The sequence below is a fragment of the Lathamus discolor genome, chromosome Z (genome assembly GCF_037157495.1).
Source record: "Lathamus discolor isolate bLatDis1 chromosome Z, bLatDis1.hap1, whole genome shotgun sequence".
NCBI lineage: Eukaryota > Metazoa > Chordata > Aves > Psittaciformes > Psittacidae > Lathamus > Lathamus discolor.
In genome coordinates this window covers 44,660,985-44,805,163 of record NC_088909.1, presented here as the reverse complement: position 1 = coordinate 44,805,163, position 144,179 = coordinate 44,660,985, and the positions used below count along the sequence as shown (strand labels likewise).

Below are 144,179 nucleotides of genomic sequence, written 5' to 3'. Positions count from 1 at the left end.
ACACATTCCTTTACCAGTTTGCATTCCTCAAAAATCCACTTACCTAATTGTTGTTTGGATAATGTGTATGATGTATCTTGAATAGGCATCTATTCACTGGCAAACTTGCTTCCTTAGTTCAAGCTGTAGGGTCTGTTTGAATGACGAAGTTTGCCTGTTCAATTCCCAGTGAAAGCTGGGTTGAAGATACTTCATATATCACCACAGAAATATGGTATGTAGAATCCCTTGCATATTAAGTAGTGCATAGTAAAGTTAAGGGAACTATAAGCTGTCATGGTTTAAGCCCAGCCAGTAACTCAGAACCACGCAGCAGCCCATTCACTCGCTCACTCCATTCTTCCTCCCTTTACTCCCAGAGCAACGGGGAGCAGAATCAAAAGAATGTAAATCCTGTGGGTTGAGATAAGAACAGTCCAGTAACTGTTCTTTACAGAAGTGCTTAATTTCTTAGGTATAATATTGACCTGAGAAATTATTTTTAGCCTGTGAGATTCTATCTAGTTTTATTTATACTGTCCATGAACTAACCAAGACAAAGTCTGTAATGGAATCCCACTAAGATGACAAATTCAAACCTGGAAGGGAATAACTTTTACAACTGTATTATTGAAATTTATTAGCATGCCCATAGAGCATAGCTTGTTTCGAAGCAGGCTGCACTTGTCTGGGAACCTTTCATTAGTGCTAGTAAGCTAGTTTAGAGCTGAGTTTCTAAAGGCCAGAGTGAGACAGGGCCATGATGTCCAGTCCCACTCAGCATGACCGGGGGAAGGTGATCCTTTACCCCACCCTGTGCAGCTCCCAGGAGAAACCACAAGCCCTCCAGAGGCTGAAAAATGAAACCACAATTTTATTGTAAACTTCCCTAAAACGGTGTCAGGAGGGAAAGTCAGGTTCTTATTCTTACAAAAGATACTAAGTAGAAGAAGAAAAGAAGAAAGGAAAAAAAGAAGGAAAGAAAACCAAAAAACAGGATCACCACCCTACGGATCCAGTGGCACCTTCTTGGTCAGCAATTTCACATTCTTTCACTCACCCTTTCACTTGTAGTTTTTTCAGTTGTAGTTTCTGGAGTCCTTGTTGTCCTTGCAGTCAGTGAGCCCACTGACCTGGGGTCCAGAGTGCATACCACACGGCTGCAGGATGGCTCCTTTTTACAGGGTCAGTATCTCTTGGAACCCTCCCACAGGTGAAGACACATTTGCAGGGAGATCTGATGAGCCCACAGACCCAGTTAACCCAGTTGTGCTTTCACATGTGCTGTCTCCAGCCAGTTTGTTGCTGGGGCAGTTGATTTGCGTGGCCTCAAGGCAGACAGCAGATGAAAGCATCCTCCACCTTGGTGAAACAGAATCCCTGCTCTGAATCCCTGCAATCTGCCCGAGTGATAGTGAGCGGTCAGTTCCTTCTGTCTTTCGAGTTGTTTTGAGACAAACACAAAAGGGGTCTCTTGACCATCACACATGACCCTTAACTTTGAAATTATAGGCAGGGTAGTGCATGTTACTGTGACACATTTCTTAGTGTTCAATCGGGATGAACTAACTAGCATACAAAAAAATAATTCTGTTGAGCTAGAAATTATGGTGATCCATACATACACTATATATAATGTATATATGCTATATATAGACACACTATATATAAAAGAATATTATATATAACTTTTTTTTTTCTTTTTTCACTCAGCCTGTAAGGAAACAGAGTTGGTGACCACAGTAAGTGAGGTATTTGAGCTCTAGATGGGGATTCCAAGCTCAGTGACAGGTCAAGTGAGAGGACTATTGGGACATTGTCAGGGTATGCAGGGATGCAACAAAGCAGGTTTTTGCCCACTCAATTGCACTTGGAATTCACTAGGAATTAAGTCTGTCTAAGGACATCAAGTACAACAAGAAGTGTGGGCTTCTACAAGGATATCAGCAGCTAAAGGAAGATGAGGGAAAATGTGGAGCCACTGCTGAATTCAGATGGGTGTCCTGGTAACGGAAGACACAGAGAAGACGGAATTACTGAATGCCTTCTTTGCCTCAGTCTTTACCATTAAGAATGGTTCTGAGGAGTCCCAGACCTGGAAAGTAACAGAAGAAGGCCAGAGAAAAGAAGGTTTCCTCCTGATTGTAGACGACTGGGTTATGGATAGGCTGGTGAACGGCTTCCGGTGCTGGCAAGGAGATGGAGCAGCAGGCTCATGGGTGTAAGCTAATAAAATCAAAGTGCTCGTAAATTACCTTCTCAGTAGCAAGGAAATATGGATGAATTCAAGTACCAGAACATTTGAACTAATTTTTTTTTTTAAACCCAGAGAAGGAATCAAAACTACATGGAGGTCTTTCTCTGTACCCTGGGAAAGCCGGCCAGGGTGTTTTGGCCACCTGGGTTTAGCAGTGCTCCCTGTGGAGAGGGACAACTTCAACCATTGCTATCAGACAACCTGGGTCTGCTGTCCTAGAAACACAGAATTCCGTTTTGCTGGTTAGTGAGTTGCTAGCAACATCTTCCAAATGGAGACTTTTTCTCTCTCTAAAAAAAATAAAAATAAATAAAATAAATAAAAAACAAGGAATAAAAGGGAAAAGCAAAACCATAGATACCTGCCCTGTGAAGGAAGTCCAGCAGGCTTAGGGGAAGTCATGCAGGGAGAATGAAGTGTGACAACTGTCTTTCAGTGATGTTGGCATTTGAGGAAACTGTATGAAAGCTGCACACACCAGGCAGCTGAATGGTCAGAGCATCGAAATTGTACTCTAAACATGAAATTGCATCATGTATGTAGACAGTTTTCCGGAGGTATACGGGTGAGGATGGCCTGTGGTTCCCAGAAAAGTGGGAGAATTTAGTGTCTAACTCTTCACATCATCACTCAGAATAAAAAGATATTTTTCCTTCTCTGTTTGCCGTTTCTCTCACATAACCTCCCTGATCTCTTTTTTTTTTTTTTTTTTCCTGTGTCCCTGATGGTAGGCAGGTTGCATACACAACAGATTTCTTCAAAGTACTGCTGAGGAGGAGTGTAATACAGAGCAGGCACCATAGTGTTTCCTGAAAGGTCTGGGAACCTTTGCTGTTTATTAACTCTACATTCATGCCACTTTGCTGTCCCAGACAACACTGTCCTACCGGATCAGCTGGGAGCCCAGAGAGCTTTGCTGGGGCTTTGTTGGTGCTGAGCAGAGTAGCAGGTGGGGAACTGCTGCATTATTACTATATAACAGCTATGTCTATTACTATATATATATAATTATTATATATTAGTAAATAACAGCTTTCAAAAATTAAGATTCTAAAATGGGCATTGAGTTTTGTCAGGACTGCTATTACTTTCTTCATTAACTAAGTACTAATGAACTCTGAATAATTTGCTTATTTACATTTATCTGCTGATTAACAGGGCTAGAAAAAATTTTTGGAAGGATAATAGGCAGGCACTTGTTAATAAGCCAAAGGCTTTAATCTGCTGATAGGTGTCTTGTTCAAAAGAGCTACTTCTCAGTGAGCAATGTGAGTGGCAGTATTTGGGTATTAAAATACACTTGCATTTGAATGCTCAGTATCTTGTTCAACTTGTACAGCATGGACAGTGAAGGTAGAGCCTTCGCCATTCAGGCTTGTAAAACCTGGATGGCCGACAACTGAAATGGAAACTGACCAGATATACAAACATCACTTTCATTCAGAAGCCCTCCTGCATAGCTCAGCTGGGGCAAATATGCCGCAAATACAGTATCTGGAGGAAAATGTAAGACGTGGGGTAGAAGGGTGCTGCATCAGGACTCACAAACTGCGGTACATACAGATTTTTACTCAGAAAGGCTACAGTGGATTTTTTTGGGTGTGATTAACCTCTAAGAACTAGCAAGATCCCAAGTAATTGTTTTGCTGATTGCTACAGCAGTGTTTTTCTTTAAAGGTAAATGTCCTCCCTAAGTCAGCTACGTAAATACTCCAGGTCTTACAACTGTGGGGTCCCTGGTCTTGGAGTTTTTTCCATCTCCTTGAACTGATTATAAACTATTAGTTACTTTTGGTGATTTCTGTATGTCACCGACATTCCCAGGACTGTCCATGTTATTCTGGATCACTTCAAAATAGGGATGGAAAAGAGCTGTTCAAAGCCAGTGGTGAAGGTATTTCAACAGCCTATCCTGATACGTGAGAGAGACATACAACAGCCATAAAACCCTTTTTTGAACACTGTTTGGTGACAATAGGGATGGTTATCAACAGAATAGTTCAGCAGACAAAAAACACCTAATTAAAGGAATTATGCCAGTAAAGTTTTCAAGAAAAGCAGCAACGTGAAGACCACTGTCCGTGCAGTGGGGAGTACTGGGAACGCACTTTAAAGATTTGTAGCTGGATAACTGCATCTGTTTTAATTCCTGTGCAAGTGGATTTAAATAAAAGGAACTTGCTTTTAATGCAGACATATATTTCTGATTATGCACCGTAGTTATTTTTATTGCTATGGTGAATAATAAGCAGGTGTGTCTATTGCAGTGGATGTAAGGTGATGCAGAAATTAAAAAGGAAAGAACAGAAGGGAAGAATCAAAACAAAGGAAGCAACTTGGCTCCAGATTCATGCATGCATTCAAATATTATTCCGCATAAGGCCTTAACAAATGCCATTTCTGATACATTTTAGCCTTTCTTGGAGGTTTAGCAGAGCCAGTCTACCTGTTTTATTTTGTATGCACTTTTGTGAACCAGTAAAATGGATAAAGAATTGAGCATCAGCACCTATTACTAGGGAAGTTTTAAAAATATGGTATAAAAAAAAAAATAAATAAATAAAATTACACAGCATTCCTTTGACCAGATGTTCAACCACTAACTTTAAACAACCTTCATATCACACAACTTTGTGAAATCAGGGCCAGTACTGTCAGGTTAATGTCTGGGGAAGCCCACTAGGCAAAAAGTGCAAGATAATAAAAGCAGGACAAGGGAACTGCTTCGAAAGGTCAGACATGCATTGTAGAAAAATGACACAATACATATTTTTAAAGTTGGAAGTATAACTTAAAATTCACAAAGGCAAAAGTATTCCACAAACTGAAATAGTTTCCTTCCTGATTCCAGATCTGTGCACAGTACAGTCAAGAGGGATGTTTCTTTTTGTCTCCTGTTCTAAAGAAAATCAAACTGGGAGGGGTAATTTAGACCCACTACAATCAGCAAGTAGTGGCATATGGAGAAAACTGGGGAGTTTACACTCTGCATGTCACTTGGTCATTAGCAATAATTTGAAATATGCCAGAAGGTGTGACATTTATTAAATGGCTTCTATTATAATCATGCCTATTTTATCTTTCTTTTTGTATTTTGAGAGCTCACTTGCTGTGTAATAAAAGCAGTGAAGGAACAAGAAGTGAAGAATATATGAGTGCAGGGGAGAGAACACAAACTTTAAGGATTTGAAAGGAAGGTTTTGAAAGAAAAGCAGTTACTTCAGGATGATGGTTGATAGTAGGTTTGGGTGTGTTTTCTCTGTTTCATTTGTCTTGAATTCAAAAAGGACAAACCAGAATACTTTTAAAATGTGAACTAAAATTATTAATGGTGAAATGTCCAACACAGTTCCAGAAACTTATGACAGAAAACTACAGAATAAATGCAGATGTGAATGACATTTATTTTAATGAATTTATTTTAAGGAACTGCACTATAATCAAAGTTCATGCTTGAAATAATATCTGGAAAGCTAGAAAACAGTGAGTGTTAGAATAGCCAAAGAATACAAATGTGCATATGTTGTAAATAGTGACTGATAAATGACAACTCTGTGGCTATATTTAGAACATAATTAGAAACTGTAGTGATAGTGACTGAATAAAGATATATGAGTTACTTTATGCACGGTTATAAATTATGCTGAATACCCTTGGAATAAAATGTTGCTTTGTTAAGAACCTAATGTGATTAGTTTTCATATAGAAGACTGCTTTGCTTATTTTGTGTATTCAACAGGAGTAGTTGGAACATAATCATATCTTTCAACTGCCAAGGAATGGTATGTGATATTTCTGTAAACCAAGAAAGGTAGCAAAGAAATGACAACACTGGATCTGCAAGGCCAGGCTTTACAGAGTCTGCTTTGCCTTTGCAAAAGTTCCTCAGGATCCCATTGTTTCCGTGTCAGGAACAGAGGTCAGACATGAAGACTCTCCTCATGTCCCTAGGTAAGGGCATGTAGATCTTCAACCACGAGCAGTAAATGCTTCTTGAAGTGTGTCATTTGAAGTAACATTCAGCTACCACAGCTGTATGCTGAAACATATTTTCTTCATTATGATTTTCTTTTGAGCATATTGCAGCTGAGTTACCCCGATACAAATAAGTGACACATGCTGATCCCACAGGTGCCAAGTGGTGAAGTGTGCTCTGGCAGACACAAAAGAAGCCCAGCCTGTGATTTCAGACCTCTGAGACCTAGACCTTCCACGTAAGTTGGCTGAATGTTTGCGTGATTCTAAAGTTGGCAATTTGCTTATTATCTCTGAGAGACTGATGACTGCAGTACAGATATTGGCTTAGGTGATGTTCTGACATGATCTCTGTGTCAGTACTGTGCTAGGCACACAATCAGGATTGCTATTTCCCTGGAAGAGCAAACTTCTGCAAAGAGAACATGATGCATCTGCCTATAACTTTTCAGCTATCTACTTTAGTATCTGTATTTTTTCCAATGTGAGTAACTATAGCAAGTTCTATTCTATGATTCTATAGCAAGTACTGGATATTCTATACTGACTGTCAGTCTCCTGAGCCTACTGACAGAGCAACCCTGTCCTTTAGTAACACTGATAAAAATGCACAGGCTTCTGGGAAGCCTAATCATCTGCATCTGCTGTTACAATCTTGTTTGGGGTCTTAACTCTTGCAGGAATACTTTGGAGTCATGAAGTCTGGCTGACTCATCTCCTCTGCCATACATGTCTACTGGACACAAAGTGCTGGAAAATTCCAACTGCCTCCTGAGCAAGGTCAAAGCCTGAGTAGATGCCAAAGACAGAACCCATAATGCAAACTTCAACATACACAGTATATTGTGAGTCAGTTGTGTGCACATCGCCACTTCCAATCAAAATGCTTGGGGTTGATAAGTCTAATGACAACAGAGTAAAGACAGCTGAGATAGTATCTGGAAGTTGCCATCAGCTGCTTTGTTGTCACAAGCTGAGCCGATAACATCCATTTCAGAAAACTTTATCACCAAACTCTGGATCTCATTAAAATCTCATGTTACTATAAAAAGGGCCATGCTCTGCTCTGTCTTTTGGCAATGATGAGCAACTCTCTCCAGCTGCATAGTCTTTTAACAATTTGAGGTCTTCTGCTAACTCATCTGAATATTCAGACCTCAGAATAGCACAGAAACAGCACTTCTGAGGATAACTAATGATATTTTACAAAACTCAAATTATGGCTAAAATTCTGCTAAAGTCTTGTGTGTCATAGCAAGCCTTCAGAACAGGGCTTTCACCTGGAAAATTGAAGTCAAATGAAATGGAGGATGTGGGGAATGTCAACTTAAGTTTATGGAAACGGAATACTAATATTAAAAAAGGTGAAATACATTGTGTCCTGTAAAGCACCATTTCTTTTTTTCTGTGAAAGCAAGTAGCAAGAGATGGTTAGACCTGGAAACTAAATCAATTAAAAAATGCAGTAAACCACTGAAATAAGAGTTGACATATCTCTGACAGTTATATTACATTTCATCTTTAATTAGAGTTTTTAAATATGGTGGGAGTTCTTTTGTGAAATGCCTAAGGCTATTGCTCAATAAGGCATCCCTGTAATTAAATATTATCTGTGTAGGCATAATATACCTTACTGGCTTTTACAAGTGGACCTTTCTCAGATCCATATATACATTAGAGATATTGATAGGTAATAGAGTTAAGCAATGATTAAAGCAGCTTACTTTAAATAAACCTGAAGAATTATTTGAAGAGCCAGTTGTTTGCGTATATTTCTTCTCATATTTTAAAGTGTTTTATAGACTATACCATGGACCATAGATGGACTGGTATCAACTCCTTTGCTTTAGTTTGAGTCACATCAGTTTTCATCATATAGAAGAATTGTTTCTTGATACTTATTTGACTAACATCTGAAAGTAGATTTTTAGCTGTATTTCACCCTGATTTAAAAAATCCATAATAATGTCAGTCTTTGTTACAACTGTGCGCACAGTTCCAAGGACTGTATTGACACTGTTCCACTAAAGAAGACATTATCACACTGTCAAGTGCCAAGAAGATTTAATGTGAAATATTTTGCATAAAAATAATCAATAACAAAGTTTAATTTGCTGTCAGGGTTCAGCTGAAACATAAATCATCTAATTATATTTGAACCCCAAAGGCCTCAAAACATTTTCTACTAAGATTTTTCACATCATCTTCCAGACTCATGAGATCTCAACATTTAATTGTTTTTCCTACAGTGACTTTTGAGTCATTGATCCTTAAACTGTATCTGTTAGTTTCACTAGATAATTCTACAGAAAACTAACAAGTGTGCCTAGGCCAATGCAATCACTCAGAAAAATCAAAATTAATTGTACTATTCTAGAAAATAAAGGGGTGCAGAAAAGCAACAAACCACCAACAAAAACTCTTCAAGCCTGAGACTGCCTTCAAACTAAAAGCACGTACATACATTTTAAAGACTCTGATCTGAAAAAAAAACCCAACAAACGCACCAAAAAAGCCTGGATTTAGTAGCTCCTGCTTGTCAACAGAACAAATAAATGAATTGGGCTATGCAGTGAAACATTAAAAGTTGAACGCAAAGTTACAAAAAAAATCATTCTGAAGAGTGAGGATTTTTAGTTGGAGTGGGTTTAGTAGAAGGCAAATCCACAAAAGTTTACATATTATGTATCTTCTGTAATTAAAGAGGTACTCATCTTTATGAGAAGTATTTTGAAAACTGTGGACTAAATTTTGTCTTCTCTCTCTGTCATGCCAATAGCGCTCTTCCTCCTAATGATTCCAGGAACAGCTCAGCAGGATCATGAATTTTCATAAATGTTCTCTCTTTCCTTTCTACAAAAGAAAAAGGGAAATAAATACACTCTACAATTATTTTGCACCAGCTGTAGCAACACTGAAAATCCTATTAATCTAAAGCACTTTCTTCCACGTGTGAAAACTGTTAATAGCTACTCCCTGTAGCTAACAACAGCCTAAGCATTGAAGCAGTGTATTAAACAGCGTTATCTCTTCATGGAATATGAAGGTCTTTCTTCAGTCCTCAAAGCTAGCACTCCTGTACCTGTCACCAGCTCTCTGCCATGCACAACATCTGAGACTGTAAGCGTATGCAGAGGCGTCAAAATTACTTGCAGTTACAAATGATGATTTATTTTTCTCTTAACTGAAGAAATGAATGAAAAAATCTCTCATAAAACCCAAGCTGGGAATACAAAAAGCAAACCCTGAATTACCCTGAGGTTTTTCTTCATGATTACACTCCAGTCACTGCAGGGAACACCCAAGTTGTGCTGGTGTCCATGGTTCTTTGTAGGGAGGGTAAGTGGCAGGGGCAGGGAAATGTGTTGACTTCTGAATCCTGGTATTTTCTAAGTTATTCTAAGAAAACAAACCAAGATAAAGAAAACGTGTTTATTTTTTCCCCTCTTTCTTATTGTTTACATCTTCACTATTCTCTGTTGAAAGGAAGGTGGCGTGGTAAAGGCATGGAGTAAATTAATGTAAGTTTTAAAGACCTTTTGTCACCATGTTAGGCAGGGTGGAGGTTTCAGGACTGGTAAATTTCTGGAACATCGTCAAGTACTTGTCAGCCAGGTCTGCCATTATATCATCTTCTGTGTAGCTGAGACACAAAATGCCATCCAGCTGGCTCCAGGAAAATGATGAAAATATCTTGATTTATGTTTCCCTGTCTTACATCCCAAATGTAAACCAGTGTTTTTGTTTCAGCTGTAACAGTTATTATTCATCCTAGTAGCTGGTGCAGTGATACTCTAAAAAATATCAAGGGTTTGGTGACTATCATTAAACCACTGAGTATGGCCATTTCACTCTCTTTTGTGAATGAGAGGCGTTCAAGAAAATGAAACAAAACAGCGTGACTGCTGCTTTAGGACAGATAACACTGAAAAGTTTGTCCTGGTTTCAGCTAGGATAGAGTTAATCTTCTTCCTAGTAGCTGGTGCATTGCTGTGTTTTGGCTTTAGTCTGAGAACAATGCTGATAACACACGGATGTTTTAGTTATTGCTCAGTAACATTTACTCTGATTAAGGACTTTTCAGTCTCTCATGCTTTGATGAGGGGCACAAGAAGCTGGGAGGAAGAAAAGCCAGGTCACCTGACCCAAACTAGCCACACGGGTATTCCATACCACAGCACATCATGCCCAGTAATATAAACTGGGGTACCAGTGTATATACCCCTTCTGGGTTACGCAGAAGGCACCAATTGCTGCTCAGGTCAGGCCAGGCAGCAGTCAGTGAGCAATTGTGTTGTGCATCACTTGTGCTTCCTGAGCTTTAATTTCTTTTTTTGTTTTTGTTGTTTCCTATTATTATTGCTATTATTAGTATTCTTTCTATTATCACTATATTTTGATTTATTTTAGTTTTTAAACTGTTCTTACCTCACCCATGGGGTTTATATCTTTTCAGTTCTCCTGACATGGAAGGGAAATGTCAGCTGTGGATTCTGAACTGCCTTTGAAGTATTGTATTAGTAGATTTAATCTAATGTCAGGCAGCCTCTACAAAGACAAAGAATGATACTGCGACATTTGTTGCTTCTTGTGAAGATTTGGCCTGTTTCACAATGGCCACAATCAATTATTGTAATGCTCCCTTGGAGTTTCCTTTGGTTATGTTTCATCCATGAATCAGACTGCTGGACCTAGAGGTCTCACTAAGAAAGATTTGTTCCTGTGAAAGCTAGCTGAAAGACATCAGATCATTATCTACATTTATTGGAACAGAAGAAATGATTATAGATAATTTCTTTTCTTCTGTGAACTCTGCAAGAAAAGTGACAGTCAATACAAAAATCTGCAGCATTTTCATTTTCTAGGAATCAAAAAGAAGCATTTTATATAACCTGATAGGGAACAAGGTCAACAATTCATTTCTTTGTTGTTATTGAGTTTAAAGGTGGATTAATTGCTTCACTTAGACAGTAAAGAGATCAGAATAAGCAATACAGTCATGTAATTGTGTCTCATGTATTACCTATAAAATATTTGGAAGGAGATCCTGAAATTCAGCAATGCTGTTTTTTACCAAATAATTGATATGATAAATTCAACATAATTTCTTATCCCGTGATTTAGTATGAACATATCAGAATTCTCTGCATTTTCTACTTGTCTACAGAGTGGGATGTCACTAACAGTCTGGAATATTTTGGGTTTTCTCCCTTGCTGGAATTATTGACTTTTTATTATTACTATTATTATTATTATTAGGTTGCTTTCTTCTACCTAGCAGAAGGAATGAGTTATCTCAGAAAAAAATTACATGGCTCCAAGGAATAATATTACAAAGGCATCTCCAATATTGGGAAGGCATTTAAGAAGTGAGGAAAAATTTTCTTTTATCTTTACAATAAATTATATTACATTGATAGCCTATTGTTGTTAAGAGGATGAAGATTATTGGCAGGGACAAGTAGGCTTGGAGATTATTATGACAGCTATGTCAAGTGAAAGACATCAGAAGAGAAAGATGCATCAGCATGGCTAACTCAGAGGTCCAGGGGATGTGTGACAGCACAAGGTGCTGTCATAATCCACAAAATTTCATTGTTAGTTCACTCCCTGGCTCTGATTTGATGACTTAAACAGGGTCATTCAATGATGAATCTCTTCCAGGGGTGGCAAACGCTAAACTAGCATCAACACTAGCTTTAGCACAACTTGCCGCTTGGCTTTAGCACCACTGATCAGTGCTTGTCCTGCTTTTATTTAGTGGTATTGAGTTAATGGAAGACATAGAGCTGCCCAAAGGTAAACATTCAGTGGTCTTGATTTGCACCTAACCTTGGTGTTAGCCCCACTATACAAGCTTGCTTTGGCACCTTTTTATAAGTTTTCTGTGTGTAGTAAGTACTAAATGTTGATTAATAACTATTATAAATATTGCAAGGCTGGTTTGCTGAGGGTGTTCAGTGTGAGGGTCCTAATCACCAATTATCACCAGTAATAAGAGATCAGTAGGAAATGGCGTTGGTTTCTAAGTGTCTGAGTTTAGAAAGTGCCTAATGTGAAATTGGGATGACAAAGTAGAAGGAAACCCAACATTAGCATATTCCCTCCTCAGAGGGCCTGAACTTCCTACTTATAAATTAATTTAATTAACATTAACAGAAAACACACATGCCTGTACTGTGAGCAGGCTAGCATCCCAGCTACGAACTACAGTGCAGATATAATTGACTGCAGTATGACATGCCAGTACCTTCCTGCGTATTGAACTGGAACTGAATGCCAAATAGCAAATTACAAGAAAGTTAAATCTTTCTCAGAATTTCTTTGAAATTCTGAGATCATCCAGAGAAAGATGCAAAATAGAAAAGGAAAGAGGGCTTCTATCTGAAGCGGTTTTCTGCACATACAGATAGTTTGTTACATAAACATTAATAATACACAGAATTGAGATAAATGTATTTATTATGACAGTTTTTCCACTTTCTTGATGCTGCAGTCAGTTTTTGTATACATCAGTCTTATGCGGAGCTCTTCTCTTTCAGATATTTAGTCTGTGACTGCCAGAGATACAGCTGAAAGTGAGACCTTGCAGAAATAAGCACTGCTGGTCTGTGTAGACATATCCTAAAACATGATAATATGTTGATGAGGAGATCTAAGTACTGATGTTTTTTTTTAAAGGATGAACATATTACAGAAAAAAAGGGCACATTTTAGAAGGTCCATTTTGAGGAAGACTAAGTGAAGAAATAAAGATAATGTAAATTCTCAGATGAAAGCACTAACAATAAAACTCTTAAGGCTCATTGTATATGTGAAAAATACAACCAAATCAGTACATGCTGATGTTAAAGAAAATCTGTTCCCTTCAAACAAAGTAGGTACAGACGTTTTTTTGTGTCAACTGAAAAAAAATGTCTACACTTGTCTTTTGTCCCTTTTCTCTCTTCCCTGTAGTTTTGCGTATTGGATCTGATGTTGCTAGGCCCTGTGTGCTTGGCATAGAGAAGTCTAATCAGGAATTAATGGGATGTCTGTAAGGAATTTGCAGGGAAGTGCATGTTGAAATTCACTAATGTGAATTCTCATTACCTCCCTACTGTATGGTTGTTGGAAACTGTGTCTAACAGCCTCACCAAAAACAGTCTGCATATTCTATTCCATATTAAATACTGCTTAAGAGTGGCACCAGTGAAGCACTATTTCTCAAAATCTTTAAACATAATTTTTCTGTATTTAGCAGTGGAAGTTAGTGAAAGTGGGAACTTTTACAAAGACTGTACAGACAGAGCAAACTCAAGCTGATTTTTCATCCTGACAGCTGCTGTCAATTCACAACAAGCACAGTGTGCCTATGCATTCACAGAGAGCAGTGGTGTCATTTGGACGAAGTCTGTCCCCTTCTGCCCTTGCCACACAGTCTGCCCTGCAGCGGAGCGGGAACATGATTGAAATTCCAAGGAAAAGGAAAATATTGACCCAAAAGCTGCTCTTTTCTTTCACCTTTTCCTTTTTTTTTTTTTTTTTTTTTTAACTCCCTTGAAAGATAATTTATGAAGAGCATATGAGAGCTAAACCATGGGCGACTACTGGTATGTCCTGGTTTGAGCCATAGCAGTTATTTTTCTTCCTGGTGCTGGTGCAGTGGTGTGTTTTGGCTTTAGTCTGAGAACAGTGCTAATAACACACCAAAGTTTTAGTTGTTGCTCAGTGGCACTTACACTGATTAAAGACTTTTCAGTCTCTCATGCTCTGTTAGTGAGGAAGGGCACAAGAAGCCGGGAGGAAGCAGAGACGGGATACCTGACCCAAACTAGCAAAAGGGGTATTCCATACCACAGCACGTCATGGCCAGTATATAAACTGGAGGGAGTCACCCAGAAGGAAAAGATCACTGCTCAGGTCTGGCTGGGTATCTGTCAGTGGATGTTGAACAATTGTACTGTGCATAACTTATGTTTTCTGAGCTTTTTGGTTTTTTTTTTTTTTTCTGTTATTTTTGTTTCCTATTATTATAATTATTGTTGGTATTCTTTCTATCATTATACTTTACTATATTTTAGTTACCAAACTGCGCTTATCTCAACCTGTGGGGTTTCCATTCTTTCAATTATCCTCCCCATCCAGCCCGGAGCGGTGGCGGAGCAAGACGTTGTGTGTTGCTGAGTTGCCGGTTGGGTTAAACCATGACAAGCTACAAGCTATTGATTTGCTTTTTCCACATGATAGTGCTACTGGTGTAACTCCCCCCCAAAAAACCCTACATTAGAAGTTTGTGTGATATCTGGGACACCTCAGAAACAAATTTATCAGTCAGTGCTGCCTAAGCAGGCAAACTAAAATGCCTTTTAGTATTTGTTTACAGGTTTGTTTGAGTAGGAGAAGAAAATACTGGACATTTTCCATCCTTTCGGCATCACAAGCAATGCCCCTGCGCTATGAATGAAAGGCAACAGGAGGTTCATACAGGTGTCTGTGGGGTCACATTTCAGATGAACCTTTCTTATTTTCTCTCACTTCACTGTGCTTCCTTTCATTTCAAGTTTATTTTGTGGAAGGCTAGAGAGGGAGGAGGCAGGGTTGGTTAAGGAGCCAAGAAGAAACCATATTTCTAGACCACTACAAACCTGTATTAAAATAAATTGTTACACAGTTGCTGCAACTGGAGTTTTAATTCCAGTCATATGACCTAACTTTCTGGATTATCCCAGGCTTGCTCTGCAAAAGAGTTCTTCCAAGACTCATACACATCATTACACTTCCATACTGAAATTAGTATGGAGGAAATGGATATGCCTCATTTTAGCTCCGTTTTTTATTTCATAACAAAACAAAACTTTTCATAAATAACATCAAATTTTCATTTGATATTTGAGCTTATTCTCCCCAGTCTTTTTATGGACCAATTCTATTGTGTTGTGCTGCCAGATTCAATCTTCCTTACATCATCGTTTATTCTTCTTAATGACACTCTATAGAGTGGTTTTTTTTCTGGCTGGATTTTTGTCATCAGTTCATCATCAAGAAAGGCTGCTATGAGCACCTGCTTTGGTTACAAAACTACTTGTGGTTTGCCCTGTGACTCCTATAAAAATGGTTTCTTGATGTTATTTCACTTCAGAAATAAATACTTACTTGATATGAACCCCATTATGTTGTGTTATAAAGGGGGTTTTAAACTTTATTTACTTGCCACTTCCCTTCTATTGTATTTTCTCCTTGTGAAACTTATGGAGCCATCGTGATACTGCTTAAACAGAGTTTTCTGTTATATGCAGTTAATGTTTAAAGTACCATGCTGATGCATAATGCTGAAACACACTTTTAGCTGTGACTTCTTAGAACTGGCATAAGGAATATAAGAATAAATATTTATGCAATTAAAAGCTAATTGTGAAGAGTGCATTTAGAAATTAAATTTGGCCCAGGACTTTTATTAGGCAATGGCCTAAGGCTAAAGAGTTATGATCTGAAAATGTAATTTGGAGACATTGCATGTTTAATCTCTGACCAAACTGCAAAGCTGTCTCACATAACAATTTTATTAGGCAAATCATGACAATAGCTGAGGTCAGCAGAGGTAGCAGCTGAATGTCTACAACAAGAGAGTGTGATCTAGTTCCTTCTCCAAGGAACAGCGGAAATACAGTTTGCATGCCAGTCATCTTGTCTGGTGTGAGCATTTTTCTGAGCACAAGAGGTGTTCTGAAATACTAGGAGCTAGAGGCAAGGAGGCAGATGATTAGAAGATAAATGGTCTTTGCTTGAGGTGAGGCAACTTTTTCTGTAGGGACCTTGTTCAAATTGATAAAATGTCCCTCTAGACATTTTGAATTAATTTTATCCTGAAATAATACTAAACCCAGGTAAGTAGATGAAATGTATTATGCAAACTCTTTCTTTTACTATGCTTCTTTCATTAGAAAGTGAAAAAAGGTGTGACCTGCTCATTCCTTTACAAGTCTTCTATCTTTCTGGGAAGTGTATAGGAAGCAGATCTGAAATGGATTGAGGCATCCAAGCTACTGTGGTGAACGGAAGGCCACGTCGACACCAGCTAGTGAGAAGTCTAACTGCTTATCTGTGGGACACTCCTAGCATTTGGTCTTTTTACCTTTCTGAAGTACTGTCCCAGCCTGCTGTATGAAGTGACTCTAGTACTGGATTCCACTCATAAGAGGCCTTTTGAGCTGTGTTAGAGATGCAAAGCAGTACTTGCCCTGTTGGTATCAGTGTACATCAGTGAAGGCAAGGCACAGCTGATCTCTACTCACTCTTAGTCAGGCACAGATGAGCTGAAGTTGGAATTTTGGCCAGTCTGGACATGGAAGTGATAAGAAGAGCTGAGAGCTGCCCAGGAACAGCTGAGAGCGGAACTCAGGACAATTAGAATTATCCATATGTCAGAAGTGGCTGGTGACAACCCACATTGCAAACAGAAACACAAAGGAAAGCCTTTGGGCACATGTGAGAGATTTTTAACTGCTGACAGCCCAGTGCTAGATGTGCATTGCCCAGTATGGTTTGGAAGGTGGGTAGTTCAGTTGGCTTGCTATGTGTGTGTCATGGTCACCATTATGTTAGCATAGATCCAGTCATAATATAGCTACATGGTTTCTGCACAAGATCTGGCTTCAACCTGGCCAGCCTGAGTGCAGGTGGAGTGTAAGTTTCTGTTCCTGTTTAGGAATAGGTCTAGTAACTTGAATTTATATTATATGATAATGTCAACTTGATTCTTACTAGACCTATTTCTTAACAGCTAGTTACAAGTGGAAGACAATAGTCTGAAAGGAGGACAGGGAAGCAATGAAAATAACAGTAAATATCAATAGCTTTTAAAACAGGAGAAGTAGTCACAGCTGTCTAGTTCTTTATTTTCCATTGCTTTTGCTAGACATTACTTCTAATATTTTTCTAAAATGATTTTCATACAAACTCTAACTGGCAGGGCTCTTCCCATCTGGTGACTTCCACAAGAAATATGGCTTGGTTCATTATGAAGTTACTTGGTGAGAATGTTTTTTCTTAGAAATTAACTATTTCCCTTCAGAACGGAGAAGACTTTTTAACAATGGCAATATAAAAATAATAATTCTTACTCCTTTTGAAAGAAGAGAGGAAGAAATGTTTCTGAAGAAAAGAAGAGAGCCAGAGCGGCCCTGCAGAGAAGGACTTGGGGGTGCTGGTTGATGAGAAAATGAACATGAGCCAGCAGTGTGCGCTCGCAGCTCAGAAAGCCAACCGTATCCTGGGCTGCATCAAAAGGAGTGTGACCAACAGGTCGAAGGAGGTGATCCTGTGCCTCTACTCTGCTCTTGTGAGACCTCACCTGGAGTATTGTGTGCAGTTCTGGTGTCCTCAACATAAAAAGGACATGGAACTGTTGGAACAAGTCCAGAGGAGGGCCACAAGGATGATCAGGGCACTGGAGCACCTCCCGTATGAAGACAGGCTGAGGAAGTTGGGGCTTTTCAGCCTGGAGAAGAGAAGGCTGCGTGGGGACCTAATAGCAGCCTTCCAGTACCTGAAGGGGGCCTATAGGGATGCTGGGGAGGGACTCTTTGTAAGGGACTGTAGTGACAGGACGAGGGGTAATGGGTTAAACAGGGGAAGTTTAAATTGGATATAAGGAGGAAATTCTTTCCTGTTAGGGTGGTGAGGCACTGGAATCGGTTGCCCAGGGAGGTTGTGAGTGCTCCATCCCTGGCGGTGTTCAAGGCCAGGTTGGATGAAGCCTTGTGTGGGATGGTTTAGTGAGAGGTGTCCCTGTCCATGGCAGGGGGGTTGGAACTAGATGATCTTGAGGTCCTTTCCAACCCTAACTATTCTATGATTCTATGATTCTATGATTCTTGAGTCTTGCATATGCATGTAGTCCTCAGACAGGGTCTGACCCAGCACTTAAAGTCCCATCAGACTCAGCGTTAGTCCTACTGGTGAAAAGTTACGTACAATTAAATTTGTGCTACTACAGAGCAGTTGGAAAGCAGCCAGCTTTGATCACCGATCATTTGGTAAAAGTTCTTTTACTATTAACTTTCTTTCCACTGCCCCTTGTAGCTGAATGTGCTGACAGAGTCAGCAGATTTGTACTGCTTTACTACATCACTTTTGTTTTTCATGTGTCACTGCACAATCCAGCAATTAGTTATGGTTATTTATATGTAAAGATGTTGCATTACTTGTGAACACCCAAATATTTGAAATACATAGGCCTCCGAGTACAGTTTAGACCATGCTGTTAATGGCAATCCACATTTACATTTGGGAGTTTAATAATCTCTTTCAGAATTGACTTTCTCAATTCCTTAGTTTCCTTTTGTCTTTATTTTCCTAGTCATCAGATCTACAGCTTGGTCAGCAGGACATCCTTTCTCAAGAAATTCTTAAAAATTATACAGCTGCAGAGACCGTTAGAATAGATGTTCTCATTTGAGACTAAGTGGGTATCTTCCCAAGTGGTTTGATGTTTCTGCCATACACACCATGATAGATATCTTCACTGCATGAGTTGGATTTATGAAGCAGCAGTAGCAGTTGTGTTGAATACTACAGTGGAATGTTTAAAGAGTCCGTATGCTCATAAACCCAGTAGATTTATCCTCACTTGTTGCTCCTCTGGTGCTAGTTATTGCTTCACTCTGTTCTGCTTCTTGCCAGCAAATACGAAATCCCTGCTTAGACAGTAGAAGCCCTTTCTGAAGTTCCTCCTTCAGGAAACAAGAAATAACTGTAGGGGCATGCATATGAACGGGTACATTAAACAGCAGGGAAGATTTCTGAAATAGTAGATTAGCATATGAGTACGAAATAAGGGTATTATTTTACAGGCAGTGGTTTTCTTGCTGCTTCCATCTCATTTCTGTCTTCAGGCTGTCTGTAGAGAAAGCCTTTACAATAATTATTTCAGATTCTGAGGCTACACATAATAAAACCACAATGAGATATACATCATTGTTATCAGATACCTGTTGGCTGGCACACAAAGCTAAACATGTGGCAGATAGACCTATGGAATGTTGAACTTTGCTGTACAGTGTATTGCCGTGGAAGACTTACAGCTTCACATTTGAAGAAAACAGTTCCACTTTGCTGAGGTGGTTAGCTACAAAGTAATTGTGATTCAGATCAGTTGTTTTAGCTTCCTGGGCTCGTTAGCTCTCTTTACGATTGATGTTGCAGAGAAAGCTGTATTTCTTTACAAATTGCTCCTCTTTATTTTGAGATATTTTCCTCCATTTTAGAGTTCTTTTTTCCATTTAATGTTTTGAACAGGTTAAACCAGTCACAGCTGCCCAGGGAAGTGGCTGAGTCACCATTCCTGGACTTGTTTAAAAGACATTTATTTAGATGTAGCACTGAGGGGCACAGTTTAGTGGTGGACTTGGCAATGATGTTAGGTGTACAGTTGGACCTGATGATCTTAAGTGTCTTTTCCAACCTAAATGATTCTATGATTCTGTGTTTGTATTTGGCTATCACAATTTTCTTTTTAAATTGCATCACTAATGCTGATCTGGAAAACTGAATGTGCTTATGTCTTCCTCTCTTTATAATCAATTTAAAAGCTTTGTTTCCTCTGGGTAAACTGCCAAGTTAAGAACTGTTATACTCCAGCTGTGTTATATTAAGTTGCTAAGAGATTAATTGCAAGAGCTGAAAATTCCATGATACTCTGTTTGATAAAACTAAGAAAAGCCATGCTGCTGGCATCTGAAACTCCCATTATTAACTTAACCATGCAGTTGGGTTTTGTTGAAGGGGTTTTTTTTTAATACTGGGCTGTGTGATTTACTGAAAAGCTGTAAGAAATCTTTGATTCAGCATGGAGCTCTAACATCTGCTTGACAGTAAGATTTCAGTAATTCCAGACTACAATGACAGGGTTCATGCGTTTAAAATTAAACACCTTTTAAGTGATTTTCTGGATGCGATATGTATTTTAAACTGATGTGACTCAAATCTATCAACATAACAATAGCTCTAGAGATCCCCATCATTAGATTTACTGAAACAAAAGACAAGTCAACAATTGCCAAGGCTAGTTAATTGCCCAGACTATGTTCCTGGTCTTCTTTCCTTCTGTGTAATAAACTCAGTATGCTACTTAGTGTAGAACCTCCTATTAGTGCTGCCTACTTGTCTTTCTGTAAAAGGTTCCAAGGGATTTAATTAACTTATTTAAATGTGCTCATAATCTAGACTGAGAAAGGTATCCTCATTATTGCCAAGAGAAGGAAATCAATTAGGCTTTACCCTCCTAGCTGTCATGCTTTGCTCAGAAGTGTAATTTTTGGCATGGGGTGCTTTGTGGTTTTTTTGAATGTTTCACTGGCCCCTTGCTCGCCCAAATCCCAGGAGATCTGAAGGTATCCCTAACTGTGTGACATTTAGAGGTAAAACTGGATGAACTATGGTGTGTGACTGATTCATGGAAGATTGTAATATTTTAAGTATGTATGTGCTTATTCCAGTTGTGTGATATTTATGTACACTTCTTGAGCGGAATAAAATTCTGTCTTTAATTTTTTTTTTTAATTTAGAAAGTTATCCAGACTATAACCACAGTTATACAACAGCCCTGCTACAACCGCTGTGAAAGCATTGGTTATTAATATTTACTAATTTGTGGTGACTAAATGAACAATTGTTTAGTTTCAGACCATTGTTTATTACAGCAGCTCCTTAAATTTGTATGCAGTGACCACAGAATAGTGTTACAAAAATGTGTCCTCCTGCTCAGCTAGCTGCATAATTCATTTACTGCCACTTGCTTCCTCTGGAGTATGTTTGGGCTGGAAACCGGAGAGATGAGCTCCAGAAACATCTGTTTCTTTCTACTCTTTCCATGTTCTTAAAACGGGTCAGTGCTAGTCTCCTCAACTGGGCACATTTTGTCACAAGACCCTGCCTACTGAAGGCCTCTGTGAAACTTCACCAGTGTGAAATGCGTGCAAACGGAGACACAGGCCGACATTTCACAACCTGTATGGGTCAGTCTAAGAAATGGTCCATCTGCCTGTCCCCACCCCAACTCCAAAGCTGTGACCTTGCTCCTGGGTTCTATCTTCTGCTCTGTGGTGTGCTGTCTTCTGCTTGGAAGGCTGGAAGTGTTGCAAGTCTGATAGGAACCCTGAGGAAATTTGTCAAGTACATCGCATCCAATGAGATAGGGTGTCAGCCCTCATCATAGAATATTATTATTGATGTCATGTTCGTAAAAGTTTTAAGTGTCTTCACCATATTAACCTGAAATTTTGCCAGCTTTTTATCTTAAGTCTTCCTCACTGAAAAAGGAATCAGAGGGTAAATCATCTAGAAAAGGAAAGGATTTTTTTTCTAGTGCATATAAACCCCTGAGCATTCCAATTATGTGAAATTAAGAAAATTAAGCAGCACATAATATGTGCAAAAGTAATTAAGTGATATATATTGCTATACAAGGGAAACCACTCATAAATCAATTAGCTGACAAGCTGCCTTTCCACAAAGGGTGTCTGATCAGTGTGCTATCAGCACTGTTCTCAGACTAAAGTCAAAACCACAGTACTGCACCCAGCTACTAAGATGGAGAAAAATGACTGCTACAGCTGAACCCAGGACAAGGAAGCATACAGAGAGTGAACAATTTTATTTCGCATTAAGTAATAACTTTAAAGTAAATTGAACACTGCAGATTTGATTAACGCATTTTTTAAAACACCAACCAACAAGTTAATAAAGAAATAGTAATAAAACCATAGTTCTCAGTGGTCAAGTGCACTCAAAAAATGAGACAAATAAATTAGATTTTGATCCTATTCTTCCTCCTGTTGGCAACTACAGCCTGTGAAATGATTATGCTTTCTCTTTTTTCATTTTACTTGAGCTTCTTGTTGGTCCAAGAGTGACCAAAAAAACCCCAAAAGAACCCACCCGATTTTGTTTTTTAGTTCCTCTACCACAGACTTCTGCCAACAAATGTCCCTCTACCCTTACACATCTTTGTAAGATGTCTGGCCTATTGAGACAATGCATGTCATGCTGGATGTGTCTCATGTCAAAATTGCCAAAGCCAAAGCATTTTGCTACAATGACCACCGAGGAGTAAGCGAAAACCATTTTGATAAATTCCTTTTTCCAATGACAGGGAAAGAAAGATGCACTGGGTATGGATTTTATCTCATAAGGCATAGAGTTTATTTTGGTCCCTTAACTGGATTACTAAGAGAAGATCTTTCATTGAAGGATCATTTTACAAGGACATGTAGTGAGATGACAAGGCGGGATGGCTTTAAACTGACAGAGGGGGTTTAGAATAAATACTAGGAAGAAATCTTTTACTATGAGGGTGGTGAGGCACTGGCACAGGTTGCCCGGAGAAGCTGTGGCTGCTCCATCCCTGGCAGTGTTCAAGGCCAGGTCAAACAGGGCCTAGAGGAACTTGGTCTTGTAGAAGGTGTGCTCATCTACAGTTCAATTTCTTGTATAATAACTATTTCAGCTGCTAACACTAATAAATATCACATTCAGTTACAACAGTAAATGCATCTTAGTAGTTAATTTGTTCTCTATTAGTTATTTCCAAATTAATGGTTCTTATTAATGTTAATTGAATTGCTATTTGGCATGTCAAAGGCAGCCTTCGCAAAAGTGACAGCCTGTAGCAATGTACCATTTCACCATACAAACATGTAGTTAAATTTAAAAATGCAGCTTGAAAAACATTTTTTAATTAATTAAAAAGTTTCATGGTCCTCTTGGGTTCTTTGCTACACAGTCCTCGCACAAAACTCAATTTTGCTGTATTTATTTGTTCATCATGTTTTCACATTGTAAATTATATGAAAATAGTTTGCCTCTATTTGCTTAAGGGCAGATTTTAGCAATTGTGAAAAGCATGAAATAGTCTTGTGTATAGAGATAATGCATATTAAGTATACATGAAGTTATTAAGGCATGCGATGTCTTAGAGAATTATGTTTAAGTTACTTGGCTATAAAAGGGGTTGTGTTTTGTTTTGGTTTCTTCTTTGCAGGTTACTGAAGGAAATAATCGTGCCCTGACATTTGAGTACAGTCTCAGAGCTTCAAGCTATGCCTCTGAAATCTGTATCTTTCTGTACGTATTACTTGTATGACATCATGACACACGGTTTAAAGCCTTTTCTTCAATATGTCATCCTTTAGTTGTAGGGTAAGTCATATTTAAGCATTTAGAATTTCACAACAGTCTTGATATCTTTGTTTTGGAAAGAGTCTGCAGAAGCCTCACAGTTCGACTGTGAGTAACTGTAAAGCTTTATATTTACTGGCTAGTACTCACTGCCTATATTTGCTGATGAATTTAAATCTATTACAGTTAAAAAAAAACAAACAAAAAACCAAGAAAGTCCATGGATGGAAATTATGTACAATATTAGAGTATCTATCCTTTTGCCTCTGAACCTATGCCACACCTGACTCTGCACAGTATGTTATTCAGTATCATGTTTTGTTTAGTTTTGATATTCTACCATTTTGCTTGGGAGCATGTTCTGCACCCAAGGTAATGAATTGTCATGAGCTACCCCTTGTATGTCTTACACTGTTTTCCCCATTTCAGCTGAGTTAATAGCTTGTGATTACATTTCTCTATACTGTTCTAATTTCATGTCTGTTTTTGCAATCTAAGCAATTCTCAGATGAGTAGATTTGGGGAATAATAGGCAACTTTGCCTATCAGAATATTTCCTGCATTTGTGGTTTGCAGTGGCAAACATAGTGAGACTAGTCCATAGCTGAGTTCCTACATGATGCTGCAGTGCAAAGTAAAATTACTTAAAAAACGTAGCAGTAGTAATGACTTTCAAAGTGGTTAGGTGTGTAATGCAAAGTAGGAATTTTCCACTGAAATGTTTTTTACATTTCTTTGATGAAGTCTGACATTAGTGAGTGGTACTCTGCCTACAGTATGCATAGCAGAGATTTTGTATGTCTTTATGTTATTATCCTGAGTGTTCAACTGCAGTGCACAAAAGCCTACTCAGTGATGTTTGACTGCTGAAGCAAAAAACTGGGCATGGGAAATTACTAAAGTTCTAACCTTTCATTATAAAACATTAAGAGTTCTATGTTAAACCAAATCTCTTACCCAGTTCTTTGATAATACCTATAATTTACTCATAAATACAAGCTCACTGTTTTCATGTACTATCTTTTATAGATCTGTAATGGCTGTAATCTGTAAGTGGTTATCCTAGATGTGAACTGCTTGAATACATCTGTATTGTTACAGTTAAGAGTTATGCTTTGATTCAGCAGTGACTCAACACAATGTTTCCTTTGAAGTAATAAGGAACACACATATTGAACACATTAGATGTTCTATTCTTTATGATGCACTTATTAAAAAAGAGATAACTATATCGTGAGGATAAATGTAGGTAAATTATTTCTGCATAAGATGAAATATTATTCCTGTTTGATCTCTAAAATAACTATATATATATATTTTTTTTTTTTACTATTCACACCCAGAAAATCCTCTAGCTATGATAGCATCTAATTATACCTATTGCAAAAGCCGGATTTACTGCAAAATTTCTATAGCAGTTACACTGCAATCACCGTTGGACGTTATAAAAAGAGTGAAGTTATAAGGTAAAACATATACATAATCTATCTCTCTATGTACCTTCTTAGGACCTTATACAGTGACAATTAAAATATCTGAGTACTTACAAAAAAGTACGGTATCCTAAAACAGCAGTGGAAATGCAGCAGTCATCCAGAGCAAGGACAACACAAATGAGTCCAGGCATGATTTCCAGATCACAGAAAGTGGTTCCATTCAGTGTCGAATCTGTCCTTTACAGTCATTAATGTGCTTGAGTTCCAAAGTAGTCAGGCACCAGAATCCACTTCCACAACACTCTCCTAAGAAAAAGGCTATGTTGCAGGAAGCAAAATGGTCAAGTCCTCTGACAGTGCAGACTAACATTGCTCAACAGATAACAAGAACCTGACATTCTCTTGTGCCACCTGATGATCTATCCTATTAGGCATACAAATAACATGATTTGCTATGAATGTAGCAGTTATAGACAAAGGGAATCCCTTCCTTGCAAGAGAAACAAGGAGATATTTACCTTTCTCTTGGTTTAATAGGCTTGCAAGTGTGGTTTGAGTACCTTGTGCAGGGCAAAGCACAGCTTTTACATCTCCTCTTCTGCCCAGGTCTAGCCTACTGCGGGTAGTGCTGCTCTCTGACTTTCTGAATTCTACCACCCCACCTTGGCAGCACAGCCTCCATCAGCAGCTTGGGAATCCTACCAATGCCAGCTACATGTTTGAGTGTCCCCTACAAAGGAAGTCTTTGCTTTTGGAATGAGGAAAGGAAGATGGGCTTGAGGTGAAAAACAGTGGTCTGAGACCCAGTGAAACTCAATGAACTGAATCACGGCGAACCATATGTCCTGCAAAGAAATTGTCCATATTGTCCACATAAAAATTGTCCACATAAAACCCCTGGCTTTTTAACCTCCTTCAAATGAGTTTTCAAAAGCAAATGACCAGCAGTAATATGAAGAACAGTGAGGTATGTCCCCATGTCAGAAGTATACCTTTTCAAATATCATTCATTCATGGACACTTAGAGCAATTGAACAATTTGAACAAAAGCAGCAAAATGTCAAGCAGACACTGTTTGTCTGTCAAATAGAAACCATTCAGTAACAATCATCAAGGACAGTATTGCACAGCCCACAGGCTGTTTCTCAGTTCCTATTCAGATATGGAGAATGCTCCATGCTCACACTGTAACGTATCACAGGTAAGGCAACAGCAGAGTGGAGCGCCATACTTCTCTGCTACCAGCTGTGTCTTTGCAGACTACTGGCCTACATTAAAGAGCTTCCCTTCATCAAGTGCACAGCTAAGGTGAAAATACACTTTTTAATAATATAAAAATAAAGTCTCTGAAGAGGAAGACTGAAAATATCTGGCTCTTCCTTTGTTTCTTCTCTTCTCTCAATAATAAGTGAAGGATGGAATGCTTTTTATGCATTAAATATTTTTTAACTTACAGCTGATTTTTAAAGAAAGCTTTCTTTATGAAGATAATGCTTTTGGACTATTACTCGTTTTCTTTAAAACTGAATTTAACTTCACAAATATCATCCACAATATTGCTTTCAAATTGGCTGAACATGGAATAATAGGATTAATCTCAAGTGTGGGGTTTTTTTTAATTGCAATGAATTATTGGTTAAATGTGTTCTGAAAGTTATTTTATAAATAAATTCTGAGTGCAGTGTACAGTTTGGTTTCAGTTTCAGCAAGACACTGCTGTGTATGAATGAAAATAATGTTAAGGATATCCTAATTAATTACAGAGACTAGATTTTGCTTTATTCCTCATCCCATCCTTCCTTCCATATCTGTGGGGCAAAATCAGAGATAAATGCAAGGATAAGTCTGTGACAGTAATTCTTTGCAATGCATGAATATCTAGAATCCTAACAAAGTACAAGCACACTTTCACTTGAATGAATGGCTACCAGTTATAATTAATGTCCTTTATTTCACCACTATAACTGCAATGCATATTTCTACAACTAGAGATATAAAATTGTTCAGTACAGGTGTTTCACAGCAAAGTCATCTGAATGAAGAACTGACCTTATACACTTCTGTTATTTTATTTCTGGGGCCCTATTATGATGCAGTGCAAAAAAGGAGACATTTTTTATTTCTCACTGAAAGGATATAAATTTGATATACAGAAGCTTACCTGGGTTACATCTATTTAAAACAATTCTTAACCTAAGATGTTGTTAATGAATATACTCAATGCTACAGCTACCTGGTTAAACATGATTAACTTCCACAGCTTTCAGGTTGTTGAGTCCAATATTCAAGAATATTCTTCTCTTCTTCTCAGATGGGTTAAAGAAATCTGTTCTGAGTCTAAAATAGCCTTAGAGTATTGTTTTCTTGATATATTCAATTATTGGTTTTATCCTAAACAGCAAAATTGTGACAGATAGGAACATGATTTACAGTCATAATTCCTGAAAACAAAGCAGCAGAGAAACAGATGCCTTTTATTTTCCTGTTGCTTTGAGTTTAGGAGATGGACAATACTTAATTTATTAATGTGTTTTCTGAGTAGGAGATTATGGTTTAATCCATAAATACAAATATAAGCAAAGGTTTTTTGAAAATATATTTCTTTGACCTAATAGAGAACAGGATAAAGACTTTTTTCTTTGCCCTAGCTATTAACCCTTACTTATAAAATAATCGAAACACTATGTGTTATAAGGACATGATAGGCTTAATGTCTGCCTGCTTAAAAAATTCTATTAAGAGAATATTTGATAGTTAAGGCTTCTTGAGAATGCCTGAAACTTTGCTATCACAAGTGGAAAAACTTGGGTTTTAAAGGGACATAGTTTCTCTTAAGTTAGAACTCCTTTTAAAAAATTCTCCTGTTGCTTTTATTTATTTCAGTCTAGACCTTCCTTTAGATTGCCTATTTACTGGTTCTTTCTCCCTTCCAATTTGTAAAAAAAAAAAAAAAGGCAAGAACTGGTAAACACAAGATGTTATAAACACAAAGCTATTCTTTCACTGCTGTTCAGTAGTCATGCAACAAAAATGACCATTTTGGAGATAAAATTTTTTGAACTTGTGGTGGCTTGGTTCAACTGTTTCTATAATGTTTGTCCATTTTATTGCAGCCATTTGGGCATGAAAATCTTTAACTGGGGCTTAGCGTTTCATAAACTATTTATTCCCTTCCCATCATAAAGATTCTTTAAAATTCACTTACTTGCTTCAGGATGTTATTTTAATACTGGTTGTCAAGGTCCAACTGGAGAAAACTCCAGTGTCGGACCTGATTCACTCGTGATCCCAAGAGTGATATTAAGATGCAAACAAGGTCAAGTACTGTAATTGATCAGTTGGTTTATTACATAAAGACAATTATTATAAAAAGGAAATTATTATAAAAAACGGAATTGCGATAGGACAGATCTGACAAAAGAAATGAAGCAAGAACTTGGGGTGCAGAGAGACATTATCACCACTGTGGATCCAGAGGTGTCCCAGGGGATTCATAGTCATCACCAGAGGTAGTGAGAGTCCTTCAGGGTCCATAGTCGGTGTTGGAGCAGAGATACCAACTCCTCAAGAGTCTGTAGTAGTCATCGAAGGTGTGTGTCCTCATGGAGGTGTCCTTCTGGAGTTGTCCTCTTGAAGGTGTGCTCTTGGTGATGTCTCTTTCAGCAATCACTTTCCCCCCTTTTATAATGAGTTGGGGGAAGTACCTCTGTTCTTAATGTCATGTACTACACGTTCCTGGTGGACCAGTTCCCCTGGCTTTGCAGCCAGATCTTCAATTTCACATGCCTGCATCCATTCTTGGGATAATAGGCAGCAATTCCTCACAACAATCCTCGAGATAATGGAAGGAAGAGTCTTAGCTCCTTCCATCCATCTCTCAGACAATGAACCAAGGAAGCCCATTTCAGCTTCTCACACCATCTCTTAGACAATGGACATTGGGGTTTTAACTCTTCCCACAGAATCACAGAATCCCAAGGGTTGGAAGGGACCTCAAAAGATCATCTAGTCCAACCCCCCTGCAAGAGCAGGGTAACCTACAGTACATCACACAGGAACTTGTCCAGGCGGGCCTTGAATATCTCCAGTGTAGGAGACTCCACAACCCCCCTGGGCAACCTGTTCCAGTGCTCTGTCACTCTTACAGTAAAGAAGTTCTTCCTGATGTTAACGTGGAACTTCCTATGCTCCAGTTTACACCCATTGCCCCTTGTCCTATCACTGGATATCACTGAAAAAAGCCTAGCTCCATCATCCTGACACCTACCCTTTACATATTTGTAAACATTGATGAGGTCACCCCTCAGTCTCCTCTTCTCCAAGCTAAGGAGACCCAGCTCCCTCAGCCTCTCCTCATAAGGGAGATGTTCCACTCCCTTAATCATCTTTGTGGCTCTGCGCTGGACTCCTTCTAGCAATTCCCTGTCCTTCTTGAACAGAGGGGCCCAGAACTGGACGCAATATTCCAGATGCGGCCTCACCAAGGCTGAGTAGAGGGGGAGGAGAACCTCTCTTGACTTACTAACCACTCCCTTTCTAATGCACCCTAAGATGCCATTTGCCTTCTTGGCCACAAGAGCACATTGCTGGCTCATGGTCATCCTCCTATCCACCAGGACCCCCAGGTCCCTTTCCCGTTCGCTACTTTCCAGCAGGTCAACCCCCAACCTGTACTGGTACATGGGGTTGTTCTTCCCCAGATGCAAGACTCTACACTTGCCCTTGTTAAATTTCATCAAGTTTCTCCCCGCCCAACTCTCCAGCCTGTCCAGGTCTCGCTGAATGGCAGCACAGTCCTCTGGTGTGTCAGCCACTCCTCCCAGTTTTGTGTCATCAGCAAACTTGCTGAGGGTGCACTCAGTTCCCTCATCCAGGTCATTGATGAAAATATTAAACAGCACCGGTCCCAGCACCGACCCCTGAGGAACTCCACTAGTCACAGACCTCCAGCTAGATTCTGCGCCATTGACCACAACTCTCTGCCTTCTTCCTTTCAACCAGTTCTCGATCCACCTCACTACTTGATCGTCAAGCCCACACTTCCTTAGCTTATCTATGAGGATGCTGTGGGAGACAGTATCAAATGCCTTACTGAAATCAAGAAAAACTACATCTACCGCTCTACCATCATCCCTCCACCTAGTCACTTCCTCATAGAAGGCTATAAGGTTGGTCATACATGACTTCCCCCTCATAAAACCATGTTGGCTGTTCTTAATGACCCCCTCATCCTTGATATGCCTAGTGATGGAGTCAAGAATAAGTTGTTCCATCATCTTTCCAGGGATGGAGGTAAGGCTGACCGGTCTATAATTACCCGGGTCCTCCTTCTTGCCCTTCTTATAGATTGGTGTGACCTTTGCCATCCGCCAATCCTCAGGCACCTCGCCCGTTTCCCACGACTTACCAAAGATGATGGAAAGTGGCCTAGCAATGACCTCCGCCAGCTCCCTCAGCACCCGTGGGTGCATTCCATCCGGACCCATCGATTTACAGATGTCCAGTTTGCATAGCTGATCCCTAACCCAATCCTCATCTACCAAAGCAAACTCCTCCTTTGTCCTGACTTCTTCTGGGGCTATAGAAATCCGGGGCCCTCAGGGAGAGTCTGCAGGAGTAAAGACAGAGGCAAAGAAGGCATTCAGCACCTCTGCCTTCTTTATATCCTCTGTCTCCAGGGTACCCACTTCGTTCAGCAGTGGGCCTATATTGCCTCTTGTGTTAGTTTTATTTGCTATGTATTTGAAGAAGCCCTTTCTATTGTCTTTAACCCGACTAGCAAGATTGAGTTCCAAGGAGGCCTTAGCTGTCCTAATTGCCTCCCTACATCCTCTAACAACTGTCCTATATTCCTCCCAAGCGGCCAGCCCCTCCTTCCATAATCCATAGATTCTCCTTTTCCACTTGAGTTTGCCCAGCAGCTCCTTGTTTAACCACGCCGGTCTCCTAGATCCCTTACTTGATTTCCTACTCATTGGGACGCTCCGATCCTGAGCTTGGAAGAAGCGGTCCTTGAATGCTAACCAACTATCTTGAGCCCCTTTACCGCCTAGTACACTTTCCCATGAGACTTCCCTTAGCAGTTGACTGAAGAGGCCAAAGTTGGCCCTTCGGAAATCCAGAACTGTGGCTTTGCTAGATATTCTATTCCTCCCACACAGGATCCTAAACACCACCATCTCATGGTCACTGCAGCCAAGGCTGCCATTGACCGTCACCACTTCGACCAAACCCTCCTTGTTGGCGAGTACTAAATCTAGCAGCGCTGCTCTCCTAGTTGGTACGTCCACCATTTGCATTAAGAAATTATCATCAATGCACTCGAGGAACCTCCTAGACTGTGAATGACTGGCTGTGTGAGTCTTCCAGCAAATATCCCACCCATCTCTGAGTCAATGATCGGTGGAATCCCAGTCTCAGCTTCTGATACCAATCTTTGAGGCAATGGATGGTGGAGTCTGATTTCGATTCAGTCTTTTACAGTCTGCTTATTTTGTCATAAACCTTAATTTTTATATTTTTCTAAACTAATATTTATAAAAATAATGACCTTCAGATTTTCTCCAATGATTTTCTCCTAAATTAAGGATTTCTTTGAATTCCCTCTTGACAACAGCAACAAGATAGATGGTTATATAGTAGTAGGTTTCCTAAACATAGTAATTTTTTTCCCAGTTTGTTGTATTGCTTGTGGAAGCACACCGAGAAATAGGTCCTTGAAAAAAGATCAAAAAATCCTAGCAAGATCAGAACAAAGACTTTAGAGGTAATTTAATTCATTACCCTGGCAGTGAAAAGGGTTTTTTTTTCATGGTGCATAAGTAGTGCCCTGTAAAACCTAATTTCAAATCCTCAAGCACAGGCTCCCACATCCCTGTTTTACTGCTGTATGACTTGTGATATGCATTCAATCTCTTGTCATTGCTGTGGTCCAATGCTTCATAGTACAGAGACTAATAAAAAAGGGAAGTTTTTTCTTCCAAATATATCTGTAAACTTGCTAATTTTGACATAGAACACCTTATGCCAGAAGTCAGTTACAGTCTAATCAAATTGTCAAAATTAGGAGAAGCAACAAGGTGGGCCCTGAGAAAGAGCCACAGGATTGAGTGATTTGGGCTGTGGTTAGGACCATCCTTTAAAAGTTGCTGGAGCCTTGGAGCAGCACAGGACCCTGCTCCATCATGAATCTTGGAGCTTCTCAGCATCTCTCCATCCTCCTTCGAGTCTTGTATGTGCATTTCCACAGGTTCCTTACTCCATGCAGCTGGATGCTCATCTTACTTCACCCCAGTCCAACCCAGACCTCGGGTCTGCCTGGCTCCTGCTACTGGTCTGTTAGCTGTGCCTATGCTGCACATATCTGTCATGAAGGGAAAGCAAAAAGGAAACTATTCTGTGGACAGCTTGAGCATTTCTAGCAAACAAGGGGAGCATAAGAAGGAGAGAGAAGACACAATGTATTAGCCAAAGATAAATATTTTATACATAGGACTCTACCTGCAATATGAGAAGTGGGAAGAAAATTAAAATGCTGAAGAATATGCACATAGCAGCATCTTCTTCAGAGAAGGAGCAGTATGCACAAATAACAGAGTATATGGAGGAGGAGAGAGCATAGGAATAGACGACTCAGGCCTGCACATGTTATTTAACTTGTGGGACAGCAGAGACAAACCTTGTATCTTTCCTCCTTTCCACCTCCCTGCCTGTGTGCCCAGTTTTGTGCTTCTCACCATAGCAGCTGCCCTGGAAATGATCCTGCGGCACTGAATCTGTGATGCTTCTCAGTTTTGTTACAGTAGGAATACTTAGAGGAAAATGCAATGAAAGTGGCAGAAAAATGTGCTTTTTTAGCAGTATGGCTGATTTTTTTTTTCCCACCAGATTGGTAGTTCTTCCTTATTTTTTATTGGATCAACTTTTCTCTAAAGTTCTTGTAAGACCTGTGCTTTTATGTTAGTGATTTTGTTGGTGTATAGGCAGTATCTTTTTCTTTCTTATTTGTTACAATTTGTCTCTATTTTAATATAAGAAAGAATCCCCTGGAGGAAAGACAGGACCAAGAAAGCTTGTTAATATTCAAGGATCACCTCTTCCAGGCTCAGGAGCAATACATCCTGACAAAGAGGAAGTCAGGCAAGAATGCCAAGAGGCCTAAATGAGTGAACAAGTTGCTCCTGGACAAACTCCAACAAGAAAAGGATACTTACAGAGGGTGGAAACAGGGATGTTCCCACCTGAAACATTCCAGCCTGGGAGGAATACAAAGAAATAGAACAGCCTTTTTCACCTTGGTATTCACCAACAAAAGCTCCAGTCATGCTGCCCAAGTTACTGAAGGCAAAAGCAGAGACTGGAAGAATGAACCTATCTACCTGCTGTATGAATCTCCTACCTGCTGTAGGAGATCAGGTTCAAGATCGTGTAAGGAATGTGAAGGTGCACAAGCCCATGAGACCATGAGATGCATCTGCGGGTCCTGAGGGAACTGGCAGATGTAGTCCCCAAGTCATTATCCATCATATTTGAAAAGTCATGGCTGTCCAGTGAAGTTCCTTCTGACTGGAAAAGGGGAAACATAACCCCCACTTTTAAAAGATGAAAAAGAGAAGAGCCAAGGAACTACAGGCTGGTCAGCCTCACCTCAATGCTTGTCAATATCATGGAGCACATTCTCCCGAAAACCATGCACATGGACAATAAGGCAGTGATTGGTGACAGCCAATGTGGCTGCACTAAGCGCAAATCATGCCTGACGAATTTGGTAGCCTTCTATGATGCAGCCACAGCATTAGTTAGTAAGAAAAGAAACAGTATACTACAGTAATACCAACAATTTGAATTTTTTGTTGCATTGGTGATCCGTTTCTCTTTGCATTGTGCTACACACCACTGAAGAAAAGACAGAGGTTTTAGAAATTCAGCTCTGGAGTTCCAGGCAGGAACAAAACCACACAAGTTCTTTATAGCAGAACTATGAGATATGAATAGGAATAAGATCAGGATTTCAGCTTAAGGGATAAGTTAAATGTTACAGAGTTCCATGGGGGACCTTGTGATAGTTTTGGGTGTGGGAATTACACTTAAATCAAAAGGAATAGAAGAGCAAAGACAAAGTGTTCCTTTCCTGAGCAAAGGAAATATGCTCTTACTAGGAGAACTATGCACCATGGCAGGTCACCAGTTTGGCCTATCTATGGCTCTTAAAATGAAGTTTCGAATCACCTCACCGAAAAACAGTTGAAATCTTTACACCTGAGGCAAGGGACTATAAAAGCCGTAATAGACTCCAATCCTGCTAGAATCTAGGTGAGCACCTTGAATTACAAGACAACTGTTTCCTGAGATTTGTGAAATCCATGACACAGAGAGGTGTCATGGATGGGATGGGAAGAGTCAAGTATGAATTAAAGTACCTCCACAGCAAAAGGATGGCCAAGGCCCAGAAGAAACACGTAGGAGCAGTTTGCAAGACCTTAATGCATGGATGGAGGGACAGCTTTCACAAGGGAAGATCTTGATGAGAGTTGAAAGCCCTGAAGCCTACAAAAGTAGGTGTTGAAAATACACCAGTACACATATGTAATAAGTGACCTTGTCTATGGGACCATCTAGCTCCTTTTGTACTTTCCTTGCACCTCTGAAGATGTAAATGGAAAAAGGATTATACTTTCACCTTGGGTGCTACCATATGTTTGCTTTATTGTTACTGGCGAATGGGAAGATGACATTCCTGAGATCTTCCTACAATGCCTGTATGACTATTGAGCCATTAGTATGATCTATGTAATTGTAGCCCATAAGGGATGGGTCCTAAATTTCAGTTCTAATGTTTCTTATTTTATGTCTTTACGGTGAGCTTAAAAGAACATCTCCCATTTGGATTTAAATAATATTATAGTAAAAGCCAAATAAAAGAAATAGGACAAATGTTTTGCTCTGAGGAGCAAGATCTTACATGACCTACATCATTTCTCTTTAGCCTCCCTCCTTCCAGAAAGGGTGAGATAGGGAAGGTAATTCTCTTCACTCCCTGTTCATTGCAGAATCGAAATGCTACTGTATCAAAGCAATTTCTCACAAAATAACACATAATAATTTCAGCAATTTATCAAATAAACAAAAAATAATAGCTGGGTCATATAAGTGTTCAGGAGAAGAATGTACATAATTGAGTTCACTGTGAGGTGAAGTTGAATAGAAGTCATAGCGCTGTAATGAATTCTATACTGAATTCTTTTAAAAAAGCTGGTTATTATCACTTTGTGCTACCCTTATTACTTTCTTCAAGTGTTGACTGGTCTTGAGGCTACTGAGTATTCCGGAAGACAAGATCAAGGGTAGTGGTGACTTGGATGCCATGGAATGAGTAGTAACCCTCTAACAGATGATGATGAAACATTAGAAAACAATAAAAAAATATTTAAGCCTAGTGAAAAAACTACTGCAACATTGGAAAACCAGACAACTCAGATTCTTGCACTAGTATTTGCTTTCCTGATACCTGAATTTATGAGATATGATGAAAGTCATAAAATCCTAAGGCAAATTGTCACCAGTGAGGTTAAACACTGTCATAAATCATTCAGTGTGGTGCAAGAGAAATCCAGGAATCCAGTGTCCATAATGAACGAAGTTAAATGTAAAGCATGTATTTTTTTACCTGTCTCTAGCTGAATGCCAGTGTCCAATTGGAAGAGGAAAAGTTTTCATGCAAATATTATTTGTTACTTTATGTCCCTAACTAAAAAAATACCTTGACAAATTTTAGTGAGAAGTTCTAATAAAAAAAGACAATCTCCTGTAAGACTCCTGGAACATAGATTAAAAAGGGCAACAAGAGGACACAATTTAAAAGCTGAAAATAGCTGAAATAAAAGCAGAAGCACTGGTTAACTCTGGGGTAGAAAAGGAAATTGACAAGTCTAGGGTGTGATCAGGGAGCTAACATTCTGCAGGAGGTGTGAGCTGAGGGTGGTGGGGACATCAGCAGGACTATGCCTGCCAGGGTACAGACCCACTGCAGACACATTGCACCCCAATAAGGAGAGCAGTGCAGGACTGGGACAGTGACTGGGGCACCCAAGGGATCTGAGGCCACTACACCAGCCCCACTGATGGAGCAGGTTTTTCTTGCCACACAGCTGTTTTTCCAGCAGTCTCATTCAAGGCTTCATCTTGGCAGTGCTGAGCTTGAATGTAAGGCAACTAAACTCCCGTGGCTTACGGAGAAAACATCTGAGCCCGTTGGTGTGCTGATTGCCTGAGAGATACTGGCTTTAAAAATGTCAGGACATGGAGCCGTTGTCAAATTTATCTAACCATAAATAGTACAGTCTTGTGTTTTCTAACATTAATGCAGAAGACCCAAGACAAAAGAACTGGTACAGTTATAAAACCAAAAACCCATAGAAAGATACTTAATGAAGGTGGTGGAATTGTTTATCTCCCAGTAACTTTCAACATGCTACACATGGAACAGAATTTATTCAGAAGTGTAAGTAGAATCATAGAATCATAGAATAGTTAGGGTTAGAAAGGACATCAAGATCATCTAGTTCCAATCCCCCGGCCATGGGCAGGGACACCTCACACTAAACCATCCCACACAAGGTTTCATCCAACCTGGCCTTGAGCACTGCGAGGGATGGAGCACTCACAACCTCCCTGGGCAGCCCATTCCAGTGCCTCACCACCGTAACAGGAAAGAATTTCCTCCTTATATCCAATCTAAACTTCCCCTGTTTAAGTTTTAACCCATTACCCCTCGTCCTGTCACTACAGTCCCTGACGAAGAGTCCCTCCCCAGCATCCCTATAGGCCCCCTCCAGGTACTGGAAGGCTGCTATGAGGTCTTCATGCAGCCTTCTCTTCTCCAGGCTCAACAGCACCAACTTTCTCAGCCTGTCTTCATACGGGAGGTGCTCCAGTTCCCTTATCCTCCTCATGGACTTCTTTTGGACTAACTCCTACAGCTCCATTTCCTTTTTATGTTGAGGACACCAGAACTGCACACAATACTTCAGGTGAGGTCTCACAGGAGAAGAGCAGAGGGGCAGGATCACCTCCTTCGACCTGTTGGTCACACTCCTTTTGATGCAGCCCAGGATACGGTTGGCTTTCTGGGCTGCGAGCGCACACTGCTGGCTCACGTTCATTTTCTCATTGACCAACATCCCCAAGTCCTTCTCTGCAGTGCCGCTCTGAATCTCTCCTCTGCCCAGCCTGTAGCTGTGCCTGGGATTGCTCCGACACAGGTGTAGGACCTTGCACTTGTCATGGTTAAACTTCATAAGGTTGGCATCAGCCCACCTTACAAGCATGCCAAGGTCCCTCTGGATGGCATCCCTTGCCTCCAGAGTATCAACTGAACCACACAGCTTGGTGTCATCGGCAAACTTGCTGAGGAAAGTAAAATTGTTGTCTTATAAACCTCTTTGCTGTTTCAAGCTGATGCTTCCAGTCATAAAACTGGATCAGCACAGTACCATGTCACTCAGTGATAAAAACCTGACATGAATCAGTGATTGCACTTCTGTAGAGTGTGACAAAGAAGTGGTAAAGAAAATAAATATGACAAATTCTTTCTTTCTTTCATTTTCTTTCAGACAAAATAAAACTAGCCTGAAGCCTACTTATGCAAAATCTGTGAGAATGTGTTCTGTGCAGGTTGACTTATACCACAGCAGGGCCATGTACTACACAAGTGCAGCATCTTCTGTTCCAGCACAGGGAGTCTGAGTGATGAAGGAACCATCTTCCTAGCAAGGCAGCATTAACTCCTTTGTTAATCATGGATTTGATGCCACCAGAATTACAGGTAGGTCTTCTTATTCAAGCCTGATGTTAACTACCTCTATTCCATTAGTATGGATTTATTTTTTTAATCATGCGTTCTCTTTATTCATATTTTTCTTTTTTTAATTGTCTGGGTTTGGTTAGGTTTTTTTAATTATTATTTTTATTTTTAAAAAGCTTCTCTTAATTCAGTGTGAGACTTCAAACCTTCTGCAAACCTTTAATCTAAAAGGATGTTGCAGGATGATTTCATGTTGGAAACCATGAACCTAACATATCATGTGTGGTCACTACCATGATGACTGCATTCCAGTGTAAGAAATATGTTTTATTTCGGCTACTCGTACATGCTAAAAGCGGTGCAGAGTGCAACACCAAAGACACTATTCAGAGTGGGAGGAAAGCTGTGCTCAAAAACTAGCAGAAGCCCAGGCCCAAATTGTGGAGGTATGCAGGAGTACAAAAAAGATAAAAGTTTCAAGACCAAGGCACCTCAGTTTTAACATCTGGGAGGGCTATAAGAAATTCTAAACAGTTTTTCAGCACAGACTAGATACTGAACATCTGGGAGGGCTATAAGAAATTCTAAACAGTTTTTCAGCACAGACTAGATACTGAACTGGGGAAAAAATTCAGTGCTAACCTCTGCAAAGGCTGAATATGTACTAGGCAGTGCATACCAAGAACTGGTATTGTAAGGAACCAAGACCTAGATTTTTTCCCAGTTGAGTTGATGAAACTCACCGTGGGGTTGCTATTGCCAAGTGTTAAGGAACAATTGCATCTTTGCAGTATAAGCCTCTGCATCTCTGCAAAAAGCAGAGATCTGAAAGGAGTTCCATGTACCTGCACAGACTTAGGTTTTCATGCTTCTGAGCTAACTTGCCATCAGTGTTTTGCTCTTGTGTCAAACTCAGTGTATACATCCTACTTCTATCTTTTACTGGTATGATGTGTTGAAGTACAGAGACAGATTTGTTTCACAGCAAGGTAATTCAAGGTAAATGCAAACAGAAATTAAACCAGCCTTATGTGGCTACCTAGTAGCCTAACCAAATCAGAAAATTAATGTAGGGTGCTATTGATGTAACCCAGATTCCTGGTACCTTCAGGACTGCAATGCCTTTATTTGTTTCAACACACAGCTATTGTAATCAGATGTTCCTTTCTTCAACAATAAATTTTAAGGGCAGGAAAAACATATTTCGTATGTATTACAGCTAGAGAGATAGTGGAGACAAGTAGTGCCGGAGTAAGTCACTGTTGCAAGTGTTTTCATCTCCTGAAAAATAAAACCAGCCTTCTGTTCTTAGTGCTACATTTTGTGACCCCATCAGTTGATTGTTCTTCCCTTTTCCCATTCCATTTAGTTGGGAATTCTGTTCTCAAAAAGCAATAGTACATTCTGATGAAAATTTCTGGTAGTACAGTACGAATACAAAGAAGGGTAGCGAGCATCTCAAACAACAAGTAGAAGATATATAGCTGTGGGCAAAAGTGCTTCTGATCAGGTTTTTTTTGTTGTCTAATTTTTTGCTGGGGAAGAAGTTTGGCAGATCTCACCTTTAAGGCTGTAACTTCAAGAAATTGTTTTGCTAAAGAAGAGATGTCCTCCTAATTTGCAGGCATTAATCCATTCCCAACTCTAAGCTTCCAAGCACATGACTTATTTTGGCATGTAATCCACCGGGAGTCTGACCAGAAAAGCAGACTCTCTGTGGTTCTGAGACCCTGCATAATCCAGGGAAAATGGAGAAACTTCTGGAAAAAAAAAAAAAAAAAAAAAAAAACCAAGCAAACACTGTTGCTCCAAGAAGTAGTTTGCTCTCTGCATCCACATTCTGCATGCAACACTGGAGCAAAAAAAAATCTGGCTCTGATTTTTCCAATTTTATTTATTTTTTAAGCATAGGGTGAGGAATGGAAGAGAAAAGCCATTTTTAAGCGCTTGTTTCCTTCAGACAGGATGTACCCAAGGATACTGAGGGAGCTGGTAGACGTTATTGCTCTGCCACTCTCCATCATCTTGGAAAAAATCATAGAGAATGGGAGAGGTGCCTGACGGTTGGAGGAAAGCCAATGCTACTCCCATGTACAAAAAGGGCAGGAAGAAGGACCCAAGAAACTTACTGGCCAGTCAACCTTGCTTCCATCCCTGGAAAGGCGATGGAACAATCATTCTGGAGGTCATCACCAAGCATGTAGAAAAAAAGAAGAACATTAGGAGTAGTCAGCACTAAGAGTAAATCTTGCTTGACCAATCTAATAGCCTTTTATGATGACATGGCAAGACAGGTCAATGAAGGGAAGAGCAGTGGATGTTATCTACCTTGACATCAGCAATGCTTTTGACACTGTCTTCCATAACATTCTTGTAGGTAAGCTTATGAAATGTGGGTTAGATGCATGGACTGAGATGGATCAAAAACTGGCTGAATGGCAGAGGGTTGTGATCAGAGGAGTAGAATCCACTTAGAGGCCTGTAGTCAGTGGTGTTCCCCAAGGATCAATACTGGGTCTGGTCTTACTCAACTCCAAATCCTCAATGTGCTCGACCCTGGTGAGGGCACATCTGGAGTACTGTGTTCAGTTCTGGGTTCCTCAGTATAAGAATGACAAAGACTCTCCTACACTGTAGCAGTGGAGACGAAACATAAGGTGCTTCAACTTGCATGTAAGTAATCCTATATATTAATTTTTATTTTTAAATACACAAAGTCAAGTGCTGCATCCATGGTAGGCAGGAAGTTGGCTGCTTCAGTAGCTTATAGGTGAGAGGCCCACTGTCAGCTCTGGAAATTTTGGAGAGGTTAGTATAAGCAAGAAATCAAAACAGACACGTAAGTTTTCTGACCCGGGGAGGTTTTAAAAATTCCTCTGACACTGGTATCAAGAGAATTCTTTCCTGAGGCTGGAAAAAGTTCTCTGCAGAGCACTCACAGTTTGAAAGAACTGTAGCTGAACTCCTTGGGCACAGCTGCTCTTTTACAGGCTATTTAATTTCACACTCTTCCCTCTGTACAGTTCAAGTTTCATGGTGATTTCAACAAGCCTTTCCAAACAGCTGCTGCATTTTAACAGAAAGGACTCCTGGTTTCTGAGGTAAGACAGAGCAGCTAATTGAAAAAAAAAAAAAAAAAAAAACACCCAACAAAGAAAAACAGAAAAAATCCTCCCCCAAAAAAAAAAAGATGTGATTTTTGAAACCGCTCTGAGCTAATTGAACTTCCCTCGTACGGCATTGGGATTGACAGTATTTATAGCAACCTAATTTAACTTTTCACTTCCCCAAACGGATTCACTGTTAATACTAAGTTTAGAGAAGTACATGGAACTCCCAGCAGACTCAGTTTTCTGCTCTAGAAGGCTAATGTATGCGGTATTTAGCCAGCTGCTGGAAGACAGCCTTGTGCTCTGAAGAGTTCAGTTGGTGAACTGGCATTAATGTTTGATTTTCTCTTCTTAATTAATTTGATGGTGTTAAACTGCTCTGGAATTTCAGTCTCTTGGCAGAAATGAATATGTGCTGTAGGGCTAGAGGTCTGAGAAGTTAAATAACAAATCTTAGGTGCCGTGTCACCTTGTCTTTTCAACTACTGGTTACCTTTCAGCTGTTTCAGAAAAGTAGGTCTTGTTGACATTTGATGTTCTAAACCAGGAGATTTTCACAGACTCTTCACAAACTTACAGAAGAAGTTTTGAGGTGAAAAACAAAAATAATTCCACAACGTTCAGTATTTTGGATGCAGAAAAGACAGATTTTTATTTAAACAGCAACATCTTTGCAGCTGTGTTGTGATTTAAACCCAGCTGGTAACTCAGCTCCACGCAGCTGCTCACTCATGTCCTTCTCTTCCCCCTTTCCAGGGAGGGATGGGGAGGAGAACTGAAAGAATGCAAATCCCATGGCTTTTATATTTTAGTTCAATAACTAAAATATTCACTGACAGGCCTGAAGCATTGGCCACCTTTCTAAGAAGCCTGTTCCAGTGTTTGACCACTCCTTCTGTAGAAGAAGTGGTTCCTAATGTCCAGCCTAAGCCTCACCTGACTCAACTCTGAGCCATTCCCAGGCATCCTATCACTGGATCCCAGGGGTCAGAGCTCAGCACCTCTCTCTCCACTTCCCCTCCTCAGGAAGCTGCAGAGAGCAATGAGGTTGCACCTCAGCCTCCTTGTCTCCAAACCAGACAAACCCAGAGTCCTCAGCTGCTCCTCACAGGACTTGCCTTCCATCCCCTCCGCCAGCTTTGTGCCCTCCTCTGGACACATTCAAGGACTCCACATCCTTCTTCAACAGTGGGGCCCAGCACTGCACATAGCGCCCAAGGTGAGGCTGTACCAGCACTGAACACAGCGGTATAATCCCCTCTTGTGACTGCTGGCCATGCTGTGTGTGATGTACCCCAGGAGGCAGTTTGCCCTCTTGGCTGCCAGGGCACACTGCTGCCTCACACTGAGCTGCTGTCAACCAGCTCCCCAGATCCCTTCCTGCAGGGCTGTCCCACAGCCACTCTGCTCCCAATCTATACTTGTGTTTGGCGTTACTCTGTCCAAAGTGCAGAGGCCAGCATTTGTTCTTGTTAAATCTCATGCCATTGATGGCTGCCCAAGGCTCCAGTCTGTCTAGATACCTCTGCAAGGCACCTTGTCTCTTGAGAGGGTCAACAGCATCTCCCAGTGTGGTATTGTTAGCGTAAGAATAAACACATAACCACCGGAATGGTTATATGAGGTGCTTTACTGCAGCGCTGGGAAACCAGGGGCACTCGCCCAAATCTGGCTTTGACCTCGTCACATCGCGTTCGCAATTTATACACTAAAATTTGGTTATTAATACATATTCAACACGGATTGCATCAGTCATGTATGACCAACCTTATAGCCTTCTATGAGGAAGTGACTAGGTGGAGGGATGATGGTAGAGCGGTAGATGTAGTTTTTCTTGATTTCAGTAAGGCATTTGATACTGTCTCCCACAGCATCCTCATAGATAAGCTAAGGAAGTGTGGGCTTGATGATCAAGTAGTGAGGTGGATCGAGAACTGGTTGAAAGGAAGAAGGCAGAGAGTTGTGGTCAATGGCGCAGAATCTAGCTGGAGGTCTGTGACTAGTGGAGTTCCTCAGGGGTCGGTGCTGGGACCGGTGCTGTTTAATATTTTCATCAATGACCTGGATGAGGGAACTGAGTGCACCCTCAGCAAGTTTGCTGATGACACAAAACTGGGAGGAGTGGCTGACACACCAGAGGACTGTGCTGCCATTCAGCGAGACCTGGACAGGCTGGAGAGTTGGGCGGGGAGAAACTTGATGAAATTTAACAAGGGCAAGTGTAGAGTCTTGCATCTGGGGAAGAACAACCCCATGTACCAGTACAGGTTGGGGGTTGACCTGCTGGAAAGTAGTGAAGGGGAAAGGGACCTGGGGGTCCTGGTGGATAGGAGGATGACCATGAGCCAGCAATGTGCTCTTGTGGCCAAGAAGGCAAATGGCATCTTAGGGTGCATTAGAAAGGGAGTGGTTAGTAGGTCAAGAGAGGTTCTCCTCCCCCTCTACTCAGCCTTGGTGAGGCCGCATCTGGAATATTGCGTCCAGTTCTGGGCCCCTCTGTTCAAGAAGGACAGGGAATTGCTTGAAGGAGTCCAGCGCAGAGCCACAAAGATGATTAAGGGAGTGGAACATCTCCCTTATGAGGAGAGGCTGAGGGAGCTGGGTCTCCTTAGCTTGCAAAAGAGGAGACTGAGGGGTGACCTCATCAATGTTTACAAATATGTGAAGGGTAGGTGTCAGGATGATGGAGCTAGGCTTTTTTCAGTGATATCCAGTGATAGGACAAGGGGCAATGGGTGTAAACTGGAACATAGGAAGTTCCACGTTAACATCAGGAAGAACTTCTTTACTGTAAGAGTGACAGAGCACTGGAACAGGTTGCCCAGGGGGGTTGTGGAGTCTCCTACACTGGAGATATTCAAGGCCCGCCTGGACAAGTTCCTGTGTGATGTTCTGTAGGTTACCCTGCTCTTGCAGGGGGGTTGGACTAGATGATCTTTTTAGGTCCCTTCCAACCCTTGGGATTCTGTGATTCTGTGATTCTGTGATTAACTAATACATATGTATCAAGGATTGCCACATCAGTCTATTACGACATCAGCCTCTTCTGCGCTTGCGCAGCCTCCTCTGGTGGTCGCATTGATGAAGTAAGGAGTCTTCCTCAGATGAAGTAAGAAGTCTTCCTCGCTCTGTCCTTCTTCACCTTTCTATTCTTTGGATATATCCCAACCATTGTGTGGACACCAGCATTGTCTTGTTCTCACTTGACTACCCTGGTGTGTCCATTAATTTCTACTTCGATAGACTTTCACAATACTTTTTAAATCCACCCGTATGCCCTTTACCATATGTAATTATGTTAGCTCTTGCCACCTAGCCTACCATTGTTAACATTGGTTACTGAATAACTCTGGTACAAAACTACAAACAGTACTGGAAAATTACAGTATTTCCAAACCCACACTACTGATTTATAAATTTTCAAATATAATCATTTCTAATATTTAGATATCGTAAAATTTTGCCCTTTTCTCTAACAGTATCATTGGTAGACTTGCTACTGGTGCCTTCCAATCCTGCGTCAAGATCATTAACAATATTGAACAGAATGGAAATGAGCCCTGAGGAGCACTGCTGGTCACTGGTCACTCGCCAAATAGGTTATATACTAGCTGCTTCTGTTGTCTTGCTGAGTCACAGTGCTTTCAAAAAAGGCAGTAATATTCGTTGCTTAAGCGCATTTCTTATTTGTAGCTGCTGAACATCAATGAATAGTATGATCTCATTTTATTTATAGCTTCACAGGTGATAGGAGTAACACCATAGGCCAGGAACTAATGTAAAATTACTTTCTGCTGCATTCAGTGAGTTACAGTAGGGATCTACACACTAGAAAAAAAAAACATCACCCTCCCAACTGTCAAAAAAAAAAAAAAAAAAGCTTTATCTCTTCCTAGAAAACAAGAGAAAGGCGGAAAGAGCACAAGAACCCAAACCTTGAGTACCACTCCAAATACACTGACCATATAGCTGCTTGTACCTCTGTTGCAGACCTGTGCATATAGCACCATATAACTTACAGTACTTTCTTCCTTGATGATGTGAACCAGCTTTGAATGGTTGGGGCAGCTACACTCCTGCAGTGCAAGCTATTTTTTCATGGTGGGCCACAGCAGCTCCAGGAGCACATGAATAAAATATAACATAGTACTATTAATAATAATAGTCATAATGACAAGGAAAATAACAAGGGGACAGTATGTGAAACTAAAAAAGGGAAAGATTAAAAAAAATAGGCACAAATAATGCACAGTACAGTGCTCAGCACCCACTGATGGATATCCAGCCAGACCTGAGCAGGGATCTGGGCCTTCTGGGTAACTCCCTCCAATTTATATACTGGGCATGAACCAGAACTGTGGCTTAGGTGGGTAGTTAGTGGAAAATTTCTAGAGATCAAGTTTGATAGCTATCATTAAACCATTGACTATGGCCATTTCACTCTCCTTTGTGAATATGGAAGCATTAAAGAAAATGCAATAAAAAAGCATGACTGGTGCCTTAGGACAGATAATACAGAAAAGTTTGCCCTTGTTTCAGCTGGGATAGAGTTAATTTTTTCCTAGAAGCTGGTTCAGTTCTCCATTTGGGCTTCAGTCTGAGAACAATGCTGATAACATAGTTGTTGCTCAGTAGCACTTACCCTGATCAATGACTTTTCAGTCTCTCATGCTCTGCCAGTGAGGAAGAAGCAGAGAGAGGACACCTGACCCAAACTAGCCAAAGAGGTATTCCATACCACAGCACGTCATGCCCAGGATGTAACTGGGAGTGACCCAGAAGGGCTAGAGGGACTGCAGGGTTGGACGAGGTATCGGTCGGTGCTCTGCTGGGGGGAGTGGGGCGAGTTATTGGTCGGCTGGTGTTGAGGTGTTGTATTCTTTCCTCCTGTTATTTCCTTTAGCACTGTTATTATTGGTGGTAGCAGTAGTGATTTGTGTTATACCTTAGTTACTAAACTGTTCTTATCTTAACCCGTGGGAGTTGCATTCTTTTTGATTCTCCTCTCCGTCCCTCCAGAAGCAGGGGGAGGGCAAGAAGGGGGGGGAGTGAGTGGACGAGGTTTGTGGTTGGGTTTAAACCACGACAATTGTGTTGAGGAAAATCAAGGTGTACTTTGTACTGCACCAAGTAGACGGTTTATTTGTTGTCATCTGTTTTCTCTACATTATTTTTCACATCGATTCCTCTTGTCAATTATTTAATTTTTTTTTTTTTGTATGTGGCAAATAGAAGTTCGACAGATACTCACATTTATGAACTGGGCCCTTTAATAAAAACTCTCGAGGTAAAAGTGTCCTGAGCAACAAACTTGATAATTGTTGTGCCAAAGTAATATTTGCATGACTCTTTAATCCTATGATTCATGTCTTAAAGACAGGGTGGATTGAGGTGTTGTACCATAACAGTGAACCTACAAACACTGAAAACCAGAATTGACAGCTAAGATCACGTTATGTTGTGGAGAAATAAAAATACCACCGGCAAATGTGGGCTGAGAGCAGAAGGTAGACTGCTTTCTGTATACATAAGCAAACGATGGTGTGCTTTAATATTTACACAGCTAGATTGCTCTGGCTTGAAAAGCTGCGATATGCTAGAGGGAGTCTGAGGTGTCCCAGATGCTGTGGGCTCCAACTCTGAATGAATTGCCGATGTTTTCTGACTAGTTTCACAGTTTATGTATGAAGCATATGTTAGGAGTCTACAGGCAAAAATTCTGTTTCTTCAACACCTCCACACACTAGCTGCCTCTGAAGGGTGGCATGCATATCATTAGCATAGGTGAGCCAGGAGCTTTAATTAACAAATACCTACACAGGAAAGAAGCCTTGTGGAGACTTCAGAGCTGGACATCCATTTTAGGATTCTCTGCAGTTATAGGATTACCAGGTTTTGTGACTGAGGAAGTGATTCCCTGTGGTTCCTTTGGGGACCACCTTCTTTCCTTTGGAAGACGTAACAGGTCATGAAGATATAATGTGCAAACATGTACAACTTGCATAGGACGTAAGAAATGGTTAATGTTAGCCCAGAAGAATTTACATAGTAACAGAAGTGTGCTAACCTTACAACAATGACAGGTGCTTCAGAAAGTTAAATATTAAATTAAAACTATTCCTTTACTTATATATATGTGTGTGTATATATGTAAAAATTAACTTTGGGTGTAGCATTCTCCATTAATTTTTATTTATTTTCTCTCCATGAGTGTCAGGGAACAGCTGCATTCTCTTTGCTTATAACATGACAAGGCCCTCAATTAATCACATCTACGTAGGGTGCCGGCTATTTGTGTTCCAGCATTCTCTCCCAACATTACATGACTTTCTCCAAAGTTGATAAAAACTGAGGATTTCTAGTTATCAAGTGGGTAACTGTTGCTAAAGTTAACCCTTTACAACTTGTGGAAAAAAGAGAGTCCCTTTGAGAAAGCAGTAAAGGAGTTCACTGGTGGATGGCTGACAGTAGTTGTGTTAACTAAACTCCCAGCACAGCTGAGAATGGACTCACTGTTGTTCATTATGAATGAAATAGGCTATTTTACAGAAACCAGTAAATTTTTTCAGAGCTGGAAGGCTGCAGCTACTGCAGACGAAACAGCACTGCGTCTCAGCCCCCAACCAGCAGATGAAATGTAGTATTACTTTCTTCTGATCCCATTAAACAACTAAAGAGCTTTGTTTAAAACATTTTGAAATCTTTTTTAAAAACTATCATTAATCTAGACTAATTTTTATTCCAAAATACTGCTGTGGACTTTTTTGTGGCTTTGGTTTTAATCACAACCTTTTAAACCTTTCTGTAATTCTATCCCTTGTACATTGTATTGGCATACTGGAAGTTTTTCATCCAGCTGTCTTTGTTGCAGAACTGATAGGAACTGGCCAAAGTTAGATGGATATGAATTTTATGGAGTCCAATGAATTTTGAACTTTCTTGCCTGGGAGGAAAACTGAGGTGTTGAGTAACAAAAACATGACTCCAGATCAGTTCATGTGCCACTAGTGCCCATGTTAGACTTGTACCTATTTCACTGCTCAAAGAAAATACTAACGACAAGCATGTGAAAGCCCAGAAGAAAAGTGATCATCAAAAGTGAATCAGGATCCATTTTTTGCACAAGGTTTGAAACAAGTATCCATATTTTAAAATAAATTTTATAACTCAGCATCAACTTTTTTCTTCAAAATACAGTGCTCATACCTTGCCGGTAATTCAAGGAATGTTGAAATAATGCAAATATGAATGAAGGGAGAAGCATAACATTCAACTTATTCCATGTACTTCTTTCAGAGTCTAGTATAGTTGGGAACAGTGATGTTGCAGAAATATTTCAGAACGAAATCCTCGCGCAATTCTTTTTAAGTGCCTGGTTAACACACAAATCGTTGCGTGTGTCCTGGCTTTAGCAGTAGCAGTAATTCTCCTTCTTAGCAGCTGGTGCAGTGCTGTGTTTTTGATTTTTTGGCCTGGGAACAGTGCTGATAACACCAATGTTTTTCGTTGCTGCTCAAATGTTTGGTCTGGCCAAGGACTTTCTGAGTCTCATGCTCTGCCAGGGAGAAGGGGAAGCCGAGACAGGAAGCAGCGACAGGACACCTGACCCAAACTAGCCAAAGAGGTATTCCATACCACAGCACGTCATGCCCAGGATGTAACGGGGAGTTACCCGGAAGCACTAGGACTGCAGGGTTGGAGGAGGTATCGGTTGGTGCTCGGCTGGAGGGAGTGGGGTGAGTTATTGGTCGGCTGGTGTTGAGGTGTTGTATTCTTTCCTCTTGTTATTTCCTTTGCCATTGTTATTGGTGGTAGCAGCAGTGCTTTGTGTTACACCTTAGTTACTAAACTGTTCTTATCTCAACCCGTGGGAGCTGCATTCTTTTTGATTCTCCTCTCCATCCCTCCAGGAGTAGGGGGAAGGCAAGAAGGGGGGGAGTGAGAGAGCAACTGTGTGATTTATGGATGACTTTGTTTAAACCATGACAGTTCTTTTTGGTGCCCAACATGGGGCATGAAGGGTTGAGATAACGAGAGAGATGATCGGATTAATTGTCATCACAATGCTGATTTATTGGCTCTTAAAGTTGCTCTTGCTCTCACAGTTTCAGAACGCTGTACATTACTTAGAGCCGGTATTTGCTGTGATAGTGTTTATCAAGTGTGGGGCTTGGGCTAAGGTTCTTGTTTCACTGTACTTTATGGTAAAGACTTGTAATACAGGCCGACCCCGGCAGCAGGGCGGGATGGATGTGGCCGTGGACTTGTACCCGGCCGTCCCGCTGCTCTGCACCGCCCTGGCCCTTGTCCTTGCCTCCGTCTTCGTGAGGCTGCGGGGAGCCGAGGGGGAGCGGCCCCGGGAGCCGGCGGCGGCCGAAGCGGCCCGGGAGAGCGGCCCCAGGGACCAGGCGGCGGCGGGAGCGGGGCCGGAGGCCGGGAGGAAGGCGGCCGCTGAGCGGCGGGAGGAGGAAGCAGAGGAGCCCAGCCCCGCGGCGGCCGAGAGCGTCCCCCGGCAGCCGCCCGCCGAGCCCCAGGAGGATGCAGGAGCCCAGGCAGCATTTCCCAGCAAGGCAGAGGAGGAAGAGCTGCACCCAGGGAAAGAGAAGCTGGTGGTGGGAGAGCCGGCAAGCACAGCAGCTGCACCAGCCCCAGGGACAAGTACAGAAGCATCGTTTGAGAGTTCTGAAGGGTTTGAATGGCCTGTGGGTACCCTTGGGCTGCTGGTTGTGATGGGGATCAGCATGTTGGCACACACACAGAGTGCGTTCTACCCACGGCCATTTTGTCTGATCTCAGAAGTGAAGCAGAGTCAGGTTTGCTTCTTGTCTGGGGTTAGACCACAATATGGGAGGAACAAGAGATCTTTCCCAAGGCTGGACAGCCATGAGTGGCAGGGTGTGGGGGGCAGTATGAGCGAGTATCTGGTCCACTGGGCCCCTCCAGTGCTTCGGAAGCGTCGGAGATGGAAGGTGGCTGTATGGAGTCCCCAGCAACAAGCTGCAGAAACTGCTGAAGGGGATGGTGAATTATTTTGAGCCTGGTGGGCCCATGGCACTTCAGGCCATCAGGGCAGAGATGCAACATACAGATGGACTCATGATCAAGGGGTGGACTCAGCAATGGACACTATTGACCAGGTTATTCATGAGTGTGACCACTGCACACAGCCTCTCCTGCTCTGAGAGACTGTTACAAGAGATGGAGCCTGACATCATGGACCAGATGGACTCAGCAGCTTTATAGGGACTGGTCCATGCACTAAGATAAGAGTGCACTGAGATAAGAGTGATGGCCTATTGAAAATGTGGGATTTGAGCATGACGTGAATGGCATGGAATAAGGGGTGGATACTGTCCTGGGTTCAGCAGTAGCAGTAATTCTTCTCCTTCTTAGTAGCTGGTGCAGTGCTGTGGTTTTGATTTTTTGGCCTGGGAACAGTGCTGATAACACTGATGTTTTTAGTTGCTGCTCAAATATTTGGTCTGACCAAGGACTTTCTGAGCCTCATGCTCTGCCAGGGAGGAGGAGAAGCCGGGAGGAAGCAGAGACAGGACACCAAAACTAGCCAAGGAGGTATTCTGTACCACAGCACGTTATTTCCTTTACCATTGTTATTATTGGTGGTAGCAGTAGTGATTTGTGTTATACCTTAGTTACGAAACCGTTCTTATCTCAACCCGTGGGAGCTGCATTCTTTTCGATTCTCCTCTCTATCCCTCCAGGAGTAGGGGGAAGACAAGAAAGGGGAGAGTGAGGGAGGGACTGTGTGATTTATGGCTGACTTCGTTTAAACCACGACAGCATGTTACAAATTACATCTGAAATGAATATATTGTAAAAGAAATCAGTTACAGCACTTTTAAATATCATTAAATTCTTGCAATGTTCAAAGTAAAAAGTGAACAGCAATAACACTGCTGGTTTAGCTTTTTTCCTTTATTTAACATCTAACCAGGTATTCTACTAGCATTTTTTTTTTAAATGTGTGTGTGTGTGTCTACTACAGAAATTTCTATATTATGCTCTGGGAGTTTAAAAAGACCCAATTTAACTGACAGGAAATGAATTTTCAAAAATAATTTTCATAATATTCTAGAACCAGGGCTCTCAAAAGAATTATGGTGTTTTATATACCTCCTCCCAAAATAGTCAAGGTGTCCAGTGGAATACTCAGACCTTGCTTTGGGATTTAAAGCATCTTGGAAAATAACAGAGAGAACTAACTCCTTGTAAAAAGATGAGAGAATCATAGAATCTAAGACTGATTAGGGTTTGAAAGCACCTTAAAGATCACTCTGTTCTAACCCCCCTGCCACGGACAAGGATGCCTCACACTAGACCAATTTTTTCAAGGCCACATCCAAACTGGCCTTGAACACTGCCAGGGATGGAGCAGCCACAGCTTCTCTGGGCAGCCTGTCCCAGTGTCTCACCACCCTCACAGCAAAGAACTTCTTCGTTATATCTGACCATAAATCTCCCTGTTTAAGTCTGAACCTGTTCCCCCCTGTCCTGTTGCTACAGTCCCTGATGAAGGGTCCACCTCTGGCATCCCTATAGGCCCCCTTCTAATACTGGAAGGCTGCTACGAGCTCTCCATGCAGCTTCTCCTCCCCAGGCTGAACAGCCCCAACTTTCTCAGCCTGTCTTCATGCAGGAGGTGCTCCAGCCCCCTTATCCTCCTCGTGGACTTCTTTTGGACTAGCTCCTACAGCTCCATTTCCTTTGCATGTTCAGGACACCAGAACTGCCCCTCTACTCCAAATAGGGTCTCACAAGAGCAAAGTAGAAGGCCAGAATCACCTCCTTTGACCTGCTGGTCATGCTCGTTTTGATGCAGCCCCGGATACGGTTGGCTTTCTGGGCTGCGAGCGCACACTGCCGGCTCATGTTCATTTTCTCATCGACCAGCACCCCCAAGTCTTTCTCCACAGGGCTGCTCTGAATCTCTTCTTTGCCCAGTCTGTAGCTGTGCCTGGGATTACCCTAGCCCAGGTATAGGACCTTGCACTTGGGTTTCTTGAACTTTGTGAGGCTGTCATTGGGTCACCTCTCAAGTGAATCAAGGTACTTCTGGATGGCTTTCCTTCTTTTCAGCATGCTGCCTGCATCACACAGCTTGGTGTCATCAGCAAACTTGCTGAGGGTGCACTCAATCCCACTGTCTGTGTCGCTGACAAAGATGTTGAATAGGATCAGTCCCAACACCAACCCCTGAGGGACGCCACTTGTCAGCAATCTCCAATTGGACACTGAACCGATGACTGCAATCTCTGCGTGTTGCCATCCAGCCAATTCTTTATCCACTGTGTGGTCCATCCATCAGATTTATGTCTTTCCAGTTCAGAGACAAGTATGTCATGCAGGAGAGTGTCAAACACTTTGCGTAAGTCCAAATAGATGACATCAGTTGCTCTTCCGCTCTCCATCATTTCTGTTTCACTGCTGGCTTCCTACAGAATTAGTCTCTAAGGTGCAGAATCATTACATTATTTCTGGGGGCAGAAAACCCACACCAATATGTGTTCATTCTTTCTGTTATAGAACTTTAAAAGCAATTTGCTTTCTCTTTACAAGTTACAGGCCTTTTCTTTTTCATTTTTTCCTGCAAAACCAAGGTGGCGGGATAGAAAAAACCCAGAACTAACTACACAAGAGGCATTTAACAACAGCACTAGTTCTCAAAATGTTTCTGGAACTTGCATGATTGAGTTACTCTCTGTCGGATTTGTTTCTAAATCCTGCAGGAAACAGTTCAAATTTTTTTTTTAATATTACACTTTCACAGTGTTGCCTGCTGCAGAAGTTCAGACTTTCTCTTATTTCAAAGAGGAAGGAGCAAAACACTAAGTCGCCAGGACTTCCTCCCAGCCAGTAAGACAAGGATCCGTACTTTCTGTGGGGATCTGAGCCTAGCCTTTCTGCTTTCAAGGGTCATGCACCCTGTCACAGGGAGAATGAAGCTGATGTAGTAGGTAGTCATTACAGCTTGCACCTGGAAAAGAGCAGGAGACTAAATCTGCGTGACAGTTCTTGCTCTAAGTATCCTTAGATTTGAGTCATCTGAGCACATACACAAAACTAGACAGCTGAACTAAATCATCATGCAGAAATGAAAACCTTTTCTGTTTTTGTTTTTGGTTTTTTTTTTTTCCTACTAGTGTTCTTGCTACCTTGGTTTTGGGTTAATTCAAATGTTTTTCCTTAAAAGTACCTCCACACCAATCCAGGTGTAGATAATGTACATTCATCCCATGGGGTTAGAAATCAAGCTTTAGGGAAAAGAGTGATATTTCCTATAATTACTTTGGATAGATAACTTTATTGCTCACAGTGACTTCCCTTCCATGGAAGAGTAATCTAGCAGAAATACTTGCAACAGAAATGAATTTATTTGCCATCAAGATTTTCTGAGTGTCATCTTGGAAATTACTTGGAGCAGTAACACATAGGCAGCTTAGGAAAAGGTTGTGGTTCTGTTCAAGTGAATTAAACAGAGCAATGAGGTAGATAGTGCTCATTCACAAGACCAAAATCACCACATCCTTTAATGGGCTCCTTTGTGCAGTTGCACTTTACCTAAGTACAAGGTGCCTTGGTGCTCTGCCTATTTATCATGCACCCAGATGAACTCAGCCACAACTGCTCAAACAACTGCTCACTGTAAAACAACTTGTGGAGCAATTAACAGGTGTGCTATTCTGTAGCTCCTTGCAGGACAAATAGCATGAGTCAAGGCAGGTGTAACTTCATTTCCTGAATTATGCATTCAAATGCCACCAGCTAGTAGCTGGCCATTTCATACACATGGAAGAAGCATTCTCTCCACCAACTTAGAAGGTTACAAAAGGCCTCTGAATCTGACAATGTCTTTTTTGCATCCATTAAGCAAAGATCAAGGCCGGGGGGGAGAGCGCAACTGTGAAGACAGCTTTAAAAAGAAGAGAAAGACTTTGCCAATCTGCTTGTCATTTAGAAAAAGCTTAATGTATAAATGTCATGGAAACAAGCTATTCTTTCTGAATAAAACCAGTACTGTGGTTCATATTTCTTTCTTTTTTCTTTTTTTTTTTTTTTTTAATCTTTTCAATGCAGAGAAAAAAAAAAGGCAAATTTTATACAGATAAAAGCAAGTATTTTCTGTTTTGGCAGTCTAGCTATCTGCATTTTCTTTCTTTTTCTTTTTTATTTTTTTGGTTTTTTGTCCAGTCCTCTTTGAATATTGTATACATTCATCAGAGATCTTTGAGCAGAAAGCTGTTCTGCCCATCTACTTCAAAGCGGAAGCAGATGTTCACATGGGTGAACTGTAGGACAGGTGTCCTCATGCTGCCACCAGACACGAGACCATACCTCCACTGCAGAGAAGGCTCATGTCTTCTCCATGGCAGATGTGGACATGGCTTCCAATGGACAATTCAGATGTACCCATTAACTACTGACAGAGAGTTCACAGGCTATGCCAGTAGCCCATTCTCTGTCCTAATTCTAGCTCCCCGAAATTTGTGGCAAGACATTTGGAAAGCCTATCTGCTACTTGCCCATCTCTCTTCTGCTTCCCTTCAGCAGCAAAGAATATCTGTAATTATGGAAATGCATTTATTTCATACTGCTGTATTACAGCAATTGCTTCAAATTGAAAATAAATATAGCTGAATTGCTGAATACAGTTTATAGGCTGGTGGAAACAGTAGAGCAAGGCAGTGAACATAACTCTAAGAGCTCTAAAAGCAGTCTATTTCATACATACAATTTTTATGTTTCGTTTCATGCATTTGATAACAGATCTTAAGTATGGCCTAATTTCCTACCACTGCACATTTGATACTTGCTTAGCTTCCTCTGTGTGTAGACTGTAACTAAAAAGTCTGCAAGAACAGAAACCCTTCCAGCTATTCTTGCATTATCTTCCAAAGTACCTTGGGAAATAATGGGAAAGCTGCTTCTCTCCATACCTGACAGGGGATAGTTTGCTGAGCAGACAGTAAAAGGTGTTAGAGCACCTGCTGACCAGGTTAATGGTCAGGAGAGCACAACCTCTGCACATTCGATGGGCACAGACATTTTTTGTTTCCTTAAGTAGACTGTAATGTTTAACCACTTAGAAGCTTAGCTCCTAAACCCCATTGCTGAGCCAAAACACCTTACTAAGTTTTATTCCCCTTGAATCTGGAGAACTTAAGCTGGTGGATCCCAAAAGCAGGCACTTCTCCAAAAGGGTCCTTCTGAGTGGCACAGTGTTGTCCTGTGCTCACAATGGAGCAGCAAACTGTGCTTTCCTCGTAGCAGTGGCACAGCCTGTCAAAACAAGAAAGGTCTTACCACACTTGAGATTATAGAATCACAGAATGGTTTGGGTTGGAATGGACCTTAAAGATCATTTATTTCCAACCTCTTGCCGTGGGCAGGGACATCTCCCAACAGACCAGGTCACTCAAAGCGCTATCCAACCTGGCCTTCAAAACTGCCAGGGATGGGGCAACCACAGCTCCTCTGAGCAACCTGTGCCGGTATCTGTCTATTCTCACAGTGAAGAATTTCTTCCTAATGTCTAATCTAGATCTCCCCTCTTTCAGTTTAAAGCCATCCCTCTTTGTCCTGTCACTATCTGTCCTTATAAAAGTCCCTCTCTAGATTTCTTGTAGGCCCCCTTTAGGGACTGGAAGGTTAGTCTAAAGAGATGCATTGGAAACACATTTTTCAGTCCATAAGACCATTTGAGAAGTATAAGAACATAGTGATACAGTGAAAGAGAAGAAAAAGAGTGGTTACATGCCGATGCTCTGCTACAAGAGCCATGATCACCTTCATGTTGCGTCTGGCTATCTGCTCTCTCCAGTTACATGCCCTGGACCAGTGGTCTCTCAAGTGCTCTGTGGACACCTTTGCCTTCTGATCAGTACTGGTGGCTTTGTACCACAGGCACTGACAGAGGCAGCCACGGTTCCCATTGATCAGCAGTCGCTGGAGGAAAACGCATAGACCAAAGGGCTGCAGGTGGATTGCAGCAATGGAGGGAGTGATGGTGGCATGCACTGTTGAAAGACCTTCTAACCAAAACACATGTGTGTGTGGTAAGGGATGTTTGCAAGAATAAAATCTCAGAACTCTGATCATTACTGCAATACTACCCAGTGTGCCATAACTATTTGCAACTGCAGGCAGGTTTTGTTTTGCAGTGATTCTTAAGGCAGATTTCTTGTTCTCCTACACACCGCAGGCTCATCTGCTGACCATTGAACATCTCTGACTTCTCCAGCAGGTATCTGGGCTCAGTCACTTTGAAGAGCACTGCCACATGTCTTTTTGCACAGATTTGTGCCACTCAGTACATCGTATACTTGTATTTTTTTTTTTTGTAGGGTTTTGTTTGTTTGTTAGTTTGTTTTGGTTTTAAGGGAAATAGTGAGTCTGCAAAACTGCTCCCAAGGTATTTTTTGTTTGATTGGTTTTTGCTTGAGACCACTTGAAACCTCATTTCTTGCAATTTTTCTGGAGGGTAGGTGCAGGTCTTTTGAAACACTATCTAGCAGAAGCTCTTTCAGGTTTCTCTTCATTTCTATTACAAAATTTGGAGTTCTTTGTTAAAAAAAATCCTACTTTATTTCTGTGTGATGAGCAGCCCCTATATTTCTGTAATTGCTTGACAACTTCTCCATATAAGTTGATAGTATTAAACATGGTGTGTCCTTACTATTCATTGCCAGAAAATATAATTGTGGAGTCTTCTACTTCTCACTGATACCCATGACTTTCAGATCTGGAGTGAGGTTTCACTTAAACCTCTTTAACCTCTCAAGGCTCTGAAGCCTGTAGCTTCACCTACTTTAATGTTTTCTTTTAACTTACTATTCCTGGTGCTACATGATGTTTTGATCATTTATTTGGACTGGAAATGTTCTTCCACTCAAAGACCTGCTTTGTTGTAGCCATGTAGCAGAACATACAACTCCTCTTTAGACTTATTTGGAAGTGCAGGTTTGGAAGGAAGTAAGAGATCTGAATAGGCATAATTTTAAAGTAAAACCTTTTAATCTAACTAAAAGCTTGTTGCTTGCTTCATGTATAATTGAAAAGTCTAGATTCTCCTAAATATTTGACGATATAACTGATTCAAGTGAATCTGAAGGTAAGGGAAGCCAGCATAAAGCATTTTATACTTCACCTTACCACCTGGTGTGGTTACTTGCCTTGCAACAGGTTTATGTTTGTGGCTTACAGTTTTTCTTGCATTGCAGCTGTGTTATGCATTATGCAGAAAGACTTTGAAGCCCTCTGCAGGAGAATCTTCATTATATAAATGCCTAAAATTATTGGCCTAATGGAGTTTCAACTCTATCACTATAGTCTAATATACCTTTGTGCTAATTCTGACAACTGCCTCCATTTTAGCTTTCTCAGAGCACATCTACACACCATAGTCCAGACTATGCTGCACCTGCTCCATCCATGTACCGTACTACCCATATGCAAGCAACATGGCAGGGACTCAAGTGTCTGCACTGGGCTTGGTGCTATGGTAAGCCATGAGTCTGAAGCAAGAGTTGCATCAATTAACACAACCCTCCGGTATATTGCAATCATCTTGCACATCAGGCTCTTTACAGGTGGTTATTTGATCAGTGCTGTGCTAGTATAGTGAATGAAACTTGTGGACCAGAGACGATATGCAGATGGTAAGGCATTCAGGTGGGTCACAGCCACGCCTGTATGCAGTTGACTGCAAAGTATCTCCTAAGCATATCTTTTTCTTTATGCTCTCAGTCATGGAGATGGCAAAAATCCTCATAGGTACTCATTACAAGGTTTGGAGAAAAAAGGCTACCAGACTTTACAGCTCAGTCTTCTCCGCACTTTTGATAACAGGTATAGGATGAGATTAATAAACCCTGATTGACAGACGCAGGTTAATTTTATTATGCATCAATAAAGTTCCACAAACAGAAATGGCTGGGTCTGAATGTATGTAAGCTTCACCTCAGGACTGTACTGATACAGCAGTGCTCTTTCTGTGCTACAGCTGGCATCTATCTAGGTAGCTAGCAGCGCTGTTGGAGAAAATTTGTGGCTGTTTCTACACGAGCATTTAGACAGGCTGATGTGGGGTAGGTTTCTGAAAGTGAGATACAGCAGCGCTAGCTCTTTCCTCCTTTCCCCTCTTTATCTAGCTCCTTTTTACCACTTAATTTATGAGGGGAGGACTAAAAAGGCAAAAGGACTTTAAGGACTTTATTCTAGAAAAAGAAACAATACAAGCAACAAAATATTTGGCCGATGGTGAGAACAGACTTACTAATCAGAAAATCTCCCTTCCATAGATGAAACTTACTAAGAATTTTTAATAACTTTTAGTTAGGGGAAAAGAGTTTTCAGACCATTTCCATTTTAGTACTGACATGGTAATAGATTTTATTCTTAATATTAGACATTCATATTTAAACCATTTATTCTTTTATGCTTAGATATGCTTTTAGTGTGTCATATAATTTGAAAGCTCACATATGATCTGACATGGAAAGAGTCTTACAAACTGCTTTTAGTGTGTGCCATATAATTTGAATGTTCACATATGATCTGACATGGAAAGAGTCTTACAAACTGAGAGGCAGTATGCCTATTACCTAACTTTGACCTCTAGTGATGATCCAGTCTGAGAGAGCCACGATTTTAAATAGCTCACAATGAAAGGTATGGACTTCCAAAAGGCATTTGGAGGATGCTTAGCTTTTAGATATTGAAGCTTTCTGTATCAGATCCATCTTTATGGGGAAACAGCAGGCAAAGAAAGGCTGAGTCTCACAACTATGTCCGGGAAGATCTGCAGCCTTTCAGTAAATAATGATTTGCAGAATAAAGAACTGCAGAGCATTTGCAAGTATCATATTTATGAATGTATTATTCCAATTCTGCAAAAACTTAAATGTAACTAAAAGCTACTGTTTAAATCAATGTACTTAGTTTTAAGCACTGTGAATAGGCCTGTTGGCAATCTTAGATTTCATCACGCAAGATATCTTGGCTAGGTGTCATTAAAAATGCAGTGATTAGCAAAAAGACTCAAAGTAACTGAAAAATGGAATTGATGTCTGGAACACAGCTCAACAGCAACCAAAAGCTGAATTTTCCTGTAAGCAAAACTAAAGCAAGAGTCACATGAAGCTTTTCACCTGTAACATGGTAAATATGGCACATGCTTTAGGAAAGATTCCTCGATATTTTTAAACAATCTTTCAAAGAAAGACGTTCAACTACACAAGCAGCTTCAGAGAGAGTCATAATGCTACTTTTTCCTTTTGCTGAGCTCATATGCTGAACATAGTGAAGGAGCTCAAGCTTTGAAAATAAAAAATCAGTAATGGAATTTGTGGTATTACAAAACTCAAACAAGGAAAGATTAAACTGACTTTTGTATCAGGAGTAAGAAAATCACACCCATATGCTTTGTGCTCTCGTGAATTTCATCTCACAGCCCTGCCTGTGTAAAGATGCCGCAGGGTTTCATGGGTTCAGGCTCCCATCCTACAGTGTAAAAGAAATCAAGAGGTCAAAGACGACCATTTCCCCTTCACACCTTCAACTTTAACTGTGACAGATCGGCAAGAATTTTCAATGTAAAGCTACAGTTATTTAAAGACACGGTTAAAAAATAGGTCTTACAAATACAGAAAAGATGTAAACAATGAAAGAGCTAGTGCAAGCTGACAGGACAAAAAGGAATGTATTGAAGCTACAGCAAGTGCATTTCACATTCAATGACAGGAAAAAATATTCTAAATTAAAAACAAACAATGGAAGAACAAACAACCCCCCCCCAAAAAAAGTCTTCAGAAAACGAATTCTGAAATGTGGCTATAAAATTCCAATATTATTAATCATTACTTCTAATCCTGTCAACAGTGTGAGGCAAGTGGCCTCATGACCACTCAAAATCTCATATAGTTTAGGACTGGGCTAGCACAGTATTAGTACTATATAATATCCATCTTTTTCTTTGGAAATGAAGTTCATAAAAACAAAAGCAGAACTTCAAACACTCTGCATCCTGCTTATTATTTCCTGTCACAAAATACCACACACTGTAAACAAGGCACTCCAAGGGCATGCAACTGTCCTGCTTACCTAGTGGGAAAAGTACTGCGAAGTCATCATCTTTCTCAAGGACATAAAAAGTATTGGGGTAACTCTTCATAAGCAAGCAATGCCTCTGGATATAATGTATATTCATCTGTTACAAGTTTTACTCCAAAAAAGGCAGATCCTTTATTTTAAATAGGCCTAAAGTGTCTGCTGTTTTTCAGATTATGTTTGGAGAATTTTGGTGTTGTGGAGAACAGCTCTTCTTTCTTCTCCAGCACGGCTCAACCCTGACTTTCTGCATCACTGTCTTCCCTGCCTGTTGCTACACCAGAACTCACAATATCGCATGGAGCAATCAGCGTTCCTTCAACATCCATGTTAGTTACTTCTATGCAGACGTAGTATTCCTTGGAGGCAGTCAGCCATGCCTACTTGTTTTACTTAGTATAGATAACATGCTAGCATTACCCTTGAAAGCAAAATATTCTATGTTAAATAGTATCTGAGAAGTCTTATCACTCTTGTCTGTAAACTGGGGGGAGGATGGGACTAGTATATTTCATAAGTAGCAAGTACTATAAAATATGCCATAAAGTCAAGTAACTTCCTGTTTATAATTAGGAATTGTAAATGCAAGTTACATATGCTGAACATTTAAACTTGCCTAGTTTTGCTACTCCAGAATGTAAACTAGGTGAAATGTCAGCCAGAACTTTTTCACAAATGTGTGCACTATGCTTTGTGAGGCTTTTTTAACAAAACAGGAGACCTTATTATTTGTGCACGGAAAAAAGTCCCACAGGTTTAAATCCACTGCTTAAACCCCACTGTTTAAAACCAATCTACAGCAGTTCTTTTTATAACAGCTATTGGAAATATTGCTAGAAGTGTCTTGCTAAACTTGACTGCATAGCAGAAACCATGGGGACTATCCAAATGTAATGTATACAAAACACCGTGCTGCTATCACACAGCTGTGTATACTGTAACTCTTTGTGCCAGTCATTCATTTCAGAAATATTATACACAAAAAATGGAGTGGAGAAAGGTGCAACCTAACACTTTCAAGAGCTGAACAGCATGAATGGGAGCCTTCTATTTTGAAAGTGATGCTTCTGTCTGGGCATACTTACCTGGCATAATTATAAGACTGAATAAATGAAAAGGACTTCATCTGTCATTTCTGCATGCCACTATCTTTAGAAATAGCCAGTTAAAAATATCTTGGTCATGGGCATTGCACAAATAATTTTATATATACAAGTATATAAATGTATATATATTATCTGTGTGTGTAAAAATGCATGTTAAACAAAAGCCCTATGATGATTTAAAAAACCCATAGCACACTTCGTAACTTATTTTTTAGGACAAACTATATTTTTACTTCAGAAATTGAAGCTATCAGTGACCTTTTAAAATGACTATATGTATACAGGACATTGTCAGATTAATATTGATTTTTTTTCCCCCTCCACTGCAAGCAAAGTTTAGAGAGTTAGTTTTCATATTGAGAAATACTTATCAAGCTTCAATTTTGCTTCTTGAAAGCTGATAATTAGGCCTTTTGATTGTAAGCTTTTTCTTAAGTCCAAGTAACCAAGCAACTATGTGCAGAAATTAACCTTTTTATTATATTATATACTGTAGTAGTAAAATTTGTTTGAAGTGCATGATTAAAAAGTTAGCGAAATTACAGAAGGAACAATCTAATATAGCAGTAATAGGTGCATTCACTGTGCATCTGAGAGGAGGAGGGGGGAAAAAAGAAGAGTTTTCAACTCATTTTGGCCTAAAGCATATTCAGGTTTCCAGGATTCTGACATCAGAACCCAGATAACACTGGTTAGAACCATAGGGCTTTACAATAAAAGCTAAAATATTGACCATATGATGGCAAAAAGTCTTTATTTTGTGGTTAACTTATTCTCTTCTAGCTACTCTCTGATGAAGTTGGTGGTGCTGTAGAGGATGATCTCCTTCTTCTTGACAAAGATCGTGATCGTTCAGCACTGTAGGCAACATGCTTATCATAATTTTGTATCTGAGCCTCAAGGAAATCCCTCTGTTGCTGGCTGATTGTCTGGCTAATCAGTCCAGGGAGAGCTTGAATGTTACCAATTAAAGTTTCCAGTTTAGTTTCCAGTGTAACAATTCTCTTCTCAAAATCTTCACTTCTTTCATTTAAGTCAGAAATCATGTCATACATGATGTTTTGAGTCTGAAAGTAGAAGGACATAAGCAAAGGTTTAGAGAGACCTTGAAAATATTTCAACAAGCAGCATGACCCTAAAAGGGTTTGTAAATACTTCTGCACTTCACAGACAAAAATAAAAAAAAAAAAGATACAAACATTATAACAATATCCAGTGTTGTGAAATAATTTCCCTTGTAGATTCACAATAAACCTTCTACTAAATTGATTGAGCAGGAATGCAATGTGCTTTGAGTAGCACTTTAGTTGTTACGGTATAAATGAATTAGTCAAAAGACCAGGCCTTTTTTGGAAGGTGAGGTGCACAGAAATGCACCATACATTTGTTTGCAAACAAATTCTTTGTTAACAGTCAGTTGTATAAGCCACCAGGAGACTGAAGGCTCCAAAGTTGTGATCCATCCTTGTCTCTTCTGTATTTCCTCTGATTTTCAACATCTTCATTCTTCTAAGCAGTACACAAATGTTTGTTTGATTTCTCCTTAAACTGAACAGGTACTCCTGAACTGGCTTTAGTAATAGTAGTTGGGTGGATTGTTTTTGAAATGTAGTGTAAGGAGGCAAACTTCAACTTCATGCTTCCCTGCTTCCACATTCACATCCACCCTTTACAAAACTGTGTCTAGTTTTAGCAAGTATATAGGGTGTAATTTAAAATGCTATAGTGGTCAGTAAAAATGTGATCTGATGAAATCTCTTATTTCATACAGACTTGAAACTCATTAAAAATAATTACTGAATTTCTCCCTGATAGACTGAGACTTCAGATTAAACTAGAGTCAAAACCTGGATGTAATTCAGTAGAAAAACTGGTTGAAGTTTATAAACCACCCTAAGGGAATGAAAATTAATTGAATGACTCAGCCTGAAGTATAAAGCACTTCAGCATGAGTGTTGATAACCCTAGTTCAAGATACTAGCACAACCCCTGAAAGCAAAACAATCTATGTTAAATAGTATCTGAAAAGTCCTTATCAGCTGCCAGAAGCACTAGACGGAAATGTATTTTCAGTAACTGAAGTTGTCAGGTGGTTCTCTAAAGCAAAAGGGGAATGAACACTGAAGAATTTAATCTTTGTTTTGATGCATTTTAAATTGAGGAGAGGTTTAAGGTACATGAAGAGGTGTACAAGAAGCCCTTAAGAAAGGACCATTAACGCCTCTAATGTAGCCTCAAATTGCAATCAAATAACTGTTAAATACTGAGGTCTAATGTGAAACCTGGAATGCTATCACCTCAGCCCTCTAACTCTGTAGTTACTATTCTATACTAATGAGAAATACCAGCAACAGTAGACAAACAGTTTGCAACTGAATAGTCTTTTTTTTTTTTTGGCAGCTATTACTCATTACAAAAACTTATACAAAAGCAGACCTAAATTTACTTCTCTAAAGACACTGCTGCATAAGACAAGCAGAATAGAAAACCAAAATGTCTAATTCCAGTCTGCGTAAAAGCCTGTGTACTATGGTCTCTCAACAGTACAGTCACTATCACTGGGTGGGAAGTCTCTTTACTACACAGCGCTACACTACTGGAGCCCACTCACAGTTTAGTATTCACCATGACCACTGCAGTCACTTCAGGAGCTTTCAAGATCAGTTTCTCAACACTGAAATCCTATTCAAATGTAAAAAAAAAAATAAAATAATAATAATAAAAAAAAAGGTGCATTCAAAATTTGGTCAGAGACATAAACAAGATGTTTCATTCAGTTGGTATTACCACAAAACACACACATATTTTCATTTTCTACAAATAGCATATTTGTTAACAATATTTGCATGTATCATTTTCACTTACAGACTCTCCAGTTTGAAAGGATCAATGTTGAAAACAACAGAAATTGCCCACTAACCTTTGCCAGGTCCACCAAAGTGTTGGCTTGATCATTCAGTTTTCTTTGTTCCATTTTTACACTTCTTAATCTAAAAAGCGGAATTTTAAGTCAGATTTTTTTTGTGCAAGTGGTCATATTAGTATTTCCAAAAGGCATGCACAAAACTTACAGGAGCAAATAACTGCATGGACAATGCCTTGAGTACTTTGTGAAAAGTCAGAATTGGTCATGTGCCTGCTACAATGGGAAGCATGCTTCTTCAACACCGCAAATAAGGAAAGAGCAAGGAAATGTGATGTTCTTGAGAATACCATTTGCCATAGTCAAAGTTGAATTCAAAAAGTGAGATAACAGTTTATCCAGGCTATATGAAAGAAAGCCATAACATTCCTGGAAGCCTCAGTATCATGACAAGTAGATATGGGAAGAAACATAGAAAACTGTTTTTTGTCATTTATGTTGTAGCAAACAAGAATCTTCCCATGCCTACATGACTAGATACAGGTATTAGCCCTGTTCTGTCGGAAATGGATTGGGTTAGCAGGTGTTTGAACCTGATGGAAATACAGTGATAAGTGAGTTTCTCATTATTTTAAACAGAACTTCTATATGACCAGCAGCTAAATAACCAACATACTTGCCAATACATTTGATTTTCTCACACAATTTGTGAATCATATTTAGATATGATTACATTTTAAACTTACATGATACATGCCTTTTCAATGCATTATTTAAACTACAGCATTGAAAAATTATGAAAAAAGCAGCAAAGGTGTATTTTTATCTTTTTTTTGCCTACCTCTGTGCATTATAATTATTCATGCACATTCTTTGAAAGACATGTACGTGACCTTTCTTTTCTGTTCTCTTAAAAAAAGTTCATGTTTTTCAGATTAACTTCCAGAGGAGTGGTTTGTAGATGTGATTTTCACAAATAAGAAATTTCTTCCTTAAATACAAATTTACTGTTCACCATTTCCCAGCACAGAAACACTTGGACTTTCAATGTGTTTTCTGGTGGCTGTTCTAAGCAGGAAATAGCAATTTTCAAAAACAACATAAAAAATATTTAAACAATATGTGTTAAGATACTAGCCTACTAGTACCTCAAGGGCCAAGCAAGCTAACCATTTGTTTAGCTGTCAAGTGAAAATAATTTCAGCAGCATTTGGTGGCAGGTGGTTTGTTAATGCATAATCTGCCTATTTCTCAGGGATGGTCTCACTTTGAAAGCCAGTTTAAAGGAAGTCTTCCTGGCGATACCCTAAAATCAGGAAGTTTCTTTTCACATCTTTAGTTACAGGGCATTTCCTTTCTTATCTAAGCTAACCACCATGAGAAAATTAGTTGTGAAGAGTGAAACATCTTTTTAAACACATGGAAATAACAGTTGAGATAGAAACCAATTGTTCACATAAAATTGTCATTGCAGCAGCTTTTTAGCTTCCCCTGGAGGTATCCTTCAGAGCACAACAGAAATGCAGATTGTGGCAATGGTTCTTTCAGAGGCTATAAGCTGGAGCTATCATAAAGTAAAAAATATGGAGGAGTCTCCAAGGAATGGAGTTATATCATTACAATCTCACAGCTGAAGAATTACTCAAAGGTAAGTACGAATGACTGGAGAATGATAATCCTAGTGTTTTGGTGAGAATCTCTCATATAATTCACAGAATAGTGTTTTCTGCATTTCTCAGTATTCACTGACTCATCTGTTTGCCCGTTAATATTTTAATTTTAAAATACCAAGAAATCCATTGTTATTGTAGCAATACAAGCTGACACCAACATGGTAATTCCTCATGATAACCAACCCAATACCTATCACAGACTGTAAAAAATGTATCTTTGGCAAGTCTTTAGCTTCAGCAGCTGGATTTAAAGAAAACTGTCAGAATTTTGTTCCTAAATTCATTAAGGGAAAATACGAAATATCTTAATATGAAACTTCACTTATCACAGCAAAAGATCATGATTCTGGATCACGTTTCCATGGCAGCAATCAGACCACTGAAGTTCACAAATAAAGACTCTATTTTTTGCATGCAGACAGTGGTAAATTCTGCAAATTTAAAAAGGAACAGCTTATACAACTTACTTCCGAGCTCTATTTTCATTTTGTTGAAATAAAAAGACAAAACAAAAGAAAACAAACTGTAAAATATACTAAAACAACCAAATGAGCACAGTGAGCTCGATTAATCAGATGGGAGTCCTAAGGAGTTGCTACTTCTTTCAATCAGTAACTGCCTGAGGTGGAGTCTAACTCACTTCCATTCATGATGAAGAAACCTGCAACCTGAAACAGCTTCAAACCTTCCCATTAACTATCATCTGTAGATTTTTCCATTCATACAATACACAGAGTGCTTTTTGATACTATCATTTAGAGTGATGATTTCACCATCATCTCATTTAGAGTACATGAGAAGCAAAAAAAGATCCAGACTAGCTGAAGGCAGCTTTAGAGCTGTGACCGTGAGTTTGATACTGCAATCATTATCTGCTCTGGTTTCTTGTATAAAACTGGCCCTGAAACTTCATTCCTTTTAGTTCTGTCTCCAGAGAAATGGTTGAAAAGGTAAAGGAGGGTGACAAATAAAAACCAAAGAATCCAGAAAGATGGAAAAGAGACATACACATCATGAGCCACTTGAGAAAACTGCAAAAGCGCTAGAGCAATGTTTTAAACCATGGCGCTTTCTTCAGCATTTTTAGAAAACTCCTGGTTTTGGTTGGTTGGTTGGTTTTGGGTTTTTTGTTTGTTTGTTGGGTTTTATTTTGTTATTTGTTTTTTTTTTTTTTTGTTTAAATACAAAATTTTTAGAAATGGGATGCATAGAACTAAATGACAAAGGGAAATTCATTATTAAAATAGCTGCTCAAAGTTTGGCTGGCACAGCTAAAAAAACATTACTGCTGTCACCTTCTTCACCCCACCTGGTTAATGAATTTTTAAGGCAGATGCAGAACAACACTTTACATCCTGTGATGCACTTTACATCCTGGGCTTGAATGATATATGATGTTGCAGATAGAGCCTGTTGTGCTTTTTAGATTCTCCTCTGAATATGCATACTCTTCTCTGAACATGCATACACACAGACACACATACAGACACACAAAATAAATAGCAAAGTTAAACTATGAAGAAATAACCTTTGCAATCAAGGACTTAAGTCCAGCAAAGGATGCACAGGGCATGCCATCCTCTATTTCAGAATCCCTGCTACTCTTCTCTGCCTCCCAACTCTTTAAGCTAAGAAGGATGACCAAACTGGGAAAATACAAGTTTTTATATCCACACAAAAATGCCTTGACTTTCGTCACCTTTTTATTCCTTCAAGTATTTCTGCAACAGCACAGTAACATTTAATCCTGTAAATTTGCTAAATATAATACACTAATCAAGGTTTATAGGATACTTCACACCTTCAGCTTAGCAACCTCTTATTTTAAAACATTGCTGTGAAATGGAGATACTGTTAGCCTAAATTTATTAACAGGAAATATGGTAACCTGGCCTTTCCTTCCTGTTTTTCCTGCAAGATGACATATAAAGGTGTTCTTTTCATGATGGATGCTTTCCCTGCATCTCCTCACAGGATCGCTCAGACACAGACCCACACTGAAAAGTTATCAAAACGTCAGTTTGAAATTAAACTTACTTAATTTATCTACATCTCCCCTGTATCTCATGGGAACTAATTGCATAGGCTGTACAAATGGCTGCCCCAGGCTGGATGGGAACATTGAATAGAGCAGACAAATTGTGTCATGGGTCTTGACCATTCCTCAAGAAGTATCTATGGTTCCTGTGGACAAAAGTCTCTTTTTTTTCGTCCATGTAGTACAGGGAAAAGTAGCTGAATCATTGTATAATTCCGCTGGTTTTGATGTGCTTCATGACAGATATGTATTGTGAATTTTAGATGAATACTTATAATCTCTCAATACCATAATTCAGCTTAATCATCCTACTGGTTACTATTCACAGGTTTTCAACCCTGGAAGATTTCAGTAGAGGGGAAGAACTCATCTGAATCATGCCAGAGGTGCTCAAAGGTGCTAACATAATGACTGTTGGCATGTACTCCCATTTTCCCCATGTCAGGGGTCATAGCTGACATACCAACATTTGATTTTTGGCACTCAGAATATATGATGGAGAGAGACAACTATTGGGTATGTCCAACAACACTTGATGCATATTCTTTTCATTAAAAACAACATAGCTACTTCTAGGCTCTCTTCTGTCACATCATTCTGATTATTAATTATTAAAACATTTACTACTAATGAAACTTTCCTCATTTTCTTCTGTCCATTGTAGCTTGTATCTTACTATCTGTAAGCAAACATGCAACAGCAAAGGATCGTCTCAGCAGCAAAAGACAAAGTCTTAGATAATTCAAGAAGCATAGGAAACTTCTAAAACAACACAAACAAGTTCTCTTTACCGTGGACATACACAACCAACATACTTTTTTTTTTTTTTTTGTAAACAGGTAACAGAGTAAAACCTTATAATTGTTTACTCAAGCGAAAAAACAACCTCAAGAACAATTTCAAGTATAAAGGCGACGAGGAAAAGGAGGGCGGGAGAGAGCAGGATGGGACACAGAGACTGAGAGTGACTATGAGGGAAAGAGAAACTAAGAGAAACCTGGAGAGAAAAGCCAAAGCAAAATAGTACTTACTGATGAATAGCTTGCAAGAATTTGCGTTGATGTTTCCTTACTTTTGCATGGTCTATCTTTTTAACCAGCTTTGTGTTTTTATAAATTAACCATGTTTCCCTGAGTACATTGGCTGCTGCATTTTTCACCTGTTTGATAAAAGAAAAACACCAGGCTGTCAAAAGTAGCACTGTGTCATGTTTTCTCTTTTCTGGAATAAACTCCTTCTAAAGCACTTAAGACCCTGCCTAACTGTGGGAAGTGGATACACAGGAAGTGCAACACTACGGGCAGAAAGCATAATTGGACCAAGGGGACTGCTGAGCAATTTCCATGTCACTTATAAATTTGGGACCAGCTCTCTTTGCATTAAGGAATAATCTGTCCCTCTTTAAAGAGGGAGCACTATTTGGTGGTTCTGGCAATATAAATTACAGTAAGGATATACTAATGCTTTATCTATATGGTAAATAAATAAAAATGTGCTTAATAGCGTAATAAAATCTCTCACTTTCTCATTTATGGTTAGTACCTCTTCAATCTCTTAGCAATTTAACAGTCTTTTAAAATATCCAGAGTGGTTTGAACGCACTTTTTTCCTTTTTTTTCCTTATATTTTTATTCTTGTTTCTTTTTTACTATTTTCCCAGGAGATTTAAAAGATCTTGTGAATTAATATGGCCAGTGTTCTGTTTCATAAGTCCTTTGATTTTTTTTTTTTTTAATGAAGCTTTCCATAGAATGTTAAACGTAAAAGAGTACCTGCAGTTCTTCAGGCCCTCCAAAATTTTCAAGAATGCTTAAGAACATCACAGAACTTCAATGCAATGTTGATTAAAGACAGAATAGCTAGTTACTTGCAAAGGAAAACTGTCATTATTATTCATCTGTATTTTCTCTCCATTCAACTTTGTATCATGCCAGTCACTGCAGCATCAGAACTAAGTCAATGTTGAATGAAAGCCATCACAAGAATGCCATGCAGAAGCTCTCCTGAGCAAGAGATTCCCAGCTTGTCCCTGGAGAAATGTTGGAGAACTTTGTCCTGCCTTTGGTCAAAGCTCAATCAGTTTGTGACCTGATGTGCATCTCAGATTTGTTCCCTAGGTTTGTTATTCACATTCTCTGAGTTTCAGGAGTTTGAAGCTACCCAAGTAGCACTTGGATACAGTATTAGACCGATATTTAGATTCATGACAAATAGCCGAATAAAATAAACCTTAAAACGCACAAATGAACACCAGACTCAAAATCTGGTCGATCTTTACAAAACCCTTTTCTTCCCTGAAAGACAGTTTGAACTCAGCTGTCAGATCACCCTAGAAAAGTGCCCATGTTGGGAATGAACAAGTTGTTTGTGGTTTAGTATCAACAAGGCCTTAACTAACTGTAACAGGAGGGCAAACCAACACACTCAGAGAACTAAAGTCAAACACCTTTGCACCTATATAAGAACTGTCATCCCACTCATCCTTAGACTTTCCCTGACATAACTGCTTAGGGGAGATGTCAGTGCTGGTGGGCACAGAAATGAGGGAACCAGCACAACCAGAACAGCCTGCCAGCATAACCTGGAAACAGCACGTGGAGACATGACACAGCTTTCTGCAGCAGAGGACCTGCAGCAACACACCGCTGCACTGATGCACGGCGCTGTGCTAGGCAGCCAACCTGCTTCCTGCCTGGACCAGAGACAGTTTCCTGCTCCGGCATCGACATCCCTCTCCACCCATCAGCAGGGATAATTTCTGCTGAGTTCTGTTGTAAGGACCTTCCTTTCCATATTGCCTCTTCTCAACAATGAAGATCAAATAAATTGAGAGGACTGTGTAGATCCCACTAATTTTTCTGTATCCTCAACAGTGACCTGTTTTATTTCAATAAAGGACTTCTATTGCCTGTTTGCCATATTCTTTCATTTTCCCAAATGTTACTGTATTTCAAATTAATTTATATTCAAGTACTTGAAGTTACATTTCAAAAGAAAAAAATTACAATATTTTTAATGAATTTAATGATTTCTAGAGGATTTTTAAAAATATTCCTTTCTAATAATATTATCCACAAATGTTGTTCAAGGTACTTCAATAATTATGTGCTGCTAAGTGAACCCCATGTTAAGAGCAAAAGGCAATTGGAAAGACTGTCTCAATCACAATCTATGAACATGTTTTTTTCTTAAGAACACCCTTCATAGCTTGTAATTCCTGTATCAGTCATTTCACCTATTTTAGCTAGAAAAAAAGGCATATTCTTCTCATATGTGGCGTGAAGTTTTTTTAGCTTAACGTAAGTCTTTAATTTTACAGCATTTAGCTGTTGGTTATACCAATTATACTGCAGTTGCAAGAGAATATATTCTATAGAGCATATTCAAATTTTCAATATTTCACAGTTTCCCTCAATATAGCAAAAATCTTCAAGCATTCAATTCCTTCTCCTTGCAAAATCACACCCTTGAAAAATTTCAGTATAATGGAGCAGGAGACTATTTAAAACAAACACAGAAATAAATTAACACACATTTCCTTTTCAGTTGTGAACAGAGATTGTGACTTACTCTTTTAGTTAGCTGGGTGTCCATCATGAAATTATGCACATGTTTTTCTGCTTTGGTAAGCTCTAACTTCCTTGCCACCACAGCTACTACCAGTGCAGTACACCCAGCACCCTGAAAATAATAAAACAAACCCCCAAGATGTTACTATTTCATTTTGCACAGTTTTTAGTTTCAGTTTCTTCTTTGCTGTAGAACTATGGCAGGCACCAGGTGGTTCATCCCTGGTAAATACAGTGAACATGCTCAAGCTATTTCAGTTCAGAGTAATAGGAAAAGTCTGTCATTACCGGTTGGTCTGTCAAGGCATCGAAATATTCATGAGCAGCATCATTTAAAAGTTCAGTTTTAATTCCTGCAGGGGTTGAAAATCTGAACACATCCCATTTGTAGTCCATAAACAAAGCAGGTGATGAAAACACTTTTAAACCCCAGAACAGTTAGTAAATAAACGCCCTGTTTTTAACAATTGTCTAAAGGTTACAGCAATTGCGAAAGAAGAAATAATACTAGATTAGTACTGAGCATACAAAAAAAGCTCTTTAGGATTTTCTCAGGGTGTAAAAATAATCATAAATTTAGTATTTACTCAGTTAGTATATTTCCTTGTTGTCCTCTGAGTCGTTCAAGGATCTTTTCTTACAGTATTGCTGCTTATCTTACTACAATTTAAAATAGCACACATACACAAGACCATTTCTTCGAAACTTGTATGGGGGAAGTGTCAATTTTCTCATTTGTGTTGTGTATATGTATGCAAGAACAGCCAAAGCCAGTACGTACCTGTCCCTTCGAAATGACAACACCTTTATCACCATCACAAATTTAAATGTGGGTTGTTTTTTTCAGGAAGGAAAGCAAAGGATGCCAAAATGAGGTAGGTAATGAGAAGCAACATTACAGACATCTGAAGTTGTCATTTACTTTACACCATGAATAAATTCTGCTGCCTTAGTTTTATTTTTTATTTTGTTTTGTTTCTAATGACTCTTTACAAGTTCTTTTTTAAAAATTACAAAAAGAAGATGAAATATATCAGGCTGTGTTTAACTTGCAGTTTCACCCCAATCTAGTTATTATTGCACCTGTGTCCAGTATAAAGCAATCTCTTGTTGTACACTGAAGCTTACCACATTTTCATTCACCGAGCTTTCTTCCATTCTGTCTCTATTTCTCCATTCTCCACCTCTATGAGTGCCTTACTCTCTCCAGAAAATACACAAGAAATATCTGAATCCAGCTTTCACAATAAAATTCCAGTAATAAACACATAGTGACTGCAAAATAAATTAACTCATTGGAAGCCCTTATTCACACAGTGTCCTCAAGAGAAAAAAAAATAAAAATATATAAATCTTTCTTTGCTCACTTACTGAGGCACACAATGAATTTTGTAAAAGACTGCAAGCAATTAATTCCTCATTCCCTGGTATATTGTTCCAATAAATCCATCTGCTCCCTCACAAACACCTAGTTCTCTGCAATTAATTCTCACCTAGCAAAGCTTCTATCCCCAAGGAGCTCTCAACATTCCTTTGAATGAGTCCTTTGTAATTTTGCTGCATTTCCTTCTTCCCTTCAGTCCTCAGTACCAAGCTTTCTAGTTTCTCTTCTTCCTCTTCGTGGACATTTACTTGAAGTTTTGCTCTCCCCATGAGGTGAGTCAAAACAGGTCTGTAAGTTCCTTGCCTTCTCCAGATCATTAAGAGTTAAAAAGGTAGAAGATGGACAATGCAATTTAAGGCTGAGCACTTCAGAAATCCACCAACCCCTCTGAAAAGTCAGGAGATGCTCTACCATATGCCCTGCCTCCCCAGAAAATACACAGCTCTCCTCTAGACTCCTTTCTGTGAAAAACAGCAGAAGGGAAGTGCTGAAGACCTCTGTGGGCAAATAAACAAATGAGTTACCCCATACATGAAGAGAAAACCGGACATCTTTTGGTCCAGTATGTCAGGATAACCAGGATCAAATTAATGATGTAACTTGAGTTCTACCTGCTTACAGAATGAATGCTAAACCAGAATGAGATTATTCATAGCAACACCCCTGGCAAAGTGGCACAATACAGCTGTTTATGCCAAGTTAGCAGGGCAGAGAAATATTAGATGCCACTTCCCACAGCCCCCGAAAAAGCCAGAGGAATGGTGATAGACCAAAGGAATTTGGTCTGAATTGAAATTATCCCAGCCTTTGCGATGAATGCTTTTCAGAGTGACTCAGCTGTTACAAAGGCCAAACGCTGTTAAAACCAGTAGCTTTTTATTTCATATTAACGACTCTGCCTGCAGCAACAGAATTCTGTCACCAGCAAGCTATGACAACCACATCTGTGGTGTATATGCACAGCAGTGCATATATGTATTCCTTAGCTCCAGAACAGCTTACTGCACTGGCAAGGTATTCCAACATTCAGGTTACCCCTCTTGGCTTTGTGGGATATGAAGGATCTCAATACATGAAAATGAGCTCTTTTTAGCATTTCTGCAAAAGAATGAAGTGTTACACTGTTTGCATGTTTATGTTTCACAGTACCTTGAAGGAAAACAATCTACACCTGCTATTTAAACAACTAAGAGCTTACAGAAATAAGACTGAATTCCGCTGAAAGTACATAATGCTATTTAATATTTTATACTACAAAGGTCTGTGCTATTTTATGGCTCCGTAAAGATCTCAGCATCCTTAAAGATACTAACAAAGTGAGAATTATTCCAAACTGCAGAAATGAAGTAGAGGCAACACAGTTACTTTAAAATGGTAGAACCACAAGCATCAAACTTTCCATGTTTTAGAATATCCTGATTTAGATGAAAATCAGTAGCACAAATTAAATTAATTCATGCTCATGTGCTCAGGCTTTTTTCTTATATCAATAGTATAATGCAGCATCTACTTTTTTATTAAAATTACTTAGGCTAAGCAAAAGTACTATGGCATTAATTTCAACTGCAAGGAGGGCTATTTTGAGAATAAAATTCAAAACAGTCTTATATTTGATTACTGTATTTTATAATTTCCAACACAATTCTATTTTTTCTGTTTTGAGTATACTAACCCACTGCTTCAAGCTCCTGCTTAACTTTCAGGGGAATTACACATAACAAAAAAAAAAAAAAAAAAGGCAGGTATATATTTTCAAGTAACAAGGCAGTCATTATTTCTAGTTGGAATTTGCTCTCTTCAGTCAGCCTTCTGTCCACCTCTTGCATTTAAGAGATTGTAGTGTATTTTGGCTTGGTAAGAACACTGATTTTAAGGGGACTTAGGACTTTCAGTGTCTAAAAATTTGAGGGAAAAGAGAATGAAAGAATACTCATAACATTCCCTCATCAGTCCATCACAATTTCAGCTAGATATATATATCTGAAAGCCACCAACTTCCACCTCACTGAACAGTCCATTTAAGAATGAGTACTAGGACAACTACTATGCCATCTCTGCCAAAAAGGTGACCCAAAATAGTTTTGCATTATTTGTACTTTGATATATTCGTAATGCCTCCCTGGCTACTATTGTCTCCAGTGGAGTTTGCACCACAGCTAGAATTTTATTGCAACATTTAAACTTCTAATCTATAATACATCTGCTACAACCATAGTTGATTCTATTATTCCTTTCTCTATGGCATCACATATAGAACATTTGCCCTCAGCTGCAGTATTCTGTAACCCCTGGCTCTTCCTTCTCATGACTTCAATAAGGCCCTTGAGACAAAATCTTTTGCATTGACTCTTGACTTAGGAAAAGCTTCCTGGAAACATGTGCAAAGCTAATGCATAGTTTTCTTTCCAATTCCTCCCCTTCTTTTCAGGATAGCAAAGCCTAGCAAAACCACTGAAGGTACTTAAAAGTCTGGTATGCCAAGATCACTTGTTTTGATCCTGCATAATACCTCCTTGTTCCCCACTCTCTTTGCTATATGGGGATGGTAAACTGTTCAGGAACTTGGACTACATGTTGGTACTATCTTTATACAGTACTGGTATCAAAAGAATCAGGTGTTAAGAGTCTGAAGCACTATATGAACATAAATAACAATAAATAATGAAAGTAAGTCTGTATTAACCAATTACGCAGCACACATCATAACAGGAGACTTGACTTTGCCTTTTTTTTTTTCTCCTTCAGATCCTGATGCAGATTGCTGACATAATGTATCAATGTACTTACTGCATACTATACCATCTGAGATGCCTTCGGCAGTCTAATCACAGTCCCTTGTCCTCTTTGCTGATGCAGCCCTGCCTGAGCTTTCTGCTGTTATCATCAGAACCACCAGACCAAAGTTGACTAACTTAAAAACTATCACATAGAATTTTACATTATGGTAAACCCAAACAGATAAAGCCATGACAGCTAGAGGGAAAAAGCAGGTGTTGCCCAAAGCATGCAATGAGGGTGAGTCTATGGAGTTTAAATCAAGACTATGGCTTTTGTACTCTTCACAAGTGCCAGGACTGAGGGTTCACACTGGTGCAATACACAGTGATTGCAAAACTGCAGCTTCAGGCTCCTATAAAATCTAGTATTTACATCTAACTTTCTGGTAAAAGCCAAGTTTTAGTGATAACCAAAAAAGAGGTGCTTGCAACTTTTCAACTGAAGGGTTATCTCAGGTAAAGAATAGTTAGCACTGGCTGATTAGCTGCAGTGAAAACAGCATTTGGTCAGCAGAGAAACCTAGTACTCTACGTAAATGCCTCTGGCATTTCCACTTGGTTCCTTCTTTGCTAAGGTTCAAAAATAACTTTACAAGGCAGAGATGAATTTCTGCAGCTGCCTGGAGGTCATATATATGCCTGGAGGGTGCTATTGGTGTGAAAGAAAACAACACTCCATGTCAGTGTCTCAGCTGAAAATCCCCTGGCAGTTTTGGTTTACTGGACTGGAAATGAAGTGTGGTCTTTAGTGCTGCAACTGCCACAAAAATGTGGCTATACTTGCCTGTAACTGGAAGAAGGGATTTCCCGTATTTCTTGCTCACTTCCCTTGGGAGCCACTGAGGGAGTGAAAAGGTCCACTTTCCATACATACTTTACCTAAAGAAAACTCTCCATTCCATTACCAGGAATGAAAGACCATTGCAATGGTGCAAGTATATATATAGCCTACAAGCCAGCAAACAAGTATTTCTTTATGACTACCATAAATTTTGCAATTGATTGCAGCAAACTTAATCTCATATCTAGTGAATAAATTCAGAAACACTCACCATTATTCCAGTGAGTAAACAGACTCCTTTCCCACAGTACGTATTAGGTACCATGTCACCATATCCAATGGATAAAAAAGTTATTGAAATCAACCACATTGCTCCAAGAAAGTTGCTAGTAACATCCTGTTGATCATGGTACCTGAAAAGCAAATGAAAATGGTTTTGTTATTGTGAAAACTTTAATTAAACTTTAGTGCTGTCAGAAAGAAATCATATTAACTGGTCATATAACCGTTCTTGTTACTACGTTTTTGAGAGCAGCTATAAGGAAATAAATAAAAATCAAATACATCAGCAATAAAGAAACAGATGGCACCACAGCACCAGTAGCAGAGCTACTCAGATGGTTTACAATTCAGTATATTTATTATTATTAAAATGTTGCTGTTATTAAAATAGCAGAAACCTCATAATTTAATAAAATCTCTTCATCAGGGGTACAAGTTCTGCTAATCCTCTGCAGCAGTGTAAGACACCAGTCTACTATAGTTGCTGCAGTCCGAGGCAAATATGAAAATCAAAAACGGATATGTGAGCAAGCAGACAGCAGAGCATATCTCCATCTCCTTGGCTCAAACACAAGTCTATAACCCAAAATCTGATCAGGAACTACCCTGTAAATGATTACTTAGACAACCTAAGATCTTCCCTCTCCTTCTACATGTCCAAGATAAACAGAAAAGTATGGCATTGTATTTTTCATCATCAAAAGATCTTTACCAGCAAAATCTTCATACAGATCTTTGTACAGCAAAACCTTCTTTTTGTATTGACAGCTATTACATCTAATTTCCTGATGTGCCATTTGTTGTCTTAGTTTTAATATTCTAGTGGAATATATCCATTTTCCCCTTCAAAGAAAAGAACTTCAGATAAATAATCTAGTCTTCACATAATTTATATACTTTATCAACAGGGAAGCCATAAGGACACATTTTAGGCTTAAACCTGTTATCAAGACTCATTCTGTGGGGGGAAGAATGTCTTATTAAGTATTAGACCTTATTAGGCCTTATTATTATGCCTAAAGTAGGTGGAATTTTGCTCCCCAGACAGAGTAGCTCTCCAACGGAGACTGTTGTAGCCACTGCAGCCTAAAGGTGGCAATACCTGCAGCTGCTGTGACGCTTTCGATCAGCTGTCTATGCTGTTAGATCCCTAATGATATTATCTTAGCCAGTCCCTAAATCCGTGTTGAAGGAGTGATTTCTTAAGTTAAAAATCTGTAAGTAAAATAGAGACAATCTAAAAGAGGGATGGGGAGGAGGGGTGTCACTGTCTTGATAATCCTATCATTTCTATGCCAGATTTATAGGGAGGTGGATTGGTTTTGCCTTGGTTTTTTTTGCAACCTCATTCATGATTTTTGAATCTCTGTTATTGGTAATTCTGGTGCATGCCTACACCCTTCTGATTTTTGTAAGATTACAGTTGTGCCAGCACACACTTTCAAGCACTCTACTATGTCATTAGGCACCACGATCACTTGGGATTCAAGCCTGAATGAGGCTACCCTGCATCCACATGTCACTCAGCCAGACAGTGAAAGAAAGCTGGAATGTGACACACTTCAGAATTCAACTGCAGTTCTAAACTATCCATTCACTCTGTAACTGAGAGCACTGAACTCTGACTGGAAAATAACATACTATGAACAGCTCAGAAACACAAAAGCTCAGTAAGTAAAGAAAAAGAAACAATTTCTGCAGCAAGTTCCACACAAAACAAAATGCAGCCGCTACAAACCAGATTCCAAAATACAAGCATTTTGTTATTAAACTTCAGCTTGAGAGAGGTTTTTATTTTTTATAGCTATTTGGGTTTTTTTATTTCAAATCACTACAAAAACATTTATTTAAATATTTAAAGCCACTACTCTTAGTCACTTAAAACATGCACTAGAAACACTACAAAACAAACACTAGAAACAGCCATCTGTAGATAAAAGCCAGTATTTCACTGCATTAAAATGGCAGCTATAAACAGGCTGAATTTCTGGATTACATCCAGCTTCACACAGCAGCAGAATGTAGGATTATTTAGAAAAGCTGTTTATTCCCCCAAGGTAGAAATCTCCTTGTCTGAAGTCACGCAAGCATAAGTATGATCTATGACTTCTTCTCTCCTTCTAAGAAATGTGCTAGCAAGCAGGGAGTGTTACAGCTGGAACTTCCTACTCACTGGGCAACACTCATCATGTGAAACACCATCATCCACTGCTCTCTAACCAGCATATGTAAGTCCTGCAACTACTCCAATTAAAACCAAAAATAGCTGAACTATTACATTTGTGCAAAAATAGCATGGCTTGATTCCTTCCCAAGCCAAACTGAGTGGGAGTTTTACCATTCATCTCAGGAAGACATAAATATATTCCTCAGCTGACAATACTGCTGTGGCTTGGGTTGTCAAAGCAGTATTCCAGATTCTTTATCAAACAGCAGTCCTTTTCTATCAGTATCATGATTTTCACTACTACTTTGCTTCAGAAATATGTTCCTATTTGATGACATTTTATTTACTTGGTAAATCATCTTTTTAGCTGCACACAGTTATCACACATCTTGACACGTAAAACACATTCATCTTAAAAAGAGATGACTAAGACAAAATCCAGTGTAACATGAAACTTGATCATATTCACATTAATTCACACTAAGTAGTTTGATTTCAGTTTATCTTACTCCATGGACAGCCTCTGGTAATTGCCATCTTTGTTTTGGCTTGCTTGAACAATTCAAGGAACGAACTAAAAAACCTCTTTTTGTAGGGAACAAAATGCTTTTACCGTAATCATCAAGAAATTCCTAGTCTGCACTTCAGTGGCAATCCAGGCTGATTTTAGTTTTGTCAAACGTTGAAACTTTTAGACTAATAACAGCTGGAAACAGGCTCAGCCCATTAAATCAGAAACTTGCCAAGACTGTTGAGACACTGATAGATCTAACTAGCTATTAGAGCTCTCCCAGACTATCAGGCCATTCTGCTACTATGTGCCTTTTTAGTCTTAGTTAGATGATAGGTACTGGCAGCTTTTCATCTGTTAACACAGATAAAAATAATAGACAGGTGATGATAATAGCCAGGTCTTTTTATTCCTTCTCACTTCCTCCTGTTCAAAAGAAGGAATATGGAAGGAATGGCGGGGCTGACTCCTAATAAAGACAAGAGAAGAAATTTTGGCTGCCTTGACGAGTTAAGGATCAGAAAGGAAGCTTGAAAAGTGTATGCCACTCCTTGTCTTTTTTTTTTTTTTTTTTGACATGCCTGTTGACATCACCCAAATATTTATGAACAGCAGCACAAATGTTTTTGCCACAAAAAAGCACTAGGAAAATGGAACACACTATGGCCAGTGTTTGGATTTCATACACATTCACATCAGCAGCAGTTCAGAACCCAACCAAAAGTAATGGATGCAAGTAATCTGTCTGAACTGCTTCTTCAGGGGTCAAAATATTCATGATTTTTCTATTAAGTATGTTTGTGGACCATTTATGGAAAACTAATAAATCCAACGGAGAAATATACAGTATCTTTACATAAGCAGCTTGTGTTATTCTGTTAGCTAAGATGGATGGAAAAATAATCTAAAAGAAAACAAAAGGACAGAGGAAAGAGAAATCAACACACACACATAAACAGGTGAGATGGCATGTTTTAAGAAATTTTATACTTATATTCTTTAATACAAACTGCAGCTAAATGTAAGTTTGTAGGCATAAAATTATTTAGACTCCTAGCTCCTGTCAGGCATCTCCTTCTCAATGCCTGGGCAATGACTAACCTGCTAACAGAGAAGACTTAAGGATGAACTGCCATTTTTTCAAAGGATACCAAACTTTCATTTGACCTCCACTGGTAAAGGTCTTGTCTTGTTTTCCTGGTGCTGTGAAGAGCTGATGCTCTGCTAAATCAGTACACTTGTCTGCAGTCATGGTAGATGGAAAGATTTTCCATCTTTCCAAGAGAAGCCATTAATCTATGAACATAATCTGAAGATATCCAAGTTGCTGAAACTCCTCGAAAGAGTTATCTGACTTTTTTTTTTTTAACCTGCATTCAAGAATTGTGTAAGAAACTTAAAGAGAATCTGTTGAATCAATCCTGCAAGTATTAGGAAACTGGGAATTGGGAAACCTTTAAATTTGTGATACAGCACTCTACTAAGAGGAACAGCAGCAAAGATAAGAGTTCTTAGTATCGGTTTCAAGCTACATGTAGTCCCCTGAAAAATAGTCTTCAGAAATAGAAGTTTTAGAAATTAGAATTACTCAGAAAAAAGATGGGCTTAATTTTAAGTTCATTATGACATAAATGGCAGAACTAGGTAAATGTTAGCCTTTCTTTTCTCTTGTATGTTGAAAAAGCAGGGATGAAAAAGGAGGGGAAATTATACAGCAAAGATGATGCTGAATCTCAGAGACTACTTTCTGACAAATTGAGTACTCTGAAGGTATTCTTCTTTCATGGAACTAATTTCATTTATCAAATGCAAATTACTATTTAATATCTTGGTTTTCTACAGCAGAAGCTGATGTACTGCCTTCTATAAAAATTAATGAAGTAAAAGCGCATGGCCATAAAACCTGATTTTTTTTTCTAAAGAAACTCTGGATCAGAGCAGAAGCATGTGGTCAGTGCAAAAAAATTCTATTGACTGCTTCAGATTTTGGACTAGGCTCACACTGTCTATCATGAACACTGCTGGAGCCATATGCTTAACTTCAATCAAGCTAAAGTATACTAATTCCTTTAATATATTTTAGTTTCCTTTATGAAAAGGAGAAGCCACATTGAGTTTAGTTTCTATTAAGTCGCAGTACTTGAAACTGGACATACTTCATTGAATATTTATAAAGATAATTTCAAAACCAAACTTTGCATCCTTCTGAGAGTCATCTGAAAGTTGTGCCAGATTTCACTATCAGTTTATCTGTAATGTACTGGGGCCAGTCAGTACATTTAATATTATGAAACATGAAGTACAAAAACATAACTACATATTGCTGTATAGCAAATGAAACAAGGAAAGCACTTGTAACCTAAATATTTTCCACTTCTATATTTATGTATGAAAGTTCAGCATGAGGCTGTCAATACTTAAAAAAGAAAGTGTTCTCGTTTTTAAATTTTTTTCTTTTCATCAACCCAGTCAGAAGGCTAGGAAAATCCTTCAGGACAAATTTTTGTGGTTAATCTAGAAATGTTCATTTACACCATAAATTGCTTGAGAAAGGTTATAAACACAGAGGACAAATTTCTGTGTCTGTGGTGCTGTATGCCTTACTCTGGAGTGAGTACGTACATGATCAACTAAGGGATGAACTTCTGCCACAAGTCTCTCCAAGGTAAACTCAACAGAATACCATAGTTCCATCAGAAATGTAATACAGCTGTACATAGTACTTAACGCCAGTAATAATGGTACAGGCATTATCATCCTCATTTGCACACATCGATCTTTGCAGTGCCAGATTAGAAGACAGAAGTATTGCCCAGCTAAATGCTCCCAAAAAGAAAATGCTTAAGAGACGTTCACCATAGTATGTTAAAAATAACAGATGCAGTTAATGTTTTTCTTTCCTCTGTTTTAGGCATAACTATTGAACATGTTGGAAAATCCTTCAAAGAAACAGAAATTATCTAATGCCTATTGATTGTCCTATTGGTAACTTCTATGCAAATCATACCATAGATGTGTGACACATCTATTTGACTTTCATACTTAACTCTTTGGTCATGATTGAGGCAGGCAAGCACATAATCATGTTTAACTGAGGATGCGCAAGACCGGACCATGTGAATTTGGGACTGCTGGCCTGATACGAAAACTAGATTTAATTCCAACTCTTACTAATTATTCTTTTCTCAGACTGCGAAATGGTTTGTAAAGGCTATCAACATAATTAGTATTAATTTGCAACAAAGAGTATGAGGTGGAAGATGAAATGTTAAATAAACTTGAAATTTAATTTGTAGTGCTCTATTGGCCCTAGAAATGAGCTAACTAATGGGAGAAACATGGGGAAGTGTACAGAAGCAGGTCTAGCTCTAGTGAGAAGAATGCTACCCTTAGGGAGCTATTAATCGTCCTCCTTTCACTTGTTCAGCAGAACTGGCCTTCTGCAAGACTATACATATACAATAGAAACCGAATGCAAATGAACAAACAATAAAAATCACAGGCATTTGTAGGATTTCAAATGTGACTGCAGAGATACAACTTTTCTGGTTATCTTAACTGTTTCAGCTGCCATGCTTCATAAAAAGTAACTGAGATTATAATTTGAAAGCATCAAAAAAGGTAACAAAAAGAGACCTCCCCCCCAACCCTAACCTCTAACCCTAAACCCTAACACTAACCTTAACTCCTAACCCTAACCCTAAACCTAATGCTAATCCTGTGAGTAATGACTACCAGGTTAGAGGTCAAAGACATTGTATCCTGTCAGCAAAAGCCCATGACATTAAAGAATAAACAAGTCCAAGATACTCAGCAGAAGATGTTCAGTTTGGGAGAGGAAAAACAGGAGTAGACAGTGAACTGCAGATGTGTGTTATTCTTGTAGGGTTCAGACTACTTTATTCCTAAGTATTATTTCTGCAGCTACAAAACATTCATTATAAAAACTTATAAACAAGGCATATTTGACACAGACTGAATTATAAGAGTTCAACTACACCTGAGTGCTACCTTTCATAGAACTCAAGAAAAGATGTGACTAAAAGTAAAATTATCTTCCATCTTTAAAAGAAAAAAATCAGGTTTCTCTAGATTGCAACTTTTGAGTTCAAGAAATTTAGTTATGAGACCCCAAAGGCAAAGAGGACAGAGACTTTCATTTATATGGATTAAAAATCCCTTGAAAATACATGAGATCTACAGTCTTGCTTTCCCATGCCACCCAGCTTCAGTCAATTTCTCCTTTAGGTTCAGGAGTTGTGACTGAAGAGGTGTAGAGCTGCAGTAGAGCCACACAGCCTTCTGCAGGAGGTAGTCTGTTTTCTGACTATCTTCCCCCAAAGCATGAGAAAGCAAAATGCAAGCATACAGAATTAACAGCATTTCCTGTATTTTCACATCCCTCCGTTTGCTCCTCAGAATGGGTATAGTGAGGTATCTCTATTGGTACAATAATTTTAAACAACATAAAAGCAGTATAATTTCATAGGAATTATTATAATTTGATAGGAATTAATTATAATTTAATAGGAAAATCCAAAATATTTTGTTTTTCAGTATAAGGACACCACAGCAAACAATAATAGTAAACACAATTCCCTTCATGGAATAGACGCTGAATTTAAGTGACTTTGTTCAAGGTCACAACAGAACTGTAGGATAGATTCTCTATGTCATGCTTTAATAAACGAACATCCTCTATATCATTAAATAATGCTTTTTTTCCCCACTAAAAATTTCCATTTTTTAATACTTTTGTAAATGTATAAATTGTTTGTATACATTTCCCATACTTTTGTTGGTATACTAAAACCTTCACTTCAATGTTCTATACAAGCAAAACTACTGTGGTTACCTGAATAACAGCAAAGCATTAGGGTTGATTATTAACACCATGCTAACATTATTTTAGTCTGATTTTTTATTTCCCTTTGAAGGAAAGTAAAAATGAACTGATCAAATGTGTACTCCCTAGTGCAGATTGCTGCATCTCCAGCAGACACCAGAGGTAATGGCATCTGCTTCTTGGCCAACTATTTGTGCTAGATCTCATTTTCAAAAAAATATTCAAGAGAAATCATAATCCTTGATATCAGAAATACAATCACTGAAGGACAACAGTGTCCTGCTGTGGCATACTGATTGTGTCAGCAGGTCTTCTGCCTCCCAGCACACAGAGAACGAGGAAGGCAACCAATGTGATTTGCTAACAAGAATATTCAACTGTTGGTGCAAATACCGCTCTAAAAGCAGTATTATCAAGAATTATCAAGCACAACTTCTGTTAAATGCTGGTATGCTTGGAAAAGGAAGAAAATGAATGCTGCAGGTATGACAGAAAGCTGACAAACATCTTTGGTATATTAACTAAATGTAACATAAAATTTGCTTTTGAATACCTTGGAAAGAATCTACTGTGAAAGGCTGCAATTTAACACCAAAGTTTAAACAGTCACGACTACAATTTTAGAAACGCATTAGTCAGAAGGTATATGATGATTTTCTGAAAATAGAATGATTAAAAACAAAGTCAAAAGGAAAAGACATTTGAGCATGAATACGTGGTCTGAAACCTCACTGCTTAATTTCAGGCAGTGTTGTACCTCTGTGATTTCAGGTTGTGGGAAGCTTTGCAGGTCACATCTGCTGAATTCTTTAAAGTGTAGAGTAACATAAGAGATCACCTTTAATGCAAGGAATTAGAACACAAAGTATCTTCTTTCTGAAACTCAGTGAAGTGATAAATCATTTTTATTAGAAGACTATTACTTAATGCAAATCATTTTTGCAAGGTCATTTCCCACATATGCTGTTGTTGCCTGCCCAGAAATAATGCAGTTCAGACCCTGGACTGCCACTAATGTCAGAAAGGAAAACATTCTGGATAACTCTCAGGTGAAGCCAATTACACTAAGTGTCTACACAACTGATGAATTTAGTTTAGTCAGGAAAAACTATGCAGTGGATGAAAGAGGCGGGACAAAGATTAACATCATTCCTCTGTAACTACCAAAAGCAAGCTTGAAACAGAACCCACATCAGAGTAAACTCCACATTCTCCTACCACTACCCCACTGCAAACCCAGCAGTTGGTGTACAATGTTTTATAAACCCATGTTTAAGTTTCCCCCTCAGATGTACAACAGAATCAGAGAATCAGAGAATGATTTGACCTCAAAGATCATCTAGTTCCAGCCCCCTCCCATGGTAAGGGATGCCTCACACCAGACCATGTCACCCAAGGCTCTGTCCAACCTGGCCTTGAACACCGACAGGGACGGAGTATTTACCGCTGCTACTCTGAGCAACCTGATCCAGTGCCTGATCACCCTCACAGTAAAGAACTTCTTCCTTATATCCAATCTAAACTTCCCCTGTTTAAGTCTGAACCCCGCTCCCCCTTGTCCTCTTGCTACAGTCCCTGATAAAAACTCCCTCTACAGCATCCTTGTAGGCCCCCTTCAGATACTGGAAGGCTGCTATAGGGCCTCCAGCTTGCAGGGCCTTCTCTTCTCCAGGCTGAACAGCCCCAACTTCCTCAGCCTGTCTTCATACGGGAGGTGCTCCAGTCCCCTGATCATCCTCGTGGCCCTCCTCTGGACTTGCTCCAACAGCTCCATGTCCCTGTTATGTTGAGGACAACAGAACTCCATACAGTATTCCAGTGGGGTCTCACGAGAGCAGAGTAGAGGTGCAGGACCATCTCCTTCGACCTGCTGGTCACACTCTTTTTGATTACAACCAAGGATACAGTTGGTTTCTGGGCCGCGAGCACACACTGCAGCTGGCTCATGTTCATTTTCTCATCAACCATCATCCCCAAGTCCTTCTCTGCAGGGCTGCTCTGAATCCCTTCTCTGTCCAACCTGTAGCTGTGCCTGGGATTGCCCCAACTCAGGTGTAGGACCTTGCCTTCGCTTTGGTGAACTTTATGAGGCTGGCATTGGACACCTCTCAAATATGTCAAGGTCCCTCTGGATGGCATCACTTTCCTCCAGCATTATCAACTGAACCGCACAGCTTGGTGTCATCGGTAAACTTGCTGAAGGTGGAAAAATTTCACTGTCCATGTCACAGAATCACAGAATCACAGAATCCCAAGGGTTGGAAGGGACCTCAAAAGATCATCTAGTCCAACCCCCCTGCAAGAGCAGGGTAACCTACAGTACATCACACAGGAACTTGTCCAGGCGGGCCTTGAATATCTCCAGTGTAGGAGACTCCACAACCCCCCTGGGCAACCTGTTCCAGTGCTCTGTCACTCTTACAGTAAAGAAGTTCTTCCTGATGTTAACGTGGAACTTCCTATGCTCCAGTTTACACCCATTGCCCCTTGTCCTATCACTGGATATCACTGAAAAAAGCCTAGCTCCATCATCCTGACACCTACCCTTTACATATTTGTAAACATTGATGAGGTCACCCCTCAGTCTCCTCTTCTCCAAGCTAAAGAGACCCAGCTCCCTCAGCCTCTCCTCATAAGGGAGATGTTCCACTCCCTTAATCATCTTTGTGGCTCTGCGCTGGACTCCTTCAAGCAATTCCCTGTCCTTCTTGAATTGAGGGGCCCAGAACTGGACACAATATTCCAGATGCGGCCTCACCAAGGCTGAGTACAAAGATGTTGAATAGGATCGGATCTAGCACTGACGAGAGGGACACCACTCGTCACCCATCTCCAGTTGGACACTGAGCCATTGACCATAACTCTCTGAGTGCAGCCGGCCATCCAGCCAGTTCCTTATTCCATTCTTTTGATGGATGTGTGGTCTATCCATCAAATTTATGTCTCCAGTTTAGCAACAAGGATTGCATGCCGGAGCACAACAAACTGCCAAACACAGCCAAATGTTGAATTCAAAATAAAGCCACTGACTTGTCTGACATGACTGATTATTAACCAAAATGCCTTCCATGCCTTCTCATACCATCCTTCCATACCATCCCTCTCAGTCCAGAGCTGGACTGAGGGAAAAGCTCCTCCCCTTTAGATTTCATTTCCTATATCCATACTATACTATGGATAGAGAAATGGCACCAGTAGAAAACAAGGCAAAACAGATTCAACCAATATCCTCCTGTCCCTTCAATCAGCATCAAGCTGTAATGGAACTAAAATATTTTTTTCTTCCTTTTACATAAAACACTTTTAACATTTACACAGCTGCTAAGCGAACAATGCCTTTTGACTCCTGGTTATTTTGTTTCATTTCAAAAGCATTCAGACAGCATGAGTCAGCTGGCATACAGCAAATTAAGGGCACAAAACCGTTACTGGCTCATAGTCCTTTTTGCAAACAAAGACAAGGTACTTCTGCTAGTTTTTTTTTTTATATTATCTTTCACATTTGTGAAAAGACCACAGACTTTACAGATAATAATTAGGCACTGGTTTAAGTCTTATAAAAAAAAATTACACTTCCATATCACTGAACTGTTAACTCTGAGATAATTTAGCACCAGTTACTCAAGCAGTACCCGTTCCTGAACATAGACTTTCATGGCTCAGCTAATTTAGCTTATGATAGCATGTGAATCACCTGGTCGCGGCTTCAACCTGTATGGGTTTTGACAGCTGAGCCCCATTTTTTAAAAGATTTTTAGTCACATCTCTACTTAACTGTTTGCTCAGCTGACCAGAAGCATATTACTTTGAAACTGTGTCCTTTATATCTTTGTTGGTCTGCTATTGATAATATGAAAGAAACAGCCAACCAAAGATACAAGGACAAAATAAAATGGAAGATCAGCCACACTGCTTAAGCATCAAGGTGCAAATGTTTAATTTTCTGCAAATGAAGAGCATGCTCCAAAATGGGTATGCATAAGCTAGCAGTGCCTTGGGTCATAATTACTAAATTTTACTGTAACTAGAAGGAACTACACCCTATCATGGAAAGGTGTGAAGTCCTAATGGGAAAAAAAAAACCACCTCCCCCCCCCCAAAAAAAAAAAAAAAAAAAAAAACAAAAAAAACAAACCACAAAAAAAAAAAAAAAAAAACAGAAGGCTAGTCAGGCTGGTTGGTCTGCCTGGGGCCAGGGAGGATCACCTATCTGTCAGTGCCAGCAGTGCAGCAGGAGGTGGCAATGCAGCAGAACAAAAGACTGTCCCTGGTTGGTGTGGACACCAGACCTTCACCACCTTCTGTCTAACCAGGCTGATGAGTGTCCTAACATTAAATCTAGTACACCACTAAACTCCAGCTAGATTTCAGGTCTGTTAGTAAGTAATAACTGACTTGCACACTTTCAAGTTCTGCAAACCCTGCTTGCAAAGTCTCTTTGCATCTGCTGAAGATGCCCAATAACCTACCCCAAAAGAGGGGTCACAGAATTACAGGCAAGGAAATAAAACTGTAGTAAGTGAAAACCCCTGGATTGCAGAGATACTAGGTCTTTGTTTCTTAATCATTTTACACAAAATCCTGATCTTTGAAAGAACATGTTCATTTGTTAAGCCCACGCAACTCTCAACTCCTATGTTTTTAAAACCTTTCTGCTTTGTACTCCGAAGTTGCCTGCAAGTCAAAATATTTTTAATGTAGCCTGTCCAATAGACACAACAAATACTATGTAACTATGTGTATCTACTCAAGTTTATGATTATTAAGAACACTCTTTAAAATGATCACAGCCTGCTTTATTATAACAAAATAAACAATGTTTAACATTATTGCACTCCTAAGACTGGGAACACGATCCTGCAATCCTGGCATACCCACAGTATGAATTCTATTTATAGTAAGTGAATAATTTATTTACACTTCTAGGGGATCATGATTATGACAGAAGAATACATTAACATTAATATGAATAAAAATCTGTCCTGTAGTTACATCTTTAATCATTCTGTCATTTGTTGTTTATGCATTACAATATGTTTTGTTGTTTCAAAGACAGTGTACACTGGTTTTTACTGCTATTTTCACCCTGGAAGTAGTCTTCTACAAGTCAAAGTTATTTGTGAATATTTAATGAATTAATAGAATAAATCAGTCTTTTGAAAACAAGACAAAACCCCTAAAACAAATAGCTGTTTTATTCATAATTATTGCTAGACATCCTTCTCCCTGTTTCTCATACAAATGCAAACTGACATAGATAGATATTCCAAGGTGATGAAATCATCAATTTTCATGCACGTTGATGACAGTAACAAGGGTTGCAGATTTTTTTCTGCCATGCGTCCCTACTTCCTAGCGTTGCAAAACCTGTTTTCAGACCTGCATGTAATTCCTTACAACTGATACTTATGTTTTTACCAGAGGCTTATCTCAACAACTTGGCATGATTTGTGTGACTACAGAGTCAGGATGCAATCATTCAAGCTCTGTCACCAAAGATTTTGAAGTCAATGCAATTCCAGTGGCTTTTACAGATTTTGCATCAGGTTCCATAACAAACGGTAAGCCCCATGGCAAGGACACCATCTCTTACTGTTTCTGCTCTTAGCCAGTTGAGGCAGCTGCTACTCTGGGAGATTTGGAGTAATTTTTACTCTCATTGCACCTTTGTAATGACGGGTCTCTTTTGCTGCCAAGCTTAGCAAGCAAGTATAGCAGAGAGACCTTAATTTAGTGCCAGGTCATTCCAACTCAACCTGATGTATGTTCACAGCATGGTGCTGTGCACACTGTCTGCACACACCTAATATGAGTATAATTAACTGACCCTACTATCTAGTGGGTTTTAAGGTCCCATTTCAGACTGGCATGCACACAGCTTCCCCTTCGCAAGAGAGACTACAGAGCCTCTTGCCCAGCCTTCTCCAATTTGGGCAGCAAACTCTCTGCAGGAAAAACAAACCAGCTAGCAGGGTGTTACTCCTGCCTGGGCAGTGTTCTCAGCACAAGCTGCCAGCATGATTGGTATTGATCAAAACTGAACAGTTTGTCTTAAACCACTGTATCAAAACTAAAGGCATTTGTCTTCATCTAACATCAGCAGTTTTCACAAGTGATAGCTCCCTCCTCACTAGAATATTACATTTATTGTTACTGCAATGTCGTATGTGTGTTATTCTTGGATACCACTTTGCTAAGCACTGTGCAAATACAGAATAAAAAACAGCCCCTGACCCAGAGTCTTGCAATTTAAATAATCTCAGATACTTGTCCAATTCACACTGCACTGATAGGTTCAGTTTTCTACAACATTCAATGAACCACACTTGTGGAAAATCGTGGGAATTTTACCAATGGGTTTCATTTAACACAGAACAAGGCTTTAAGAAGAAATATTGCCAATCAATCTATTTTAGAGAGAAAAAAAAAAAAAAAAAGAAGGTAGATTCATGTTCTACTTTCTAATTCAGGAATGTTCTTGATTGATCAGCCTACGAGTTCTGAACTAGTATAACATCACTGGTTTTGGAAGTATGAGTGTAGGTGATAACACACACCAACACTTGCACAGTATAAAGATTAAGAAAGTCACATATCATGGCCCTAATTCCAAATTCCCTGTTAGCAAGCACTATGTGTCTGAGAACACAGAGAACTCGGGAACGCATACATGCCCCACCGCTAACAAGAGAGGAAAAAGGAGAATAAGGGTTTCATAAAAAAAAATCATAATGCATTCCTTCTGTTTCCCAAATAAAAATGTCTAAAGCATATTACAAATGTTAGAGTGTAATGTATTTTTATTAAACTATTTAAAATATATCAGTGTGCTGGTTTTGGCTGGGCTACAAGCTATTTTTCTTTGTATCGGCTAGTATGGGGCTGTGTTCTGGATTTGTGCTGAAAACAGTATTCATAACATAGGGATGTTTTTGTTGTTGCTGAGCAGTGCTCCTCACCTCACCACACCAGCGAGCCGGCTGGGGGCGCACGAGGAATTGGGTGACACAGCCAGGACAGGTGACCCCAACTGACCCAAGGGATATCCCACACCATATGGTGTCATCAGCAGCATGTTAAGCTGGTTTAAAAAGCACAGGGAGATGTTCAGAGTGATGCTTTTTGCCTTCCAAAGTAACCGCTACACATGATGGAGCCCTGCTTTCCTGGAGATGGTTGAACATCTGCCTGTCCATGGGAAGTGGTGAATGGATTCTTTGGTTGTCTTTGCTTGTGTGTGTGCAGCTTTTTCTTTACCTATTAAAATGTCTTTACCTCAAACCCTGAGTTTTCTCACTTCTACCCTTCTGATTCTCTTCCCCCACCCTACCAGGGGAAAGCGAGCAAGAAGCTGTGTGGGGCTGAGCTGGCAGCTGGGGTTAAACCACAACAATTGGTACAAAGAAAAGTGAAAAAGGTGTCTGGGTTTCAGTCCAGAAATATCATTGAAACTTTACAGAAATACTAGCATCAGGGTATGAGAATTTCTGTGTTTTGGGCCAAAATGGGGAGCAGCCTCGTCACTTGCATGAATTTAGAAAGCCGAATGTCCTTCCCTCTACCATTTTGTCACTTTACTTTTACCTAACCATCTTTTTTAATCTATAAAACCTCTTAAAAATGAATTCTAAGGTTGAGTTCCTTGGAACAGAAGGCAAGTGAACAGTCGCAGCTTTTGGTCTGAGTCATCAGGGAGCCCTATGTACAGCAGTAGACCATATCACAGCCTGACACCAGGGTGTCACATCAAGGTAAGTCTCCCTAAACTCTGCCACGCACATCACTCCAGTTTGAGAGTGCCTGTTTCTTGTAGCACTGATTTCTTACAGTCAGCAATACAGAATGAGGCATGCAGGCAGAGCTGTGCCCTTTTCTATTCCCACTAAGAGAAGGAAGCTGCCATTTCTAAACTCAATACCAATATGGTATCTTAATAATATTCCACAAGGGATAGGAATGGCACCTTTCCACTCACTAGGCACTGGACTGCAGCATGGCAGAAAATTAGGGCTCTCTGTAATTGCCGGTAAACTTTGTGGCAGGTTTAAATTTCATGTTTCCATAGGGATTATCAGTTTGTGTACATACCCAAGCTGTACTGAAGGAAACACTCTTGGGGATCTTTTGAATAAGTAGTTTTACTGTAAGGCTTTTTCAACTGTGCATAAACAAAACAATACCAAATTACCCAGTAAAAACTAAAGTAAGTTGCAAATATGTAAGCTACAGGAACTACCAACAGTAAAGATTTGTCTGGCAAGCTGGGCAACCCATGTATGTGGTAACTGTATTGGGACATTGCACAGTTACATCACTAAGCAGAAGTTGTAAGAGCGCAGTTACATCATTAAGCAGAAGTTGTAAGCATACACTGGCCACTACTGTGATATCTCTACAATACTTAAAACGAATTTTCTACAAATCAGGTACAACCAATTTGCTACAAATCATGTACCATCTAAAGAATAACTGTAGCGAAAGCTATAGCTGAATTTGAACCTCTTAAGGCAAAAAACTACCTAAGGAAAAAACAAAAACAAACCCAACACCTACATGCATTGCGACAGCAAGGGTAAGTAGCACAGAAAAGGAAAATAAAGAACATGTAAAGTATTAAAAAAGAACCTTCTAATTTTTCCCTCCATATAACCACTTCTTTAAACTGTGCAATTCCCCTCACACTATCGCCTATAATTGACCTTTGAAGACTTGAAGTTTTAGGACTGAATTATAAATTCTCAATAAAACAAATTCTTTAATGCATAAGGTCAGAGTTCAGTCAGCATATCATCCATTCATTAGAACTGAGGCGACAACCATAACCCAAACTCCTCACTGTGGCCGGATACCCAGATCAAGAAGCAAAAGAAAACCAATAGTATAGCCTAATCCCCATCTCAAGTTGCATTTTTCAAGTGTGTTAAGCTACTGGAGCAAGAAATTTTATTTTGAAGTGATAAGAAACTGATTTCTGCTTCCATATGATCATATTTTCTAAAGACTGTTTTTAAGAAATTATGGCAAATAGTTTTGATTACTCTAGCAGCAAAATATTCTGAATAGTTTAAGGTGTTGGTTAAAATGGGGAGGAAAAAAATGAACTACTGCATTTAAAAATGCAAAGACCGTAGGATATGTCCTTGCATCCAGTAATGAAATAATAATAAAAAAATCCGTAAATTGCTCTCTGATCTGAAAGAATTTGGAGTGTGTACAACTATTTTTGCTGAACAGAAGATTGTTCCCTGAATTAAGTTTTACAGATTCAAGATTAATAGGAAAAAAATTAAAAAAAAAAAAAAAGGCATTTTGTCTCTGAATGCAGATAAGTCCTCCTTTGTAGGTATTCTTATTCTCTTCAGAGTTTCGAATTTAGAGAAAGAGTCCTCACTTTGCTCACCATTCTTACGAGACATTGGAACTACACATGAGCTTTTCCACTCCACTGTGTTCTCATACAACTGTTGTATGAGTAAATCCTCTGTAAATAAAAGGGAATTTAACCTAAACAAAACTTTTCCTGCTCTAGTTAGATGACCCTGAAAAAGAAGATATTTTTTAAGTAAGCTAGGAGTTTTTTCTGCTTGTTTTCAACTTTTTGTCTTTTGCACTCCCTTCCCCCAAAGTTGGGTCTACTATTTTTGGACTAGAAACCAGTCTATCTTGGGTTGATAAATTTTTGTGAGGGGATAACTATATCCATTATTGCACCAGTTATTATTAATTTCTACATCTATAAGACTAATTCTATAAATCCAAACAAACTGAAGAATACGTTCTTACTTGTATTCCCAAAAATTCTTTTGCTGAAAATACACAATTTTGTTCCAAAGAGAAGGAAAATATGAATTTAGAAGAACAGAAATCAAGCTCTAAACACATTAGAATAGGTGCCTCTGCTTCCTCTATTAAATGTACATAAACTGTTTTCAAGCAGCTGAAAAACCCATCATTTAACTATTAGTGTTTCCAGATACACTTAGGAAACCAATTTCTTATTTGGATCAATTGTTTTTTTTTTTTATTTGGTTTATGTATATCAGACATTCTCTGATGTACTTCTGTGACAGACTGCCTTACTGTCTTCACTGTTTGATGAAACAATAGATCTGTTGTCTGTCAGTAGCATTTGCAATGAAAATACAACCAGTTACATCAGTTTTCAGTTATGAGTTGCTTTGAGAGATAAGTATTATAAAAGAATAGCCTAACATTTACTGTTAATCTATACTCAGTCTGCAAAACCAGGAATTAAGGCTAGAAGGCAGAGAAGCATTCATTCATAGCAGAGCTTCAAGTCAAGATGATGACAAGTCACCTTTGATCACTCCTGTATTGAATATTTAACAGTTAATGTCTGCCACCACTGGAGAAACATGACTGCCAGTAGTACATTTTAGATCCACTGAGCCAAGAGAACATAAAAAACTGTGATAAACAGCCAGCATAAACAATATTTGATCTGTTGACAGTAATTAGACATACTGGCTAGGAAAAAAAAACAACAAAACCCAACATTGCTTCAGCATTTGGGGGCTAAAAATGGATTTAAACTAAATACTTGGTTTGGTTAGTTGTTTTTGGTGGTTTTGGGGTTTTTGTTTGTTTTGGTTTGGTTTTTTGTTTTGCCTTGGTTTTGTTTGTTTTTTTAACTAACAGTAAAAATATGCACACTGGTACTACAGAAACTGCTAAAGGCAATTTCCAATGTAGTGAAGTTGGCCTTGGGATTATACATACGGTGTACAGTCTAAGATAAGGTCCTCAAGCCAAGCAAAGAACTTAAACACATACTACAAGGAAATCAGATTAGCTAAGAAACTTTTTTTTCTCCTGTATGAATTACAACTGAATTACAAGCAGATGCATCCACCTTCTTGTACCAAATAAATACTTAACATTTGCCTATCAGTTTTCATGTGTGACCTGCTTACTGAAAGTTTTGTGAGGGAATAATATTTCCAAGAATTAAGACAGATATTTACTTATTCGTAGAAAACAAGAATGAGCAGAGAGCAGAAAAGGATTTCACCTTCACACACAGATGTGTTTGTGTGTATGTATTTTGTTTCTTTGGTTGGTTGGTTTTGTTAAAGCAAGGAAAGAATACATATCACAAGCTGATGGGCAGAAGAAAGGACACCTAAACAAACTGCTCAATCAAAACTGACTTCATTGCCAGAAGTTAGAGAGTGGTACAAACAGAACCAAAAATGGCACTAAAAATGTGCTGAGGAAGCAGAAAACCCATTTCTGTTCCCAGTTCTGCTGCTGTAAACCCACAGTAACTCCTAGCACATGACATGAGCTGTTCTGGATGTACATGGGCACATGCAGCTCATGTTTCCCTGACACATGGGCACGTTAAAACCATGTGTTCATTCAGAAGGCAAGGTACTTTCTTCCTTTGCACAGAAAAAAATAAAAGATGAGCAAGAGAGACTACCTTCTACATAACCTAGAAAAGCAGCATGCTTCTCCCAGCAGAGACAGGTCTTCTCCAGAACAGCAGAGCAAATTTATCACTTTTCAATGACACAATGCTCTACTTTTTTCTTTTTTATAAACCAAATACTTCTATTTTAACAGCTATAAACAACTGACGACCTTGCACAGAGCTATCTCAGTAACAGGATCAGTATGGGCAACTGCAAAAAGTAATCTGCTTACAGGGTTCATAATTCATACATGAAAGTAACATATTCATGTGCTCTATAGTGTGCTTTGAAAATGTTATAAACACAAACACCTATGGAGTTAGATCCAATAAAAACTTTGCTTTTCATTATGAAGCCCACATATGACAGACAGCAATACACTGATACCGGCAATGAAAAGGCAGGTATTAAAAACTATGTAAATTAATCTTCCCTTCAAAACAAACATAGAAACCTGAGCAGTAAAACAGGAACAGTTTCTGGAGTTTTATGCACAGCAACTCATACTTCCCCACCTTTTACTCCCAAACTCCCTCAGCCAGATTACTCTGAAGCCCTTCCAACAGGTTTATACTCATCTGGCTGTTCACCATCATTATCTGAACTACATTCTGCTCTCATCATGGATGACCTTAAACTGCAGGCCTGGAAAATACCTTACTCACCAACCCACTTGCTATAATTAGCATTCTGAGAGCTAACAGTACAGCCATTAAAGCACTGAGAAAGACACGTCCTGCCTCAGCCCAATGCCTATCAAGTGATCAGTCAGATGACCATTAAAACAGTGAAGTCTTTGTTCAAATGGTCAACTTGCCTGCCTCAACCCATAAGCTGTCTCTGTAAGATTTTAAATAGAGGCATGGACAATGATGCTCTTCCATGTTACCTTCCTCACTATGAAATAGGGTGCTTCCAAATCTCCCTTCCTATTCTCAGGACACCCTGCAATAAGTTGAAGATGTTCCACCTGAAGAAAGGAGAAATTCACTCCAGATCTAACAGTTGTCCCAGGCACTAAATCTTTCATAAAGAATCATTTTAATTGCCCTATCTCATGTTCCTAAGCAATCCCATCCAATCACAAGCTCACTTCTCTTTTGCTAAAGCTATGTTTGAAAAATTAAATTTGAAGCTGTTAGCACTGATAGGAATTTATTCTTCACCTACACTGAAGTCTGTAGGAGAGAGGGTAGGAAAACTACCTGAAATTAATGAAAATCTCCCTCTCAAATGCATCTGTTCTGATTTTCAGTGGAAGAAAAAAGTTGTATTACTGTAATTGTTCTGCATGTTCCCTTTTTTTGATCTTGCCAACTCCCTAAGAGTATTTTGCATTCCTTTTTTTTTTTTTTTTTTGACAAACTTGAATTAGGAAAAAACAAACAAGCAAACAAACAAACAAAAAACAACAACCAAAAAAAGACCCCATATTCCGTTGGAGTTTTACATGGCTATTTTATCTACCTCATCCTCAAAAGATTTAACTTACAAACAAAATATATTAAAGATAGTATCAATGCACAGTATCAACAACTACTTTTAAAGACATTTTATGCTATCCATCCACTTTGTTTTAGCAAACATTCCTAAAGTTATACCAAAACACTGGTATCAAATTGCAATGCTACAGTAAACAGCATGGCACAAACCTCACTGCTGAAGTCCTTCAGATCAACAGGCAAAGCATTCCTGACAATATGTGAGAGAATCAACATTCATAATATCAAGGACCTAGACGCTCTATTCCATTAAGTATTTAGGTCCCCTGACTCCAAAACTGAAGAGTAAAAACAAGAGAGAAAATAGAAAGATAGACAGAACTAAACAAACAAAGCAACCTTACCTTTCACAAGCTCGGACAGTCCATGCAGCAATTATCCATAATGAGATACTAAAAACCAGCAGTACAGTTCCTGGACATATTGTCATGAGAGTCTTCATAACAAAACGGGTATTGAAGTTTATCTTATTTAATGCTCCAATGCTTCTAGATGAGGCATCAGTGAAAAGTTTGCTGTGCAAAAGCATAACTCTGGCAATAAGATATAGTCTTAAGAACATTGGTATAGACAAAATAATATCCACATCAGCTGTTGTTGTCGATGGAGCGTAAGAAAAGGCGAGCCGGGCTGTCCATGTAAATGTATAGTTCCCAGGTATGGGATGTATAGCACACACCAGTATTTCCAAGCAGATAAAGAAAATACGCTCATAAGTCATGGCTATTCTCCAGTCATCTGCTCCATTGTCCACCATGAACAACTGAAATAATAAAATATAAAGTTAACTTTAGTATGTCATTAAGAAAAACTTGTTATAATGCTATTTTAAAAAACCATAGTTTTCAGAGCTGTCAATGACCACTAAAAATAAAAATAAATATGCCATTTCAGAAAACGACATTACTACATCATGATGAAGGGAAACATAATATTGGTTAAGACAAAAAGAATTTTACATGCACTATTTTAAAAACTATACATGAAACTCAATTTTCACATATTATTTACTAAGAATTCTTCATATTTTCTTTAATTGTCATTTTTGATAAAACAAAACTCTGGATCAATTAAGCTCTGTCCCTTCAAAATCAATTGCTTACTCTATGTTAATAAAATTGAGAAAAATGTAAGAAAGTGTGAAAGTGCTTGTAGAATGGACATCTAAATTACAAACTGAAAATACTTTCCATGATGCAACATCGAGCCTGCCCTTGCGCACACCCATGCATCAGCTTGTGTAGCATAATGCCAGCTTTTTTTAAGCTTCAGGCACCAATACAGATCAATGTAGGATGCAAAACTACATGAGAAACTGCACAAAGCCTAAAAAAGACATCTCATGGTGAAAAACTGAAAAACAAAGGCCAGTAAACATCCAAGTAGCCCAGGCAGACAGAGGATGTCTACTCTGGCTGTATTCGAAAATTAAATGCACATGTTGGTTCTTTCACAAAGGCCTTCAATTTGCCACGCAGGAACAAAAGTACTGAAACATTTCACACTGTTCAGTAAATGATGTTCCTTATGACTTACTAAATAAATACTTAATCAAATGGTTTTTGTCACTAGTAGAGTGTAGTGGTATGCAAGAAGTTGCAAATACTAAACAAAAAGGAACGTATCCCATAACGACAAAGAAGATACAATTTCAGTGACAGGAGAACAGTTTCTTATCACTTCAACTATAGTTCGAATCTCAACAAGGCCGTTCAGTAAAAAGGCAAGAGGAAATAAAAATATTCTGGCAGGATGTTTAAAATTAGATTATTCAAAACTAATGGGCGAGAAGGAATAGTACAAAAACAATGTGCTTCTTAATATAACAAAAGTATTTTCAACATATACACAGCCAAAAAACCAATTACTTATCTGCACTGCTCTTTGCCCCTTTCCATCTTGCAAGAGTTTAAAAATATAAGCCTGATCTCTCTGTGTATGTGTTTTAGAGATCAAAACCACCCTCTACATTGTCCTTCCAATATATTCAGGGTGTCTTTCAGAAAACTGCTCCAGTCATTTGTCTAGAAGTGATAACCACAAATAAAATTTACTGTAGTTGAGATGATACTAAAAGAAATAAGGAAGTTAACCATGGTAAGAAACAAAACTGATTTCTGCTTTTGTGGACCTGTTTTTCATCTCTATACATTCTTCCCCTCCGACTGTACTGGGTGTCAGTGACAAGGTTTTGGTACTGGAGAGGCTGCAGGGGTAGTCTCTGTGAGAAGAGAACAGGGCTGTCCCACTCCAGGAAACAGCTGAGCTCATCAGTGAAGCTGGTGGTGCTTCTGCAAAAACATATTTAAGAAAGTGCAAAATGCTGCCTAGGCAGTGAGAACTGAGGGAAAAAATGTGTGAGGAAATGCTGAGGTCAGAGAAGAAGGGGGAGGAGGTGGTTTAGGCACCAGTACAGAGATTTCCCTGCAGCCCATGGAGAGGACCATAGTAAAGAAGGTACCTCTCTGAAGCCCATGGAGAGGACCATGCTGGAGCAGATACCTACACTGTAGACCATGAAGTACCCCACACCAGAGCAAGGCGGATATTTCCTGAAGTAACTGACACCTACAGAGAGCCCATGCTGGAGCAGATTCTGCTTCCAAGAGCTAATGCCTGAGGAGGACCCATGCTGGAGCAGGTTTATCCTGAAGAGCTACAGACCAAGGAGATGACCCACACTAGAGCTAGGGAAAAGTGTGAGAAGGAAGGAGCAGCAGAGAGGAACTGTCATGGACAAATTCCTATTCCCCGTATCTGCTGTGCCATTCATGGGGACGAAAATAGAGGAGCTGGGAATAAAGGAGAGATGTTGAGCATGGGAAGAGGGGAACATGGCAAGGTTTTTGTTTCTTGCCATCCTACTCTGCTTTTAACTAGCAATAAATTATTTTTCCCCAGTTAAGCCTGCCAGGGACGGTAATTGGTAAGGGATCTGCCTGTCTTTACATTGACTCATGAATATTTTCATCTTATATTCTCTCCTTGTCTTTTTTAGGAGGAAAAGTGAGAGAGCAGCTGGGTGAGGGTCTGGTAGCTGGCCAAGGTGAAGCCACCATACTTACCTTCCTGCAATGCCATACTATTAAAGACAAAACACAGTGTTGAATTAAGCTAAAGAAACACTCAGTGAATTCAATGTATGTAACATGAGAGCATACACTTTCTTTTACCTTTTGTCTTTCTACAAACTTCACATACTAGATATGTGAATTGATATTGGAAAGCCACATTTTGTATGTGTGTAGGTATGTATTACCAAAGGAGTGCTGGTTTGTGTTTGGCAAATGTACTATTTGGTATGAAGGGTCAAACTTCTAGCATACCGAAAGGCTCAAGTGTATTTGATTCCTATGATTAGCCTGTAACTGCTTTCAGTCCTATCACAGAAGTGCTATATCAGTTTATGAAGAGGCCCACGTATTTAGAATACCCAGAACACAGATGAATAGTAGCCAGCTTGACTGAGAAAGAGATAATATAATATCAAACTATATTAAACCTCTCAAATAATATATATATCAAATAATATCTCTCAAATGCTGTGTGGATTTCCAAAGAAAAGAATAAATAAAAAACAGAGCTAATATTTTAATTCTCAGATATATCTCAAATACACGGCAAACTGGCAGTTTATGAAAATTTAATTTAAAGAGAAGATTTCAAAATCTGCTGAAAAAAGCAGTGGTCTTTTGTCCTCCCTTTTTACCTATCACCTTCACACATTTCAGAAAGAATTCTATATGCAGAAAGGCAATTGAAGAAAAACAATTCAATTTAAAGATGACAATGGAAGAATACCAAGTTAGGAATTAAAAGTTGATCTCAGAATTTTCATAGGAGATCATTTAATCATGGAGTTTTTAAAAAACTCTGAGATGTCATTACGGAATAGATACTTGATAATATATTCACCCGCTAGCAGAGGAAATCCTAACATGCTACAAAGAAAGAAGTTTCTTAGTAGTGCTCACTAGAACAGGTTATGTTTGCAGATACAGAAGATCCCTATCAACTTCCCTTGACCTCAGATGTGCCAGTTTCTTCTAAGGAAAATAATATTTTAAGGTGATACTATCGTCAGCTGTCATATAATGATTAAGGGGCGAAAACGTGGAAGGTACGAAACACCAAAAGCCACCATGGACTACAGACCCAGTACAAACATTTCTATTTCATAAAAACATTAACATTTCAAAATAATATTCATAAGGAAGAATTCCTTACAATACTGTGTCTCTAAAATAAAACTGTGCTGGATCTCAAAGACTCTGGAACAAATATGAACCTCTGAAACAGGCTGTAAGTAATAATTAAACTGGGACATACTAAGATGACAGAGAAATTAGTACAAGTTTTCATGTACATTTTATATCCTTGTAATTACGCAACCCATTAAATGCAAGTTTCACTCTTCATTTGGAAGATGCAGATGTATTTGTGGATTCCTATGTGCTTGGCTAAGTACATTCTCTATTCAGAAACTGAGGAAGGTAAATGAAGAAGAAGAGAAAGAACAGCTGAATAGCACAATTTAAACAGTATGCATACACCCTTCTCGCTGCTTTCAGTCAATCCTGTTATAACTATTCATTAATTTCAAGATGCAACTCCCTGTTTGGATGGAGAATGTTGGTAGCAATAAAAATAGAACGTAACAAAAGAGCGAGCAAACTGTTGCTACAGAACTCAGTCTTTCAACCCACAAAGAAGGCCAAAGTTCAGTCAAGGTCACAGATGTTATGCTTGTTCATAGCTTTCAAATGTCTTATAATTATTCAGCACTGAAATCTAATGCAAGTACTTCATCAGTGTTCTGCAAGGCTCTTCAAATGGAGAACTCTCATATACCTTTATTAAGTCTACACTCCATGAGAAAAACGTAAGAAAAATTGTTTTCACCTGAAATTGTCATGTATTTTCAACATGTTGTATATAAATTTAAGACACTAATGAATCTTTAACTTCAAACAAACTTGGTATTTGTAGTGCCACACAGAAAAAAAAAACAAACATGAAAATAAAAATATCATAGATATTTATATAGGTATGTGTATATTTACATAACATTTTGTTAAATTGATGTAACATCAGATGAGAAAAAGATACACATTCAAAGTAGACAGACTGCACACAATGACAGCTGAGACCAGAGACTTCTCAAAGCTACTTAAAACAAAAGGAGAGTAGTTATTCTCATAAATAGTGTATCAAAACAAATTTATATCAAGATTATCAAAGGATGTTGGTGAACGCAAAGAACAAGGAAACTAACCATTTTCTATAAATGCCTTTACAATCCAGGTAAAAGAGTCAATCTGAAAATTGTATTACTACCTTGCTGTAATACTGCTTGGATATGTTAACATAGGAGTAATCAGGAAGCAATAAACAGTGATAAAATAGCTCCAGCTGTACTGGAAGGGACTTAACAAATCTCTGCAACTGTATAATTTAAAAATCCAAATTTAATATGGTTAAATATCTGAGTCAGTTAAAGCTTACTAAAACTGACACAGCTATGGGTCAAAAGTAGCAAAATATAGTCTCTGGGGCTGTTGATTTGCCAAAATTTTTGACCAGACATTTTCCTACAGTTTCTATTCCCCAATATATCATCTATACAACAAAAAATCCCACAACATTATGGTACTCAGAGAGGACAAAGATACTGCTTTTGCCTTACTACTCCAAACAGTCAAGTTACTGTCCCTCAGCACCCCATCAAGTACAAATTCTTAAAAATCATCTGGAGATAGGAGAGACATCTCAAGCCTTTAACACAGTTCCCCCTAACCAGGGGATGAAAAAGACCTTTTCCATCATAAGAAGACATGTAACCAAATGGTCTATAGGTTACCTAAAGGCCTGTCCTTAACCTTGGAGAGCCTGCTGAAGTTCCTGAGGGCTGCTGTACTCCTCATCCTAATTACAACACAACAGAGACATTGATCATACAAGAAGTCATTAAGACATCAAACACCTTCTGCCTGCAAAGCAGAGAAGGCAACTAATGTTTTTCTCAAAATTACATGAGCACTTGGCGATATCACATTTTCCAGAACGTTTCCCACATCCAGAGTTAAAAACAAACTTTCCAATAGGTCATTAGAAATTGATCCACAAAGTCTTTATAGAAAATAAACAGAATATTTACATTACTATGTAACAAATGTATTTACTGGGTAACCAGAGCAATCCAGAACAGCAGCTTCATAAATTGCCGGAGATGTAATTAAAAAGATACAGTTTCCAACTATAGTTTTTTTCCCCAAGTAACTAAGAACTAAGCAAAGTTATTTGGATGTAGCCAGCCCTAAGGAAACATTCCAGTACTAACCCAACCTAACCTAACCTAACCACAACATTTTCAGAACTCAGCTTCCATCAGCCACCACACAACCTGCTGCTGTTGCTGCTCTGGCTCACTCTCCCTGCTAAGAGAGTGCAGGAGGACATGAGTTATGCCAACTTTATTGTATCGAAAATAGAAAGATGCAATGAAATGCTCAGGTTCCCTATGCAGTTCCACAACTACAAAAAAATTACCCCACTGAACAAATTTTCATGCTAATAAAATAATCCTAAAACAGCACTAAAAAATCTCTTAAAAAACTTCTGGTCTTTCAAGTCTCCTACAACTATTACAATGATCTTGGCAATACAGGAATGGAAACAATGATTTCAAACTTAGAGATTAATTTAGTTTGGCATTGACACAGCAATTTCAAAACTTCATATATGAAGAACAAAGAGCATCTTACCACAAACTAACTATGCTATTTTAGAGAACTAATTTTCAGAATGCATTTTCAAAGAAACTTAATGGTTTGTGTTACTTTATTTCAGAGGTACTCGAAATGGGGAAAAATATAACTGTCATTCTACAACCTTCTTGAAGAACAAAAACTACCTGGGAGAACTATCCACATTCCAATATTTTTATGTTTTAATTTTAAATTATTTTACAATTCTTCAATTAGGTTTTTTTTCCCTTCATTCAGTACTAAAAATAGTCTGTTCTACAGATCACTGCATTACGAAATGCCGTCTCCCAAAACGTCTGCCATCTGTCACTGTTCCCAGTGTGGGAGAGGCCATACCCTATTCAGGATAATCAGCTCCATTACTCCTAGGAAAACTGGAACCAATTAAAAAAAGGCAGCATTTTCTGAAGAAATTTGCAATGTTTTTGCAAGTGAATAGGGGAAACAAAAGTTGAGGGAAGAAACACAAAATCTGATGCTAGATCAAATGAGGTAACTCATTCATCCTGCCAAGGAGTTCACCAGCGACTCTAAACTTAGAAACCTTTTTTAAGGGCTGACTGGTAGCAACACATCATATACACAAGAATCTGTCTTCTCAGCTGCTCCTTTAGTGCTTACTTATGACATAAATACATCAGGAATTTTAGGAACTTTGTGTGTTTGTTTTTAAACTGGATAAATTTTTATTTAACTGACAATGGGTGAATACACATCACCACCACTGGAATTGTATAGTCCCTGTAGTTTCCTTTCTTTCTCAGAAACACAGTTAAAGTGGGAACTTCATTTAGGAATATGTTGAAAATAATACCAAATACAGACATGCAATATCTAAGCATTTAAGTGTTGTCCTAAAACGCTTAAGTAAGGGAAACTAAGAATCGGGCAGCAGCAGAAGCAGAGTGGAGTTAGAGGTACTTTCGTATTTAAAATCCTAAGAAACATAGTCAACACACTAACCCTAAGTGTATAGAGACATTCCTGCAAGAACTGTCTCTGTAATTCACCTTCGTAAGTAAAAATGGGAGGGAGCAGTAATAAAGCAGCTATTTAGTTAGTATCTGTTACCCCTGAAGGCCTATAGTGGGCTTCTGACTAAACCACATAGCAGATAAAGTCTTTAAACTGCTTCAAAGATTAAGTTAAAATATCTTTAAGAAGGGAAATTTTCAGTATCAGCTTAAATAAACACAGGCATGAGTTTCTTTACAGACATTTATATACCTGTATTTCTTTATAGGTAAAATACTGGTTTACTTGATCACTACTAATTACGACTGCAGCTACTTCCTCAGAAGAAAATCAAAACAAACCAAAAAGCAACACAAAACAAAACAACCTCCCCAGAGAAAATCAAATACAAGTATATCCTGTCAAACAAGCTGAGAAAACTGTGTCTGTTCAGCATGAAGAATAGAAGGCTACGTGATGACCTCAAAGCAGCTTTCCAGTATCTGGAGGGGGCATACAAGGATGCCAAAGAGGGACTCTTCACCAGGCACTGCAGCAACAGGACAAGGGGTAATGGGTTCAAACAGGGAGGATACAGGTTGGATACAAAGAAGAAATTATTTACTATGAGGGTGGTGAGACACTGAAACAGGCTGCCCAAGGAAGCTGTGGCTGCCTCTTCCCCGGCAGTGTTCAAGGCCAGGTTGGACAGAGCCTTGGGTGACATGTGCTAGTGTGAGACATGCCCGTCCATGGCAGGTGATTTTGAACTGTATGATCTCTAAGGTCCCTCCCAGTCCTAACCGTTCTATGATTCTATAAAACACCTCCTACCATGCACTATTCTTGTTGCTGTCTCACTACTTACATGAATGCTACAGCTTCATCAAATCTGTCTAGTTTACAGCAGCACTCTCAGGTCCTTAAAGCTCTGTCCTTAAAGCTACTTCTTTTTCTAAGAAGTTTGAGGACTAAATACATGAAACAAGTTTGCAGTTAAGTGCTGCCAATTCAATTATTGTCCGCAATTTAAACATAAAATTTCTGTTCAAAATGTTTTAGAGAGCTTTATATTCACAAACATTATGATCAACAGGACAGCAGCAAAAAGTCTGATGTCTAGCAGTTAACACAGGATGATACCAGCCACAATATACATGCAAAAGTCACAGGTGAAGTGCAAGAATTATTAACTTTGAATAAGCTGATATCTCTGATCACAGGCTGGATATAAAACACTTGTTCACCTTTTGTATTTTCTTTCCAAGTGCCAAATGGCAGGGGAAAAGAATGGTCTGCCAGCTTAACAGCCACACTTAAGATGCTCTCCTGCATCCTGTTTTCATGCTGGGATGTAGACAAATATCTATTGTTATATGTCTGCACATAAAGATGGAGAACCAAACATTTTCCTACCTGACAACCACATATGAAAAGCAGACTGGCCATTCATAATTCATCAATTCTACTTATTTTATGTTTTTTAATACATTTTGCCATTAAACTGTCTTAAAACCATATGGAAGCTGAACTAGGAATACATCAGGCCCAGCACAAGTCTATCCTACAGCACTGATCTAATTATTCTAAACTGTAACAATGCACACATCATGACAGAATGCAAAATATTGGCTTTTGCCATGAAGCCCAAACCTGAATGAGAAGAAAAAGAGGTGGGCTTAGTGTGAAGCCACTTTACCCATGACACCATTAAGATGAAGAGCTGTCACAGGATACCTTTTGTGCTATACTGGAATGTGGATGGACAAGAATTTCTCAAGAATACAAGAATATATCAGTCCATTCCTTATGCAGAGCTCAAGAATAACTCTTGGGCAGTATCCTACAAAAAATGTACAATTAAACGAACCACTACACTCCAGATGTAGTACCTGCACAGCCAAAACTGAATTTTACAGCTATCACAGAGAGACCTTCCATGGGCAAAGGAAAAATGGGTAAAGCACAGTCTTGTTTTAAACCCAGCCAGCAACTAAGTACCACGCAGTCACTTGCTCACATCCCTCCTTTTCCCCCTATCTTGAGTGAGATGGAAAGAATATAAAAGCCATGGGTTGAGGTAAGAACAGTTTAATAACTAAAATAAAGTACTAATACTACTGATAATAATGATAAGGGAAATAACAAGGGGAGAGAATATAAAACTAAAAAGGGTAAAGGAAAAAAAAACAAGACAAACCAGCAGTGATGCACAATACAGTTGCTGACCTCCCACCGACTGATACCCAGCTGGATCTGAGCAGCAAACAGTCCCTTCCGGATAACTCCCCACAGTTCATATACTGTGCATGAAGTGCTGTGGTATGGAATAACCCTTTGGCTAGTTTGGGTCAGGTATCCTGACCATGCTTCCTCTCGGCTTCCCATGCCCTTCCTTACTGGCAGAGCATGAGAGACTGAAAAGTCCTTGATCAGGGTAAGTGCTATCTACTAACACCTAAAACATCCATGTGTTATCAGCATTATTTTCAGACTAGAACCAAAACACTGCACTCTACCAGCTGCTATGAAGAAAATTAATTCTATCTGCTCTGACTGCACCACCCAGTTCTTAGAAGGTAGATGCAGGGACTGTGAGAATGAAGACCTTGGGCCCACTGTGGGAGAGGATCTGGTTCAAGACCATCTTAAAAATCTGAACACGCACAAGTCCGTGGGACCTGATGGAATCCATCCGCGGGTCCTGAAGGAGCTGGCAAATGAAGTTGCTAAGCCACTGGACATCGTATTTGAAAAATCATGGCCGTCAGGTGAAGTTCCCGACGTCTGGAAAAAGGGAAATATAACCCCCATTTTCAAGAAGGGGAAAATGGAAGACCCAGGGAATTACAGACCAGTCAGTCTCACCTCTGTGCCAGGAAAAATCTTGGAGCACATTCTCCTGGACAACATGCTAAGGCACATGAAAAACAACAAGGTGCTTGGTGACAGCCAGCATGGCTTCACTAAGGGGAAATCCTGCCTGACCAATTTGGTGGCCTTCTATGATGGGGCTACAGAATTGATGGATAAGGGTAAAGCAGTTGATGTCATCTACCTGGACTTGTGCAAAGCGTTTGACACTGTCCCACACAACATCCTTCTCTCTAAATTGGAGAGATATCAATTTGATGGATGGACCACTCAGTGGATAAAGAACTGGCTGGATGGCCGCACACAAAGAGTTGTGGTCAATGGCTCGACATCCGGCTGGAGACCGGTAATGAGTGGTGTCCCTCAGGGATCGGTGTTGGGACCGGTCTTGTTTAACATCTTCATCGCTGACATGGACAGTGAGATTGAGTGTGCCCTCAGCAAGTTTGCCGATGACACCAAGCTGTGTGGTTTGGTTGATATGCTGGAGGGAAGGGATGCCATCCAGAGAGACCTTGACATGCTTGTAAGGTGGGCTGATGCCAATCTTACGAAGTTCAACCATGACAAGTGCAAAAAAAGGACACGGAACTGCTGGAACAAGTCCAGAGGAGGGACATGAGGATGATCAGGGGACTGGAGCACCTCCTGTATGAAGACAGGCTGAGGAAGTTGGGGCTGTTCAGCCTGGAGAAGAGAAGGCTGCGTGGGGACCTAATAGCAGCCTTCCAGTATCTGAAGGGGGCCTATAGGGATGCTGGGGAGGGACTCTTCGTCAGGGACTGTAGTGACAGGACAAGGGGTAATGGGTTAAAACTTAAAGAGGGGAAGTTTAAACTGGATATAAGGAGGAAATTCTTCCCTGTTAGGGTGGTGAGGCACTGGAATGGGTTGCCCAGGGAGGTCGTAAGTGCTCCATCCCTGGCAGTGTTCAAGGCCAGGTTGGATGAAGCCTTGGGTGGGATGGTTTAGTGTGGGGTGTCCCTGCCCATGGCAGGGGGTTTGGAACTAGATGATCTTGAGGTCCTTTCCAACCCTAACTATTCTATGATTCTATAAAACCAGGTCAAGAGCATCCTTAGCTTATTCATAATTCAATGTCTGTTTTAAAGTTTCCAAATCTTCTTGAAAAGTTCTTCTAATAATTACAAAGATGCTAAGGATTGAATCCTTAGCATACAAGGATGATGCTCTAAATTGAAAGGCTCTAAAGATCCCACTAATTTAGATACTCACAAATACAGATTCTCCTCTAAAGTCAAAACACACCTCAAATGTGCATGACTGGTGTAAAAATGGTAACTAATGAGAAATTAAGTGAGAATACTTTTGACAAAAACTTCATTAAACCTAGGTGCTATTAGTGTATGCTCAGTACTCATTATTGCTTAGTTGCATTTATTACCTGTTTCAGGTAAAAAATAATTTATTTTTGCTGTCTAGCCACACCTGAACATTCAGTCTTTCTCCCCTTTCCGAGGCTGAAATCAGAGTTCTGTGCATGCAAGTTTTATGGATGCAATGGTATAGACTGAATCAAAGCTACTATGCAATTTTTCATTAAAGAGATGCCTCATTCCCTGACTGCAACAGGTCTTATTCTTAAAAGCACAATGACTGTCCCGAAACAAGAAATGCCCATTAACCATCTGGGATTAATCTTTTTTTTGTTAAGAGACTGAAGATGAAGCATTGCTTCATAATGCATTACTCTCATGCATGACCTCAGAGGTCAGGGGTAAGGCAGGTGTGTCTGCATAAACCTGTAGTGATGCTACAGATGTTGCAGTGGTATGACAATAAATATGGAATAAACAATTGCAATAAGAATAAAATGTTTCATAAAGATTCCCAATAGTATCTGATCAGGACATACTGTGGAGCACTGCACTCATTTTAAATTGCAGTGTTTGGCATACCTACTAAAGCAGGCAGACAACTGTTGAAAATTATAGGCATAACAGGATGACAAGTGTCTTATTTACATGACAAAGGACAGATCTCAGCATAACACTAAGAGATACGCAAACCAGAGCTTCAAATGTAGCTGCAAAGTCTTTCCCAGATTACTTCCATGGCACTTGAACTCTCAGTCTCAGCAGTTCATTTACTAAAAGCATCATTTAAGTGACATAAAAAAAAGGTGAAGATTTGTCCAGGTAATTCCCTTTGACAATAAAAACTGCAATAGAAATGCTTGTTATACATGCATTTCCTTCTTTTGTTACACCTACTCATCAAAGCACTGAACTGATATTTGTTTATGGAAGACACACAGCTACACAGCAACAGTATTTATTGCAGACTACAGGCAAAAAAGCTCAGGAAGCTCTCCACCCACAGGTGACAACAAAATCTATGGATATGAAACCATATATATTTATTTCTCAATTATTTTTTATTTCAAATATGCTCTTTTACAAGCAAAAACTCTTCTTTTTTGCCTCTGATACCTTCTTCTGAATACTGAAGTTAGGTCCCTTCCTACAGATACATCCTTACCAACAGAAGTGGTTTTGCAAGACAAACTGTATTTAAGAATTACACATGTACAGCCTTGTAACTCTCTACATATGACCCTCATGGCTCCTACAGTCTTCACTAGCTTTGTGATAACTCTTCAACTAGAACTCAATAAACAATTCTGCTGGTCTGTTCGACAACCACAGAACCCAGATCTCCCCTACTCATCAGGATAGCTCTACAGTATTAATATGCAAAAAGTTCAGAAGGCGCCACTTTGACAGAGCATGTTTTTCTTTTAATAAATACTTTATGTTTCTTTATATAAAAAATATATATAAAAATTAAAAAAATAATTACCTATAAAAAAATTTTCTGTATGAAAAAAACCCAAACAACCAAAAAACAAACAACATCGATCATATTACTCTTAAAAAGAACAAGAGTCGCAATTTTAAAATATAAAGGTATTTAAGGTCTCCCCTTTGTTTTTACTTTCTGTGGAATTCACGGCGGTATTTCCATCTGCCTTAAAAAGGTCTACTATTTCCTCAAACGGAACTTAATTCTGAAAGGTCCATCAGTCCCCACCAAAATGAATGAGATATGGAAAAACCTTAGAACATGCACACATCCCTCTTCAGAAATCATGCCTCTTCACTCCTTTATGGAGTATCTAACATTCACATCCTTTTGTTTTTAAAACGCCAATTTTAAAATGGTCAATTTAAAATGTCAATATAAAACTATGTTAATTAAGGACAGTTTTCACACAGATGAAAGAGCAAAATTGTAGGGACTGTTCAAGAGGGAATAGAAGAATGAATAAATACTTTACGGATGTATGATTCCCAGCAACTGTATTAAAACAGTATTATACACAGTATTTATGTATGATATTAACAGAACATTTTTGGTTGCAAAGGTCTGGGTTCAGATACACCATTTTCAAGTATAAAAGGTTCAGTTTTATTACTCCCTTTACACAAGAATTCTTTCTAAGCTGTAAAACACGTTCTCATGATAATCTCTTCTGATCTTCTGACAGCTGTAAGAGGAAATTACTTAATGTAGCTTTCATTAAAATAATGGAACAAAGTTCCATTACTTTACATAATAGAAGTTACACAACTTCATTAAAAATACACTGTGATAGACAGGTATTTCACATATCACATTTTTGAATGGGAGGTTTTCCATTCAATGTAACATATTTTATATTACTGGGAAAAAAAAAAGAGGGACATGAAAAAAAGTTATATAAAATTATTTTTGTGTGTGTGTATGTTGTCCTGATATGTAACTTTTCTCTTTTCCACAGAACAGAGCAGTGGAAACTTCCTCACAAAACTACTTGTTTTTCTGCATACTTCACAGTTTATTTTCAGTTAATAGAAGAAATTTTGTGCAACGACCAATATATCCATCTTGCCCGAAAGCTAATTACAAGATCAGTTACAGCCTGTTCTCTTAGGCATAATTTACATCTTAAGAGGAGCTTCACAGGCTCAGAGAAGTAACTTATTCACTAGTAAGGGGATTTACAACAACTTTCACCATCAAAATCATGGGTGAAAATGGCTGACTGAAATCACATAGAAGCTTCTGCACCATTTTTAAATTCTTCCAAGTCCTAAGCAGCAGTCATTCCTGTTCTGATCTCTGCTCAAAATAGACAGAAACACAAGAGCCTTAAGCTACACTTGGCACATACTCACTTAAACTCAGGCAAACTACAACTGCAGTACCTGGCAGAATTTTATGAAGTCCCCAGAGCTGAAGGATCTAACATACAATACTTTCACATTAAGATGTGAATGTGGAATGCCTCTAAGATCATACACCACAGTACCCCTGTTGATTTCAGCTAAGCTGCACAATTAAAACAAATCCAGCATCTGACCTCTGATTACAAATGTTCTCCTCCAACACGGACAACAACATACCTTCCCACACTTCATTATGCACTACTATATCTTGATAAACTTCTAACAGCCTCATTAAAAAAAATGGCTATAACAATGGTGTATATGAATACATAGTCCTAGGAATGGCCAGGCCAAGCACTCAGTGTTCTGAGCATCAGGTTCAACCTCCTCCTACATTCTAATGGAGCCTCTTGGAAATAGAGGCATCTTTTACATGGAACTTCAGTGCAAAAGGCCTCAGATCCTTTTGGATGCTGACCAACATTAAAGGATTTTCTAGCCTCCCTTCTGTACCATATGCATTACAGTTCTGCTTTTCAGAGACATTGGGCACCTCTAACTCTTCCTACATCCACAGGTTCTGCAGACGCAATCTTTCAAAAACTTATTGAATGGGACTAAACCTAAGTAACCAAAAATACTCTAAAGTGGTATTAATTTGACATATATTGTATCCTTGAATTCCGACCTGATTTCCTGCTGTTCAGTTTTTGAATTTTTGAGTCTGTACATTGTTATTGTGCCCTGAATCAAAACTGCTATACAGTGAGTTGTTGTTACCTGATCCAAGGCCTATTAAAATAAACAGGAATCACTAAATCTCAACAGGCTTCAGATCAGAATAAAATAACCATTCAAAGTTTATTAAATGATTTTCACCTATTATTCAGCATACTTGTTCTCTGTGCTCTTAATCTAACTCATTTGTTTCTGCAGCAGTTTTACAGTCTGTGTGTGCAATCCCTGGTATTTCAAGCCAAGTTAAGACTCAGCAACAAGACTGCCAAGTTAAGACTGCCAACAAGACAGCTAAGAAGATGTTAATGCTAATGAGATGCACATGTACCACACCAGTGAAAGCAAAACAAATAGTCTGGCCTGCAGGATACCCATTACTTCATAAGTCAAGAATTTGTAAGGTGGTTTAACTTCCTATTTACAAATGAGTGCATGATTTTTACTGCAGAACTTTCCACTGATGCCAATAAGATAATGAAATTCACATAAATGGTATTTACTGCTACCATCCTTTATGGAATTTATTTGCAGGTCAAGATATGTATTTATGATCATTCCTTTCTGTTTCTTTATACTGCGTGTTCCATTTCTTCAAGTTTTCAGGAACAGGGAAAAGAAGATTCATGATTCTTGCTCTCAACTGTGATCACTTTCCATAAAGTTAATGAAGACTCAAAGTGTGTCACTCCACATCCATCAGCAGCACATTATTTTCCCATCACTTCAGAACTATCTAGGAACTGAAGGTGCTTTCTCCTTGGAGCCCTGATAGGCTCTGCTGTGAAAGCAATGGCTTAACCTTAACTGGATTTTGCAAGGCTTTCTATATGCTAGTTCTAGTATGAACTAGCAACACATTTTAGAAATGGTTAGAAATCTCAACTGACATACAGAAGAAAAAATACTACTAACTTCTACCAAATACCAACTGCTTTCATGTTTCTCCATGAGTGTGAGCACCTTATCAGGGAGAAGAAAAAGAGGTTCAGATTCTGTCCCAGACAGCACAGGTTAGCACTACTCAGGATTTAAATTACTATTATTCAGGAAAGGCAACAGAAGAGCATGTTTATTTACATAAGGGATAATACTAAGTGGTCCAGCATCAAAGGAAAAGTGTTCCAATGGGTATATTTCTCCAGTAACCACATCCCTCAAGAACTACCAGACTGCAGTGGAATGCCCAACAAAAGACATTAAAGACCTCCTACTGGCAACCTCAAAGACTTTCAACTTTAACTTTTTGCTCTGAGTAACACACAAAAGTGCCAGTACAATTTGTACTTAAAAAGCAGTGCTAGAGAGAGACAGAGAGGTCCATTTTTCAATAAAAGTAGGACTGCAGTTTTACCATGTGAACTACCATCCACAAACTTTCTTAAATACCACTGTATTTATTGATCTAACAGCAAATTCCACAAAACACATGTGGAATGGACAACAAATTCTCTAGGAACTACCATTTTAACCATATTCCACACTGCTGCTTTAATTATGTAATATAGTATTAAATAAGAAACTGTTTATGCATGAAATGGATAATTTATACAACAAAAATTATTTTGATAATTGGATCACACCATCCTCTTAGCTTTTTATCCTCCATGTCTTCAAACTCTCAACTGGAGTAACAGTCAGAGAAATACCTGTTCTGGGCTGGGATAACAATGAATCATATTTTTCTCATTGATCTTCCAAACACAGGGCACTTACTCTAAAGAACTGAATCAACAACCACACAAGCCTGGAGACACAGCAATGCATATTTCATTATCTCCCAAGCGTGATGACTTTAACAGCATTAGAGAACACAGCAAGAAGAGAACACACAGATTTGGGGTTGTACTATTCTCAGCTCCAACATCATTATTGTTGTTCATTAGGAGTTTTTTCAAGAAGAGGGAGGGATATGAAGAAAATTTGCTTGTAATCTTCATCTTCTTTTATGAAAATGGTAATGCAAGCTATAAATTATCATTTAAACCCAGCTGGTTTCACCTGACTTCTATTACAGTCTTAACACTAACTCACATCTACTAACTTTAATTACAGCTCACACTTTATTCTTACAGAATCATATAATATCTTTGGGTTGGGAGGGACGGACCTTAAAGATCATGTAGTTCCAACCCCCTGCCATGGGCAACAGACACCTCACACTAGACCAGGTTGCTCAAAGCTCTGGCCTTCAACACTGCCAGGGATGGGGCAGTCACAGCTTCTCTGGGCAACCAGTGCCAGTGCTTCACCACCCTCATTGTGAAGAACTTCTTCCTTATATTTAACATAAATTTCCCCTCAGTTTAAAGACCCTTGTCCTGTCACTACATGCTCTTGTAAAAAGTCCCTCTCCAGACTTGTCGTACACCCGTTTAAGCTCTGGAAGCTGCTCTACGGTCTCCCTAGAGCCTTCTTTTCTCCAGGCTGAATGAGCCCAACTCACTCAGCCTGCCTTCATAGGAGAGGTGCTCCAGCCCTTTGATTCTCTTCGTGGTCCTCCTCTGGACTCACTCAAGCAGGTCCACATTAGGCAGAATATTAAACAGAGTAACTAATAGAATGTGATCACTGAAACCCTATTTGATAGAAACACTTCAAAGTTTCCAGTATCACAGCATCCATACAGCTGCCCTTGTCTAAATACCGCAGCTACACCATTCTGGGGACCCTGGTCTACCAGATGCATAGCTCTCAGCAAGTTCCAGGGAACTTAAAACAAAAATCCATGTGGCTAACAGGCTTTGCAAGTGAGACTGAAAGCACGGCCAGAGGGATGCGGGTGTGGCAGGGCGGCTAGCCTGTGCTGTGTCGGGCCGGTCCAATCCAGTCCAGTCCAGTGAAATTCAGTCCGGATCCCGCCACTCCGCCCCGTGGCGCCGCGCACGGCGCTGTCTGCGGTGCTGAAAGTAAGACGGCAGACACCACCCCTGCCCTGGAGAAACTGCATGTGCTCCAGCTCCATCACCACGCATCAACCACAGCCCAACCGGGGAAAGAGGCTGAGAACGAAAACTCACTCCTCTCACCTCGATGTATTACTGCTCTTGGGAAGAACCTCTACTAGCTTTATGGGCTTCCGTCCCATGTCCTTTAAATCTGGGACTGTCAAACCCTGTTTTAACTGATTGGTGGACTGTGTTCAGAGCAAAACATATGGTCAAGGTCATTTGGAATTTAATTCCCACTTAATGGGATGACTAGAGTCACCTGCTATGCTGCCAGGCAATACCTCACTGACTTGCTTGCAGCATGACTGTTTGGATTTCCTACCAATAAAACAAGGTCACAGACTACTGAAAAGAACAAGAAAGATGATTTCCATTTGCCAGCATTTTAGGTCATCAGAAGTTTCTAGATATTAAGCCTGCAATTGCTGATAATTACTAAACTGTCAGGTTTTTATTTCTCAACATGTTTTGTCTCACGCTTTGTTAAAAAATTTACATGTGTTTAGGTTGGTTTGCTTCTACTACAGTATGAAAGATACCACACTGCAAGCAGATTACATTGACCTTCTTCTATTCTATAAAGCATTTTTTCTTCTCTCAATGAATTCCTGCTTGGTTACACCCACTGTTTAAGTCTAAGTATGCTTCAGACAAGAATTAGAAAGGAATGTTCAAACTTGAACAGGGTTGACAAATAGCTGGTGCAAACACAAGACACAACCAACCATCTGTGGGCATGATTCTACAGAAGTGATGCATTCTGCTACACACAGCAGGATACTTGCTTGAATTAAAGGCATGTGTGCCTTCAGAAAACTGTCAGCTTTAAAGATTATTTCAAAACCATTACATTATCATGGTTACACAGTATTTTCTTGTGCCGGGGGAAGACACCATATATTCCTAAGCCAAAGTATTTTTAAGGTACTTCTTGTTTTCAGATGTCAAGTGTAATATGATTTTACCAGCTCAGATAGATGTAAGTTTTGCTCTGCATACTCTTCACCTTATTTTTAAAAGTAAAGCGTCTGAACAAAACCAGACTACACCTAAATTAAAAAGCTATCAGATATCCAGTAACTAAGGATGGTACTATGCCCTCTCCATCTAGCAAGGTCCTTGAAAAAGAGAACCTCTCTTTCAACATGAATAATAAAGCTCCTTAAAACTGCAGCTCACTCCAAGCCCTGCCACAACTACTGCAATTTTCAATGTCGCTCAGACTAAAACATAGAGTATTGCTGTTTTACAGGCAGTGCTGTCAGGCAGCACTGAAAACTACATTAACCTTGATTAAGTCACATGGTTGCATAATTCCCTCCATGTAGTCACATACATAAGAAAGTTCTTTAAAGCAATCAATTAAAAAACCCGACCAAAACAGAATTACAATTTTTTTAAGATTTTTTTTTTTTTCTGATTTGTAACACACTCCTAAGGGAATTAAAAATTTGTAACTCTTTACCTGAAAACAAAACAAAACAAAACAAACAAATCTTGGAGTAACCATTATAAGCTGATGCATACAGGGACCTACAACTATTTGGTTATCTTGCATAAAATTTTCCATTTAAAGTTTTTGGAAAATTAATAGAGTAATTCAAATGTTTACACAAAGGTTTTTTCCCATCTTTGCTCTTCATGCCTCAAGCACCACTTATGGGAAGATACACCAGATAAGGCAGTTCCCACATTGCAGGAGCGCCACTTACTTATTTTTATACAGATAAAAAAAACTCCTCATAAGTAATCCAGGAGTTTATAGAGATGCTCTTTCACCAGAACACTTGATTATTGAGTACAATATCACTAAACAGCATTCAGTATCTTTTATATTTCTTACTGCAGAGAAACTGGGTTCTGAGCCAGGAACAGAAGTTTTGCACATGCAAGGACTACACAACGGATCCAATTTTGCAAAGAGTCTTCAGTAACATAATACTTCTCTAACATTACCCTAAGTAGGCGGCTATGGTACCATTTCACATTGAAACTACAGCATTCATTTGCACAGAAGCAGGGCACTATGCAGTTCTTATTTTATCCTTTTTTAAACTGTTTGGTACCAGTGGAAAGGAAAAGTCTTCTGTGCCCTTGAAAGCTGTCGCTTTCACTTGCAGCTCAAGATATTTTTCAGTTAAAGAAGCTGAAAAAGCAAAAGCACTGATGTATCTACAAGTAAGGTATTTTCCCCCTCAAAACTTTGAAATCTGTTGTTATGTTTCAGTTTAGCTGAAATGACAAATATTTATTTCTTGGTAAAAAAACAAACAAAAAAACAACTGAAGTCAGAGCTAAGTCCTTTGAAGAGACCCTGTGACAGTATTTGTGAGACTTATTACATCTTCGATCATTACATTCCTTCTACCTTTAGCCCTACCTTTCTTGGCAGTTTTTTTCTGTCACAATCTTAGCAGCTGTGCAGCACTATATAAAACACAGCTCTGGAGGTATTTAAAAGACATGTAGATGTGGCACTTACGGACACGGTTTAGTAGTGCACTTGGCGATACTAGGTTAACAGTTGGACTCTATCTTAGAGGTCTTCTTCAACCTAAACAATTCTATGATTCTGTGACTTCTTATCTCTCCCCCCTCCTCTTAAACATTCTCCTGGAGTACACTCGTGTCTGAGACAATCCAGTTAAGATTACGTACCTTGCACAGTGAAAACAATTAACCTTGCCATCAAAAGAAAATGCATAGCATGAAATGTAGCCATTGGGAAATAAAAGACTATTGCTGTACCTCTCCTACAGAAGAAGGCAGGCATGTCACCAAGAGCGTTATAACCTCAGCGCTAAGCAATCCTATAGCATAACCACTGGCAACAGTCCCTAGCAAGCAGAGCTTCCTAGCACATACAAGCCCACCGTGTTTCTCCCTGGGGCTGGAGGTCCGTTCATCAATGGCAGGCACGCAGAGATAATTTTTTGCTTTCTGAATAGTCAGGAAGTGCAAAGTACTTACCACCACTATGCCCTCCGAGAATCCGCCTCACCCCTCTCCCCCCAGCTACGCCAGCAACAGACACTGACCCGCAGAAGAAAACATTACCTGTATTTCCCTTGCATGGTACACGATGATGAGCCCGAGCAGGATAATCGTGGAGAGGCTAATAAGGCATTTCAGAGCAAGGGAATACAGCGACTCCTGCAATAGAAAGACACCACCATCCCTCAGCGACAAGGTGCCGCTCCCGCCCGACGCCACCCCGATGCCGGGGCCCGGGGCACACCAGTGCCGGGGGTAGAGCGCCTCGGGACGGGGCTGGGGCGGGGAACAAGCAGCCCCGCCGCGCTGGGCTCTGTAAGGGGCCGGGGCCACCTCTCCGCTGGGCCGTCGGAGGGGCTGCCGGTACCTTGGTGTAGGCGCCCCAGGAGAGCTCAGTCTCAATGACCATGACGACGATGCCGAACATGCCGAAAATGAGCGCGTAGTCGCTGAGGCGCTTGCGCTTCTCGAACAGCGCCCGGCGGTGCCCCAGCTTGTACCCGATGTTCTGGTTCTTCTTCTTGCTGGACTTGCCCCCACTGTTGCTGGCGCTGCCCGGGCCGGGGCCGGGACCAGGACCAGAGCCGGAGGAGCCGTAGAGCGCCAGGTTGTTGGAGTTGTTGTGCTCGGGCTTGGAGACCACGATCTCCGGAGCAGTGGGGGTGCTCGCGGTGGCGGCGGCAGCGGGGCTGGCGAGCGGCTGCTGGAGCGGCTGCGACTCGGAATCCGGCTCTTGTAGGTTCCTGCGGGACGAGCTCAGGTTGCTGAGCGGCCGCATGACGCCGCCGTTGTACCTGCAGCTGCTCATGGCTATTTCTGTGAATGGGTTGCTCTCCCGGCGCTGGTGGTGGTGGTGGAGATGATGGTGGTGATGGTAGTGGTGGGTGCTGCCGCTGCTGATACTGCTGCTGGGGCTCGCTGCCTGCTGCTGCTGCAGGCTGTGGCACTGGTGGTACTGGGCGTACTGGTGGTGCTGCCTGGACGAGCCGGCATGGCTGGAGGGGGTGAACTCGCTGACGTTCAGCTGGCTGCCCTGCCGAGAGGAGGCAGCGGAGGACAGCGGTGAGGAATGAGTCCGGAACGTGCCCGAGTGGGGCGAGATGGTGCGGAGCAGCAGGGGCAGGTTATCCCCCGCGGCTGCCGCAGCAGCCCCGTAGTAGGCGCAGTTGTTGCACTGGAGGCATGGGCTCTGCTTGTCCTGGCCGTGCTGCTGCTGCTGCTGCTGCTGCTGCTGCTCTGGGCCGAAGCCCGCCGGAAACTGGCGCGGCGCGTCCATGCCGGTGCCGTTAAAGCCGCAGGAGGACCGGGCGGTGCTGCACGCTGCGCAATGCGTTATGGTCGGCAGGGGAGAGTCCTGCTGCCGCCACGAAGGGCCCATCCCGGCACCCGTAGGATCCAGCCGCTGCGTTCCATTGGTCGGGGGAACCAAAACAATGGGCATCACGTCACCTGATAGGGGTGGACCGGCCGCGGCGTAAGGAGGTGGGGGCTCCGCAGGGTCCCCCCGCCGCCCCGCACCGCTGGGGAGCCCGCCTCCTCGCGCGCTCCGCGCCCGCAGGTAAGGGCTGCCTTTGGCCCTCGCTCCCGCCCCGCCCCGCCCGCCGCGGAAGCCGTGGGGCTCCCAGGGGTCCCCCCGCAGGGAAGGGGCCTTCGCGGCGGTGCTCCCCAGCTCCCCGCTCCTCACATCTGCACCGTCGTCGGAACATGGGCGCCGCGCTCCGGAGCTGTCCAGCAGCGCCTCCCGCCTGTTTCCGCCGCCGCCGCCCTGCAAAACACAGAGCCGCGCTCGCTTCGCTCCGCCGCCTGCCGCGGGCGCCGGGGCAAGCCGGGAGAGGCAGTGTCGCCGCGGGCTGCCGTGGGGCCGGGTAGCGGAGAGCCCGCCCCGGCACGTCTCCGCCTGTCACCGGGAGCGGGAGGGCCGGGGGCTGCCCCTGCCTGCCGGCCGCCACCCGGGACACCCGGGAGCCCAGCTCTGGCTGGAGCTTCACTGTAGAACAGGGTCGGTGTCCCTGAGTGAATGCGTCCGCCCCCACCCCCCCCTCCGCAACAGCGCAGTCCTTCCGCTGGTCGCCGTCCCTCAGCGAATGCGTCCACCCCCACAGCCCCTCCGCAACAGTGCAGTCCTTCCGCTTGTCGCCGGCTACCGTTCTGTCTCTTCCCCTTCAACTCCCAGCTGTCACCAAATAATTCATTCCCGTAGCTGCCTGTGGCAGAATAATGTCTGCCACCAGGCAGAGTCTCTGCATTTACTTAAAGAAAGCTTCTTTACGGGAGCAATCGTGAACGAGGTAAGTGACTTACCTTGTTAAAGGTGTGCCATTCCTGTCCCCTAGGTGATATTATAACAGGTTTGGTTTTGTTGGAGGGTTTCGGTTTGTTCGGTTTTGTTGGCTTTGTTTTGGGTTTGTTGTTTGTTTGTTTTTTTCTCCAGTTCTCCAGCACTGTTCAAGCAGCTTGAAAAATCAACTGGGAAATTTGATAATGTGGAAGGTTTCTTTACATCCTCAGCTTCTCACTAACGTTAAAGACAAAACTCACCAAGCCTTTCTAGGATAACAGCTTATGCCCTTAAAATTTCTATGTCCAACACAGCATCCAGTTTCCTCTGAAACTCTACACCCTTGAATGGCTTGCAGATTAAAAATATGGGTAAGGCATTAAGAAGAGTTTTAAAATATACTCAGTTATAAAATTCCACTGATTTATTCCAAAGTGTACCTTTAAATAAAGCACATACAGCACACACAAAAACAACCCTAATATAGTGTCCTTTTTGATATATTTTATAGATAATATAGATTATTTAGAGAGTTACCAATACAGCCAATTTATGAATGAAAATCCACACACACATTCTTGAGTGAATGATAAAGCACTTTCCAAGTACTTCAGTCTGTGTTTTTAAATTACACTGAAGTGTATTTGGATGCTTTCCATTGCACTCAGTTCCCCTGAGCATCAAAGACAAAAGACATTTTTAATGATGAACAGGCTGTTTGACACGGCTTCAGATGTTCCATTGTTTGTTTGAAAAAAACTAGTTGCTATAATTCCATCTCACTGTTTGTATCTTGCCTGTGTTTCCAAACACATACAAATCAAATGGATCTTCAAAAATGAGAATCTTAAGGAACCTGGGCTTTTATCGCTCTGTAAATAAAAGTCCTGCACAAGCATGCAGTTAAAATAGATGTTTTGTGGACTAGTTAAAGATTTAGATAAAACAAGGTTTCATCATCCCTTTTCTGTTCATGCCGTGTCCTTAATGTTTGCTTAAACCTTTGAAGTGTTCTCCTTAACAGAAGTCCTCAGGACCTAGTTTACCATGAAAGGCTTATTAAGAAAATCATAAATCTTCATATTTTATTTAGAAGTCACTGAGGCTTTGTCCTGCAGTTTAATCTTAATTTTGAAAAAAAAAAAAAAGTGTCAGTAGACCAAAATATATGGTAGCTGTATCCTATATGGTGAAATGGTGGCATTTATTTTTCTAATTCATATATAAAACTTACAAGCCTCTCTACTGCTGCTAACTTGTTGATTTGTAGAAGTGGCAAGAAGAGAGCTGTTACCAGCTTTCAGACATTTCCTCTACTTGCATTATGCAAGTAAAAAATTAGTATTCCTGTGTTTAACACAAGAGGTCATACTAATCGCACAGCATGTTATAAAATTGATCAGATAGGGTTTTATTTCAGTTTCATTGTGCAACCTGGAATATCTCCCCACAGTTTCAAGGACTAAAATATGAATGACTGAGAGTTTGCATTTTCACAGCTAAGGAGGTAAATTTTCTTCTCTATGAAATTGATTAATGAACCAGAATAGAAAAATGTGGTTTAACATCTTCCCTTGTAAAATAATTTTGAAGTTCACTTTTAAAAATTATTGTATTTGTTTTCAGAAATAAAGTATATTCTTCATGAAAACTGAATTGTTATATTCCTTTTTTAATCACACATTAGCATTGTTAGGTCAGAATTGTTAAATCATACTAAACTGGTAACAATGAACCCCTGTGAAACAAACATTATCTGTTTGGGATTGGGGGCTTTGGTGTTTTCCTACATTTTCATTATATACTGAATGGAACTGCTCTTGCTGATTATTATAGGTCCTGCTTCTGGTTTGTCAAAAGAGACTGTTTTTACACATGTATGTAGGTGTGTATGTACACATATGTGCGTGTGCACCTTTGTATTCAGTAACAGAGAGACAATTACTGTAGAACTAATTTGATAATGATGATTATTGGAGATGTTTGGAAAGCAGATTTGTTTTCTAAACCCACAAAATGAAAGAACAAGGTAAATACTGTTGAGCAAAACTATGCCAACAGCAGGACAGGAAGCTCACAGAAGACACAGGAGACACAGGAGAAATTAGATTTCTGAAAGGAAAAAAACATAAAATATTTGAAGTTACAGCTAATGAGAAGTCATTTGAAAAGCCCACTGAATGACATACAGTGAAGATGCAACACTTACAGGTATTAGAAAGCTACTTTGGCTTTTAATTTATTGCCCTATTGTAGTTAAAATCTGGCTACAATAAGAGGTATTAGAAAGCCGCTTGAGCTTATTGCCAGACCCAGACTCTGGTTAAAATCACAGAAAATTCTGCACTCATAAAAATGTCAAAAAATGTAGAAAGAAGGAAACAAAAAGGAAGCAAAGGTGAGGAGAAAAGCTTAGGAAATTCCATTCTGTGACAGTAGTTTGAACTCAAAGTATATTCTGCATAAGGCCTAGAAGTTTCTAGAAAGCCCTAAAGCAAACAGCCTTGTTCAGTTAAAAAAAAAAAAAGGCAAGCAAGTACAGAGCTCAGTGTGTATATAGAAGGTTGTCACTCGTTGAAAGCAGGGTCACATTTCTGGAGGTGACACTGGCAGCGGTAGCGATCATTCAGGGGTATGAGAGCAAGATCATTCAAGGGTATCCATGCCACAATAAAAATGACAGCAGTACAGCTGCCAAGACAAGGCATGGAAACTACCCATATGAGCCACCTGTGTAAATTTACATTTTGCATAGCATCTAGCAGGGCTTTTAACCACCAGATGTCTCTGACGTTCACGCCAGCAACTTCTGTTGTCACAGTTTTATGCGCTAACTGGAATCCCACACCTGCTGGACCTGCACTTCAGAGAGTTTTTTATAATGTTCCACAGTACTGGGGGAAGGAGAAGTAATACCAAATAATGACTCCATGCAAATAGTATAGCTACATATTAGAAGGAGGCACGTTTTACTCTTTCTGCTTTTGATTTTATACTATTCAATAATCTGCACTTACTTCTGCTTCTCCAGCATATCACTAATAAAAATGAAGATTAACTCCAGTTCAAAACCTTTGTCTATTATCTGGGACACATAAGATACAAAAGATAAGGACACTGGATTGATAGCTCTAAAATAGTAACCAAAGTTTTCAAAAGTGGTGATGTCTTCATTAATGGGAGTGCAGCTTAAGAGGTATCTAGGATTGCTGGATGCATTTCCTCTATTTCAAGGGGATTTCCTCAAGGGATGGAGTTTTTCAACATTTTTTGCTAGCAAGACTTTTTAACTATTAAACAGGTTAAAAGTGTTGGGTTTCATCCACAAAACAGCTGGGGAAAGTATTTCTCCCTTTAATTCACTTTTCCATCCTTTCTGGATATTTTTATAGTACTTGGAGATCACACAAATCTAATGATTCCTTTCTGGCCACTACTTTTTTCTCATTTTCAAAGGATACTGCCACCTACAAAGAATTTCTTAGCTAGCTAGTTGCATCAGCATTAATACTGTTTTGCCCAGCCAGTACAGGTGCTCAGCAGGTGACTACTATATTATGTTTAATCAGACTACCTTCTATTATTCTCACAAACTGGTGCAGTTTTGTAACAGAACTTTAACTCAGTACAATTACTGAGCATCATGCAGTATTTTGGTTTCAGCCTGTGTGAAAGCAAAAAGTGACTTTGAGTGTGTGGCAGGGTTATCAGGAGTGAGGGGTCATTTTTAATTTTGTAGAATCCAGTATTTGAAGAATTTTGATCTATTGAGTCCAGTGAGCCATTGTTTACATATAAATATAAGATCATACCTTTCAAAGTTGGTAGTACAAAAGCTGAAGATGTTAGCAGTGCTGTTCCTTTCCATAAAATGTGTAATTTCTGATTTGGGTAGCAACTGATTCTAAATAATTACATTTCATTCGCCCATGTTTGAAAAATGAGTATTTTTTTCCATTGGTACTTACCATCTGTGCTTCCATTTTACCATGAGAATATAGTTACTATAGATTTGAACTGGCAATGTTATATTTAAAAAATGCAGTTCAAAACATGTATAAAATGTAAGGTTGCCATTTTAGTTGTGTTTATTGGGGCTTTTTATTTGTTTCTGCAGTCCTGTTACCATGAAGGACTCTACAACTTCCACAGTACATTCAAATGCCATGTCGTGGAAGTCTGTTTGTTGCTGTCATAGCCATATCTGAAACCTTTTGGATGTATTCATAACACACACAAACCATCAATGTATGTCATGGTCCTGTTTGCAGAAATTGTATCTCCAAGTTTGAAAAATTTATACACTTGCAGAACAAATGGAAGCAGGGAAAAGATGAAAGCCAATGTCCAATTTTATGTTACCTGCAGTCCCACTTTCTACTCAATATAAACTTTGTGTGGTTGTTTTTCTAATTTATGAGATTGCTAAGTCAAGAAATTAATTTGGGACAGAGGACTGGGGCAGTTGCTAAGGGAAGCACATCTCACTCCTTCCTTCCTAGCTAGGTCTGTCTGCAGCACCTTCTTTTCTTCACTCCACATAACCCCTCCTTCTTTCCCTTCCCTGTTGTAAAGGAGACAGTACATAGTACCTGACAGCACCTCTGGGTCAGGCGGTGGAAGAATAGTGAGTTATTCAAGCTATCTGTGCTTCAAGCTGGCCCTGGCCTCATAAGCTCAATGAGCAACTATTTGAAATGATAGTTCAAAAAGTTCTGGGAAGTTTTATAAATTTTTCATTCTCTGAAGTGTATTTTTTCTGAATTCTCTCCTTTATCCCTTATATTTTCATACTACTCAACAAAAAATTAACTGTGTTTTTGAGGAAAGGGCTAGGCAGTTTTAATTACTGAAACTAATTTTAAGGAGAAAGGGCTTAAGACTTTCACGCAGCACATAAAATTGTCCCATTCAGAACACATTTCTGTAGAATTAAACTTCCTTCCTTCCATCTGTCTAAAAGCCATCCCTTCAACCCAATATATCAGATTAGTAACCCTTGTATTAGCAAACTGACATTTCAAAATATGTATAGTACTGTAGACTGCTTTTAAAAGTTAAGATAATCAGACTGTTTCTCAGAGGACTTTTTTTTTTCTGTCTGCAACTTCACGCATTCAAAGTATTTTCTACATTACAGTGGTCTGAAGCATAAATGGAAAATATATGGATGGTATAGTATCTTCCTGATCAGCATTTTAGATTCTTTATCTTTTGGGAAGATCAAAACCAAATTTGAAATGGAAAAGATCTTCCAGCTTTAATTATGAAATCTCTGTTGTAACTATTATAAGGTATGTCCTAGGAGCTGTTTCTCAGACTAATTTTCATAATATTAAAAATGCATCAGTGTTCAAGCTGGTCTGAATATAACTAGATTTTATGTCTCACAGAAGCCTATCCTCTGGTGAAGAAAGCCAGGGCATGGTAGGAATCCTTTTTCACCTTTGTGAGCATTACTGCAGAACTAACAAGGCACGTAGGTGAGAGATCTTCCCATACTGTCTTGGGAAATAGCAATGCCTCCGATAGATGTTGGACAGTGTTGACAGCAACAAATTATCTAATTGTTACATATTTCTCAGTAATGCAATTTCTTTTTAAGAGCAGAATTCCAGTATTCAGCCAGCCATATTCTCTGAAGCAAGATAATGCAGCATGCACTTGCACCTCCATGCACCAAATTCCTAGGCATCTGATCCACACTGCAGAGCTCAAGCGCATGGAGGAGAGGGATTAGCAAACCAGTGTGCAGAGCTTGAGCTAGTCAGGAGTATGAATTGTGGGTAGGGCCATGAACTCAAGACCAACATTTTACTGATGCCTTTCCTATTCAGAAAAATGCTGTCCTGATGGGGTAGGAATCTAAGCATTTTATTTTAAAAAATCATTAGCCATTTTATTCTTCTCTTAAATGTAAGATGGGTGGGTCTGGGTATTTCTTGCCCACATAAACACAGTAGGGAAGGAAAAGTGGTTTTCCTTTCTGCCATCATGGGTGGACTCACACACATACTCCACCTCAGAGAGCAGGTATTAAAAACCAACTGTATCTTAGCTGATGAAAGGAACAACCAATCCTTCCCCTTACAGTTGTCCACCCATGAAATGTGAGGTGATTGATTGGGTCAGGCACAATGAGAGTACACAAGACGTGCATCAATCTAGCCAAAAAGCAGTCATTCTCTTTGGAGTAGGAACAGGGATACACCCCTAGGAGATTAAGAGAGACCCTTTCAAGGACCCCTCTCCAAGAGCAGCATGCAAATACCCACCAAACCCCAACATCTACTGCCGTCCTCTTTGGGGGACCCACAAAAGCCAGGTGGCCATCTCCAGGCTTTCTTATGTTCCGACTTCTATGGCTGCTTCACTGCAGTAACAGTGTTTGAATGCTCTGGGGAGTATGTAGCACTTTGAACCTCAGATTTTGAAGCTTATTTCATAATAGTCTTGAGGCTTAAATGGCATTTGATAAAAATTGCCAACAATTTCTAAGTGTTTATTCTGACCTTCAAGAATCACTTATACTTTACAATACCCCAAACTGACATCACCATTAATCTTGCATGTGGAATTCAGCAATCCACAGAAGTAAATAATCAATAAAGCCCATCTTTGCTTTCTCAAATAATCAGCTATTTTTCAGTGATCCCAGTTCACACCCTTATAATGCTTTTTTCTGTACATGAGGACTGAAGTTTTTGTATTTCTGCTTCTGAGGCAGTTACATTTAATGTTAAACAAAAAAGGTCACAGAATGCAGTCATGCCTTTGAAGTCTGGCAGCTGAGACTTCATAGAATCACAGAATTGTTTGAGTTGGAAGAGGCCTTAAACCTCATCTAGTTTCAGCACCATGCAATGGGCAGGGACACCTTCCACTAGACCACGTTGCTCAAAGCCCTGTCCAACCTGGCCTTGGACACTGCCAGAGATAGGGCAGCCACAATTTCTCTGGGCAACCTGTGCCAGTGTCTCAACCCCCACTGTGAAGAATTTCTACCTAATGTCTAATCAAAATCTCCCCTCGGTCAGTTTAAAGCCATTTCCCCTTGTCCTGTCACCACATACCCTTGTATGAAGTCCTTCTCCAGACTTCTTGTTGGCCCCCTTTAGGTACTGGAAGCTGCTCTAAGGTCTCACCTGAGCCTTCTGTTCTGCAGGGTGAAAAAGCCCAACTCTCTCAGCCTGTCTTCAAACCAGAGGTGGTCCAGCCCTCTCATCATCTTTGTGGTCTCCTCTGGACTCACTCGAGTAGGTCCACATCCCTCTTATATTCGGGGCCCCAGAGCTGAACGCGGCACTGCAGGTGAGGTCTCACAACAGCAGAGTAGAGGGGAGAATCACCCCCCTCAACCTGCTGGTCGCACTCCTTTTTATGCAGCCCAGCAGCCTGGGCAGGTGGCTTTCTGGGCTGTAAGCACACACTGCCAGGTCATGTTGAACTTGAAGGTAAACACCATAATTTCTGCCTCTGCAGCAATGAAAAGCTATCTGTCCAATACAGAAAAATACCAAAAGGGTAGCACAAGAATGTCTTTGCTCAGAACATCTTGTGCTGTCCTGTGGTTCTGGTCCCTCAGGCAAAGCCAGAATGGGATTGAAAGTTTGCAATGTCCTCGGTGACTTAGTTTAACAATAGGACTGCTGAGTCAGAGAGAGAATACTGTCACCTACTATGAAAGTGTGTGTTTGTTAATCTATTTTCCTTTTATTGTGACAACAAAACCACCTTTTTTTAAAATTATTCTTTTAATTATATGTATATATATATATATATATATATATATATACACTGTGGGTTGAGAGTTTCTGGTATCATCAGGGAGGAAAAATAACTCCTAAATCTGGTTTGATGTTAACCTAAACTTTCTAATTACCCTGCTGAAAAATGACTTATTCACAGGTTTACTCCTAACTTCGCTCAGCTTCATTTCAAGTGTAATTCATTTCTACCAGCAAGAATTTACACAGACCAAATGTGTGTGCAAATGAACATCTGCTCATGTCTTTCTACAAAAGTATGTCTTTCCAGATGTAAATGTATATCTTGTAGACATAGTCTGAACGTTTGCTTTTGAAAACTGTCCCAAAGTACAGTGACAGATGTAATTGCATAATTTAGGTCCGGATGAGAAATCCACAGCAAGTGAAATACAGGAAGCATTACTAAAAAGGCATACATTTAGGTGTCATCTTCTAATGAAATGTAATGGTTTACATTTGCAGAAACGTGGCTGCTGTATGGTAGGCACAAATTATGCCAGTATGCTTTCTTCTACATGTGCATCTGTGTAACTTCAGGGTTGCAAGCAGACAGAGAAGTGCTAAAGCACGGGAAGCGGATGCACAGTTCCCACGCTGGAGGGGAGAGTGGCACTTCGGCCTCTTATGAGGCAAAACATGAACCTGCATAAAAATGTCCTGTAATTTGCCCATAAACAATTTCTTTGTAATTGGCTAAAAGCCATTCAAGCAGATCAGTGTTGCTTACTGGTCTGTGATCTGTAAAATCAAAGTAACACATGACAGCAGAGCTAGAAATGAAAACAAGGCAGCAGTTACTATGGAGGAATACTGGAACTGTAGAGATGATTTACATGAGGTGGAAAGAATGGTAATGAGGGTTTAAAAAACGGTGCAATTCCAAAATAGGTCTGACAGCAGATGTTTAGGGAAAAAAAAAAAAAAATTAGATATGGGGATTGAAAAGTGTAATTTCAAGAACGAGAGGTGATGTTTTGGCAGAAATACAATATACACACAAAAGAAATTGTCTAAATTTGATGTGTCACCAGCACTAAATTTCTTTAAATGCAAGAATGTTAGTAATTAAATGCCAGTGATAAATTCTGGGATTTTATCCGTATAGAACACAAGTATCATTTTGGCCTAAGTCCTGAACAACAGAATTTGGCTTGCTGGTATAAGATCTGTGATCTTTGAAGAATAGCTCTACCAGTGAGAAGATCTTGTCACCTTTACAGACTTGATCCAAGTTTTCTGCAGGCAGAGAAGGTGGTTGACATGTCCTTCCCCTCATGCTCAGCAAATAAGGCATGTGAGCACCAGGACTGCCTTTCTTTGTAATCTGTGGAGAGAAGGCAGTGCCCACGCTACAGGTTTTGGCACATTTCATATCCCTGACAGGATCTAAGCAGAGATTCAGAAGATGGAGCATGCTGTGGACCTGGCAATAGATACAAGAATAACCCACCCCCTTGCTATTGCTTTGAAGGGCAGGAGGATGGAGGATACATTCAAGCTGATTTTAAGTTAGTTCTTCTTGCATGTTTGTGTGTGGTCAGTACCAATGGTTATTCTTTGTGTTCTCCCTCTTCAGAAGACAGGGACTTCTCTGCCAACGCACTTTGTTTTCACCATTATTTCCCCTTCTGTTAGTTGTATCTGGAATACATGACCTGTCTCAGGCCCCAGATAACATCAACTGCAGTCAAAAAACTATTCGCACTTCACATCCAAGAATGTGCACTCATTTTATAGCTCATCTATCAAACAGGAGCATACTCCAACTCAGGTATAGATGCAGCCCAGGAGGATTTATGATCCCAACTGCCTGAACACAGTTTTAAGAAGTATTACTATAAATGTGACAGTAATATAATATATTTTAGTGTGTTAGAATACAGTACGTGGGGGTCTGTGGACATTTAAAAAAACAGCCCAAGTAACTAAAGCCAATGTTTTAATAAAGCAGCTAAAAGCACTTGGGCTGAGAGCATCTAACAGCTCTGAGCTCAGCATTCATACGGGAATATTTTTTTTGTTGCTTATGGATCTAGAGGAGCTGTTCACAGGTGCACAGATTTCTACAGAGGCTGATGCTCTTCCAGCCACATGGAATTTGAAGGGAAGTGAAAATTTTGGCAGAAATAATGTGGGTGTCATTTATCATTTGCTATATTTACTCAAAAGTTTTTTTGAGTAAAACAGTTGCAAGTAGATGAGGAGTACCTCTGTTGCTATAAAGAGATGTAGATTGTGAAACAGAACACAAGTGTGAGAATTAGCAAAAGTGTTTTAGAGGCTCCTAGGACCTCATGAGCTACCTTGGTCCCCACTGCTGAGTACCACTCACTAACCAGCTTGCTGCAGTGAGGCTTAGAATAAGTGGCAGCTGGCAATAGTGGCATCGAGTGGAAGCTTGATGTATTGGGTTTACATGGCAAAGTTTTGGTAGTGGGGGTGACTGCAGGGAGTAGCTTCTGTGAGCAGATGCCAGAAGCTGCCCCCATGTCAGACAGAGCTAGTTCCAGCTGGCTCTGAAGCAGACCTGCTGCTATTCAAAACTGAGCCCATCAGCAATGTTGCTAGTGCCTCTATACAATAACATACTTGAGAAAGGATGAAAAAATGCTGCACAACAGCAGCTGGATTAGAGGACAGAGAATATGTCAGAGAAAGTCTGCAGACAAAAAAGAAGGAGGAGAGTGAAGAAGGAGGGGAGAAGGTGCTCCAGGTACCAGAGCAGACATTCCCTTGCAACCCATGATGCAGCCCATGGTGAGGCAGCTGTGCCCCTGCAGCCCAGGTAGGTCCTTGGTGGAGCAGATTCCACCTGCAGCCTGTGGACAACCTCATGCTGGAGCAGGAGGATGTGGTTTAAAGGAAATTGTGATCCTGTAGAGACCCTGTGCTGGAGCAGGGTCCTGGCAGGAACTGCAGCCCTGTTTAGAGGAACCCCATGCTTCCTTCATGAAGGACTGCACCCTGTGGAAAGGATCCATGCTGCAGTTCTTCAAGAACTGCAGCTGTGGGAAGGACCCCCGCTGGAGAAAATCATGAAAGATTGGGAGAGACACCATGCTGGAGCAGGGGAATAGTGTGAATAGGAAGGAGTGTGTGAGGAGGAAGGAACGTTTGATGAACTGACCACAGTGCCCATTTCCCATCCCCTGTGTTGTATGGGGGAGGAGGTAGAAAAGTTGGGAGTGAAGTTGAGCCTGGGAAGAAGGAAGGGAGGGGGCAAGGTGATTTTAGATGGATCTCACTATTTCCTACATCTGATAACATCAAAGCGTGAAGGGTAAAGCCTGAGAGATGTGTAGCCTGCTGGAGTCCAGCTCCATGCATCCAAAACTGGCAGCTCCAGCCCTCCACTGGCCGCCTGGGCAGCAGACAGTTTGTGTGCGGTCTGAACATGAGCCCAGTGGTGTCAGGCCAGCCACTCTCAAAATAGATGTCTGCCTCTTATGGAAGAAAATATACATTAACTGAGTTTCCACTTTGGAAGTTTCATGGGAGAAAGTGCCAAATCAGCCCAGATGCTGAAAAAGCTACAAAAGCCAAAACACCGGTGGGTCACTGTGATGGCGGAACTGCTGTCGGTGGGCATAGGCTTTACTCTCCAGGAGTGTGAATAAAAGTTACTGGTGACTTTTTAAATTAATTCTGCAGGCATTTAGGGAAGAGGAAGGCTGTTGGTGACGATGTAGCAGGGATTTCAAATTGCATGAGACTTAGGAGCTAAAATCTATGCTTTGAGTTATGCTTGAAAATGAACTGGTAGCCAGTGCATTTGAAGACCATGTTTTCCTCTTTGCAAAGAATCATGCAAGGCAAATGAATGCTAAAGTAGCACATCCCAAAATAATTAGCTATAGCTGTACTAAGTAATTCATATACTGTGGGGGATTGAGCTCCACAATTTAAATGCATCCAGAAAAGAGCACCAAAACTGGTGAAGGTGCTGGAAGGCATGTCCTGTGTGGAGTGGCTGAGGACTCTGGGTTTGTCTACTTTGGAGAAAACGAGGCTGAGGGATGATCTCCTTGCTCTCTGCAGCTTCTTGAGGAGGGGAAGTAGAAAGGGAGTTGCTGAGTTCTTCTTCCTGGTACCCAGTGCCAGAACATGTGGAGATGGCTCAAAATTGCATCCGTAAGGGGAAGATTTAGATAAGAGAAAGATAAGAGGAAACATTTATTTACCAAGAGGATAAAGGTCAAGGGCCAAAGGCTCAGGGGACGTGTCTCAGCTCAGCCTGGGGCCTTCAGTCCCTGCCTGAGCCATGTTGTAGCTGCACCTGTCCCTTTCCCTGTCTCTTGGATGGGCCTGGACCTGCACTGCAGAGAGCTGCTTTCCTGGATGGACCCTCAGACCTAGGGCATCGCTTGTCATGCGGAATGGTAGTCATAACCTAGTCTGGTCTATTCTACTCTGTTCCATTCCATTCCATTCCATTCCATTCCATTCCCTATGCTCATCCTGAGCTGTGGATGAATGACATTGTTATTTCCCTGTAATGTCCCGGGGGAGTTCAGCTTCAAAACCATTTTCAAGAACAAAAATCACAAAGCTTACAAGTTGAAACAGGATTTTATTTTATGATTTGATTTTATTTGGTTTGGTTTCTGTTATCCTATGGTATTTTATTTTATGTTACTTTACGTTATTTTATGTTACTTTATCTTACAGGGTTTTGTTTGTTTTTCTGGTTTGGGTTGGTTGCTTTTTCTAATCTGTTTCAGAGCTGATGCTCACAAGCACAACACAGTGCACATGTGTAGCCAGAAGTAGGCTTATGCATTCCTCAGGTTAGCTTGAAGAAACATCCATTGCAGTCTGGCAAAAGAAAGCCACTGAGCCACGGAAAGCAATAGCAGGAAGACAGGCTGAGCAGCTTCTGTCTACTGAAGAGTGAATATGAAGAATGACCATCAGTATCGACCACACATGAATGTGCAAGGAGGAGGAGAAGATATGGTACTGTGGTGTATTTCCCAAAGCATAAAACCTATCGATGACGAGCACACTTTTGTCTTCTAAAATTTGCTTGGCCGCATTGCAAACTAGACAAGCTTGGCCAGTGATCCATGGAAAGTGCTCTTGTGACTGCCCAGCACTGGTGTCGCACGCAGGGTGAGCTGGAAAGTGGTAGCTGCTGATAGGGCAGCAAGAGAGCCTGTCCAAGCACAGGCTGCTGTGCACAAGCAAGAACCCCAGGGGGAATGGAGCCAAGGGAAGAGCAGAGCTCTTTCCCACTCTGAGCTTGCACTGAGCAATGGAGCCAGAGAGCCAGGGCACGAGTGGTGACTTGGAGATGCACGAGAAGTTACCAAGAACTGAGCCCAAAGGGCCCTGACAGAGGCCTGACAAGGGGCTGTGTTCAGTGCTATGCTGGACGAGCAGGCCCCTGAGGGCCATCCGGGGGCCACTCTGGGAGTCTAGAAAGCTTCCTATCCGCAGATGAGGGTATGAGGGCCACCTGCATGGAGCAGAAGCAGCAGCCTTTGGGCCAAAATAGCCAAAGGAGCCATATCAAGGGGTTGTGCTTGCCTGTAGAGGAAGCAAAAAGCCCCTGGGGACACTCACAGGCCCTCCGGGGGTTGAAAAAGCCTTCCTCCCCCCAGCTGCAGGGCACGAGGGGCAACCTTTGTGGTGCACGAGCACCAGGCAGTAACCCAGCCGGAATGAACAAGAGGAGCCCTCACAAGTGGTCTTGCTTGGTGCTGCAGAGGGAGGTGAAAAACCCCTAGGGACCTGTGCCAATCTGTTCTGGCGGATATGCTGGAGGTAAGGAATGCCATCCAGAGGGACCTTAACACGCTTGGGAGGTGGGCTGATACAAACCTTATGAAGTTCAACCATGAGAAGTGCAAGGTCCTACACCCGGGTTGGAGCAATCCCAGGCAGAGCTACAGACTGGGCCAAGAAGAGATTCAGAGCGGCCCTGCAGAGAAGGACTTGGGGATGCTGGTCGATGAGAAAATGAACATGAGCCAGCAGTGTGCGCTCGCAGCCCAGAAAGCCAACCGTATCCTGGGCTGCATCAAAAGGAGTGTGACCAGCAGGTCGAAGGAGGTGATCCTGCCCCTCTACTCTGCTCTTGTGAGACCTCACCTGGAGTATTGTGTGCAGTTCTGGTGTCCTCAACATAAAAAGGACATGGAACTGCTGGAACAAGTCCAGAGGAGGGCCACGAGGATGATCAGGGGACTGGAGCACCTCCCGTATGAAGACAGGCTGAGGAAGTTGGTGCTGTTGAGCCTGGAGAAGAGAAGGCTGCGTGGAGACCTCATAGCAGCCTTCCAGTACCTGAAGGGGGCCTATAAGGATGCTGGGGAGGGACTCTTCGTCAGGGGCTGTAGTGACAGGACAAGGGGTAATGGGTTAAAACTTAAACAGGGGAAGTTTAGATTGGATAGAAGGAGGAAATTCTTTCCTGTTAGGGTGGTGAGGCACTGGAATCGGTTGCCCAGGGAGGTTGTGAGTGCTCCATCCCTGGCAGTGTTCAAGGCCAGGTTGGATGAAGCCTTGGGTGGGATGGTTTAGTGTGAGGTGTCCCTGCCCATGGCAGGGGGGTTGGAACTAGATGATCTTGAGGTCCTTTCCAACCTTAACTATTCTATGATTCTATGATTCTAAAATTCCTTCCTGACCCCAGCACTGGCAATCGGCTACCCCTCAGCATGTGAGCAAGACCTGCTCCTGGTCCACAGGCTGGTCATGCCTCCCAGGAGATGCCCAAGCCCTGTTCTCCCTCAAGCTGGAACCACCTTAGGGGCTTTCAAGGGTGGCAAAAAGCCCCTGTCCTGATCAACCTTTAGAGCAAGAATCCTTCCTATGCCTGGTGGGGCACCAGTGGTACTCTAAGGCACAGGAACCCCTGGAAACAAGAAGGACAGGGAATTGCTTGAAGGAGTCCAGCGCAGAGCCACAAAGATGATTAAGGGAGTGGAACATATCCCTTATGAGGAGAGGCTGAGGGAGCTGGGTCTCTTTAGCTTGGAGAAGAGGAGACTGAGGGGTGACCTCATCAATGTTTACAAATATGTAAAGGGTGGGTGTCAGGATGATGGAGCTAGGCTTTTTTCAGTGATATCCAGTGATAGGACAAGGGGCAATGGGTGTAAACTAGAGCATAGGAAGTTCCACATTAACATCAGGAAGAACTTCTTTACTGTAAGAGTGACAGAGCACTGGAACAGGTTGCCCAGGGGGGTTGTGGAGTCTCCTACACTGGAGATATTCAAGGCCCGCCTGGACAAGTTCCTGTGTGATGTACTGTAGGTTACCCTGCTCTTGCAGGGGGGTTGGACTAGATGATCTTTTTAGGTCCCTTCCAACCCTTGGGATTCTGTGATTCTGTGATTCTGTGATTCTGTGAAACACCTCTGCATCCAATTTCTGGCTCCCTGGAGGATGAGGATGGTTAGCTCTGCAGTGTTCCTCAAGAAGGCATTCGTATGATCTGACCATAGCTATCCAGCTAAAAAGGACTGCTGTCCTTCAGATGAGTTTTGAAGGTGGTGCTGCCAGGAGCTGGCCTTGCAGCGGAGAACCTCCAGCAAGCCTCGTCCACCCTCTGGTCTTCCTCCATCAGCCCCCCCTAAGTAACTCCACTGACTCCTCAAGGATTTCCTCTTGGATGTCTTCAGACTGCCTGAACCGTCCCTGTCACAAGGACACGTGCTTCCCCAGACTTTGTGACTGCTTTGTTGTCAGGTGGTGGCACTATGACATGGAGATGATGGGCCCCATGTGCAGCCCTGCCCTCTGCCCCTCAGTCCAGCATCCTTCGGAGGAAAGCCTTTGAGGTTTGATGAACTGAAGTTATGTCCATTAAAATGGGTGATGGGATCTTAAACTGTCACCTCTCAACTTTCCCTCTGAGCTCCACCACACCTAGAAAACATGTACTGTCAAAAAGGAGGAGGTGGTAAAATCTGGTTCCTGTTGGGAAGACTAAACCACTTTAAAGCAATTTTACAGGATTTTGAAGAAACTCAGTAAATGTTTTTCTACCTCTTACTTGAAAGCATAAATTTTTAGAAGTTGGTAAAAGTAGTGGTAGCCTCTCTGCATATGTCAGGGAACACCAGGGGCTATAAATATTGCACTGAGTAGAATATTAAGTTCAAGCAGAAATTATATGGGTAGAGTCAGCAACATCAGTAAGCTTGGACACTGACCAAAATGTTAGAAAAACGAGTGACCACAAACTAGAGTATTCTAATACCCACAACACTCTGTTGAACACTTATCTGGTATAAAGTGTTAAAACTTCAAAGAAATCAACATGGTTTTGTGGGCTTATTTATAAGGTACCAGATTCTACCCATTTGCTCTTACGGCTTCTTATGGCCTCAAGTTTTCCAGAGACTATTAAGCCCTTTTCTGTGTCCAGGGCATCCAGGTGATCTTGAGAGTGTTTAAGTGTGGCTGTCATGAGGCCGCAAACAACTTTCTGCTGTCTCTGACAGGGTACACACATCTGTATGTAATATCCCTCTGGGTCAGGTGTCCTGTCTCTGCTTCCTTCTGGCTTCCTATGCCCATCCTCACTGGCAGAGCATGAGACTGAAAAGTCCTTGATTGGAGTAAGCATTACTTAGCAACAACTAAAAACATTGGTGTGTTATCAGCACTGTTCTTAAAAGTTGAAAACACAGCACTGCACGAGCTACTAAGAAGGAGAAAAATAACTGCTACAGCTGAACCCAGGGCACACTCCAAAGCAGAATTTATTAAAGCTATACAGTCTTGGCTATGAATGAAGTGCACAACTATTTTGAAGGACTTTCAGTATATTTAGCATTTTACAGAGTATCAGGCCAAACAAGCTTGCTTGAAGACGTCCTGATGATGTAGACTCTACTTTCCCTGCAATATCACTGAGTGGTTTAGCAGAGACACCAATTGAGCAGAGCAGAGAGACTCTAGAGAAATCAGTAAGGTCTGGAGGAGGAGGAGAGGCGATGAGTATGAAGGGGTGCTCTGGTGCTACCTTTATTTTTTTGCTCTGGTGCTACCCTTATTGTTCTTACTTAAGAGCCTGATTCTGCAACTATGTGTTTTCTCTGGTGCTGTGGGAGCAGTTGTGGGAAGCAAGTGCTCAGCAGTGTAAACCTCCTGCACTACTGCCTTTACAGACAAATATCACTTTCCTGTCCAGAGTGAATCATGTGATAAGAGCAGCCCTCTGCCATGGCTGCTTCTCTTCACTAGTCCTCTTGATGAGAAGTAAGCTATTTGCATTTTCTTTTTCCTTATTTCATGTCTGCTTGCCTCAGAGAGCTCTACCAGTGCCACAACAAACCCCAAGCCTGTAGCAATACTGCAGGCTGTGGGAAGAGTGGCTGGGAATCTGCTCAGTGGAGAAGGACCTGGGTGTGCTGATGGACAGAGCTGAACATGATCCAGCTTGTGCCAAAGCAGCCACAAAGGCTGGCCTGTATCAGCAATGGTGTGACCAGCAGGGCCAGGGCAGTTATCATTCCCTTGTACTGGGCACTGGTGAGGCTGCACCTTGAATCCTGCATTCAGTTCTGGGCCTCCCACTACAAAAGAGACATTCAGGTGCTGGAGTGTGTCCAGAGAAGGGCAGTGGAGCTGGTGAAGGGTCTGGAGCACAAATCTGATGAGGAATGGCTGAAGGAACTGGGAATGTTTTCTGGAGAAGGGAAGGCTCTGGGGAGACCCTATTGCTCTCTGCAACTGAGAGGAGGATGGAGTGAGGAGGTGGCTGGTCTCCCAGGTAACAAGTTGTCTCCCAAGGACAAGAGGTAATGGCTGCAAGCTGCACCAGGGAAAGTTTAGATTGGATGGTACGGAAAAAGTACTCACCAAAAGGGCGGTCAAGCATTGGAACAGGCTGCTCAAGGCAGTGGTGGAATCACAGTGTTCAAAACCCGTGCGGATGAGGCTGTTTGTGACACGGTTTAGTGGTGATCTTGGCATTGCTGGGGTAAAGGTTGGACTTGATGATCTTTGTCTTTTCCAAACTAGTTTATTCCGTGTCTCTGGGACATGGGTGACAAAAGCCTGGTGACCAGTGTGACAAGATCAGTCCTTGTGGAGGGAGGGACAGCCATAGCTCTGCTGCTTGTAGGAGTCCCTTTCTAGTGCATCTCCACCATGCATTGGGTCATCAGCGCAGTTATGCCAATTTGGTCTCACCTCTGTCCCATAGCATTTTTGGCAGTGATGGCTGTAATATTAATAGGCTGAATCTCTCTTTTGAATCTCTCCTCCAAAGTCTCTTATCTGAAACACTAGATATAAATCTAAATTGATACCCCAGACACCTTCTAATCTCTGTGAGTTTAAAGCTCAGGTTTATCAATACAGTAATTTGTAAAGGTTCGCATTTAATGAAAAAAGAATCCCATTTAATATTTGTATTTTGTTTGCTTGCTGCTAACATTTCTGGTAGGAGAGAGAACAGGTCCTATTCTGGTTTTCTGTAACAGGTATTTTTGTTTTAGGCTCTTTTATTTAAAACACTATTTTTATAATATTGTGGAGCACAAGTATTTAGAAGACCACTCAGAAAGGCTAAGAAGTGAAGGCAGCATGTAGTATGTTTTTCTCACAATGTCTTCTATGCCTGGCAATGGAAATTATGCCTTTCCCAGCCTCCACTCCACATCACTGAAGTGCTCTTCTTGAAGGAGAATGTCCAGTGCAAGCATTTCAGAGAAGGCTACCATATTGCCTTCAAAGTTATTAAGCTATTCTTGTTATTCTTAATCCTATGACTTATATATGCATCTTTGGCTGCGACTGCACACAATAATCCTACCCCAGGTGGCTTAGTAAAAGGTGAGAAATTGTTCATTTATTGCAACATTAAAGCAGTAGGTTTCCAACTTGATAACATTTGTTCAAACCAAGCTCATCTACAAAGTCCAAGCAAAAAACCCCTCAGAATTAGTAATGACCAGCACATCCCAACATCTGTTATCCTCTTAAGGCACGTGCAAAGATTAACCCAGTTTACTTTTCAGTAGCAACTTTACTTGTCGCTGGGGGTGGTGAAGCTGCTGTGCTTGGAGCTGGGGTAGCTGCACTGTCTGTTGCAATCAAAGTTTGAGTAGCTGCCATACTTGTTGCTGGGGTAGCTGCACTGTCCATTGCTGGGGTAGCTGTGCTCTCCATTGCAGCCAAAGTTTGGGTAGCGACTGTACTTGTCCCTGGGGGTGGTATAGCTGCTGTGCTTGGAGCTGAAGCACAGCCCCTCCTGGCACCCCGGTTGCCCATGCTGGACTGGATGTTCAAAGGCAGGGTCTCCTCTACACACCATGCAACTGATGCTACATGGAGTAAATGGGCTGCACTAATTACACAATGAACTCGAACAGGAAATCCCAGTTGTCCAGGCATTCTAGAAGTCATCACGGACTGGCCAGAGGGCAAAGATTTTGGAATGTCACCATAGGAGGAGGTGATGAATGCTGAAGAGGCCCCACCATATAATAAACTGTCAGAAAGTGAAATGCAGTATGCCTTGTTTACTGATGGGTCTGCCATATTGTGGGAAAGCATCGGAGATGGAAGGCAGCTGTATAGAGTCCTCGACGACAAGTTGCAGAAACTGCTGAAGGAGAGGGTGAATTGAGTCAGTTTGCTGAGGTGAAAGCCATCCAGCTGGCCCTGGACATTGCTGAACGAGAAAAGTGGCCAGTACTTTATCTCTATACTGACTGGTGGCAAGTCATCTCTATATTGATGGTGGCAAATGCCCTGTGGGGGTGGTTGCAGCAATGGAAGCAAAGCAACTGGCAACGCAGAGGTAAACTCATCTGGACTGCTGCACTGTGGCAAGATATCGCTGCCCAGGTGCAGAACCTGGTGGTGAAGGTACGCCATGGAGATGCACATGTACCCAAGAGTCGGGCCACTGAGGAACACCAGAACAACCAACAAGTGGATAAAGCTGCTAGGATTGAAGTGGCTCAGATGGACTTAGATTGGCAACATAAAGGTGAATTATTTTTGGCCCGGTGGGCCCATGACACTTCAGGCCATCAGGGCAGAGATGCAACATATAGTTGGGCTCATGATGGAGGGGTGGATTTAACAATGGACACTATTGCTCAGGTTATTCATGAGAGTGGAACATGTGCTTGCAATTAAGCAAACTACACGGTTAAAGCCTCTTTGGTATGGAGGGCAATGGCTAAATTACAAATATGAGGAGGCCTGGCAGATTGACTGTATCACACTCCCAACCAACCCGCCAAGGCAAGCACCATGTGCTTACTATGGTGGAAGCAACCACCGAATGGCTGGAAACATATGCCGTGCCCCACGCCACTGCCCGGAACACTATCCTGGGCCTTGAGAAACAGATTTTGTGGCGACACGGCACCCCAGAGAGAACTGAGTCAGGCAATGGGACTCATTTCTGGAATAACCTTATAGACACTTGGGCCAAAGAGCATGGCATTGAGTGGGTATATCACATCCCCTACCATGCACCTGCCTCTGGGAAAATCAAACAGTACAATGGGCTGTTAAAAACCACACTGAGAGCAATGGGTGGGGGAACTTTCAAGCATTGGGATATGCACTTAACCAAAGGCCACCTGGTTGGCCAACACCAGAGGATCTGCCAACACAGCTGGCCCAGCCCAGTCAGAACTTTTACATATTGTAGAGGGGGACAAAGTTCCTGTGGTGCACATGAAGAATTGGCTGGGGAAGACAGTCTGGGTTATTCCTGCTTCAGGTAAAGGCAAACCCACGCGTGGGGTTGCTTTTGCTCAGTGACCCGGATATACTTGGTGGGTAATGAGGGAAGATGGGGAATTCCAATGTATACCTCAAGGGGATTTGATTTTAGGGGAAAACAGCCAATGAACTTAACTGTATGCTGTTGCCTGCTGTATAATGCTTTTAGAGCCCATCAACTAGATGTCTTCAGATCACTGGCGACTGGCCCTGACTTCCCTCCAACCATCATCCCAACAGAGAATGAATTTTGACAGAACCTGACAAGTTCTGCAGTGAAGGAACGATCAGCATCAGCAGGCAACAATCCAACACTGCACACAGCCTTTCCTGCCCTGAGAGACTGTTACAAGGGATGGAATTTGACATCATGGACAGAATGGACTCGACAGCATTATAGGGATTGGTCCATGCACTAAGAAATTATTTCTTTCTCTCTGTCTGTGTGTGTATGTGAATGTATATATATATGTAAGAGAGATGGTATATTGAAAATGTGGGATCTGAGCATGATGTGAATGGTATGGAATAAGGGGTGGATACTGTCCTGGGTTCACCAGTAGCAGTTTTTCTCCTTCTTGGTAGCTCGTGCAGCACTGTGTTTTGACTTCCAGCCTGGGAACAGAGCTGATAACACTGACTGTTTTTAATTGTTGCTAAGTAACTTTTATTCTGGCTAAGGACTTTGTGAGTCTCATGCTCTGCCAGGGATGAGGGGAGGCCGGGAGGAAGCAGAGTCAGGACACCTGACCCAAGGTAGCCAAAGAGGTATTCCATACCACAGCACGTCATGCCCACGGAGGTAACTGAGAGTTACCCGGAAGGGCACGGACTCTCTTTCGGGGGGTCGAACTTGTTCTCTAGTGGTATTGTATTCTCTTCTCTTGTTATTTTCTCTTATCATTATTATCATTGGTGGTAGCAGTGGTGATTTGTGTTATACCTCAGTTACTGGGCTGTTCTTATCTCAACCTGTGGGAGTTACATTCTCTCGATTCTCCTCCCCATCCCTCTGGGAGCAGGGCTAGGGGTGGGGAAAGAAAGAGGGAGAAAAGGTGGGGGAGTGAGTGAACGAGCTGTGTGGATCAGTTTAAACCATGACAGAGACTTATGAGTGTTCAAGTTTTTCTAAACGTACATAGAGCAATGCAGTCAATGGGACAGATCTGTTTCTCCTATACCTGTAAAGAATAAGGCTCAGGCACTCAGCAAGTCGTGTCTTAGAGGCAGTGGGCCAGATCTTTAGCTGATGTATTTCGCCAAACTGACAATTAGATCAGGTACTTAGCAATTCTGAAAATTAAGTCAATTAATATGATAATAACAGATTTAGTGCTCCTTCTTAATTCTAATATGAGCTTTTATTTTTCAGTACTAGGCAGAAGAGTGAAATTATTCCAGGCCTACAAAAAATAGTGACATTGTGCCACTACAAGCAAAGACAAGTGATTTCCCTGGATGTAAAGACTTTTTCTAAAATGATATGAACAAGACAGTGTCTTTCATAAGGATATGGAGAAAATGAATATGTGCTTAGTGAACAATTCAAGAAGAAAGTATTAGGCTAATCAGTAGTTTTGATTTAGGATGTCTATTTTTTGTGGTGGCATTCATTCTCTTGTAGCATTACAGTATTAAGTAAATATCGATATCACATTAAAAGTAAATTACTGGAATTATGCTAATTCAGGGAGGAAGGAAATATATGAAAAGAGGCATTTAATATTGAAATCGAACATACTGGAAAACTGTAAAGTACTTCTTCAGTAACAGTATGACAGTAGACACAAATAAGGATGAGACACATGCTGGATGAGGACTTTAAAGGAGAAGCCCAAAAAATTTGCATCTGAAATTTGAAGAACAGTACACATTATTCATTTTGTGCAGAAGCAGCAGCACTCTTATATTTCTGTGTAAAGAGATTATATAAGTAAGTTTATTGTATGGACATCAGGAAGAACTTCTTTACTGTAAGAGTGACAGAGCACTGGAACAGGTTGCCCAGGGGGGTTGTGGAGTCTCCTACACTGGAGATATTCAAGGCCCGCCTGGACAAGTTCCTGTGTGATGTACTGTAGGTTACCCTGCTCTTGCAGGGGGGTTGGACTAGATGATCTTTTTAGGTCCCTTCCAACCCTTGGGATTCTGTGATTCTGTGATTCTGTGATCTTTTGAGGTCCCTTCCAACCCTTGGGATTCTGTGATTCTGTGAAATAGTACTAATGAATAAACATTAATTGACTACTAGCATTTTTTCACCACAAGCCCTGCATATAGGAATAATATTTATGGTAATGTCATTTCTAGCCCATCTTGGATGTTAATATCCATTTTTTCCAATAAATTAACTAAATGTATGCTTCTTTGGCAAGGGAAATATCAGCATTTTTATAACTTATGTTAAGGAATCCTTTTGCATTGTCTTAATTTTCTCTGAATACCTGCATTCCCATGGTATCTCAAGAGTGAACTTTCTAGAGGGTAATTTTTGCCACTAAATTGCTCATCTCCAGTCAGCTTTCTCCAGTGATTCAGTTGAGTACAAAGTACATGACCAGACTGGGATGGAGATGTATCATAATCTTGATATTCGGGAAATTATAAAGGATTAGCCAAAAACAGTGACCAGGGGCGAAAGAAGAAATCATTAGAAGAGAATCCAGATTGGGAGGCTGACAATAGCTCACAATCTTACATTTGAAACAGTATTTTCTTAATTTTAGAAGTAATTTGAAAAAGTGCTCACTTAAGGTAGAAAAATGACATGTTTTGCATAGCTGCTCTGTAGCTCCTGGTTCCAGAAAACTTCTTAGAAGATGGATTTCTTGATCGTGGTTTACATTAGCTATCACCAGAGTATATCTTTACAATAACTGCAAAAAGCAATGAACTCTTTTACACTAGAACATCAATTATATATCTCTAATGCATTTAACCAGTGATACTGCTCACTATTGAACACCCATTCACATCCACAGAGCATCATTTAACCTCTGTGACAAAAATTAAAGGTTCAAATGCTGTGCGCCACGACCGAAGTAGGAATAAATGCTGTATTTCTCAACACTAAACACTATAGCAGTCCTTGGGTACCTAGCCAATAATATGATCCAGAACCTTCACTTGCTGATTACAACTTGGAAATTTTACATAGTACACTGGAAGAGTTGGCCATCTAACTGTGAAATTCAGATGC

At 40.3% G+C, this 144,179-nt stretch overlaps 2 protein-coding genes across 2 annotated transcripts; one reads left to right on the top strand and one right to left on the bottom strand.

Moving 5' to 3' along the window:
- Window positions 1-1,973: 1,973 nt before the first annotated feature.
- Window positions 1,974-17,938, top strand: LOC136005942 (uncharacterized; the record flags this gene model as incomplete). The annotated part of the gene is given in 5 exon segments (XM_065663833.1): window positions 1,974-2,200; window positions 16,390-16,414; window positions 17,480-17,556; window positions 17,558-17,811; window positions 17,814-17,938. Coding segments are annotated over 5 exon segments (708 nt in total), but the record flags the coding sequence as incomplete, so codon positions are not given.
- Window positions 17,939-61,151: 43,213 nt separating this feature from the next.
- KCNN2 (potassium calcium-activated channel subfamily N member 2) lies at window positions 61,152-120,041 on the bottom strand. Its single transcript, XM_065663147.1, has 9 exons — window positions 119,910-120,041; window positions 118,593-119,674; window positions 118,289-118,384; window positions 97,123-97,541; window positions 76,304-76,445; window positions 71,092-71,202; window positions 68,553-68,680; window positions 63,868-63,937; window positions 61,152-62,014 (listed from the first exon to the last, which is right to left on the bottom strand). Exons 1-9 carry the CDS (start codon window positions 119,929-119,931, stop codon window positions 61,727-61,729), a joined length of 2,358 nt encoding a protein of 785 aa, XP_065519219.1. The 5' UTR covers window positions 119,932-120,041; the 3' UTR covers window positions 61,152-61,726.
- Between the last annotated feature and the right edge of the window lie 24,138 nt (window positions 120,042-144,179).

Coding starts and splice junctions, on each gene's coding strand:
- KCNN2 (XM_065663147.1), bottom strand. CDS start 119,931: ATGTTCCGACGACGGTGCAGAT. Junction 76,446..97,122: donor ACTGTCCGAGCTTGTGAAAG/GTAAGGTTGCTT, acceptor TTTGCTTTTCAG/GTACCATGATCAACAGGATG. Junction 68,681..71,091: donor ACACCCAGCTAACTAAAAGA/GTAAGTCACAAT, acceptor TTTATCAAACAG/GTGAAAAATGCAGCAGCCAA.